General features: G+C 34.2%; 2 protein-coding genes across 4 annotated transcripts in view; one reads left to right on the top strand and one right to left on the bottom strand.

Moving 5' to 3' along the window:
* LOC148947678 (motile sperm domain-containing protein 2-like) overlaps nucleotides 1-21,053 on the bottom strand; it is a 104,304-nt gene extending 83,251 nt beyond the window's left edge. The window contains exon 1 of one of the 3 annotated variants that reach the window (XM_089095356.1): nucleotides 20,977-21,053. The gene's annotated coding sequence lies outside the window, so the exon portion shown is untranslated. Of the gene's footprint in view, nucleotides 1-8,925; nucleotides 8,945-20,970 lie in introns of those variants that run through there. The other 2 variants (XM_089095357.1, XM_089095359.1) reach the window with 2 other exon arrangements.
* A 40,412-nt stretch (nucleotides 21,054-61,465) lies between these two features.
* Nucleotides 61,466-92,851, top strand: mRpL38 (mitochondrial ribosomal protein L38). Its single transcript, XM_089096193.1, has 6 exons — nucleotides 61,466-61,635; nucleotides 71,118-71,264; nucleotides 73,569-73,777; nucleotides 83,779-83,897; nucleotides 86,294-86,455; nucleotides 92,376-92,851. The coding sequence occupies exons 1-6, from the start codon at nucleotides 61,476-61,478 to the stop codon at nucleotides 92,827-92,829; spliced, it is 1,251 nt and encodes a 416-aa protein (XP_088952319.1). The 5' UTR covers nucleotides 61,466-61,475; the 3' UTR covers nucleotides 92,830-92,851.
* The last annotated feature ends 30,257 nt before the right edge of the window (nucleotides 92,852-123,108 follow it).

The raw sequence follows: 123,108 nt of genomic DNA, 5'->3' as shown, positions 1-123,108 counted from the left end.
GTAAACCACAATCATCCACTACTGAACTATACCATTTCTTGCATTTCAACGAAAGAAATTCAATATGAACTTTGAAAAATCAAGACAAGGGAACTGGGACAAGGTAAACCACAACCAAACACTACTGAAATATTCCAACTCTTGCATTTCAACGAATGAAATTCAAAATGAAATTTGAAAAATCAATAAGATTTAATTGCTACTATGTAAAACACACAACACAGATAATTATCTATTAATACACTATCAATAAAAAGTAAGATTTTCAAATGAAGAATGACATTTCAGGAAAATGATAAAGTTAAATCGACCAAGACAACCAAACAAAAAAGAACTATACCAAATCTTGCATTTCAATAAAATAAATTCAAAAATGAACTTTGAAAAAATCACGAAAATGTAAATTTGAGAAGGTAAACCACGACAAAACACTAGTGAAATAATCCAACTCTTGCATTTCAACGAAAGAAATTCAAAATGAACTTTGAAAAATCAAGAAAATGTAACTGCGATAAGGTAAACCACAACCAAACACTACTCAAATATTCCAACTCTTGCATTTCAACGAAAGAAGTTCAAAATGAACTTTGAAAAATCAAGAAAATGTAACTGTGACAAGGTGACCCACAACCAAGCACTAATGAAATATTCAAACTCTTGTATTTTAGCGAAAGAAATTCAAAGTGAAACTTTGAAAATTCATGAAATTGTAACTGTGACAATGGAAAACTGAGACTGGCAATCCCCGTAAAGCTGTTTTAAACGATACAAAAACTACTTATTTATCACAAAAAAATTCATTTTTATTGGCTATCACTTGAAGAAAAATCATACAGAATCAGGCAACTGAGTCTCTCAAACCCCTTAAAGCTCTTTTAAAAGATACAAAAACTACTGATTTAACACAAAAATTTCGTTTTTAATGGCCACCAAGTAAAGAAAAACCACAGGGAATCCGGCAACTGAGTCTCTCAATCTCTGTAAAGCTCTTTTAAAAGATATAAAAACTACTTATTCAAAAAAAATATTTCGTTTTCAATGACCACCAAGAAAAGAAAAACAACACGGAATTAGGCAACTGAGTCTCCCAAACCCTGTAAAGCTCTTTTAAAAGATACAAAAACTACTTATTTAACACAAAAATTTCGTTTTTAATGACCCCCAAGTAAAGGAAAACCACACGGAATAAGGCAACTGAGTCTCTCAAACCCTGTAAAGCTCTTTTAAAAGATACAAAAACAACTTATTTAACACAAAAAATTTCGTTTTTAATGACCACCAAGTAAAGAAAAACCACACGGAATCAGGCAACTGAGTCTCTCAAACCCCTTAAAGCTCTTTTAAAAGATACAAAAACTACTGATTTAACACAAAAATTTCGTTTTTAATGGCCACCAAGTAAAGAAAAACCACATGGAATCCGGCAACTGAGTCTCTCAATCCCTGTAAAGCTCTTTTAAAAGATACAAAAAATAATAATTTAACACAAAAATTTAGTTTTTAATGACCAACAAGTACAGAAAAACCACTCGGAATCAGGCAACTGAGTCTCTCAAATCCCTTAAAGCTCTTTTAAAAATATAAAAAAACTACTTATATCACACAAAAATTTCGTTTTTAATGACCACTAACTAAAGGAAAAACACACGGAATCCGGCAACTGAGTCTCTCAATCCCCATAAAACTCTTTTAAAAGATACAAAAACTACTTATTTAACACAACAATTTTGTTTTGAATGACTACCAAGTGAAGATAAACCACACGGACTTAGGCAACTGAGTCTCTCAATCCCCGTAAAGCTCTTTTAAAAGATACAAAAACTACTTATTTAACACAAAAATTTCGTTTTTAATAACCATCAAGTGAAGAAAAACCACACAGAATTAGGCAACTGATTCTCTCAAACCCTGTAAAGCTCTTTTAAAAGATACAACAAATGAATTCCAAGTAAAGAAAAAACACATGGAATCCGGCAACTGAGTCTCTCAATCCCCGTAAAGCTCTTTTAAAAAGATACAAAAACTACTTATTTACCATAAAAAGTTCGTTTTTAATGACCATCAAGTAAAGTAAAATCACACGGAATTAGGCAACTGAGTCTCTCAAGCCCATTAAAACTATTTTAAAATATACAAAAACTACTTATTTAACACAAAAGTTTCGTCTTTAATGACCACTAAGTGAAGAAACATCACACGGAATTAGGCAACTGAGTCTCTCAAACCCTGTAAAGCTCTTTTAAAAGATACAACAAATGACTACCAAGTAAAGAAAAATCACATGGAATCCGGCAACTGAGTCTCTCAATCCCCGTAAAGCTATTTTAAAAAGATACAAAAACTAATTATTTAGCAAAAAAATTTAGTTTTTAATTACAAACAAGTACATAAAAATCACACTGAGTTAGTATACTTAGACTATAAATAAAAGGAAAGATAATATAAATTAAAAAACAAAAACATATAAATACACCATAAAAATTATATTTAGAAAAAAAATAATAGAAAATTAAAAATGAATTAGTCACCTGAGAGTCTCAAACCCTGTAAAGCTCTTTTAAAAGATACAACAAATGACCACCAAGTAAAGAAAAATCACATGGAATCCGGCAACTGAGTCTCTCAATCCCCTTAAAGCTCTTTTAAAAGATACAAAAACTACTTATTTAAAACAAAAATTTCGTTTTTAATGACCATCAAGTAAAGAAAAATCACACGGAATTAGGCAACTGAGTCTCTCAAACCCTGTAAAGCTCTTTTAAAAGATACAACAAATGACCACCATGTAAAGAAAAACCACTTGGAATCCGGCAACTGAGTCTCTCAATCCCCTTAAAGCTCTTTTAAAAGATACAAAAACTACTTATTTAACACAAAAATTTCGTTTTTAATGACCATCAAGTAAAGAAAAATCACACGGAATTAGGCAACTGAGTCTCTCAAACCCTCTAAAGCTCTTTTAAAATATAAAACAACTACATAAATAAAACAAACATTTCGATTTTTATGACCAACAAGTAAAGAAAAAACACACGGAATTAGGCAACTGAGTCTCTCAATCCCCGTAAAGCTCTTTTAAAAGATACAAAAACTACTTATTTAACAGAAATATTTAATTTTTAATGACTACAAAGTAAAGTAAAAACACACGGAATTAGGCAACTGAGTCTCTCAAACCCATTAAAGCTCTTTTAAAAGATACAAAAACAACTTATATAAAAAACAAATTTCTTTTTTAATGAACATCAAGTAAAGTAAAAACACACGGAATTAGGCAACTGAGTCTCTCAAACCCCTTAAAGCTCTTTTAAAAGATAAAACAACTACTTATTTAACACAAAAAATTCGTTTTTAATGAACATCAAGTAAAGAAAAATAACACGTAATTAGGCAACTGAGTCTCTCAAACCCCTTAAAACTCTTTTAAAAGATATAAAAACTACTTATTTTAACACAAAATACAAGCAAGTAAATAACATGGGAATTTTGAGACACGCAAGAAAATAACTTATTTATTTTTATGTCACAATTTTTAAACTTAAAATAATTCTAATTATAGAATTCCAGTCATGTGTCAAATCTCTTAATTATAATTGGATATTATTTGTATTGTTAATGCACGAATTTCATTCTTTAATTACAAGTGAGGCCTTATTAACCTTCGCAATACATTTAAGCAAATATCTTTTCGCAAAAAAATTCATAAATCTCGTAAACTAAAGAAGTAATTACCCTTTTCAAAAAACATTATTCCTTCTATTAATGAACCCTTGAAACGAAACCAGTCTTATAGCATCACACAATCTCGCTCCTAGTTCCAAAAATGGAATGCATATAGATTTCTAGTTCCTGATATACAATTTTTTTTTAGGTTAAATCCGTGGTCATTCATCTGTAAGTTGATTAGTAGGTTGTTTTTTTTAAAAACTTGGCTAATAGGTAAAAACCTGTTTGGTACGGGGGCGTCGTAGAAATATAAGGTAACATACTACTGCCACCGCCAAAGGATTCTCCTAAGGAGGGGGAGCATCCTAATAGTGGGACGTGCGTTGTATTTTATTTTTTTTTGTTTTTTAGTATGCCCCGGAAAGTAACCTGTTGTATTTGATTGCCTTAATTCATTTTTTGCTGGTATAAATGGGAATTTTTTTTTTTTTTTTTTTTTTTTTTGAAAAAGGGAGTCTATAGTTAGGATGATGAAATGATATACTGGATTAATTTAGTTTTTTTTTTATTTCAGAAATATAAAGGAGTATGAAAATTAGGAAGAGAAGTTTTTTGGTGGTTGTACTTGGTTGAAGTTTGTAAATTTGTTGAATTTATTTTTTAATAGGAGAAAAATGAAGATGAAAGGTAAAAGGGAAAAACGGGAAAAAGGAAAGAAAAAAAAATGAAAATATAGCATAAAAACACAGAAAATGATAATGAAGGCTAATAATCCTTATTGAAAATTTTGATCATGTTAAATATTTGTGTTTTCATCAATATTGTTTGGATAACAAATTAAAAAAATTAATGTCGTTTTTAAATTAGTGTAGGTGACATTAAAGTTTTGAAATTATGTGAAAAAGATTATTATGTCACCGAGAGAAGAGGAGGTGGGATTAAAAAAAAAAGAAAGTCAGAAAACAATTCTTACTTCATATTATGCAAACTTGAGTCGTGAGGGGCAGTTGCCTCTCCCTGCCCCATAGCAAATTACGCCCCTGATCATATTCCAGGTTTGGTCAGCAACACTGCATCATATTTGAAAAATATATATTCATTTGAGATATTCTATTTTCTACTTCATATAGGAAGAAGTTGAAAAATATCCTTTTGAGCCAAGCATTTTTCGTTCCCTATATATTAGGTTTAGAGTGTTATACATGTATTTGCTTTTTTTCCTTTTTTGACTGACTGTCAAAAATAGATGCTTCTGACCCCCCTCTGGAAGGTGGATCAGTCCTGATAGGGGGGGGGTGTGTAGTAGTACTTTCTGATGATGATGAAGCCAACCAGGATGATAGTAAAGTTACAATGATTGCTGTTGGTGATAGTCCCCATAGTACCACAAGATAAACTGACCAAATGATGGTTTCCAGATAGTTGAAAGCAGGAAGTGAAAGGAATTATTCAATATTCCTTCCCCCCTGAGATCCACTCTAAGCCAGAAGGGCTGAGGTTAAACCTGAAACCAGCTACAGGCCTTCTGCACTTTCTTCCAACTGATAAATCACAACCGAACACAGCTAAAGAAATTTTGAAGATCAAGATCTATCTTTACAAATTATTTAAATGTTATTTTCTTGACAACATTACAAAGGAGGGAGTCTTGAGTGAGTTGTTCCTGAATACCAAAGATGCCATTAAAGCCTTAGAAACCTTCTGCATCAACAAAATATATGTTACCGCTAGTCTAAAATCATGTTTATCAGTAGAAAACAACAAAAAATTATGATATATAGTATTCCCCGTGAAATCCCAATATCAGATTTCAAAGAAGGTCTAATGCATTCTAAAGGAAAAAAAAATACCAGTATTCGAGAGCTACTGACTTGGTAAGCCAAATGAAGTTGGACTTATAATGAGTAAAATTGTCCTGTTTACATTAGGCCTACTTGTTTCAATATCTGTTGAAATGATGTTCCTTTTTGGCCTCTGGCCCAAAATGTGCCAATTGCAAAGGAGATCATCACTCATTTAACAAAAAAACATGTCCCAATGTCTTAAAAGACAACAAGTGTTGAAAATCGCCCAGAAAGAAATCCTACCTAGTGGAATAGTTGCAAAATCACACAGCACTACTTTCAAGGAAAATAGAATCCACCAAGGAAATGGGCCCCTAGTATAAATAGTACACCTAAATGAAGATCCTCTACAAGTAGTAAGACATCTCCCTGGAACAACTCTATGTCACTTCTGGCCCAATGCTACAATATCTGCCCAGGCTCATATTTCACTTTCCGATAAAAATAGCTATACATTATTTCTCTCATTCATTCATTGAAGATGATACAGAGGGTCTTATTATTAGTATCTTCAACTAATTTCAGGCACTACATTACTTCACAGAAAAACATGAATAATGATGTTTTGGTTCCTCAAAGACGCTGAAATGGAACTGTGCATCAATTAATACAATCAAACTAATGGATCTATCTGATTATGTTATAAAGAATAATGTTGACATGGTGCATCTTCAAGAGACAGATTTAGATAAGCAAAAAATGACTATCTTATCTGGTTATAATTGCTTTGGTAAAGAAGGGTGGCAGTGTAGCAATTTTTATAGCTGATACTGTTATCCAATTCCCTTTATCTGCAAACTGTTATAAAACTGATTCCAAAGAGGATGTGATTGAACTCTATCAAATTAAGTTCCGGAAAGCATATCATTCAAGTCCTTTTATAGTCCACAAGGTTAAATGGACATCAGAAGAAACACTTAGAGACAGTCCTCTTATTCTAGGTGATTTTAATACACACATCACCTCATGGGAACTAAGTACTCATAAAGATAAAGCTGGAAAAAACATAAACAGTTTCTGGTAAATGATACCAGTCTTTCTTTATTTGTTCATTTAACCTCCAGACCGACATTGATATTTGTAATAATAGTTCTCTTCTATTAATCTCCAAATTGGTTCTACATGCCTGCATGCAATGATTGATGTTACAAAGGTCCCAGAACTGCAAACATATTTTATATCCATTATTATTTTCATAAGTAACACATAATATATGTCCACAACTCCCAAACCAAAGGCCAATAACAATAATTTTCATTGTTTTTATAATTTTCAATAACAATAACTTTCTCCTATTAATCTCCAAATTGGCTCCACATGCCTGCATGCAATGATTCATGTTACAAAGGTCCCAGAACTGCAAACATATTTTATATCCATTATTATTTTCATAAGTAACGCATAATGTATGTCCACAACTCCCAAACCAAAGGCCAATAACAATAATTTTCATTGTTTTTATAATTTTCAATAACAATAACTTTCTTCTATTAATCTCCAAATTGGCTCCACATGCCTGCATGCAATGATTCATGTTACAAAGGTCCCAGAACTGCAAACATATTTTATATCCATTATTTTTTCATAAGTAACACATAATGTATGTCCACAACTCCCAAACCAAAGGCCAATAACAATAATTTTCATTGTTTTATAATTTCCAATAACAATAATTTTCTTCTATTAATCTCTAAATTGGCTCCACATGCCTGCATGCAATGATTCATGTTACAAAAGTCCCAGAACTTCAAACATATTTTATATCCATTATTATTTTCATAAGTAACACAATGTATGCCCAAAACTCCCAAACCAAAGACCAATAACAATAATTTTCATTGTTTTTATAATTTTCAATAACAATAATTTTCCTCTATTAATCTCCAAATTGGCTGCACATGCCTGCATGCAATGATTCATATTACAAAGGTCCCAGAACTGCAAATATATTTTATATCCATTATTATTTTCATAAGTAACACATAATGTATGTCCACAACTCCCAAACCAAAGGCCAATAACAATAATTTTCATTGTTTTTATAATTTTCAATAACAATAATTTTCTTCTATTAATCTCCAAATTGGCTCCACATGCCTGCATGCAATGATTCATATTACAAAGGTCCCAGAACTGCAAAAATATCACATATCCATTATTATTTTTATAAGTAACACATAATGTATGTCCACAAATCCCAAACCGAAGTCCAATAACAAAAAAGTAAGTTGGCAACTTTTCTAAGAAAAACTTGCACCTGCTGACTACTCAGAGGTGTACAGCCTATTCGACATAATGAAAAAGCTATCACCATTTTTGATTACTGCTGCAGATGCTGCTATTCCCAAATATAGCCAAGTAAAAAGAAAAGTTTAATCTTAAGAAGTTGCCTAAGACTTGGTGGGATGATGACTGTGAATTGGCAAAAAAACTAGAAAAAAAACAGAAAGCATTTCCAGAGACGTCAATCTCATACTAAATATCTTGTGTATAAACATACAATAGCTAAGCTTTCAAGAATATGTAGGAAATCAAAAAAGATAGCAGGGGAAGATTTTGCTCCCAGATTGATTCCAAGACTGCTGCAGCTAAAGTTTGCCAATATATTAGCAAACTAAATAGGTAGGTAAAGGTAACAGGCGGCTAAGTCAGGTTGAGAGTCTTTAATCGGACCATCAGTATAAACATATATATAATTGGGAAAACTAGTTTTGACATAATTTTCAAAGATTATCTTATGCTTCTTCTTGATTTATTCTCTAGCAACATGTACATATACTGCTCAACGTGAGCCATCTCCAATGGCAGGGAATTCACAAAGGCAAAAGTCTCCATCTACTGAAAAGACCAATCTGGAAACTCCTTTAGATAAATATTCCAGAAAGATGATACAGAATTTATTAATGTGGTATACAAAATGCTTATTACCATATGCCTGTATTCTGATGAAATTTCATCTTTTCTGAAGCAAAGCTCTTTCCTTCAGTGGGGTGATCCCTGACAGGTTTCTCATTTTAGTAATTGGGGTGTGCTTACATAGTCCCATAGCAACACAGACAACAGAATTTTGTGATGTTTCCAGCATATTAAGCATGTTTGAGGATCTATTAGCAATAAACTGAATGTCATATTCCATCTTTGCTCTTTTATATACTTTATAAAAATTAATCATTATTTAAGGTGATGAACCCCTTTTACAATTGGCAAGCCAATTTAGTTGAGCCAGTTTCTGAATAATGTTATTCTTAGGCGATTTGATGTGACCATGCCATGTTATTCCTGAATCAAAAACAATTCCAAACAACTTTAGTGATGGTTTATAATTGAAGCTATTCAAAACAATGGCTGGTCTAGATGTTATGTTCTTGTCTAGTAAATACGGTTGCTTTGATCTTGGAATATGGTTATGACTTACTTTCATATTACCATCTTCCATATAACCATTATGATCATCAGCATAATGCCAAAACAATGCCTGCTGTAAATGAAACTCAGAAACATATAGATTAAACAGAAGTGGACTAAGGATGACTCCTGGAGTAAGCCTTCTCTAATGGGTTGCTTCAAGCTCCTGCAATTAGCAATCTGAACAGCAAATGTTCCCTCATTGAGAAAATCATAAATAACGTAATGGGATAATCAAGATGCATTAGTACATCAAGGAATTTCTGGCAAATGAAACTGCCAAACCATTCAAGCTAAGTTAAAATCAATTGTTCCAGGATTTTCCCTAGTAATGTTAGCACTGAAACTGGTCAATACGACTTATTATCGTTTGAAGGCTGGTTTGGTTTAAGGATAGGGTTTGCTAGGGCTATTTTCCATGATCTTAGAATTTTATAAAGGTTCCTTATATGATTATAAATATGCATAAGTGATCATTTAAATATCGCTGGAGCTTCTGTGATCCTATTTATATGTATTATATCATCATGTGCAAGAGTAGGCCTCTGGTTGTTCTTGCTATTGTTGACTTTCTATTGTTGCTATTGTTCTTGCTATTGTTGTTATTGACTTTTCTATCTTTTCAAAAAGGAAAGCTTTTCAAGACAAGGTCATGTGAGCAGGATTTCAATAGAAATAAGCAGAATATTTTACTGTGTCTTTTTCGTACTGCTATACAAACGATTCAATTTTTTAGTATCATTTACAATGTGCCTGTCATTGATACATATTAATTAAAAAAAAAAACTTTCTCAAAGAAAACTAAAGGCCATTTTAAACTTAAGCTCAGCAGATACTAATACCTTTTAAAATTCAAACCCAAAACGACCAGAAATTACTATTAAAGAATAAATGAAACCAAAAAAAAAAACAGAAATTAAATAAGCAATCACAGCAAAAAACATACAACAAGTAATATAAATGAATAAATAGATCCTAAGGCAAGTAATGCTTAGATTGAATATGAAAATCAAGCTTAAAACGAAAAAAAATATTTTGCTATTGAAGTTAAAATGAAATTTAAAACGACCAGAAATTAAATAAACAATCAATGTAAACAAACACACAATCAAATACAATAGCTTAAATTGAATATGCAAATCAAGCTTGAAACGAACAAAAATCCCTACAAACAGGTGTTTGGGTATCGCTTCCTTCTCTTACTTAAAAGTCTAAAACCTACCGCGTCATTGACCCATCTGATGTAAATTTTGAGAGAGACATTTTGGTAAAAATAGTTCAAAGGTTGGATAAGAAAAACTCCAGTTACAATACAACCCCCAGGGCCCAGGGGAAGGCATTCTAAGTTATGCCCTAAAGGCAAGTATGGTTCTTCTGAAAGGGGTATTTGTATAAACTTCATAGAGAGCTCATTTGATTGGAAATTAAAAGTTTTAGTTCACTTTTTAAGAGTAAAGAGATTTAAGGGTAACTAGCCCCCCCTAGGCCCTTTTTTTACCAAATACATCAAATAAAAATTTTGAGATAGCCATTTTGTTAAAAATAGTTCAAAGATCATATAACAAATACTCCAGTGTCAACAAAACCAACTCGAGCCTGGGGGCAGGCGTTGGAAGTTATGCCCGTGGGCATATAAGGTTCTTATGGAAGGAATGCTTGTATGAACTTCACAGAGGGCTCATTTGATTGGGAATTGAAAGTTCTAGTTTATTTTTTAAGAGTCAAAAGTGATTGGAGGGAAACTACCCATCCCCCCCACACCCCCTCTTTTCCCCAAATGAATCAGATAAAAATTTCGTGATAGACATTTTGTTAAGTATAGTTCAAAGGTCGGATAAAAAAAATCCAATGACGACACAATTGCCCAGGGCCCTGAGGCAGACGTTGTAAGTTACGCCCTCGGGGCATTTAAGGCTCTTATGGAAGGGATGCTTGTATAAACTTCAGAGAGGGCTCATTTGATTGGAAATTAAAAGTTATATTTCTTTTTTTAAGAGTCCGGGGTCGACACAACCCCCCAGGGCCCGGGGGCAGGCATTGTAAGTTATTCCCTGGGGGCATATATAGTTCTTATAGAAGGGATGCTTGTATAAACTTCAGAGAGGGCTTTTTTTATTGGAAATTAAAAATTCTAGTTCACTATTTCAGATTCAAAAAAGATCCGCGGGCAACAGCCCCCCCCCCCCCCTAAGTCCTCTTTTCCCCAAATGCGTAAGATAAAAATTCTGTCAAAAATAGTTCAAAGATCATATATGAAAAACGCCAGGATCAACACAGCCTCCCAGGACCCTGGGGCAAGCATTGTAAGTTATGCTCTGGGGGCAAATATGGTTCTAATAGAAGGGATGCTTGTATAAACCTCAGAGAGAGCTCATTTCATTGGAAATTAAAAGTTCTAGTTCACTTTTTAAGAGTCAAAAGAGACGGTAGGGCAACTAGCCTCCCCCCATGCCGTTTTTTCCTAAATACATCAAATAAAAACTTTGAGATAGCCATTTTGTTAAAAATAGTTCAAAGGTCAGATAACAAAACTCCGATGTCGATACAACCAACTAGGGCCTGGGGGGGAAGGCGTTGTAAGTTCTGCCCAGGGAGCATAGAAGGTTCTTATGGAAGGGATGCTCGTATAAACTTCATAGAGGGCTCATTTGATTGGGAATTGAAAGTTCTAGTTCACTTTTTAAGAGTCAAAAGTGATCGGAGGGCAGATAACCCCCCTGCCCTTTTCTCCCCAAATACTTTAGATAGACATTTTTTTTAAATAGTTCAGGTCTGATAACAAAAACTCTGGTGTCAACACAGCGCCCAGGGCCCAGGGTCAGTTGTTGTAATTTATGCCCTAGGGGCATATATGGTTCTTATGGAAGTGTGCTAGTATAAACTTCAAAGAAGGCTCATTTGATTGGAAATTGAAAGTTCATTGAAAGATCAATTCTTCCGATTTATTCAAAAATTTATGAAAAGATTGTTCATCACCAGCTTTACGAGTATCTGATGAAAATTGGTGTTTTACACTATGGTCAATTTGGCTTCCGGAAAGGACATTCGAGGACGCAGGCAGTCCAGCATCTTCTGGAAAATATTAACTCAGCACTCGAGAACGGCGAGCAGTGCATGGGCGTTTTTATTGATTTTAGAAAGGCTTTTGACACTGTTGATTTTAAGATTTTATTGGAAAGGCTGTATTATTTAGGCATAAAGGGTAGTGTTTTAAATTGGTTTGAATCGTATTTAAGTGAAAGGAAGCTACGAGTGACTTTTGAGTAATAAATCTTCTCAGCCGTTAAAGTGTCCCATAAAGTGTGGTGTTCCACAGGGATCAGTTCTTGGTCCTCTCCTGTACCTGATATTCGTTGACACAATGAGATTCTACATTTCCGGGGCTTCAGTTACTTCGTTTGCTGACGACACGGCTTTAGTGATTGCAGCAAAGTCGCTGCAAGAGCTCTTGTTCAAGGCGAACAAGGCGCTTGATGGCCTACATGAATTTGTTTGTTCTAGCCTACTTAGCGTCAATGCATCAAAAACAAATTTTATGATGTTTACGAGGGCTGGTTCTGCTCCCACTCTCCCTGGTGTCAGTATTTACAATGGCCTACCGCTCTCACAGGTTGAAGAGATCCGATATCTGGGATTCATCCTGGATCAAAACTTGAGTTGGAGAAAACACTGCAACATCATAGCATGCAAGCTGGCGCAAGGCCTTGGAGTTCTGAACCGTTTTCAAAATTTTTTACCATTGAAAATTCTGCTTTCATTGTATTTTTCATTAATAGCGCCTAATATAAATTATGGTTGTTTGATTTGGGCGAGTAATTTTAGCTGCAATTTTAGAAGAGTTCAAGTTCTGCAGAATAAGGCTATAAGGTTGATTGGAAGGTATGATCGTGGCCTTGATAGCACTGAATCACTTTTTAGAAAGTTTAAAATTTTAAAGGTTGGTGAAATAAGGGATTATCAAATTGGAGTATTTGTATTTCAGTGTCTGAATGGTGTTGCACCGGATTTTTTTTATGAATATTTTTAAGCCTATTTCGTTTTATCACAATTATTCGACTAGGAGTGCGGATAGTCTTGCATCTGAGCCACGGAACACAACGAGAGCGAGTCAAGTGGCCAGACACATGGGCCCGTCAGTTTGGAATTTGTTCCCAGATTCTGGGAACAAAAAAAAAATTCTTTTGTAAACCCCTCCCTCCCCAGAAAAAAAATACTGGATACGACCCTGTAGACCATGATAGAGTTACAGGAACAGATATAGAACAGATATAGGAACATATATCCAGTATTTTTTTCTGGGGGGGGGAGGGGTTTACAAAAGAATTTTTTCAGGAGGGAGGGAGTTTACAAAAAAAAACTAAAAAAAACACATCAAAATTTGTTTTGTTCATTTTGTTATGTCTTTAGAAGTTGGACAAGCTGTTTTCTTCAGAGAGGGGAGGGGGGTCAAAACCTCTAACCCCCCACCCTTGGATAAGGCCTTGATATTTTAGCACATTCTCAAAATGTTCTGCCCATCTCTCTTTAACTCTTCCTTCTCACTAGTTGTGACCCTGTTCCTATCTTTAGAGACAAGTCAAGATTGACTATTCCCTCTCAATCTTTTAATGTGCCAGTAGAACATTTTACTATTATGCCATCTGGCTACATCTTCCATTTTAATGCTTTCTCTACTTTCTTTAAATTCCTCTGATATTTTATGATCTATCACCCAAATAATTCTTGTACAGGCCCCTCCTCCTCTCTATTAAACATTAAGCATTTTCACTAGTATTCCTAGCTGTGAAATCAAAATTTTATCTGATGTATTCGGGAAAAATGGGTGTGGGAGGGGGGGATGCTAGCTGTCCTTTGATCATTTTATACTCTTAAAAATTGAAATAGAACAGCATCCCTTCGATAAGAACCATATATACCCCTAGGGTATAACTTATAATGCCTGCCCCAGGGCTCTGGGCAGTTGTGTCGTCATCAGAGTTTTGTTATCTGACCTGAACAATTTTTAAGAAAATTTCTATCTCAAAAATTTTATTTGATGCATTTTGGGAAAATAGGGCGGGGGGAGGGGGGGGTAGTTGCCCTCTGATTTCTTTTGATTCTTAAAAGTGAACTAGAACTTTTAATTTCAAATCAAATGAGCACTCTCTGAAGTTTATACAAGCATCTTTTCTATAAGAACAATATTTGACCTAGTTTTACCAACTTAGTCTTCTTGATATTAGTTTTCAAACTTATTCTTGCACCCTAAACTTTTCATTGAGGATGCTGAAGTCATCATCATAATCTAAGTCTAGGAGAGTTTTACTTCCCCAGTTAATTCTGTGTTCTCCTGTTACATTTGCTGTGTTCCTTAGGACAAAGTCCATCAAAAAGATCCATATAAATAGGAATAGAATGCACCCTTCTTAACCCCTTATTTAATTTGAGATCAGCTACTAACCTCACTTCCTCCCTTAAATGCAGCAATGTTATCCTCACACATAGCACTGATCACTTTAATGTAATTATCTGGTATACCATGCAAGGGTAAGACCTTCACTAGAGCTTTTCTATCACCTAAATCAAATACTTGTTCCTAATCTTTAAAACTGGAATTAAAGGTGTTTGGTGACTCAGACAATTTTCCGTTACTACGCACGCTATTAGCACCTAGGGTCTTATTATTTTTAGTCCTTTTAGTACTGTCACTAATTCTTCTTCAGAAAATACATCTTCCTTCACATCCAAAATGTCACAATTTGTTTCAAAACAAAAATTAGCTTCATTATTTTGGTAGTTAAAAAAGGTAAAATTTGTGCCTGTTTTATATAATCACAGGCATAGAATATATATATATATATATATATATATATATATATATATATATATATATATATATATATATATATATATATATATACATACCTTTACAAACAAGCAATAATTATATATATCATTTATATATATATATATATATATATATATATATATATATATATATATATATATATATATATATATATATATATATATATATATACTACCTTTACAAACAAGCAATAATTATATATTCATTTATGTATGTATGTCTTTTTCTTGAAAACAGCTCCACATTTTTTCAGGGAAATTGGTAGCCTGGGATATTCTGGCCAAAAAAAAAACAATCTAGATTGGTCAAAAGTTTAAGGAAATTTGTTAAGAGTCTTAATTTAGGGAAAAAAAATATTTATGTCAGTGATTTCATTTTTATATACATCAGTATTGCAATGACATTGTCACAATTGTCAAGCTTTTGTGTAAGAATTGAAGGTTTTCATGCATGGAGAAGTTTATATTAAATTACTTAAAGAGCAAAAAACTGGTAATCACAAAAATATTCGCATTTATTTTGACAAGAGATTACAGCCAAGGCTGTACCCAGAGGGGGTAGGGGGGTTTGAACCTCCCCAAAATATTTTTCTGACATGTAAAAACATAACATAAATGGATATAAACAATATTTTTAATGCATTTTTTTGATTTTTTTAGTGTACCCCCCTCCCCCCCCCAAAAAAAAAAAAAATCCTGGATACAGCCTTGATTACAACAATCCAAAAACCTTAAAAAAGAAAATCAAAAGTTTGAAACTTAGTAGAAATTGTTGTAAGAAATCAGACTTGATGTAGTAACCAAATATCTTTGAATAGCTTCAGTATGAAAAGATATTAAATTGCATAAAGAGAAAGACATGAAAATAAGTTGAAAATTTTTTTAAGTTCATTACAGAGTTGATAAACTAATTATGTAAACTGCAAAAAAAAATTATGGTGCCTGAGCAATAATTTTAATGTTTTGATTTACACTAGAAAAATTCTTGAAATTTTAGAATTAGTTTGTTTGTTTTTTTGTTAAATGAAATCAACTTGCTATGTGATTAAGCTTAAGTTTGAACACAGCAAGTTATATAATGCCTGTAGGAAGGCCCAAAAACAAAATTAAAAAAGACAACCAAAAGTTACAAGGTTAGTACATATCATTGTTAGAAATTAGACTTGCTTTAATAATCAAATATCTTTGAAAAGACTTCAGTAGGAAAAGACAGCAAATTGTCACAAACAAGACAGCAAACAATGAGAATCCATATATAGAAGCCTGCTGTGTGCTGAGTGCCAGGGCCCAGTGGCAAAGCCACCAGGCTCCCAGTACTATATATATATATATATATATATATATATATATATATATATATATATATATATATATATATATATATATATATATATATATATATATATATATATATATATATATATATATATATATATATGTATATATATATATTATATATATATATATATATATGGTTACATAAATGACAACATAGAAAATTTTGTCTTTATATCTGAGCAATAGAATATTATCACTTACTCTTATATAGAATGCAGTATAAAGTCAAACAAAAGACAATATCATGCTTTCTCCTATTAAGTAGAATGATAAAAAGTCATACATATGACTTTATGCCTCATTCTTTTATAGAGAAAACATAAACAAAGTCATACAGATGACTTTGTACTTTATACCTCACACTATTGATGACTTTATACCTCACACTATAGATGACTTTATACCTCACACTATTATAGAGCAAACATGAATAAAGTAATGCAGATGTCATTTTATACCTTGCACTATTATGTAGCAAACCTGAATAAAGTCCTACAGATAACTTTTCAAACTTCATAATTTTATAGAGCAAACATGAATAAAGTCATACAAATGACTTTTTATACCTTGTATGTTTGTAATTATATATTTATATTTCTAGAGAAAAGATAGTGAATGATACAGTCTTCTGTATGACTTTTTAAACATCAAATTATTATAGAGAAGTATGAATAAAGTTATACAGGAGACTTTTTGGTTTTTTTATTTAAGAGATGATCCACTAAAATGTCATACAGAAGAAATTATATTGCTCCACTGATACATAGAGAAAACAACAAAAAGTCATATGTAAGGCTGTATTCATGTTTGCTCTATAATATTATGAGGTATAAAAAGTCATCTGTAACACTTTATTTATGTTTGCTCTATAATAGTATGAGGTATAAAAAGTCATCTGTAAGACTTTATTTTGTTTGCTCTATAATAGCAGGAGGTATAAAAAGTCATTTTTATGACTTTATTAAAGTTGGCTCTATAATAGCATGAGGCATAAAAAGTCATCTGTATGACTTCATTTGTGTTTGCTCTGTAATAACAGGAGGCATACAGTCATCTTTATGACTTTATTTTTATTTGCTCTATTATAACAGGAGGCATAAAGTCATCTGTGTGACTTTATTCATAGCCTACATGATTTCCTAAATAGAGCAGCCTAAATAAAGTCATACAGATGATTTTTTATGCCTCCTGGTATTATAGAGCAAACATAAATAAAGTCATACAGATGGCTTTTTATATCTCATACAATTATAGAGAAAATATGAATAAAGTCTTACATATGATTTTTTATGCCTTTCTTTTATAGAGCAAACTTAAATAAAGTCATACAGATGACTTTTTATGCCTCCTGCTATTACATAGAGAAAACAACAAAGTCATACAGGTGGCTTTTTATAGCTTAGGCCAACATGATTTTATTTATAGAGCAGCCTCAATAAAGTCATAGAGATGACTTTTTAATATATCATTCTACTATAAAGCATTAGCCTAGGTGTAGGCTATAAAAAGCCATCTGCATGGTTTTTTTTGTTATTTTCTCTATTTATCAGTGGGGTATTATGATTTCTTCTGTATGACATTTTAGTGGATCATATATTAAATAAGAAAACCAAAGTCTTCTGTGTAACTTTATTCATACTTCTCTATAATAATTTGATGTTTAAAAAATCATAGGCCTACAGAAGACTTTATATCATTCTCCATGTTTAAAGGAAACACAATATTGTCTTTTGTTTGACTTTAGCCAGTAAAATTCTACTTTAGCTAATTTTAGCCATCTTGGAAAGGGGTTTAGGCTAGGAGAATGAAACTTTCATGGATGGGTCTACAAGCTAAAGTATGTCCTGGAAAGGTATTTTGAAGTACCTACCTCCACTCCTTCTCTCTCTAGAGGACCCTGCCCTTTGATGACCTTCAAAAATCTTGTGTGTTAAAAAAGTGAAATCTTTCAAAATAAATCCTCTGCTTAAATGAAGTATAACAAAGTTGTTTTCAGCTTCATTACTTTGCTCAATCCAAATTTATAAGGTTTTAAAGATATGCAAAAACATTTCCTAAATTTGGAAACAACATTGATATGGCTTAAAATTCTACTCAAATAACAGGAATCATATTTCAGAACTAAAACCAGAGAAAAAGAAACTGATAGGCATAACTGAAAATTAAGGTAAAATGTTGTTTTGTCAAAATTTCAATAGGTAATAGACCTGTCATGTAGGCAAAATTCAGGACCCCTAGAGGGAGAAGGAGTGGAGATAGGTACTTCAAAATACCTTTCTGGGACATATTTTTGCCTGTAGATCCATCCCTGAAAGTTTCAAAAACCAAAAAAGAGAAAAATCTCAATGAAAAAAAAAAACAACAAACAAGACTGCCGCCAGTGGAGAGAAAAGAAAAGACAAATCCAAAACAACACAGATATTTTGCCTGTATCACAAACAAGGCATCTTCAGCACAAAAGACAGAAGAAGAACAAGATAAAAAAAGAGTTAAAACTAAAATACCAATAAAACCACCACCAAAACAAAAATTATACAATTGGCGCAAACTGATCCACGTAGGGAAAAGATGCTAATATGGAGTTACTTCAGTGAGAACACCAGAGCAACTATGGAAAAATTAAAAAAATGGAAATTACTTTAACTATTCTGTTGCGAAATAGTCTTTTAATTGGCTGTTGTTGCAGCAAATCGTCTCCGTCAAACACGTTAAATAGTCACCCTTGTCTTATTTATCATGTTAACTCCTTTATTGACTGTCTACTCTCTCCTTAGAACGTTGTCACGAGTTGGATTAAAATTTAAACTACCCATGTCCCTATTTGTCGAAAGATTAGTAAAGATATATTTTCTAATTTCAAATGATACCCCTTATCATTTGAAATAGCCAAGACCTCATCAAATTTTACAAAGTTATCTGGTTGAAATCTAATATGTTCTGCTAAAGCTGAAACGAAAGTTTTTGTAGGCTTGCTAAATTGTATGGTTTTTTGTATTGAATATCGGTGTTCAATGAACCATTCAAAAAATTGTTGGTGAGTCCTACCAATATAGAACTTCCCACAAGAACACAGAATTTTACACACCCCAGTTACTAAATTTCTCCGGGTTAGATCATTACCAGAACAAAAGAAACTACCCATTGGCCTCAACGATGGGAAACATATATCAATACCAAATTTAAGCAAAACCTGTGAAAGTTTCTCACCCAAACCAGGTACATATGGCAATGAAATGAAACTTTTTGGTACACCTAAATCTAAAGACTGAGAAACCCCAATAACCCTACTATCATGTTTAATACGTCTATTTTCAATTATTTTGTCAATGAACTTAATTGGGTAATTATTACAAAATAAAATATCCCTCAAGTATAACAATTCTGAATCCAGAAATTCCTGGGAACAAATTCTAAAGGCTCTATCCACTAGCTAAATTACAACACCCCGTTTCACCGACATATGGTGGCAAGAATGAAAATTCAAATACCTATCATTGTGCGTTGGTTTTCTGTAAATCGAGAAAAGTAAATGGAAATCCCTTTTAATTAGTAAAATATCTAGAAAAGGTAATTTGTTATTTTCCTCAAACTCAACTATAAATTTAATATTATTATCAAAACTATTTAAATGTTTACAAAATAGGTCTAAGGAGTCCAATCCATGTTTCCAAATGCACACCACATCATCCATGATCCTACCCCAGAAACAAGGGAAGATTCTAAAACTGTGTATAGCAGAGGTTTCAACAGCATCTATGAAAATATTTGCCAATAAAGGAGAGAGAGAAGCCCCCATAGGTAACCCAGAAATGTGTCTATAAAACTCTCCTCTAAAACTAAAATTAGAAGAAAATTCATTTAGTAGGGTAATTAGTTTCATAACGACTTCAATATACAAACTTGCTTAAGTCACATCTTGTATTAAATCAAAATGTTTTTCTAATTTACTTTTTAAAATGCCCTTGCACCTTTTTAAATCACAATTTGAATACATGGAAACAACATCAAAACTACAAAGAATTGAATAATCCTCCAACATGAAATTTCTCAATTTATTAGTAAGATCAGTCAAATTTTTTAAATATGATCTTTGTGTTCCCAAAAGTGGACACAATGCTACCAACAACCATTTTTCTAATTTCAGAACAGGTGATGGAAAAGTTGACACAATGGGGCAGAGGGGGGCTCCAGTCTTATGAATCTTAGGTAGACCATAGATCTTGGGTGCCAAACAACCCCTAGGATAATATTTGTCATAAAACTGTGGGGTAATGTGAAAATTATTTTTCTTTGACTCCAATTCCTTTCTTGTTGATTTTACATATTTATCTGTAGGCTAGGAAAGTTTTGTCAGGAAAGGGTTAGGTTAGGAAAGTTTCATTTTCCTAACCTAACCCCTTTCCAAGATAGCCAAAAGTAGCTAAAGTAGAATTTTACCCTTTAGCTGATAGTGCTTTCTATATAAGAGTAAATGACAATATTTGTTGCTTAGAGTATAAAGAACCAATGACTTTAACAGTCAAATGTTGCTCTTTGACCTTGGACTTAGGAATGGTAGGCCTATAGCCTAATCTAAATAAGTAGGCCTATTTTAGAATTTTTTTAAAGTTGTTTTCATAATTTCATAGTATTTCCTTCTAAGGAGGAGTAATTTTAAACTATGATTGGATTTTAAGCTATAGCAAGACTTTTTTCTAAATTTAAGAAACAAAATTTCAAACTCTTGACACCTTGTAAATCAGGATTAGGCTAAGTGAAGGTCAGAGGAATATTGAAATACTTCCTTTGACCAGTACTGCAGTACGTCAATTTTTTATGGTTTCCTTTTTATAGCACAAAGGATATAAAAACACATTGTCTAGAATATTACCCTTACTTTAGAGACAAACAATTGTTAATTTATTCCAGCTTGGTAATTCAAAAACTAGGCTATTTAAAAACTTCTTCCTTAATGTTCAAACCTGCATTGCCAACTCTCGTGCAGTTCCAGAAATAAATATCTCCTCTTTAAGATAAGGTGTACAAAATGCCATGAATATATTTTTTCAGTTTAATTTTCTTACTTTTCAAAATATTTCTGGTCTTAACGTATCAATTTTTCCTGCAGAGCATGAGATATGGGTAATTAATAATAGACATAAAAATCACATGGATCTATTACACACAAAAAGTCAAATTAGAAGCTGGTTGCGCTAAGCCCTTGGTTCTCGGAAATCGAGTAGCCCGGGGTTTCTCCGTGTAACACTGTATATATATATATATATATATATATATACTACAATTATACTTGTTGGCACGTCTAGGGATAAAAATACATTATAGTGAATAACAAGTTCGACGGCCAGAACAAAATTGAAAGGCCAGAACATAATTTGCACTTTACTGAAAAAAGTATTTATTATTTTTACTATTATAACATTAATAAATGAAATAATATTAACATTTTGATTACTAAATATCAGTATATGTATATTGAACTGACAATGCACATTCATTTATATTTTTTTTCAGTCAAGTGTAACTTCTATTCTGTCTTTGGGACGGCATAGGGGTTTTGAGCTTAACTTATGTTAATTTCTGCTCGTTTTGAGTTTGACTCGGCTATTGATTGTAATTACTGTTCGTTTTGGGTTTCATTTATTTATCGATGCTGATTTGTGGTAGTTTCACGCTTGGTAGAATATTTGATTTTATTTTTGCTCACTTTTTGTTTAATGGAGTTCTTTACTTTTCTTTGAAAAACTTATTTTGTGGCAAAAGTTTTTTTTTACTAATTCTGTTCGTTTTATATTGACATAGTCTTTTCAGTGAAAAAGAAAATAATACTTTAAATCTTTTCGTTTTTTAAGACTTTCGCCTGCTATTTGTATGCTGGAGAAAATTTTTCAGCAGTTTTTAACAACATACACTCTTTTAAAAATCTGGACACGAATAGTAGTGTTTAATTTAGTTTCATACCTCCTCTACATGACCTGAAATGGAAAACTTGATACAATTCGCAAAAAAAAAAATCTGTTTACTTTCTTTGATAGCTTGAATGCACTTACGCTATTTTGATTGGTTAAGTTTTAAGAGCAGAAGTAGCCCCAAAAGTTTGAACATAACACCCTCAGTCGTTCTTGGGATACTGCTGAGATGCCTTATTTGGAGTTAGCATTAACAAAGTGCATTTCGAATTAATCTGAAGGCAACATTTAGTTTTAAACATAATGGGAAAATCGGAGGGTGGGCGTGGGAGGAGGATTAGTTGCCCTCTAATCACTTTAGACTATTAATAAATGCATCAAACCTTTCTATTTTCAATTCTAATGAGCCCTTTTTGAAGTTCCTACGACAACTCCTTCCATACGAAGTGCCCTGGTCTAAACAACAACAACAAAATAATACCCACATCGATCTTTACTATAAAAATGTCAAGCCTTCCAATCACTATCGACTATTAAAAATGGTACTGGGCCTTTCGACTTCCAATCAAAAGAGCCTTTTTTGAGTTTCTACAACAACGCTTTCTAAAAACACCTTATATGCCCCCAGGGCATAAATTACAACCCTAACCCTAAGGGCTGTTAGGGTGGTTGTCATCCTCTAAGACCTAATTTCCAGAACTTTCAACTACGTTAAAAAAAATGGCTATCTCAAAATTTTGATTGGATGTGTTTGGGGAAATGGTGGGCGTGAGAGGGGCGTTAGTCGCTCTCCAATCATTTTCAACTATTTAAAAAGACACTAGCCCTTTCGATTTCCAATCAAATGAGCCCTTTTAAACTTTCTACGACAAAGCTTTCAATAAAAACCTTATGTGTCCCCAAGGCATAACTTACAACCCTTGCCCTGAGGGCTGGGAAGGGAGGGGGGGGGTCATCTGGGAGGCTATCTGAAAATTTTGATTTGATGTGTTTGGGGGAATGGTGGGCGTGAGAGGGGGGTTAGTTACTCTCCAATCTCTTCGACTATTAAAAAGGGTACTAGCCCTCTCAATTTCCAATTGAATGAGTCCCTTTTGAAGTTTTTACGACAAATGTATATATAAAAACCTTATATGCCCCCAGGGCATAACTTACAACCTTTGCCCTGGGGGCTCTGGGGGGTTTGTTATCTTTAAATACATAATTTCCAGAACTTTCAACTACGTTAAACAAAATGGCTATCTATAAATTTTGATTGGATTAGTTTGGGGCAAAGGTGGGTGTGAGAGGGGGGCTAGTTGCCCTCAAATCACTTTCGACTATTAAAAGGGCACTAGCCCTTTGAATTTTCAATCGAATGAGCCCTTTTTCAAGTTTCTACGACAAAGATTTAAATAAAACCTTATATGCCCCCAGGGCATAACTTATAGTCCTTGCCCTGAAGACTGTGGGGGGGAATTTCCTACTGAAAGGTGTAATTTCCTGAACTTTAAACTGCGTGGAACAAAGTGGCTATCTCAAATTTTGATTGGATGCGTTTGGGGAAATAGTGGGCGTGGAAGGGGTATTAGTTGCCTTCCAATCACTTTCGACTATTAAATAGGCACTAGCCATTTCAATTTCCAATCGAATGAGCCCTTTTTGAAGTTTCTACGACAACGCGTTCTATAAAAACCTTATATGCCCCCAGCGCATAACTTACAAGTCTTGCCCTGAGGGTTGTGCGGGGGTTGTCTTCCTCAAAGACATAACTTCCAGAACTTAAGACTGTGGTTAAAAAGTCTGGGATATTATGTTTTTGAAAATGACACTCCCCCGAAAGCCGTATGGGCAAGGGTTGTAAGTTTTGCCCTGGGGGCATATAAGGTTTTTTTTTACAGAAAGCTTTGTCGTAGAAAATTCAAAAAGTAATCATTGATTGGAAGTTGCAACGGTTAGTGCCCTTTTTATTAATCGAAATTTATTGGAGGGCAAGTAACCCCCCTCTCACGCCCACTATTTCCCCAAACACATCAAATAAAAAAATTGAGATAACCATTTGTCCGTCAACGTAGTTGAAAGGTCTGCAAATTATGTCTTTGAAGATGACTACCACCTCACAGCCCTCAGGGAAAGGGTTGTAAGTTATGCCCTGGGGCATATAAAGTTTTTATAGAAAGCATTGTCGTAGAAACTTCAATAAGGGCTCATTCGATTGGAAACTGAAAGGGCTAATGCCGCCCTTTTTAATAGTCAGAAGTGATTGGAGGGCAACTAAACCCCCTCTCACACCCAGCATTTCCCCAAACACATCCAATCAAAATTCTGAGATAGCGGCTTTCCTCAACGTAGTTGAAAGTTCTGGAAATTAGGTCTTTGAGGATGACACCCCCCCCCAGTTCTCAGGGCAAGGGTTGTAGGTTTTGCCCTGGGGGCATATAAGGTTTTTAATGAAAGTGTTGTTGTAGAAACTTCAAAAGGGCTCATTCGATTGGAAATTGAAAGAGCTAGTGCCTTTTTTAATACTTGAAAGTGATTGGAGAGCTGTAGCAATAAAAAATTTTGGCTGGCTATACTAAGTATGGTACTAAATACTGACCGCGTTAAAGGCGATATTATTCCCAAAGGTCGTGAACTTACACCTTGCAATTTCTCCGATAGCACCGCTTATAGCGCTGAAGATTATGCCAACAAGGCCTGTGCCACCCTCAATTATTGAGTGAAAATAAAATGTACAGCCATGTAAACGTGACCTCTTTTTCTTGAGCTATCTGGAGATCCGATTCCCTGGGAACGTTACCTTGGAGATTTTGCGAACTAATTACCTATTATTAGGCTAGATACAGACATATAAAATGAAATAAACACAGATAAAAAAAGCAATAGATTTATTGAAACTTACATATTTAGGTGAAAAGCAGTGGGTCACTCCAAATGACAATAATGGTGACCGAGATACAACATGAAAGGATTGAAAGGATCATACGCCAAAAATTCCGTCTAAGCAGTCCTGATTCTACATTACGAATCTTCTCAAAAAGCATTTTTACCCCACTATCAAAGGTAGCTCTTCAGTCCTGCGCTGTAAGAACTGGCTCATAATTGTCCCGAGTGGTCCAAGGATGCGAACCTTTCGTCCAATAAATTCTTTTAAATATTTCTGATGATTCAAGCGTTCACACGGTTCTTACCATTTAAACTTCCTTAGAAATATTGTGCGCAGCATTTTTATTGTTATTAATTATCTTAGCGAAATTCAAACGACTAGCGTCGTTGTTTGACTGAAGCTAGAATGCAATTTCTCTTTTTGCTGATTAAGAATTTAGACTCTTGGAAGCGGTATTTGAACTCAATTAGGGGACGTTTAATTTCTTTCCGAATCATCTTTAGAAGGAAAGAATCTTGTATTTTAAATATATCGCATTTTGCTTCCGGTACATATCACCCGTCCCATTAATTAATGACGCCTCGTCATTAGTAATTGCTTGCCTTTGGGCTTTTAAAATGTTCGCCATTTATTAACTATTTCCTCTACATAATTGTTTTATATTTATGTTATGGCTTAATCAGGAGTGCTAAAAATTTTCTCTATTACTTTTCTTTTTTTATTCTACATCCCTATCTAAAATTCATCTACCGGACTAAGATTATTCATGGGTCTAGGCTAGCTACTATACTAAAGATTTTTTTAATTCAATTTTTACAAGGCTTTTTTTTTATTTTGCTGTGTATATGGCATACTACATTCTGTCTACGCTACATTAAATGAATGACATGATAATACTACACCTAATTCTACTAGAACGTCTAGCGGTACATACATGAATGATTTATAACAAACAATATTGGGTTTACCATATATCACTGGTAACATTAAAACACTTTCACTATTGGGATTTTTGAGTTATCAAAGTTATTAGGAAGTAACATATGTAAATTCACATCTATTTCATCACCTTCGAGTCTTTAGTGTACTCCATCCTTCTGTTGTAAATTATTGTCCTTCACTCTTTTTGTCTTGGCAAAATTTTGATGCATTTACGTTATGGTTTCTTCATTGAACAGTTCGAGCCTGATTGTGTTCACACGACAAGTTTTCTCTAATTGTCAACTGGGAAATGATGCTTCCTACTACAGGTGTTGGCATATGCTATCGGGGTTCATTCTCACCTGCCTTTTTTTTTATAGTTCATAGGGTGCCTTATCATTAAGGGGTCGCACACTGGGAGTGCGTTTATTTTCTTCTCAGCATATCATTTTTAGGATATTTTGAGGCACATAGAGAATGTATTCTCGCGTAAAATTGTTCATTTGTGCCTTTTATAAAATTGTTAGCTCATGGCTTGCGTCGATTAACCTTTGCGGTGATTCCTAGGCTAATCACGGGGGAATTGAAGTTTGGATTTGGAATGGGTTGTCATCAAACTATAGTGATTCTTTTAACATATTGTCTTTAACTTCAACTTCAAACATCTTCAAATATCATTTAACTTCAAATATCGTTAAATATCATTTAACTTCAAATATCGTTAAATGTCGTTTAGTTTCAAATATCATCACTATACAGTCAAATGATTCTGGGGTCCATAATGATTATCAAGGGCGATATTTCTGTATTTATATTTTGTACTGATCAATGGGGTTCTCGGAATTAATCTTCAAATTGTCTTTAACTCCAACTTAAAATATTTTCAATTATCTTCAAATATCATTTAACTTCAAATATCGTTAAATATCGTTTAACTTCAAATATCATCACTATACAGTCAAAGGATTCTGAGGTCCATAATGATTGTCAAAGGCGATATCTATGTATTTATATCTTGTACTGATCGATGGGGTTCTCAGAATTTATATGATTATATAGTTCGATAATGCGCTGGATACTGAGATTGAAATATAATGTTACCTGATACGTAATATGGTTCCTGGTCGAAGAAACAACGATCAAAGGTAACTGTTGTTTTCGTAGACGAAGCTGGGATGAAAATTGCCTGGAGTCTATGGTGAGTACTCTTCGTTGCTTGAGATATGATGAAAATAGATGCTACTAGGTTGTATCTGTACTGGGCAACTCATTGTAATGCTCAATATCCAATGCGTCCATCCACTTCCTGTAATAAAAATAACGAGGCAGAATCACACGTTCTTTAAAGTAAATATTTATAGTACAAATAAGTCACGTATTAATTGGGTACGCTACGTTACGAGACTGAGTTACGAGACAGTATGCTACGAGACAGAGTTAAATAAATATACTAAAATTAGTACTCACAACGAATTTTTTTTTTGTTATAATAAAACGACATAATTCCCATTGGGAAAAACAATACATAGAAGTTTCTTCTAAGTTGTTATAGCCTAACGACGTTAGAAAATATTAATTCTTCAACTTTAAGTGTGGTCTCTTATTATACTTTCTAATACACTACTACATACACTTTATTTTAACTTCTTTCAACACTTAGTTAATTTTACATTAGATTTAAAATAATCATTTAAACAGAGTTTATGCTACATGGTTAATTTTGAGGTCTAATTTTACAAAATGTTTCATGCCTGCATTGTTCACGCACGTCCGTGCTGTTTAAGAAACGCATGTTGCAGCGTCATAGCCACACGGTTTTACGTAAACGATACTACAATGAGGGAGCAAGACATAACAAGGACGAGTGGAGACCTCTATACCCACTCGTTTTCTAATGTCTTCCCTATTTCTTGGCTTAGACGTTCTCACGGGGCTCCGGGTTTAACCTCTGCATTTCAGCTGTTTCTCCGTGCTCTTCTCTTGGTTTTCGTCTTGTTAGTCTTAGGGTTTTTCAGTTATTAAAAGTCAATAGGGCTCTTATGGTCAGGGAGGTTGCGAAAACGAAACATACGGCCAATAATATGTTCCACCAGAAATTGGTCGAGAACAATCCGTATCTATTATCCACATACGTCAATCTTTGGTCTTCATTTGTAAATAGGGGAATCTGTGAATCTAATGCTTCTCTTATATTTGTAAGCCTTATTTTCCCTTTATTCTTTTCTATTTTTGACCATATCGACGATTTTATTTCCTCGTTTTCTATATTGGGAAGAGTGTACGACAGGTTGATCGCCTTGAAATTAGTTATTTTGGGACTTATTATCTTTGTGCTCGTGGTAATTAACCGCGTTCGGAGGGTTGACTCTTTAGTTACGAGTCGACACCCTTGTTTTATGGTTATCGTACCCACATTTTGTAATAGTAATTCTGTTTTGTAACTTGGGTCTATTCTTTCTTTATTATTGTAACGAGACAAAGTTGCAACAGCTTCTCTTGGAACAGAAAACAACCAAAGGTCATTTCTAAGGTGTATGAATATTTCTTGGTTAGTACATCCTATTACGGCTTCGCATGAATTCGGTGTTTCTTCCTATTGTGTGTCTTTCCAAATATATCTAACATACAGGATCCAGACTTGACATTATAAATAGGTAACGTAAGTTGGCATACTAAGTTTTGAAGCGTGCGCACTCTTTTAAGTCTTGTGGATTGGCTAGGGCATATTTTCGTCTCTCTTGATTAACAATCAAATACTCTGCTTCAGGCGTGATAGTCATAAATGAATTAGTCGTCTTTATGTTAGCCGGGACGGTCGAGATTTCGTACAGGTCGTTAACGGATTGTTGATTTATCAATGGAATTGTTACTACTACGAATAGCTGTTCGTTTATTTCCGTGACGTGGACCTTTAATTTAGTATAGTAATGGAATAAATTTGATACTTCTGGCTCTACAGACAAATGTAAACAAAACGTTAGGTGCGTTTTTATTTTGTCTAAAATATTTTTTAGGCTAGAAGGATCTACTAGGTCTTAGGACAAAGTTCCTCCCGTGAGGGCAAATAGTGCGAACTCGAACTTGCTGATATCTGTCGCCAAATTTAGTGGTGACATGACAATTGTATCGAGTGAAACCATGGTTAAGCTCGCGTCTATTACCACTCGGTCCACTTCATTCCTTAAATAATTCATTACGTTTATAGTTTTTGAGATTCTCTTAGATATCATATCAATTTTATCTCTCTGGTAATTTGCTACACTGGATTGTATCTCCTTCACGTGTAATGTTACATTCATGGCATTATTCTACTTTCTTACACTTTCCCTCAGGCTGTTTGGGTCTTCCTCTGTTGTTAAACCGAAAAGGCGGGAAGCGACTTCTCCGATGATGGGACTTAGGCCTGTAGACCTTCGGTATTTATTTCTTCGAAAGAATACTTCGAAAATCTTCGTGGTACTTTGTTTTAATTTTTGTATTTCCGTGTTGAATAATTCAAATAGGCGTGTAATCTTTGTCTATATAGTATTAAGTAGGCTTGATGAGATGAAATTTTTTGGGCACTTTTCTCATTTAGATTGGGTAACGGTTGTTCCTCTTTCATTGCGTAATTTCCATCGTAAGGTTTTCCTTTCCTTGCAGTCAGTAATTTAGTGTTTTGTATCGATTTCGTTTTAGCAACTTTTTTCGCTAAGTATTCCATATTATCTGCCAGTCTTTTCCCTTTGTCTTCTTTAGTGCTTGTTCCAAGTGCCATATCAATTCCTGTCCTTTTCTTATCGGGGTCATCTATTACGAATTTTGATTTTTGCTTGGGTACAACTGAAGTTGGAAACTCTTTATTATCTTTATTATGCATTATTTTACTGGCCTGTAGTCCTTTGTTCGATCTAAGGTATAGAAATATCGATTCCTTGAGTTCATACGTGTTTTTTTTCTAGTCTTGTTACTTATCAAAACAAGGTCTCGAAAGGTTTGGGGTCCTATTTTATAAAGATTTTCCATGCGTTACGGCTAACTAGCAATGAATTTTCATGCTTGAATATTACTCCATGTTTTACAATATCTTGGGCCACTGCGTGAACAACGAGGATTAGGATCATATTCTTAGGCCTCGTCTTATTGTTTGTTTCTAGAATTAATTTATCATTAATTGTACCCATTTTTTGTAAAATTCGTTTGTTTACTGCTTTGTTATTATTATATTTTTTTTTCAAACGCACTTTAATTTTTACTTAGGTTATTTCTTATTATGTAATCATTTTATGGCATTGGCCAAAGAAAACTGATTTGCAGACGTAAAACAGAATAAATATTTTATGATTAGATAGGTTAGGAAAGTAAAGTTAGTACTTCCGAGCTTAATTCTGGTCGTGATATACCTCTATGACTGGTTGAGATATAACTTTAAAGCGTAGCTAATAATCGTTATACCAATTAATTTTAGATTATATTTCTCGATTAAGAAACACATGAATAAGCAAGCGTGCAGCACGTAATTACACTGGTATCCTATTTTATGTGTAGGCCTAAAATAATTATAATCTGCACTAAAACAAAATAGTTTATTTTGTTATTATGAGGTTAATTTCTTCCACAGTTACCTACTAATAGGTAGTTTTTGAGTTTAGAATCTTCTCTTAATTTTCTTGTTACTATTTTTATAGGCGTCCCTTTTCCTTTGGTAAGTTTTCATACGTTTCAGGAATAATTTACTACCAAGGGATTTGTATTCTTCAGATTCAGGGTAAAATAAAAATTGTTTGTAATATTGAATTTCCGCTAAAGGATGATGTGTGCCTTCATATTTGACACATTGGGGATTTTTTACGAGGTTTTAGCAAATTTTGGGGGCTCTGCATTTATCGAGGAGTAATAAGTCTGTCTGAGTGGGTCCCTTGCAAAAGAAACACTTGATATTGAGGTTCTTTTGTAGGCGTCTTATCAATACTTGTAAACAGCCAAGTTGCTTTGCGCTTCTTCTCCTATATTTTGTTTTGACCTCCCCTCTAGCCGGACGATACTTGGGGGAATTTGCAAGTGCTAAACAATACTTATAAGTGTGGGGTACATACCCTTTAAGGTTGTAGGTTACATCCCATTCTTTCTCATATATTTGATTTCCTTGTTCGTCCACGACTAACATAGCTGCCGAATATATAATGTTTTCCTTCGCGTTCATTATGCTAATGAACTCAGTATCAATTATCGCCCTTCGAGTAGGTTTTGATTCCATTGTCATGATCTGAAAATGCTCACAGTTAGGACCTGGGTCGATTTTTTCATAGAAAATCCGAGGGAACCGCCAAAACCCAACAAATTAAAAGCTGTATGGGCTTTGAGTTCCTCCCCAGGCTATTTGGTCCATCTATTTAGATTTGAGTACACAACATAATACTGAGTAGGGGATCATTTCCATAGTTCATTTGTAGAATATAAGTTGAATTCCATAGAAAAGTATGAATTCGAAGTATGAATATCGTCGATTCACATATAGAATCGATGATATTGACTTCGAAAACACGACCTCCCCTCTCCAAGATATAAGTTCCGTTATTGATCTCAGTAACTGGGTACGTTATAAGTTATCCAACTGATTATTTCACATTTACAGGGGTATAGTTGATTTTCGTAAGGTAGCTACCTAGTTGGCAGAATGTGCCACACAGGACCTAAAAATACTATTTGTCACCATCGGTCGACCACGAGCTTTTCACCTTGGGCCTTTGCCCCTGATCGCTGACGTTTTGACATCACTCGTATTAGTATTATTTTTTTTTTCATTAATATTTACTTGGTTGAATTTACTTGCACACTGTTAAATTTATTATGGTGGATCACAAGTTGATTTTCATAAGGGATTTAAAATTTTTCTTTACATTAATTAGGGATATTTCCATCTGTCAGGTTTTTTAACCGTTCTACCTGACTGTGTCGTTGTTTTCTCCGGGGTTTCTTGTGGTTTTTTGTTTTTAGGGTTGTATAGCTAAATAAGATCAAACTTATTTATTTTTTTTTTCAAAAATTATTGGCCGTTTTATTTAGTTTGTTTGCCGTGTGCGGCTGCTGAGGTCGGTCTTGATTTTCCTATTTCTTTAGCTACTATATGGTCTGATTAGCCGTCAGACTCTCCAGGACTAGTTTCCGATGAATCCGGATTAGAACTTTTAGAGGTGGCACTTTTTGAGGTATCACCTGCCCTTCCTTCGTAAATTTTTACTCCTCTGGAAGTAGAAGGTTTATTCTCTAAGTCCTCGCCTTGAGTTTTCAACTCGGGAGATTTGAAAGATTCATGAGAGCTTTGGGAGGAATCAGTAGTTTTTGCGGGGTTCCTCCACTGTTTGAAGGCCATGTCTTCAGGGAGATGGGGCATTCTTTGCACTAAGGTTTCCCTCCATGAAGTCCATTTTATAGGTTTGACCTTGGACACAGTTATATCATGATATTGACCTTGCTGGTCATCTTTGGGAGTTTTATTCTCGGGCAATGTACTTTGACTCTTTTTTATGGGGAAATTAATTAAATCCATAGCTTTTCGAAGGTTTGTTTTAATTAAATCTTTGAGAGGAGTTTTCTTTACAGTAATACGGGGGGTTTCTACAGCTCTGTTTAATTCTTCCTATCAAGACAGGGGCCTTTCTATTGGTGTTGCAGGGGAAACGATATCGTCTGGAAATCTTTTGGGGGGACTTGGGGTCGAAATTCTATCGGGAAAAAATTGGGGTTTTGGAGATATTGAATAATCTAAATCTCCTGCGCTCGCCGATGAATAACTTTTTGGACTTTTTGGAGTTTTTATTCTTACTGGTGTTAGGGATTTTTTCTCTGGAATAACTAGATTTTTCATAGCTAAAAATTCTTCAAAATTTTCCTCATCACTGTCATTTTCGAAATAGTCTTCCTTGAAATTAACGGGTTTTAGCTCAGCCAATCTTGACCTAGGGGGCTCATTTTCTGCATCTGACGAATCAGTAGAGGAGGGATGTGATACCCATCTCTCTGGAAATTTGGCTCTTTTTATTCGGCTAACCTGCGCCTTGTAAGTTCTTCCACTATCAGGGTTTTCTATTTTAAAAGTATATTCGTTATCGTACTTTTTGACTATTCTGTACGGTCCAGAATATTTGCTGGAAAGTTTTTTGCCTTCCATTTTTGCTTCGTTCTTTAGGTAGACGCAGTCTCCTACTTTGAAATCTATACTCCCCTTGACTTTGGGTTGATTTCTTAGCTCTTGGCTTATTTTACATTTTTCCAACTCTTGCCTAACTATTTTATAGGTTTTTCTCATCCTATTTATGAATTCTTGTTTGTAATCTTCCGAGCTATTATAATACTGCCGAGATTCAATAATCTCCTTATACGGGATTCTAAAATCACGACCAAAAAGTAAATAAAATGGATTATCTTTAGTTGTTTCTGAATAAGCAGTGTTGATTACGTTAGTTAAATAAGTTTAGTAACTAATTACGTTAGTTCTCTATATTAAGAAAACTCATTAAGTTTTTTGTTACTTTTGAAACAAAATTACCTCCGTTGTCACTCAAAATTTTATAAGGAATGCCAAATTGTAAAAACAATTTTGCTAACGCCATACTTGTGGCATAAGCACCTTGATTTTTTAATGCTTTTGCAAAAGTAAATCCGGAAAAATGATCTATAACCGAAAGAATACAAGCATGGCCTCTGCTAGAAACAGGCAAGCCTCCTCTTGTTCCGTATAAGTCAAATGAGATAATATCGAAGGGGTACTTTGCTACCGGGACCCTTCCCATTGGAGGATTAGGATAAGCTGGGGGGATTTTTCTTAAGTTACACGCTTGGCATGTACTTACGAATTCTTTAAGTTTTGTCATTGCGGAGGGTATGTAAACATATTGTTTTAATTTATGGAACGTTTTCATTACTCCTAAATGCCCACCTGTATCCGAATGAAAATATTCAAATGCAGGCCCTATTAAGTTTTGTGGTAGCACAGGTATTATTGAGGTTTGGTTTCTATTTGTCTCAGCAGTCACGATTCTACATAGTATTTCTTCATCAAGATCATAGTAAACATTATCTATCTCTTTTCTAAGAGTTTTGAATTTATCTTGTAACGCATCATCATTCACAAATTAATCAATTAGTGCTACACACATTTCGTCCTTTTTTTGCTTTCTTTTTATATTTTCCAAAGACAAGGGACAATAGTTAATCTTATTTCCTTTACTGTGTCTTTGACTTTATTTTTCTTACATTTGAGTTTGCTCTTAGCATTGATAGCGTTAACTTCATTTTCTTCAGCTTCCGACGGAATATTTTCTGGGTATCTACTCAAAAAGCCACAAGCTGCGTTTTGTTTACCTTTTAAATGTTCAAATTCGTAATCTAGGTCTTGGATTTTCATAATCCATCTAGCTAGAATTCCCGTGGGGTTTTTAAATGTGCGCAGGTACTGCAAGCTTTTATGGTCTGATCGTAGTATAAATTTTTCTACCAATTAAATAATGTCTAAATTTGTCCAAGTGGTGGATAATAGATAATAATTCTAAGTTTGTGGCGGAATAACTACTTTTACCTTTTGATAAAGTTTTATTTGAATAGCATATAACTTTTTCTATCTGTTTTTGTTTAGGCGTTCCCCCTTGAGGACCAGGGGTTTCTACTTGGAATATTTACAACATTATTGTGCTAACGCCTTTTCTACTATCATCCGTTGTAACCTTAAATTTTTCGTTTTTGGAATCAGGGACTGATAATATTGATTAAGAAGTTACTGTCTTTTTGAGACAGTCTAGGGAAGTTTGAGCTTCCTGGGACCAGGTAACATTATGGGAGTTCCCTTTTGTTAATTCTGTGAGGGTTTTCGCAATTTGAGCATAATTGCGTACGAATTTTCTAAAGTAGCTAGTAAGACCTAAAATTCCGCTTAAGTCTTTCATAGGTCTGGGGGGCTTGACGTTTTCAACACATTTTATTTTATCAGGGTCTGGGGATATCTTTCCTTGGGATACTAGTGCTCTTTAACATCCAATTGTAGATTGAAATGAATTTACTTCCACAGGTCGGCATTTTAAATCGGCATTTCTGAACTTCTCGAACGCCTTAACTAACGTTGCTAAGTTTTATTCAGTGTTTTATCCCACGGACATAATATCATCAACAAAATGAAAGATAATTTTTAATCCTATTAACAGGTGCAATAGGGGTCTACATAGCACGCTTGAACTTGTTTTCACTCCAACTGGTACTCTTAAGTATTCATATGAACCACATTCAGATGCTGAAAATGCAGTTTTGTGGACATCCTTTTCGGCTATTTTCACTTGGTGGTAGCCTTGGGTAAGGTCCAAAGAAGTAAAAATTTTGTTTTTGCTTGAAATTGAGTCAAGAATTTAATCTATTCTTGGTAGAGGAAATTTATCGCTTACTGCTTTTTTGTTAAATGCTCTGTAATCTACTACGAGTCTAAGATCTCCATTTTGTTTGGGCACTAAGATCACTGGTGCACTATACGGACTTATACTTGGGTGTATAGTTTCATTTTTTTCTAATTCATGGATTTTATTTTTTAACCATTCTTTGTGCTTATATGGCACACGATATGGCTGTTTTGCTACGGGATTACCAGTCGTTAAAATTGAGGGTTCATAAAATGGTATTAGCCCCACGTCTTCTTAGGACGCCGAACACAAAACTTTGAAAATAAGGTTTAATTCGCGAAATTTTCTATTGATTCCCAGGTCCATTTTAATATACGTATTATATTTTTTTTAAAGTTATGATTTAGTTGAAATATATTCGCTATTTAATTTTTTTAAACATTTAACTATGTTTCTTATAGAATTTTTCCATCCATTTAAATCATTTTCCGTTAAAATCTGGATTTCAACTAGACAGGTCCCCTTTTTAATTGCAATTGTATCATTCTCGTGGTTATTAGTTACCCAAATAAAACCTTCTCCTTTGTCATAAGATATAATCTGTTCCTCGCATAGCAGATTTTCGGGAATTTCAGATGTCGTCGCAAACCATATTTCGGATTTGCTAATCAGTGGCTCAATCATCTTTGATATTTGAATTTTTTGCATCGTTTTTGAAAAGAATTTTTTTTTCCTTATCATGTATCCGCAATGCTGATCTTAATTTTTATTGTTTATTTAATTAGTACTGAAACGCCGCTGCGCCATTTCGGCATCTTGTGGCGTCACGCTAGGTTTCGCTGTTTTTCCACAGTTCTGTTATTTCCGTAATTTTACTTAAAATATACTTTTGCATATCTCCTATTTTTATTTTCGCAGATTCAATACTTTTATTATTTAAATTTACTTCATTTCTGCAATGTCTCTCAGGGTAATTGAACAAATTTCCAATTATACCATGTCTTTGCAAGACATGAGGTTCAAAATACTGCGACATTATACCACCAGAAATTTTGTTGACTGTTACGTTGTCTTCGTAACCTCTTTTACGATTTCTTTGGGTAGAAATTTCTTCCCCTACCTTAGCTGGGTAGACAAGCCTCTCATTTGCTACGTCTAATAGTATTCTATTGGACCTTAAAAAATATGCGCCTATGATTGCTTCATATGGAAAGTTACCGCATATTATAAAATTTGTCATAAAGGTCCTATTGTCTCTTTTTACGTTTACGTGAATTGAACCTTTTGCGTTCAATTTATGGCCTGTCACACTCGTTAAATTGGGATTATTAGGGTTCCTCTGTCGCCTAATATACATAGGCAACATATTAAATACGCAAGAGTTTGTGATACTAATTGTTGCACCGGAGTCAATCAAGGCCTTAAAATAAACATTTTCTACACAAAAATCATTAAATATAGGTAACTTGTTGTTAATATCACTACAAGATGGCACTAATATTGTCTTGGACCTATTAAATATTCTGGGCACCCTCTGGGTTCAATTTATATTTCTGAGGGGCCTGAAACGTTTCCCTGAGGATTTATTTCATGTGTCGGTGCCTGTAATAGATATTCAGACGTGTGAGTTTCCGTAGGCATATCTAATTGATTTACGTTTGTCTGTCTTCGCCATGTCTTATTACGGTAACGTGGATGTCTCGTGTCAGTGCCGCTTGCTGGCGCTGACTGCCAATGCCGTTGGCTTGGAAAATTTTCTTTTCCCATCGGCAAATTTTCGTGATTGCTATATTGCATTCTCACATTATATTGGTTTGGTGAGTATTTGGGTTTTCAAACCGGTAATTAATTTTTCTGTTGGGGGGAGGGTTATACGAATTTGGTTGGTAGGTGTTGTAAGGTACTGATTGATGCAATCCCCCCTGGTTATAGCATATTGTACGACTGGTGCTAACATTTGTTCTTCCGAACAAATGGTGGCCGTAATTTTGCGCATTACCGACAACAACTCTTGGTATGTGATCGGGGACATAATAGCACTCTCTCGCAATATGGCCGGCACTATTACAATTATAGCACCTTATTACTTTAGGGTTATTTCCGTAATTATATTGTTTGATAGGATGAAAACGTACTGTTTTCTGCCTAGCGGGTTCTTGCGTTTTATTTTTTTGTAGTACTGGGGAGTTATCCCTTGAAAAGAAATTGGGGGATGCCTGATCGCCCTTGAAATTTATGTTTGCATTTGAATCGCCTAGGCTATTTATTTTTGCTTTACTATGATTTGCGACCATCGTAATGACTTCGATCAATCGCTCTACCTCCTGAACTGCAAGATCCAACGTCTGAATATTTTTGGATATTACCACTCTATATAGTTTTGGGGGTAGCCCTTGCAAAAAGGTATTTAGTATGACTTTTTCATACAGTTGCCCCGAACCACTTCCATATTTTGCCTCTACAGAAATGCGTATGTTATCAAGGTATTCTCTTATATTCTGTGAAAAGTCAAAGCTCACTGTTCCGTGTTTTAATTTATTTATGGAACTGGTTTCTATAAACCTATCTTTAATGCTTTTAACAAGTTATCAACCGTATTTATTGTCAAGTTGGTGTTATTGCCTATGGTATGTTGTATCTGTTTTAGGAAGGTTAAGGCCTGGCCTTTTAAACGTAGTAGGAGCATGTCGACTAACGCTCCTAGGTCTGTTTTTGTTAGTTGTACAAACTGGGTCAATTGGATGTTAAATTCGTTAATATCTGATTTACCATTGTACTCCGGGATAGACTTCGCTATTTATATACTTTTCGTGACTAACTTTTGCACTATTAATAAGTCATTAAGGTCGTCCGCCATTTCTTTGAATCGATTCAAAATAAATTTTTTTTTTCACTTAACCTATTTTCGGGGAGGCTATTATCTCCTCGGAGATGTCCAAAGGGTTTCCCTGTAGTAAATTAGCGGCAATAGGCCTAATCACTTTACTTATATGTCTGTATCTTTCTAATAATTGAATTCAAATTATAAGGTTTATAGCGTAATTAGTTCGCAAGTTTTCCTCCAATTTCCGACCATGGCATTTGTAGCGATAAAAAATTTTGGCTGGCTATACTAAGTATGGTACTAAATACTGACCGCGATAAAGGCGATATTATACCCAAAGGTCGTGAGCTTACACCTTGTAATTTCTCCGATAGCACCGCTTATAGCGCTGAAGATTATGCCAACAAGGCCTGTGCCACCCTCAATTATAGAGTGAAAATAAAATGTACAGCCATGTAAACGTGACCTCTTTTTCTTGAGCTATCTGGAGATCCGATTCCCTGGGAACGTTACCTTGGAGATTTTGCGAACTAATTACCTATTATTAGGCTCGATCCAGACATATAAAATGAAATAAACACAGAAAAAAAAGCAATAGATTTATTGAAACTTACATATTTAGGTGAACAGCAGTGGGTCACTCCAAATGACAATAATGGTCACCGAGATACAACATGAAAGGATTGAAAGGATCGTACGCCAAAAATTCTGTCTAAGCGGTCCTGATTCTATATAACGAATCTTTCAAAAAGCATTTTTACCCCACTATCAGACGTAGCTCTTCAGTTCTGCGCTGTAAGAACTGGCTCATAATTGTCCCGAGTGGTCCAAGGATGCGAACCTTTCGTCCAATAAATTCTTTTAAATATTTCTGATGATTCAAGGGTTCACACGGTTCTTACCATTTAAACTTCCTTAGAAATTTTGTGCGTAGCATTTTTTTTGTTACTAATTATCTTAGCGAAATTCGAACGACTAGCGTCGTTGTTTGACTGAAGCTAGAATGCAATTTTTCTTTTTGCTGATTAAGAATTTAGACTCTTGGAAGCGGTATTTGAACTCAATTAGGGGACGTTTAATTTCTGTCCGAATCATCTTTAGAAGGAAAGAATCCTGTATTTTAAATATATCGCATTTTGCTCCCGGTACAGAGCAACTAACGCCCCTTTCACGCCCACCTTTTCTCAAAACATATCCAGTCAAAATTTTGAGATAGCCGTTTTGTTTAACGTAGTTGAAAATTCTGAAAATTAGATCTTTGAGGATGACAACCCCCTCAGAGCCCTCATGGCCAGGGTTGTTACTTATACCCTGGGGGTATATAAGATGTTTATAGAAAGTGTTGCCGTAGAAACTCAAAAAGGGCTCATTTGATTGGAAATTGGAAGGGCTAGTGCCCTTTTTAATAGTCAAAAGTGATTTGAAGGCTTGACATTTTTATAGTAAAGATCGATGTGGGTTCAATGTGTTATTATTATTTATTTTTTTTTAGACCAGGGCACTTCGTATCGAAGAAGTTGTTGTAGGAACTTCAAAAAGGGCTCATTCGATCGAAAACAGAAAGGGCTAATGCCCCTTTTAATAGTCGAAAGTGATTGGAGGGCAACTTGTCCCCCTCCCAGGCCCACCCTCACATTTGGCCATTATGTTTAAAAACTATATGTTGCCTTAAGATTAATTAAAATGCACTGTGTTAATGCTAATTCCCAATAAGGCATCTCAGCAGTATCCCAAGAACGACTGAGGGTATTATGTTCAAACTTTCGGGGCTACTTCTGCTCTTAAAACTTAACCAAATCAAAATATTGTAAGTGCATCAAAGCTATCAAAGAAAGCAAACAGATTTTTTTTTGGTGAATGGTATCAAGTTTCTTATTTCAGGTCAACTAGAGGAAGTATGAAACTAAATTAAGAACTACTTTTTGTGTCCAGATTTTTAAAAGGGTTTATGTTGTAAAAAATTGCTGAAAATTTTCCTCCAGCATACAAATGGCAGGCCAAACTCTAAAGTCTTAAAACAAACTAAAAGATTTAAAGTATCATTTTCTTTTTCCCTGAAAAGACTATGTCAATATAAAACAAACAGAAATTAATTAAAAAAAACTTTTCCCAAAAATAAGTTTTTTAAAGAAAAGTAAAGAACTCCATTAAACCAAAAATTAGTAAAAATACAATCAAATAAGATACCAAGCTTGAAACTACCACAAATCAGCATCGATAAATAAATGAAACCCAAAACAAACAGAAATTACAATAAATAACCCGAGTCACACTCAAAACGAGCAGAAACTAACATAAGTTGGGCTCAAACCCTCTATGCCTTCCCGAAGCCAGAATATAATTTGCACTTTACTGAACAAAATACAAATGAATGTGCATTGTCAGTTTAATATACATATACTGACATTTAGTAATCAAAATGTTAATATTATTTGATTTATTAAAGTTTTAAAAGTAAAAACATTAATACTTTTTTCAGTAAAGGGCAAATTATGTTCTGGCCTTGGGAAGGCCAGAACATAATTATAATTTATAATTTCTATATAATATAATATATAATTATTATATATTATAATTATAATATATAATTATAATATATAATTTATAATTTCTTCTAATTTCTGTTAGTTTTGGATTTCATTTACTTATCGATGCTGATTTGTGGTAGTTTCACGCTTGGTAGATTATTTTATTTTATTTCTAATAATTTTTGGTTTAATGGATTTCTTTACTTTTCTTTGAAAAACTTGTTTTGTGGAAAAAGATTTTTTTAATTAATATGGAAAAAACCCGTCCAGGTATTTAAAAGCCATCAGAAGTGTAAATCACGCATGGATAATGCTGTTAAACTTATCTCCCTTAGAGAATCGAACAAAACTGGTTCTGTTGCTGAAAAAGTAAACATTAAATACTCCAAAGATGTGCAACAAAATCGATTGTATCCGAAATCCATTTGCCAATCATTGATATTTTGTGCTAGACAAGGTATCGCATTACGAGCCCATGACGAAAGTATGGATTCAAAAACCACAGGGAACTTCTTGGAGCTCATGAAACTTCGCTCTAAGGACAGTGATGTAATTCAACAGCTCTTCGTTGAACGTAAAAAGAATTTTCCATATATTTCACCGACTATCCAGAATGAGTGATTATTTATTATCATAGGCAGCGCAATCGCGCTGGCTAAGTAAAGAACGATATTGGCACAATGTATTATTTTTTTTTCCATACCAGGGCACTTCTTATCGAAGGAGTTGTCGTAGGAGCTTCGAAATGGGCTCATTCAATTGGAAATTGGAATGGCTAGTGCCCTTTTTAATAGTCGAAAGTGATTGAAAGGCAGCTAACACCCCTTCCACGCCCATCAGTTAACACCCCTTTTACGCCCACCGTTTGCCCAAGCACATCCAATCAAAATTTTGGGATAGGCATTTTGCTCAGCGTAGTTGATTTCCAAATAGAAATTATGTTTTTGAGGAGAACACTCCCCTCACAGCCCTCAGCGTAAGGATTGTAAGTTATGCCCTAGGGGCATTTAAGGTTTTTATAGAAAGATTTGTCTTAGAAACTTCAAAAAACGCTCGTTCGATTGGAAACTCAAAGGGCTAGTGCCCTCTTAAATAGTCGAAAGTGATTGAAGGGCAACTAAACCCCCTCTCACGCCAACCTTTCCCCCAAACATATCCAATCAAAATTTTGAGACAGCCATTTTGTTCATGTAGTTGGAATTCTGGAAACTAGGTCTTTGAGGATGACAACCCCTCCCCACAGCCCTCAGGGCAAGGGTTATAAGTTATGCCCTGGGGGCAAATACGATTTTTGTAGAAAGTGTTGTCGTAGAAACTTCAAAAAAAGCTCATTCGATTGGAAATTGTAATGGCTATTGTCCTTTTTAATAATTGAAAATGATTGGAGGGCAACTAACCCCCCTCTCACGCCCACCATTTTCCCAAATGCATCAAAATCAAAATTATGAGATAGCAATTCGGTTCAACGTAGTTTACACTTTAGGTCTTTGAGGATGATATCCCCCTCAGAGCCATTAGGACAAGGGTTAAAATCTATGGCCTGGGGGCATATAAGGTTTTTATTGAAAGCTTTGTCCTAGAAACTTGAAAAAGGGTGCATTCGATTGGAGTGCACTTTTTAATAGTCAAAAGTGATTGGATGGCAACAAACCCCCTTCTCACGTCCACCTTTTCCCCAAACACATCCAATCAAAATTTTTAGATAGCCATTTTTTTCAACGTAGTTGAAAGTTCTGAAAATTAGGCCTTTGTTGACGACACCCCCCCCACAGCCTTCAGGGCAAGGGTTGTAAGTTATACCCTGGGGGCATATAAGATTTTTATAGAAATAGCTGTTGTAGAAAATTCGAAAAGGGCTCATTCAATTTGAGATTGAAACGGCTAGAGCTATTTATAATAGTTGAAAGTGACTGAAGGACAACTAACCCCCCTCTCACGCCCACCATTTTCCCAAACACATACAATCAAAATTGTGAGGTATTCATTTTGTTCAATGCAGTTGAAAGTTCTGGAAATTAGGTCTTAGAGGATGAAAACTCTCCCCCCTCACAACCCTCAGGGCAAGGGTTGTAAGTTATGCCCTGGGGGCATATAAGGCTTTTATAGAAAGTTTTGTCGTAGAAACTTCAAAAAGGGCTCGTTTGATTGGAAATTGAAAGGGCTAGTACCCTTATTAATAGTCGAAAGTGTTCGAAAGGCAGCTAACACCCCCTCTCACGCCTACCATTTCCCCAAACACATTCAATCAAAGTTTTGAGATATCCATTTTGTTCAACGTAGTTGAAAGTTCTGGAAATTATCTATTAGAGGATGGCAAACTCCCTACAGCCCTCAGGGCAAAGGTTGTAAGTTATGCCCTGGGGGAAAATGAGATTTTATAAATAGTGTTGTCGTAGAAACTTAGAAACGTAGAAACGTAAAACTTCAAAAACGGCTCTTTCGATTGGAAATTGGGACGGCTATTGCCCTTTTTAATAGTCGAAAGTAATCAGAGGGAAAATTGCCCCAATGTCTATCATTTCCCCAAACATTTCCGACCAACATTTTGATATGGCCATTGTTCAACGTAGTTGAAAGGTCTGGAAATTATGTCTTTGAGGATGAGAACCCGCCCCCCCCCATAGCCTTCATGACAAGGATCGTAAGTTATGCCCTTGGGGTATATAAGGTCTTATAGAAAGTTTTGTTGTAGATGCCTCAAAAAGGGCTCACTCTATTGGAAACTGAGAGGACTAGTGCCCTTTTTATTAGTCGAAAATGATCAGAGGGCAAATGTCTCCCTCCACGCCTATCATTTCACCAAACACTTCCAATCAAAATTTTGATATAGCCATTTTGTTAAACCTATTAGAAAGGTATGGAAATTATGTCTTTCAGGATAACAAATCCCCCCAGCCCTCAGGTCAAGGGTTATAAGTTTGGCCTGGGGACACATAGGGTTTTTATAGAAAGTGTAGTCATATAAACTTCAAAGAGGGCTCATTAAATTGGTAATCAGACGATCTAGTGCTCTTTTTAGGAGTCAAAGTGATCAGAGGACAGCTACCCTCTACACACATGTCAGATTGCCTCGATATGCATCTAATAGAAAATCTTTAGATAGACATTCTAATCAAAATAGTCTAAATCATAGGCAGCGCAATAGCGCTGCCTAAGTACAGAACGATGTTATTACAATGTATTATTAATTTTTTGTTTTTTGGTTTCTTGGTCTTAGACAACGGCACTTCGTATCGAAGAAGTTGTCGTAGAAACTTCGAAAAGGGCTCATTCGATTATAAATTGGAGTTGCTTGTGCCTTTTTAATAGTCGAAAGTAACTGGAAGGCAACTAACACCCCTTCCACGCCCACTGTTTCCGCAAACACATCCAATCAAAATTTTGAGATAACCATTTTGTTCAGCGTAGTTGATTTCTAGAAATAAATTATGTTTTTGCGGAGAACACTCCCCCACAACCCTCAGGGCCAGGGTTGTAAGCTAAGCCCTGGGGGCATGTAAGATTTTTATAGAAAGCGTTGTCGTAGAAACTTCAAAAAAGGCTCGTTCGACCGGAAATTCAAAAGGCTAGTGCCCTTTTTAATAGTCAAAAGTGATTATAGGGCAACTTACCCCCTCTCATGCCCAATTTTTCCCCAAACACATCCAATCAAAATTTTTAGATAGCCATTTTGTTCAACGTAGTTGAAAATTTTGGAAATAAGGTCTTTGAGCATGACAACCCACCACAGCCCTTAGGGCAAGAGTTGTAATTTATGGCCTGGGGGCATATAAGGTTTTTTTTTAGAAAAAGTTGTCGTAGAAATTTCAAAAAGGGCTCATTTAATTTGAAATTGACTTGGCTAGTGCCCTTTTTAATAGTCATAAGTTATTGGAAGACAACTGAAACCCCTTCCACGGCCATCATTTATCCAAACACATAAAATCAGAATTTCGAGATAGCAATTTTGTTCAAAGTAGTTGAAAGGTCCAGAAATTATATCTAAGAGGATGACACTCCCCCTCAGCCCTCAGGGTAAGTGTTATAAATTGTGCCCTGGGGGCATACAAGGTTTTTATTGAAAACTTTGTCGTAGAAACTAGAAAAGGACTCATTCGATTGGAAATTCAAAGGGCTAGTGCCTTTTTTAACAGTCGAAAGTGATTTGAGATCAACTAACCCCCCTCTCACGCCCACCTTTTCCCCAAACACAATCAATCAAAATTTTTAAACAGCCATTTTGTTCAACATAGTTAAACGTTTTAGAAATTAGGTCTTTGAGGATGATAACCCCCCTCAGAGCCCTCAGGGCAAGGGTTGTAAGTTATGCCTAGGGGGCATATAAGGTTTTCATAGATAGTGATGTTGTAGAAACTTCAAGAAGAACTCATTCGATTCTATTTTAGAAGGGCTTGTGGCGTTTTTAATAGTCGAAAGTGATTGGAGTATAACTAACAACCCTTTCCCACATATCATTTCTCCAAACACATCCAATCAAAATTTTGAGATAGCCATTTTGTTCGATCTAGTTAAAAAGTCGGGAAATTATGTTTCTGAGGATGAAACTCGCCCCACAGACCTCAGGGCAAGGTTTGTAAGTTATGCCCTGGGGTCATATTAGGTTTTTATAGAACGGGTTGTTGTAGAAACTTCAAAAAGAGCTTGTTCGATTGCAAATTGAAAGGGCTAGTGCCCCTTTTAAATAGTCGAAAGTGATTGGATGGCAAGTAACCCCCCTCTCATGCCCACCATTTCCGCAAACACATCCAGTCAAAATTTTGACATAGTCATTTTGTTCAGCGTAGTTAAAAGGTCCGGAAATTATTTTTTGAGGATGACCACCCCCTCACAGCCCTAGGGTAGTTATGCCCTGGGACATATTAGGTTTTTATAGAACGCGTTGCCGTAGAAACTTCAAAAGTTCCTAATTTATACCCTGGGGGTATATAAGGTTTTTATTGAAGGTGTTGTCGTAAAACCTTCAAAAGGGCTCATTCGATTGAAAATTGAAAGGGCTAGTGCATTTTTTAATAGTTGAAAGTGATTGGAGATCAAATAACGCCGCTTTCAAGCCCCCCATTTCCCCAAACACATCCAATCAAAACTTTGAGATAGCCATTTCGTTTAACGTAGTTGAAAGATCTGGAAATTTGGCAGTGTGTTATTATTTTTTCCTTTTTTTCTGTTTAGACGAGGGCCCTTCGTATCGAAGGAGTTCTGTTATGAACTTCGAAAAGGGCTCATTAGATAGAAAATGGACGGGGCTAATGCTCTTTTTAATATTTGAAAGTGATTGGAGGGCAACTAGTCCCCCTCCTATACCCACCCTCCCATTTGCCCATTATGTTTAAAAATAAATGTTGCCTTGAAATTAAATAAAAATGCACGGTGTTAATGCTAATTCCCAATAAGGCATCTCAGCAGTATCCCAAGAACTATTGAGGGTATTAAGCTCAACCTTTCGGGGTTACTTTTGCTCTTAAGATTTGACCAAATCATAATAGCGTAAATGTATCTAAGTTATCAAAGAAAGTAAACAGATTTTTTTTGCGAATGGTATCAAGTTTTCTATTTCAGGTCAATTAGAGGAGGTATGAAACTAAATTAAACAGTACTTTTTTGTGTCCGGATTTTTAAAAGGGTGTATGTTCTTAAAAATTGCTGAAAAATTTTCTCCGGCATACAAATAGCAGGCCGAACTATAAAGTATTATGGTTCACATCTAAGTTATCAAGCGTAAATGTATCAAATTTATCAAAGAAAGTAAACAGATTTTTTTTGCGAATGGTATCAAGTTTTCTATTTTAGGTCAACTAGAGGAGGTATTAAACTAAATTAAAAGCTAATATTTTTGTTCAGATTTTGAAAAGGGTGTATGTTGTTGAAAACTGCTAAAAATTTTTCTACAGCATACAAATAGCAGGCGAAACTATAAAGTCTTAAAAAACGAAAAGATTTAAAGTATTATTTTATTTTTCCCTGAAAAGACTATGTCAATATAAAACGAAAAGAAATTATTTAAAAAAAAAAAATTCTGCAAAATAAGTTTTTCAAAGAAAAGTAAAAAACTCCATTAAACAAAAAATGAGCAAAAATAAAATCAAATAATCTACCAAGCGTGAAACTACCACAAATCAGCATTGATAAACAAATGAAACCAAAAAGAACAGAAATTACAATAAATAACCGGGTCAAAGTATAAACGAGCAGAAATTAACATCAGTAGGGCTTAAAACCCCTATGCCTTCCCCAGTCCAGAACATAATTTGCACTTTACTGAAAAAACTACAAATGAATGTGCATTGTCAGTTTAATATACATATACTGATATTTAGTAATCAAAATGTTAATATTATTTGATATGTTAAAGTCATAAAAGTAAAAACATTTACATTTTGAAGTCCATTAAAATGGAAATTAAAATAAGAAAATGAGGTAAAAAGTTTGTGAGGTGGAGGGGGGGGGGGGGAGCTGCGGATATTCACTGATTGAAAATGTTAACTATGTAGGGGATAAAGTTTTTCTATATCTTTCAGTGCAAACTCTTATTGGGGCAAGAAGGGGGATTTTTGTTGAAACAGAACGCGGGAGGCGGGGTCGAAGGGGTGAATATTGACCAGGGAAAAGGGGAGGTGTTCGAAGGTTATTAAGGGCATTGTTAGCGAAACACAAGGTAATTTTTGCTCTTCTTTCCTTAAGAAGAGTATAAGGTACTTTACAAATATAAGGTACTTTACCCTCATTGAAGATAATTCTTAGGCACCTTTTTTAGACGGCCTCTATTCTGTCTGACAATTCAGTGGAGATGCCAGAGTGCCAAACAGGACGGGCGTACTCAAGGGTTGGGCATATAAATGAGAGGAAAATCCTCAAACAATACGATTTAGGGCATTTAACTTTTTTAAGCAGATTAAGGAGGAAAAATGCGGCATTTGCACGTTTTAAGATGTCAGTAATATGGCAATCCCATTTTAGTCGCTTGAGATGGTAACACCCAGTCATTTTATAGTAGTAACAGACATTTCAGGGGGGATTGGACAGGAGAAATAAGGGGGAGTTTTAACGAAATAAATAGTATGAACAGTTGACATTAAAGGGTTGAATTTCATATGATTAGTAAGAAATTCGGCTGATATTGATTCCAAGATGTCCACTGGGTTACTTTGTAATTTTTGATACATGTCTCTAAGACAGTTAGATCATCAACAAATTTCCATCTATCTGGGAAATCGACACCAAGGTTGTAGGAATAAAATTGGACCTAAGGGTTCCCTGCGGCACACCATTATAAATTGGGATGGGTTCAGAATATACATTCAGGTATTTCACGACTTGCGTTCTATTAGAGAGGAAAGACGCAATTATACTAACTACATAAGGGTCAACTTGAAAGTCATTAGATCATTTTTCTACTAGTGTATTGTGGTTGATTAAATCAAAAGCTTTTTGCAATTCAACAGCGATAACATTAAACCAGGTATTGGGTTTTTCGTGTGTGTTACATATTGTGTCCATAAGGTGTAATATTGGCCTACTTATTTATGACTAAATGTGGTAGCGTGTTATAACTGAGGCGTTTGGTAAGAATTGGTACTCAAAATCCAGTGACAACTAATATTAATTATTAAATAGAATAAAAGGAGAATATTTTGTAATTCTTAATATTATTAACTCTTCCAATAGATCTCTTCTGGGCTGGCTAATAATATATTGCGTGTGTGCCGGTTGTTCAGGAGATTTCCTCTATAGCCCAGGTCGTTCACCAAAAAGAAAAAATATTTTAGTTTTAAGGCTATCGAATACTTCTAATTGAAAGCGTTACACTTGAATACTGGGCAAGGCTTAAGCTCTGGGCTCTTAAGATCCTTTAGTTCAAATTATTGTCTCTCGGGTGAGCAAAAAACTAGGAATAACCGTACTTGATTAGATATCAATAGATTTGTTTAACCTAAACCAAGATATCCTATATTTATACCTTGTAAGAGAGAACTAGTGTTCCTTGGACCTTTGATAAACTTCAATTTTAGGAGGGAAAACTATTAATTGAATCTTTCTGCACAGAAAGGATTTGAAATTCTTAGTTTGACAATATAATTCCCCTTTCCACCCCAACCTAACTGTATACACATGGAGGTCGCCTTTATATATTTAGTCGGCACGAGTTAACGAAATAAAAGAGTGGCTAAAAAAAGGAATATGGTCCCCTTTCTTATACACGCCAGAGAATACACAAGGGGGGGGGGGGGGGTAATGTTAGTGTCCAATAGTTCCCGTTTTCTTATATGTATGATTTTTACAAATGCCCGGCAAGTTCAAAAGGTCACTAGACTGGAAAAGGGAAGCACAAAACCTCTCCTAACGATGCCTTCTTGGTTAGGGTTTTGTTCCGTTCCTTAAACCTTCGGTTAATCACAAGTTTAAATTTTGGGAAGAAATTAATTTTTTCCTATTTTAACCTCTAAATGCTGTTCTTTGTCTAAATGGCCCAAGCAGAGGCTAATTAAGATGCACTAATTAAGTATAATTACTTTATTACCTTGGCTATGAAGAGAGTTACACTTTAATTCTAATATTTCTCAAAGAAAAGAAAAAAGTCAAAGTTCAATTCTATTTTTTTCCAAATAAAATAAAAAGGGCTCCACTTCAGTTCTTAATTTTCTCAAAGACATAAAAAATATTAAGTTCAAGTTCTCTTCTGAATGTTTTCCCAGAGAAGAAAAAAGGTTCCACTTTAAGTCTGAGTTTTCTCAAGGAAGTGAAAATAAGTTCAAATTCTCTTCTGAGTTTTTTCAATGAAAATAAATAAGTTACAGATCAATTCTATTTTTTTTCCAGAGAAAATAAAAAGATTTCACTTCAGTTCTGATTTTTCTCAAAGACGTGAAAAAAAATTAAAGTTCTGTTCTAAATTTCTTATTAGAGATAGAAAAACGTTATACTGTGATTGTGAATATTCGCCATGAAGATAAAGAGTTCCACTTTAATTCTGAGGTTTTTCAAAGAAGTGATGAAAAGTTCAAGTTCTCTTGTGAAGATAAAAAGTTCCACTTTAGTTGTATGTTTTCTCAGTAAAGTGAAGAAAAGTTCAAGTTCTCTTCTGAATTTTCTTAAAGAAAAAAAAAGAATAAAGTTATACTATGATTGTGAATAATCACCATGAAGATAAAGAGTTCCACTTTAATTCTTTGCTTTCTCAAAGAAGTGAAGAAAAGTTCAAGTTCTCTTCTGAATTTTCTCAAAGAAAAAAATAAGTTACAGATCAATTCTAATTTTTTCTAGAGAAAATAAAAAGGTTCCAGTTAAGTTCTGATTTTTCTCAAAGAGGTTGAAAAAAGTAAAAGTTCTGTTGTTAATTTCTCGTAAAAGATAGAAAAAAGTTATACTTTGATTGTGAATATTGGCAATGAAGATAAAGAGTTCCACTTTAATTCTAAGATTTCTCAAAGAAAAAAAAAAGTTACAGTTCAATTCTATTTTTTTCCAAAGAAAATAAAAAGGTTCCACTTCAGTTCTTAATTTTCTCCAAGTCATAAAAAATTTAAAGTTCAAGCTCTCTTCTGAATGTTTTCCCAGAGAAGAAAAAAGGTTCCACTTTAAGTCTGAGTTTTCTCAACGAAGTGAAGAAAAGTTCAAGTTCTCTTCTGAATTTTCTCAATGAAAATAAATAAGTTACAGATCAATTCTATTTTTTTTTCCAGAGAAAATAAAAAGATTCCACTTCAGTTCTGATTTTTCTCAAAGAGGTGAAAAAACTCAAATTTCCGTTCTAAATTTCTTAGTAGAGATAGAAAAAAGTTATACTGTGATTGTGAACATTCGCCATGAAGATAAAGAGTTCCACTTTAATTCTAAGTTTTCTCAAAGAAGTGATGAAAAGTTCAAGTTCTCTTGTGAAGATAAAAAGTTCCACTTTAGTATTATTTTTTTCAGTAAAGTGAAGAAAAGTTCAAGTTCTCTTCTGAATTTTATCAAAGAAAAAAAAGAAAAAAGTTATACTATGACTGTGAATAATCGCCATGAAGATAAAGAGTTCCACTTTAATTCTTTGCTTTCTCAAAGAAGTGAAGAAAAGTTCAAGTTCTCTTATGAAGATAAAAAGTTCCACTTTAATTCAGAGTTTTCTCAAAGAATTGAATAAAAGTTCAAGTTCTCTTCTGAATTTTCTCAAAGAAAAACATAAGTTACATATCAATTCTAATTTTTTCTAGAGAAAATAAAAAGGTTCCACTTCAGTATGATTTTTCTCAAAGAGGTGAAAAAATTTTAAGTTACGTTCTAAATTTACCTCTTAAAAGATTGAAAAAAGTTATACTTTGATTGCGAATATTCGCCATGAAGATAAAGAGTTCCACTTTAATTCAGAGTATTCTCAAAGAAGTGAATAAAAGTTCAAGTTCTCGTCTAAAATTTATCAAATAGAAGAAAAAAGTTACATTTCAATTATAATTTTTTCCAAAGAAAAAAAAATAAAAAAAACTTCCACTTTAGTTCTAATTTTGCTCAGAGGTGAAAAAAAATTTAAAGTTTTGTTCAAAATTTTTAAGTTGAAGAAAGAAAAAGTCATGCTTTGATTGTTAAAATTATCCATCAAGATAAAATGTTCAACGTTAAATCTAAGTTTTCTCAATGAATGAAAGAAAAGTTCAAGTTCTCTTCTGAAAATTTCTCAATGAAAAAGTTACGGATCAATTCTAATTTTGTTTTCCAGTAAAAATAAAAGTGTTCCACTCCAGTTCTGAGTTTTCTCAAAGAGGTCAAAAATTTTTAAGTTATGTTCTAAATATTTCGTAAAAGATAGAAAAAGTTATACTTTGATTGCGAATATTCGCCATTAAGATAAAGAGTTCTACTTTAATTCTAAGATTTCTCAAAAGAAAGGAAAAACTTACAGTTCACTTCTAGTTTTTTCTAAAGATAATAAAAAGGTTCCACTTCAGTTCTTAATTTTCTCAAAGACATAATAAATTTAAAGTTCTGTTCTAAATTTTTCCATAGAAGATAGAAAAAAGTTATACTTTGATTGTGAATATTCTCCTTGAAGATAAAAAGTTCCACTTTAATTCTAAGTTTTCTCAACGAAGTGTAGTTCAAGTTCTCTTCTGAAAATTTCTCAATGAAAAAGGTTAAGGATAAATTCTAATTTGTTAAAAAATTAAAGGGTTCCTCTTTTCATTCCTAAATTTTCTCAAAAAAGAGTTACAGATTAATTCTAATTCTTTCCAATGAAAATAAAAATTTTCCATTTCAGTTCTGATTTTCTCAAAGAGGTGAAAAAAACTAAAAGATCTGTTCTTAATTTCTCGTAAAAGATAAAAAAAGCTATACTTCGATTGCAAATACTCGCCATGAAGATGAAGAGTTCCACTTTAATTCTAAAATTTCTCAAATAAAAGAAAAAAGTTACAGCTCAATTCTAATTTTTTCAAAGAAAATAAAAAAGGTTCCACTTCACTTCTTAATTTTCTCAAAGACATACAAATTTTTAAGTTTAAGTTCTCTTCTGAATGTTTTCCCAGAGAAGAAAAAAGGTTCCACTTTAAGTCTGAGTTTTCACAACGCAGTGAAGAAAAGATAGAAAAAGTTATACTTTGATTGCGAATATTTGCAATCAAATTTTCATCATTTGCATGATAGAAATTCCTGGGTACTCCAAAGGAATTTAAATCCTCACTGTCATGACAACACAGGGATAAATTCCCAATAAGATCTCCACTACTACTTGTTTCATAGTACAAATATATTTCTTTGTCAGCAATCAAGGCAACGATGACTTTATCATGTGTACACACTTTCGTCGAATAGTTCATTTTCACTTTTTTTTAAATATGATGCAGGCGTTTATCCCTCAAATGGGTGAAAATTACTGATTTAATACATGCAATAAACTAGGTAGTCTCGATAACCTACCATGGAGTACCACTGGGAAAGTCGCTTCCGATGTAAGAGCAAGCAGAGAGTACGATTGGTTGAGCCGCAAGCATGTTTCATGTCGTTTTAAGATTCGTAAAAAAAGTTGAAAATTTTTCTAAGTCCAAGAAATTCATTTCATAAAAAAGGTTAGACTGGTTATAGATGACAGCACACCCGCACAGACACACAGTCATAGTGACAGAGACATGCAAAAATTTAGGTTAATTTAGGTTCACTTAGAGTGGTGCACCATTCTAAGTAAACCTAAAATAACATAACTTTTTGCATGTCTCTCTCATTATTATTGTGTGTCTGAGCGGGTATGCTGTCATCTATAACAAGTCTATCCTTTTTTTGGACTGAATTTCTTAGACTTAGAAAAATATTCAACTTTCTTTTTTTACGAATCTTAAAATGACATGAAATATGCTTGCGGCTGTCCAATCGAACATTTTTATTTTCTTTGGAATAAATTAGAATTGGAATATAACTTTTTCTTTTCTTTGAGAAAATTCAGAAGAGACCTTGAACTTTTCTTCACTTCGTTGTGAAAAATCAGACTTAAAGTGGAACCTTTTTTCTTCTCTGGGAAAACATTCAGAAGAGAACTTGAACTTTAAATTTTCTATGTCTTTAGGAGGATTAAGATCTGGAGAGAAAGCTGTATTACTTCATTTGGGAAAATAAAATTGAAGTGTAACTTTTTTCTTTTCTTTGAGAAATCTTAAAATTAAATTGTAAATCCTTATCTTCACGGTGATTATTCGCAATCAAAGAATAGCTTTTTTATATTTTACGAGAAATTAAGAACAGATCTTTTAGTTTTTTTCACCTTTTTGAGAAAAATTAGAACTGAAGTGGAACATTTTTATTTTCATTGGAAAGAATTAGAATTCATCTGTAACTTTTTTTGAGAAAATTCAGGAATGAAAACAGGAACCCTTTTATTTTTGAAAAAATTAGAATTGATCCGTAACCTTTTTCATTGAGAAATTTTCAGAAGAGAACTTGAACTACACTTCTTTGAGAAAACTTAGAATTAAAGTGGAACTTTTAATTTTCAAGGAGAATATTCACAATCAAAGTATAACTTTTTTTTATCTTGTACGGAAAAATTTAGAACAGAACTTTAAAATTATTATGTCTTTGAGAAAATTAAGAACTGAAGTGGAACCTTTTTATTATCTTTGGAAAAAACTAGAAGTGAACTGTAAATTTTTCCTTTCTTTTGAGAAATCTTAGAATTAAAGTGGAACTCTTAATCTTAATGGCGAATATTCGTAATCAAAATATAACTTTTTCTATCTTTTACGAAATATTTAGAACAGAACTTTAAATTTTTTCACCTCTTTGAGAAAAATCAGAACTGGAGTGGAACACTTTTATTTTCACTGGAAAAAATTAGAATTGATCCGTAAAGTGGAACTTTTTATCTTGATGGAAAATATTCACAATCATAGTACGACTTTTTTCTATCTTCAACAGAAAAATTTAGAACAGAACTTTAAATTTTTTTCACCTCTGAGAAAAATCAGAACTGAAGTGGAAGTTTTTTTTATTTTTTTTCTTTGGAGAAAATTAGAATTGAACTGCGACTTTTTTCTTTTCATTGAGAAATTTCCAGAAGAGAACTTGAACTTTTATTCTCTTCTTTGAGAATACTCTGAATTAAAGGGGAACTCTTTATCCTCATGGCGAATATTCACAATCAAAGTATAACTTTTTTCAATCTTTCAAGAGGTAAATTTAGAACAGAACTTAAAATTTTTCACCTCTTTGAGAGAAATCAGAACTGAAGTGGAACCTTTTTGTTTTCTCTAGAAAAAATTAGAATTGATCTGTAACTTATTTCTTTTTATTGAGAAATTTTCAGAAGAGAACTTGAACTTTTATTCACTTCTTTGAGAAAGCAAAGAATTAAAGTGGAACTCTTTTTCTTCATGGCGATTATTCACAATCATAGTATAACTTTTTTCTTTTTTTTCTTTGAGAAAATTCAGGAGGGAACTTGAACTTTTCTTCACTTTACTGAGAAAACACACAACTAAAGTGGAACTTTTTATCTTCACAAGAGAACTTGAACTTTTCATCACTTCTTTGAGAAAACTCAGAATTAAAGTGGAACTCTTTATCTTCATGGCGAATATTCACAACCACAGTATAACTTTTTTTTTATTTCTCATAAGAAATTTAGAACAGAAATTTAAGTTTTTCACCTCTTTGAGAAAAATCAGAACTGAAGTGGAATCTTTTTATTTTCTCTGAAAAAAAATAGAATTGATCTGTAACTTGTTTCTTTTCATTGAGAAAATTCAGAAGAGAACTTGAACTTTTCTTCACTTCGTTGAGAAAACTCTGACTTAAAGTGGACCCTTTTTTCTTCTCTGGGAAAACATTCAGAAGAAAGCTTGAACTATAAATTTTTAATGTCTTTGAGAAAATTAAGAACTGAAGTGGAACCTTTTTTATTTTCTTTGTAAAAAATTAGAATTGAACTGTAACTTTTTTCTTTTCTTTGAGAAATCTTAGAATTAAAGTGGAACTCTTTATCTTCATGGAGAATATTCACAGTCAGAGTATAACTTTTTTCTATCTTTTACGAGAAATTAACAACAGAACTTTTACTTTTTTCAACCTCTTTGAGAAAAATCAGAACTTAACTGGAACCTTTTTATTTTCTCTAGAAAAAATTAGAATTGATCTGTAACCTATTTTTTTCTTTGAGAAAATTCAGAAGAGAACTTGAACTTTTATTCAATTTATTGGGAAAACTCAGAATTAAAGTGGAACTTTTGTCTTCAGAAGAGAACTTGAACTTTTCTTCACTTCTTTGAGAAAGCAAAGAATTAAAGTGGAACTCTTTATCTTCATGGTGATTATTCACAATCCTAGTATAACTTTTTTCTTTTTTTTTCTTTGAGAAAATTCAGAAGAGAACTTGAACTTTTCTTCACTTTACTGAGAAAACACACTACTAAAGTGGAACTTTTTACCTTCACAAGAGAACTTGAACTTTTCATCACTTCTTTGAGAAACCACAGAATTAAAGTGAAATTGTTTTTCTTCGTGGCGAATATTCACAATCACAGTATAACTTTTTTCTATCTTTAATAAGAAATTTTGACCAGAAATTTAAGTTTTTTCATCTCTTTGAGAAAAATCAGAACTGAAGTGGAATCTTATTATTTTCTCTGGAAAAAATAGAATTGATCTGTAACTTGTATCTTTTCATTTAGAAAATTCGAACTTTGAACTTTGAACTTTGAACTTTGAACTTGAACTTTTCTTCACTTCGTTGAGAAAACTCAGACTTAAAGTGGAACCTTTTTTCTTCTCTGGGAAAACATTCAGAAGAGAACTTGAACTTAAATTTTTTTATGTCCTTGAGAAAATTAAAAACTGGAGTGGAACCTTGTTCATTTTCTTTGTAAAATATAGAATTTAACTGTAACTTTTTTCTTTCCTTTTAAAAATCTTAGAATTAAAGTGTAATTCTTTATCTCCATCGCAAATATTCGCAATCAAAGTATGACTTTTTCTATCTTTTACGAGAAATTAACAACAGAACTTTTACTTTTTTCAACCTCTTTGAGAAAAATCAGAACTGAACTGGAACCTTTTTATTTTCTCTAGAAAAAATTAGAATTGATCTGTAACCTATTTTTTTTTTGAGAAATTCAAAAGAGAACTTGAACTTTTATTCACTTTATTGGGAAAACTCAGAATTAAAGTGGAACTTTTTATCTTCAGAAGAGAAGTTGAACATTTTTGCACTTCTGTGAGAAAAATCAGAATCAAAATGGAACTTTTTATCTTCATGGAAAATATACACAATCATAGTATAACTTTTTACTATCTTTAATAAGAAATTTAGAGAAGAACTTTAAATTTTTTTCCCCTCTTTGAGGAAAATCAGAACTGAAGTGAAATATATTTATTTTCTCTGGAAAAAAATAGAATTGATCTGTAGCTTATTTGTTTTCATTGAGAAAATTCAGAAGAGAACTTGAACTTTTCTTCACTTCGTTAAGAAAACTTAGAATTAAAGTGGAACTTTTTATCTTCGTGGCCAATATTCACAGTCAAAGTATAACTTTTTTCAATCTTCTATGGAAAAATTTAGAACAGAACTTTAAATTTTTTATGTTTTTGAGAATACTAATAACTGAGGTGGAACATTTTTGATTTTCATGGGAAAAAATTTGGAATTGAACTGTAACCTTTTTCTTTTCTTTGAGAAATCTTAGAATTTTAGTGGAATTCTTTATCTTCATGGTGAATATTCGCAATCAAAGTATAGATTTTCTCTATCTTTAACGAGAAAAATAAAACAAAATTTTATAATTTTCCTCCTGTTTGAGAAAAATCACAACTGAAGTGGAACATTTTTATTTTCATCGGAAAAAATTAAAACTGATCTGTAACTTTTTTTGAGAAAATTCAGAAAGGAAAAGATTAACCCTTTTATTTTGAAAAATTAGAAACTAAAACCCAACTTTATTGAAATTAATCAAATATTAATAGAATCCGATGTATTTTAAATATTGATTTTCTTATTTCTAACAACTAAAGCCAACCACTATTAAAAAATCAAGTGTTATTGACAACACCAGAGTCTTATTTATTGGGGGCGCTCTTTTATCTGAAAATTAAAGCCCAACTTTATTAAAAAAAAATCAAATATTATTAATAAAATCATATGTATCTTAAACGGAGATGTTTTTATTTCCGAAAACTAAATCCAAACTTTATTACAATATCAAGTATTATTAATAAAATCACATGTATTTTAAACGTGGTTGTTCATTTTTCTTGAAACTAAAACCCATTTTAATTAAAAAAATCAAATATTATTAGTAAAATCAGATGTATTTTAAACTGGGATGTTCATATTTCTGAAAACTAAAACCCAACTTTATTTAAAAATATGAAAAATGTACCCAATGAGGCCTGGATCCTCCCCCACCCCACAAAAATATTAAAGTTAATCATCGGGTCTCATACAACTTACACCTATGAAAGGCTATGAAACCTAGCTCAGAAAAATGCGAAATAGTAAACCAAGCATCCCAAATCCTAGGTTTCAGACAACATACACCTACAAAAGGCTAGGAAATCTCGTTCATAAAAGTCCAAAATAGTACACTAGACATCCCAAATCATAAGTTTCAGGCAACGCACACCTACGAAAGGTTAAGAAACCTAGCTAAGAAAAGCCTAAAATAGTAAACCAAACATCCTAAATCATAGATTTCAGACAACACACACCTACGACAGGCTAAGAAACCTAGGTCAGAAAAGTAAGAAATAGTGAACCAAGCACCCCAAATCATATGTTTCAGACAACACACATCTACAAACGTTAAGAAATCTAGCTTAAATGGGAGTTTTTATGCTTTAAGTATGTTTTATGTCATTCTAAGACATGTAGAAAAAGCTGAATTAAATTTATCATGTTACAAAAATCAACTTCAAAAAGTATAAAAAAATGGGGAGATGGGCCCAAAAAATTGGAGGGAAGACACGTCATTCTAAGACATGTAATGTGGCTAGGGTCATTTGCGGTTGTCGTCCTTGATAGTTCAAATCCATAACCATCTCACTAATCCCATATTGTGTACTTGTTCTTTCTAAGACATGTAAAAAAAAGTAGAAATAAAATTATCATGTTAAAAAAATAAACTTCAAAAAAGTATAAAAAAATGGGAGGATGGGCCCAAAAAGTTGGAGGGATGGGGCCCCTTGGTGGTTGGGGAGAGGAGGCCTTGGAGGTTGAGGTCCTTGGTGGCTAGGGTCATTGTTGGTTGCGGTCCTTGATGGTTCAAATCCATAACCATCTCACTAATCCCATATTGTGTACTTGTTCATTCTAAGACATGTAAAAAAAAGCAGAAATAAAATTATCATATTAAAAAAATAAACTTCAAAAAAGTATAAAAATGGGGGGATGTGCCCAAAAAGTTGGAGAGAGGGGCCCCTCGGAGGTTGGGGAGAGGGGGCCTTGGAGATTAAGTTCCTTGGTGGATAGGGTCATTGTTGGTTGCGGTCCTTGATGGTTCAAATCCATCGCCATCTCACTAATCCAATATTGTGTACTTGTCTATTATAGCGACCAAAGCAAAGAAGTAAAGCTATGTCAAGTCACATGTCTCAAACTGTTTCACCCCTAATAATTCCATAAAATGTCAATTAATCTCTGACGTTTCCTTTGTTCTGGCATTTGTGCAAAGATACATTTTAAATTCCTATGTAGCCTATTGATTTTTCTGTCATGAATCCTTACACAATCGAAGCTCTATAAGTTCAACGTAATTTATGTCTGTATCAATTACCCATCATCCTGTCTGGAAATCAATGATAATATGTTATCAAGGAAAATTCACAGGGTGAAAGTGTGTCTTCCTTATATTAGTTGCGTCACTCCTGTTAGTATTTCTAGCTCTGTGATTGGCCTAGATAAAGGCTGTGATCCTGTTCGTCCCGTATTCCAGTCTCTCTGAGTGGCTTTGATCTTGTTCGTCCCGTTGTTCGTCTCGGGCTGGCACCGCTTCTTCTACTACCATCATTGGAAGTTTGGCGATAAGAGAACGCAGTAATAGAAAAAATATGATTAAAGCTGGTGAGCAGCTTCATTAATAACAAAATGGTAGCTTCCTCCTAATAAAAAACCCAAAGTTGATCTCTCCTGTAACTTGATATGTCTCTGCGAAATGTGTTTGCCGACAGAAGCCAAGTATCATATCTAAAGTTAGCAAATCACAGATGGTGCGGGTATACACAAAAGAATTCGACTAGTCACAAAGATATATTCAATTTATGTCAGCAAGTGTATTGTGTCGGCAAGGGACTTTTTTATTTAACAAAACCAGTTGCCCAGCGCCCAAGAACCCAAACAAAAATAGATCATATCAAGTTACAGGAGGGGATATTTGACTTCTGTCAGCAAAAGCATTTCACAGAGACGTATCAAGTTACAGGAAAGATCAACTTTGGGTGTTACAAGTATTAAAAATATTTCATTCAGTGTTGGGTCTCATAGACACATTATTAAATAAACACCAGATCGCATGGGATTTTGTGAGTTCGCGAGTTCCTTGCGCTTTTTCTTCGTTGCCTCCAGTAAAAATCGCTATTTGAAGTGAAAAAAAAAATTTGCAGTACCATAGGTAAAATAACTTAATATATGGTAGTATGATTTTATGCTTGGTTTTGCTGTTTTAAGGGGGAGACTCCGGTCACAATACATCTTTCTTTGTGCTAAACTCTTGCTTTTCTAGAATGTTTTAAAAAGGTTATTATTAAAACTAAATGGCCCTTGTGTTTTATGAGTAGTTTTAAAGAACTGGGACAAAAAGGCAAACTTCATCGCAAACAGGGTGGTTTTAAGGAGGGGGCAACCCCCCCCCCTCATATACGTAATAATTTCTGTTCGTTTTAAGTTTTGATGTTCCTCCTTACTTTCAGCTGAAAAAAAAAGTTTTTTTATTTGATTTCTGATTGTTACGAAATAATGGCGGGAAATCCGGTTCCCCCTCAGTAGAATTGTTTTGTGTATACCCGCACCATCTGTGATTTGCTAACTTTAGATATGATATTTGGCTTCTGTCGGCAAACACATTTCGCAAAGACATATCAAGTTACAGGAGAGATCAACTTTGGGTTTATTCTATGCGTTCAGAATTATTTCCAACATTTCTTTCATTTTTGGGTCCTGATAAATTAAAAAAGCTTGTATGATATGCATTCGGGCGTTGGCCTTGTTTGGGCTTATGATGACCGAAACAGTGCTTTTATCAAGTGAAAAACTATTCATACTTATATTTCCGGCCAAATAAGTATTCAAATAACCAATTTATTGTCAGTCTAATTTTATTTTTAACTTGGGCACCAGATTCAAAGGTAAATATAAACCTTTGCTGAAACCCGATCTAGCTTCCAGGATTAAAGCTTTGATACTTTAGCTCCTCAGCTTCCAGAGTCCAAGCGCCCAGGATCAAAAGATAGCTTTAGACTTTGGGCCTGGGAGATTATCCTCAAAATTTCAGCTCAATCCGATCCTTCCTTCCCTATTTTCCAAAAACCAAATATCAAGTTTTGTGGGGATTTGCTTGCGTCAAAAATAGATACTGGGTACTAAAATAATAAGTCTATTAGTGTCTCTGTGATACAATGGTCGCTGTTCCTGACTGTAACGCGGAATATCGGGCTTCAATGCCCTGTCAGAGAAAATGTCTTATGTACTGAATTTATAGTTTAAAAAAGAAACTCAGTTTCTTTTTTAAATGCAATCTATTACTTGGATTTAAAAAAGATGGAAAGATGGAAAAAAAATGTTTTTTTATTTTATTTCTGATTGTTACGAAATAATGGCGGGAAATCCGGCTCCCCTCAGTAGAATTCTTTTGTGTATGCCCGCAACATCTGTGATTTGCTAACTTTAGATATGATATTTGGCTTCTGTCGGCAAACACATTTCGCAGACACATATCAAGTTACAGGAGAGATCAACTTTGGGTTTCTTTCTGGGTGTTCAAAAATATTTCAAATGTATAATTTATTTTCGGGTTCGGATAAATTAAAAATGCTTCTATTATATGCATGCGGGCGTTGGCCTTGCTTGGGCTTATGATGCCCTATACAGTGTTTTTATCAAGTGAAAAATAATTCATACTTATATTTTCGGCCAAATAAGTATTCAAATAATCAATTTATTGTCAGTATAATTTTATTTTTAACTTGGGCGCCAGATTCAAAGGTAAATAAACACCAGATCGCATGGGATTTTGCAAGTTCGCAAGTTCCTTGCTCTTTTTCTTCTTTGCCTCCAGTAAAAATCGCTATTTAAAGAAGAAAGAAGAATTTGCTGTACCAAAGGTAAAATAACTTAATATTTAGCCTTATGAATTGATACTTGGGTGTGCTTGTATATATCTTTCAAGTTGGGAGCTGTGGGCGCTATGGGTTCTTGGACGCTAAAGTAAATGTTTTGGGTTCTTGGGCGCTAGTGGGAGCTGGGCTTTAAAGTATCGTTGGTGTGACAACCCTGCTTTTGTTTCCAAAATTTTCAAATCGACAGAACATGGCACTTAATACAACAGTACACTTAAAGTCTTCTATTTGCAAGACAAATGGAATCTTTGGACTTGTGTTAAAAAGATGTTTTATTTACCATAATCCATATAGGACTATGACACCGGAGTTTCTGATGAAAAATTTAAGAGAAAGACTGGAAGAAGAAGGTAAGAACAAGGCCTCTATGAAAAAGTATGGTGATGTAGGCCCACTCCTCATTTTTATGGTTATTTAAATGAGTGGCTTTCATGAATTCCTTGTTGGATATAGAAACAGTAAATATCTAGTGGGCCACATAATTTAGCTAAGATGAAAGTGAAATGTCATTCGATGTCTTTTTTTTTTGGCTCTTTCATAGCCTAATTCAAGAATTGGTAAATTTCTACCAAATCATATTATTGACTTATACATAAAGTGAATATACCACTCGATGTCCTTTTTTTGGTAAAATTCTACTTTAGCTACTTTTGGCTATCTTGGGAAGGGGTTAGGTTAAGAAAATGAGACTTTCAGGGATGGGTCTACAGGCTAAAGTATGTCCCGGGAAGGTATTTTGAAGTACCTACCTCCACTCCTTCTCCCTCTAGAGGGTCATGAAATTTGCCTACATGACAGGTCTATACCCATTGAAATTTTGACAAAACAACATTTTACCTTAATTTTTAGTTATCAGTTTCTTTTTCTCTGGCTTTAGCTCTGAAAATGCAATTTCAAATATTTGATCAGAATTTTAAGAGATATAAATAGTTTATTTCCAAAATTTAGGAAATTTATTTGCATATCTTTAAAACCTTATAAATTGGGATTGAGCAAAGTTGTGAAGCTGAAAACAATTTTGTTGTACTTCATTTAAGCAGAACATCTATTTTGCTAGGTTTCACTTCTATAACTCACATATTTTTAAAGGTCATCAAAGGTCAGGACCGTCTAGAGGGAGAAGGAGTGGAGGTGGGTACTTCAAAATATCTTCCCAGGACATACTTTAGCCTGTAGACCTATCCCTGAAAGTTTCATTTTCTTAACCTAACCCCTTTCCAAGATAGCCAAAAGTAACTAAAGTAGAATTTTACCCTTTTTTTAATCTGATTACAAATATAGTAATAATTTCTATTGGAAATGAATTTCACCCCCCCCCCCATATATATACCAATTCAGGGTATATATTTCAGTAAAGTTCTACGAAATCATATTATTGAGTTAGGACAAAAGTGAATACACCATTCGATGCCTTTTTTTATGCTGATTACGAATATAATAAGCATTTCTATCAGAAATGAGTTTCAGCCCTCCCTCCTATATAGGCCAATTCAGGGTTAGGTTGGGTTAGGTATAGCCTATATAGGGGGGGGGGCTGAAATTCATTTCCAATAAAAATGCTTATTATATTTGTAATCAGCATAAAAAAAAGGCATCAAATGGTGCATTCACTTTATTCCTAACTCAATAGCCTAATATGATTTTGTAGAACTTTACCTATGTTTCTACAACTTAACCTAAACTAACCCTAAATGGGCATATATAGGGGGGGGGGCTGAAATTCATTTTTGATAGAAATGATTATTATATTCATGATCAGCATAAAAAAAGGCATCAAATGGTGTATTCACTTTATTCCTAACTCAATAATATGATTTGGTAGATATTACCCAAGAATCACTTCTGGGGATAATTGTATCTTGGGTACAATTCTAATTTAGCTACTTTTGGCTATCTTGGAAAGGGGCTAGGTTAGGAAAATAAAACTTTCAGGGATGGGTCTACAGGCTAAAGTATGTCCCAGGAAGGTATTTTGAAGTAGGCTACCTACCTCCACTACTTATCCCTCTAGAAGGCCCTAAAATTTGCCTACATGATGCATCTATACCTATTGAAAATTTGACAAAACAACATTTTAATATTCAGTTATCAGTTTCTTTTTTTCTGGCTTTAATTCTGAAAACACAATTCCTGTTATTTGAGTAGAATTTTAAGCCATATCAATGTTTTTTTTTCAAAATTTAGGAAATGTATTTGCATATCTTTAAAACCTTATAAATTTGGATTAAGCAAAGTTGTGAAGCTGAAAACAGTTTTGTTGTACCTCATTTAAGCAGAAGATCTATTTTGCAAGGTTTCACTTTTATAACACACAAGTTTTTAAAGATCATCAAAGGTCAGGACCCTCTTGAGGGAGAAGAAGTGGAGATAGGTACTTCAAAATACCTCTCCATGACATAATTTAACCTGTAGACCCATCCATGAAAGTTTTATTTTCCTAACCCCTTTCCAAGATAGCCAAAAGTAAATAAAGTAGAATTTTACCATATCTTGAGCCCTTAAAAAGGCCCCAAAGGTATTTTGTATGAATAATGAAAGAGCATAAAAAAAGCATCAAATAATGTTTTCACTTTCATCCTAGCTAAATTATATGGCCCACTGCAAATTTACCCAACCCATCCCCCTAATCTGCAAATATATACCCTGAATTGGAAAATACTCTGAATTGATGACAGCAAAGTTTCAAATTAGCCTACAAAATTCAGTGCTATTATTGTTGATGACATTCAAAAAACTTGACACAGTAAAAAAATGGTTTATATTTGAGTTGCCTAATAAATGAGGTTTGAATTGTTATAAACAAGCATTTTTGGAATGTATTACTCATGAACAATTTTTTTATAAACTAGTGATGTTTTTAACCACTTTTCAATAACTTAAATAGAGTTGATAACTTCTTTGCATGGTTACAAAATGAAATATCTTTGGAGCCCCTTTAAGGGCTCAAGATGCATCTAGCCCCAGAAGTGATTCTTGAATTATGAAAGAGCATAAAAAAGGCATCAAATGACATTTTTAATTTCATTATAGCTAAATTATATGGCCCAAAAGAAATTTACCATAGAAACAATTAAGAAAAGTAATGTTTATGAGGTAACAATATCCTCCAGCTATTGCCTCCCTTCTTCCCTAAGGACTTGAAAGGCTTTCCTCTTTGCTGAAGCAGACTTATATTTTGTCATGTACCACTCTTGTTTTAACCTGTCTATCTGTAAATTGGGTCATTACTGACAAATCAAGAAACAACAAACACATAGAAAATATCTAATTTGGACTATATATTTGCATATTCAGAAGGGAAGAGGATGAAATATAGTAATAGTTTTGTCGAAACATTTTAACCATGATTATTCTGCATATATTAAAGTTAGAATTATTTTTGTAGTGTGTTTCCTTCTCAACAGTTGCAATTCTAGGCTTCTACCCATCCTACTCCCAGTAGTAATTTCACTTCCCTTTTCCCAGTACTTTTTGTATTTCACTATGGCAGTAAATAATTTCCCCAGCCACTGTTTACAAAGCAGAAATATTTTTTAATACATATAGGAGTAAAAAGTTCTTTATTAAGAATCAAGGAGTAAACAGTCTCGACTGCAAGCTGGTTTCAAAACTTTATTTTGATGACTAAGACTGGGTTAAAACTGAGTTTGGCACTAGTAGATGAGTATAGATGAGACATTATAGAGAACATATTATGCAAAGCTCTAAATGTTTTGAAACTTATTCAATTTCTTTCAAAAACCTGTGGACTCTTTAAGCAGTGAGTTTTTAAATGGTTAGATTCACCAGATATTGATCACCACTGACAAATAGTTTAGATTTCATTATTTTGGAACATGACCCATAGTTCAACATGCTTCTGTGAAAAGTGTATATGTTCCATTTCTAACCTTCTTTTATAATATAAAGGAAATAAACTCTGTCCTTAACCTCTCTGTTATAAGCAACATAATACTCTTTCTCTAACCCCTTTTGCTAAGAAAAACAGGATGTTTATCCTAAATCAAAACAAACTAGTTGTATATTTCATAAATCATGTTTGATTCCTGCCAAAGTTGGCATTTAAGGTTTTTTATTGCTGGTTGGTCATGAATATGAAGTTACTAATAGGCTATAGCATAGAAGCTCAAAGCAACATGTATCTATTCCAAATATAATATTTAGTTTTTACATTTGTAAGTTAATATCTTAATTCATAAACAATTTTTTTTATTACCTTAAATCGCATTGTCCAGCAAAATAAGGAAAGATCCTGTAGAGTGGCTGGTCAGTGATGATGGGGAGTCACTGGTTTGGTGGCGTCCCACTCTGTTTTCCATGGTTTGGTGGACCAATTCTTATCAATGGCGATCTTGAATGCATTGACAGAGGGAGCGGTGACAGCTGCATTGGGAAGACTGTTCCAGGGGCCCACCACTCTATTGGAGAAGTAATGGTTGCAGAGTCTGCTGTGAGCTCTCTTCCTGAGCAGCTTCTTACTATGCCCCCTGTCCTGGATGATTTGTCAAGTTGGAAAGGACTCTGAGAAGAGGAATTGGCATGCAGTAGCTTGTAAGCCATAATGACATCGCCCCTCTGCCATCTGTAGACGAGTGTTGGGAGCTGTAGTTTGTTCAGGCAAGATGGATAGTTGAGGTTCTTGCATCCATCAACAGCTTTGGTTGTGTGCCTTTGAACAGACTCTATTTTCTGTTGGTCAATCTTATTCAGAGGCATGGCAACACACATCCCAAACTCCAGCAATGGTCGCACAAGACCCTTGTACAGCTTCATCATGACTGTAGATGATCTGCTATGTACTGTATGCTTAATTATTCTGAGGGTCTGAGATGCTTTGACAACTGCTGTTTGTGTGTGTTTGTTGAATTTTAATTCTTCATTGACAACTATTCCCAAATCTCTTTCAGCTGCCAAGGAACCAATCGATTGTCTAGAGCCACCCCCCCCCACTCATATGGTACTGCCACTTCTCATTCTTTTTCCCAAAATATACCGCCTTGCACTTCTGGATGTTAAACTCAAGCTTCCATTGGCGGGCCCAAAGGGAAAGTGCATCCAGGTCTCCCTGTATGGTGGCTCTATTCACTTTTGACTCCACAGGCCCAATAAGCTTTGAATCATCAGCATAGAGGCTCATCTTATTTCTTACAGCCCGTGGAGCATCATTAATGTAAATATTGAAAAGTGTTGGGCCCAAGATCGTTCCCTGGGGCACACCACTATCAACTCCAGCAACTTCTGAGAGAAACTCTTGCCTGTTATCCCCAAACACTCTAACTCTCTGCTTTCTTCCTGAGAGGAACTGCATCACCCATTCAACAACCTCCACATGTATCTGTCAAGGTGATGCTAATAGGTCGGTAATTGGCAGCACAGTTCCTGCTTCCACCCTTGTGAATAGGTGTAATATTCACATTTCTCCAATCTTGAGGGACTTGTTTCGTGTCAAGAGACTTCTGGAACAGTTTTGCTAGGGGGAAGGCAAGCACCACATGAGCCTCTTTCAAAGTTCGAGGGTGAACCCCATCAGGGCCAACCGACTTATGTGGGTTCAATCTTTTGAGCCGTGAACTTCTTTTTCTTCAACTGCTAGCTTGATTTCTCATGTGATGAAAGGGAGCATTCTTGGTCTTCGTCTCCAAGTAGTTGTTGTGTGTTTTGTGATTGTCTCACTGAGGACCCTTTTCATCTCAAGCCAAGCTCCCTCTACATTATTCTTTTCAACAAAAGACCAATCTGGGTTAGCTAAATCTTGCCTGACCTTGTTGTAATTTATATACACATGCTTTCTAAAATTGTTTATCTGCGGGTACAACTTTAGTCGACAAGTTATGGCTATATGGTTGCTTGCGCCAAAACGTGGCTCTGGGTCTATACTTTGGATTGCCTCCTCATCTTTAACAAATAGGAGATCTAAGAGAGATGGGTTCTGGCCCTCTCTGTACCTAGTCGGGAAATCGATTGTCTGGTACAATGAATGTTCTTGTAGGCATTCAAGGAGTGTGCCAATCTGGTCATCGTTATCTTCTGTAGCAGCATAACCACTAATCCATTGGATCTGAGGCAGGTTGAAGTCTCCAAAAATTACAATATTATGGCAATGACGACTCATCACCAAACTTATAGAATTCGCAATCGCGAGGTGAGAACTTTTCTGACAGGGAGAGCTTGGGCTTCTATAAATACAACCTATTATTAAGGGGTGACCCTTTAGCTCAATTTTTATCCAGACCTGCTCCACCCACAGCTCATACTGAGAACCAAGATTAAGGTCTCCTACCTTCAGTGATGATTTGACGTACAGGACAATTCCTCTTCCTTCTGGTTTTGACAGATTTGAGATTATTCTGAATCTGGTGATCTGGATTTGCACATCAGCCAGTGGCACCAAAGTATACTTTAGTTAACTTCAGTGAAGGCAAACACACTCACTTCAGGTCTTGCTGAAACTACAGCTTTTATTTCATCAATTTTTGTGGTGATGCAATACACGTTACTGTAAAGCACTAATAGTCCCTCTTCATTTTCAATATGGGCATCACCAATATCACTAAATTCCGACTCGCAAGATTCGAAAGTGGAACTATCCAAAGGTTCTCCGCTATGAGTACTTGATAATGCACTTGCAAACAATTCATCATTATTGGTCCCGAATGTGGGGCTTGCGTTTGAATCACTCACACTAAAGTCTCTATGTACAGTACTATTCACATTGTTTTGACAGGCATCAACTCCTAGATCTCCATCGCCTGCGACCCACGCGCAGCTGGAGGCTGCTGGAAGGTTTTTGGGACAATCTTGTTGCCTTTAATCACAATATTTGATTCACCTTCTGTATAGTGCTTCATATAACTTCTGCCTTTTGTCACAGTCTGTTTTTGATCCATCATTTCTGAACTGAACTGCCACTTTTTTCTCAAACGATTTCTGGAGAATCAGCTTCTTAATATTGAAGTCGGGGACAGCAAACATGATCGGGGGTGGGCGTAGTGGATTTTGGGTTACGGAGACAGTAGGATTCACTAGGCAGCAGACGTTTGAAATAGGGACACCAGGTAAGCCGTATTCGTTAGCTAGGTGCTCGCGGACATACTGGGCATCATCGGTTTGAGTAGCAACTCCAAAGGCCACTGTATTCAATCTTGTCTTCTGTCTGTCATGGTCTTAAAAGATTAGAGCCTTCACCCTGCTTTCAAATTGTTTGTTTAGGGCTTCCTTTAGAGCAGATGTTTCAGCAGTCACTAGGTCTTTCAACACTTTTTGGTCTGTGGCAGCTCCCGAGTGCTGCTCCAGGGAGCATACTCTATCTTCAAGGCCGGTGAACTTAGTGTCTATTTCAGCTTTCAGTTCATCTTTCAAGCTCAAAAAGGAGTCTTTAACCGCTTCTTTGATTTTCAAATCCAGGTTCTTTATTGTGTCATCAAGACCACCTAGTGACATTTTTATGTCACTTCGTTAAGTCATCTTCGTTAATAAAATATATTCTGGTTCCGAAAGATCAAAGCATTCTGCACACAGCCATCGCTCACAATCATCACAGTTCATAGCATTAGAACTTTCGTTCAAATTATCTTCACAGGCTGCACACTTGTCCGTACCCTTCACCGGGCTAACACGTTCTCTTGGACAAATAACTCTTTATCGCATCAGGTTCAACTTCACTGGGCGTGACTTTGTTATTATTTTTTTTTTTTACAATCACTGAAAGGGAAAGGAAACGGGGCTTGCAGCAAAAGCAAAAGAAGGAATAAAAGATACAGACTTGTCCCAATGCGATTGGCTGAATTTATTCCAGCTGGAATGGTGTTCTGACGTCACTACTAAATTTCTTGAGGAAATTTCACTCCTGGCTATACATATTCTTCATATATATTTAGAAAACAGAGTCTGAGAATATTTAATGGTGAGTTAACAATCACTTGCAACTTTTTCTCAAAATTTATCACTTAAAAACTTAATAATACTGGGAGAATGCTTAAATCAACTTCCCTCAATATCAGGATATCAAAGAATATGTAGGAAAATGTCTTTAACAAATAAGTTGGGCTTTTTTTTTTTTTTTTTTTCTTTTTTTTTTCACACAACCTGTTGCTGTGTGAAATTTATATTAAGGAATTTATCATTTTTACCTTTATCTTTTTTGGAAAATTCAAAACAAGCTAAAAATGCAATAAAGAAGTCAAAATCAAAAGACATCAATTACACATTTCACAATTAGTTTTATTTTCACTTGAGTTGGTATTCAAGGCAGGCACGTACGCAGGAATTTGTTTCGGGGGGGGGGGGCAATTTGTTTCGGGGGGAGGGCAAATCCTTCAAACCCATTATTCTGTGAGAAAAATCAGAAAACTATGGGAAAATGAAAAAAATCGTGAGATTTCGGGGGGGGGGAGGGGCGGGCCCGGAGGCCCCCCCTGCGTACGTCCCTGATTCAAGGTATTTCTCTGAGGTGTTTGATTTCAAGTATGAGGCTAGTATACAAATAAAGCAGTCCAAAATCTAAATACATTAAGTTGATCTGCACAATTTACAACTTGCTCAGTATTCATCATAGTGATGGTATAATCCTGTAGTCTAGTAATTTCAAAGCTGTGATTGCTCAACACACAAGCCTAGACTTATGATGTTGTTTTCTAACCAGCTATTAGTTTTTGTTAAGAATTTGTTATTTTTACATTTATTTTTTTGGAAATCCTAAAACTCTTATATTTTACAGTAGGCTAAACCAAAAGACTATTGCACACAAACAAAAGTGAATAGAAATTATAATAGTAGGCTATATTCAAATTTTTGATAGCATTTAAGTTTCAGCCCAATTTTAGTTCTTTAGCAAAAAAGCTAAGAAAAAACTGTGTAATAAATGTTCCTGCAATTAGTACAACATAAAAGTGTGTCATTTAAAAAATGAACAGAAATTAAATTTTGAAATGTAAAAAAAAATCATAGTAAAGTTAAAAGCAATATTAAACATGAAACAAGTAGAAATGGACACTTATTAAGTCAAACATAAACAAACAGAAATTAGTGTAAATGAATAAATTAAACCTATAAGGAACAGAAATTAAGTTAAAAATAAAGGCAATTTAAAACAAATAAAATACCCTGGTTCTCCTCTCACTGCTTATGAGGATATTTTCAGTTAGCTTCATCTTTCTTTATTTATAAATAAGCATTGCCAAAGCAATGATTTTGATAAATCTATCCTGTTTTATCTCATGGCAAGGGGATGGAACTCAAGCTTTCAGGAACAGTTTTGTGGTGGGCTGGGGGAAAGGTGACTTTGGATTTTGTGTGTTTGGGGGAAGGGGCAAAACAGTTGTTATCCAGTCCTCAAAAGAAAGAGGAAGTACTACATTCCTGTTTTTGGTTCCTGTTGTCTTGCAGACTATTTTGTTAGTTGACCAAATGTATCATTCTGTTAATTGAACACATAAACAAGAATATTCTGTCATAGATTTCTTAGAAGTGAGAAATACAATTCCTTGAATAAATTCGTATCAAAGACTTTTGACAGTGGGTGGGAACAGATGAGTGGGAACATGATAGTGTATAAATATGAGTAACTAATAAGCAATATTATGAGTAACTTTTTTGTAAGAGTCAATAATAAAACTTAGAGGTAATTACTTCACTCTGGGGTACACCTGCTTTAGCTAGCTCTGAAAATAGCAATTATTTGCTTTTTGTGATTTATCCTCTAAGTTTGGCTGTTTATAGAGACATGCTTTAGAAGCAAGTATAATTTGTATTCAAATTGTAACTATCATACTCTCAAATTCTTGAAGTGTTTTTAGGTTGGCCAAGTATTAAATGCTACATTAATTTTTTTCAGGATTGGCCCCAAAAACAAAGTTTGATGGCCATATAGATATTGGACTACCTTCAACAAAAGAGCTCAGTAGCAGATCTACTAGACTTGAAGACAGAAAAGCTCTTAGAAAAAATCAAGAAATAAAGAAGCTTACTTTAAAGAAAGAATGTAATCCTTTAAAATTTGTATATCTAATACCTAATTATTTCAAAAATGCCTATAATAACTATTTATAGAATACTATATGTTTATTATACTACTGCTTACTGATGGGGTGATCCCCAAATTTTCCCAAGTACACCCAGATGTCTTAATTCCCAATTCTATGAATGCCTTTAAGATTTTAGATAGCCACATCTCCTAATCACAGTTGTATTAGGAATGCTTCTGGTGCAGATGTTGACAATATATAATCTGCTATTTTCGAATTTCAGGCTTAAAATCAAATAACAGAAAATAACTAATCAAAAATTAATTGGGTCTCAGGAGGTCAAAGTTCATTTTCATTAATGGTATAGTTAGGATGACCACAAATTAATGACAGCCCCCTCCAAAAGGACTTTTTTTTCAGTAAATTTTCTTGCTTCTTGTGCTGAAATAGGCTTAGCTTTGTTGATGGTTTATTTTTTTCTGTATTCAACTACTTCAATTGGTTTAGAGTATAAATTAAATGTATTACAAGTATACATTAAAATACCAAATGGGACAAGGCAAAGCCCCATCAAAGACGAGCAATTTATGGAATAGTTCATAAAATTATGTTTTCTAGTCTTAGAGCTACATAATTGGAATTGTCTTTTGTATGATATCAGTTTTGTATTGTATTCTTTGTACAGAAACAAGTATTGTCAAGTAATAGCCATGATTCTCTTATTATTCATTGGACCTGTTTCATAGTAAGGCAGTTAATTAAATAGTTCTGCTGCATGCAATGCTGTATGCTGCCTGCACAGTTTTGAATGCCCCTCCTCCACTTAAATGTATGTAAGTTCCACTCTATACTCCCCCCTATGAAGTTTTAATTTCCTCTAGATTCTTTCTTAAAGCCTGTTATCCCCCATTCAGAAATGAGTTGCTTTTCGCTGCACACCAGATGGATATCCATCTGGTCTAGTCATGTGGCATAGACATGTTAGCCCTTTTGTCACTATAGCCCTAGAAAGCAGGATAAACCCAGATTGTCTCAGTACAGCTTATTGTCTGATAGATGGCCAGTCATATGAATATCTAAAAGTATTCTTGACCATACTTGACAATAAAAGCATCTAGCATATCTTCCTGAGCTTCTTGAAGTACCCAAGTTTCATAACAATGCTTGACGACTATCATTAATATGGGTTCCAATGTACTAAAATTAGTAAGAAGAAATACTTTTTTTTTTCTTAAAAAAAAAAAAAAAAAAAAAAATCAGCTGCAAAAAAATGCCCCTTGGCCTCTTTTATGCTATTTTCGAAAAATGGTATAAACATGTTCTAGAGGATGTTGTAGCCCAATGTGTTGGCTACAAAGGGTTTGTAATATGTATTTTTGTTGTAATATGTTGATTAGTTAATTGTGCTCTAACACGGAGTAAAAATTCTGAAACATTGAGTTGCATTCCTTTTTTATTGAAGATACAGTTAAGAAACTTTTTGAACTAAAAGTCCCACTCATTCGGAAAATCTGTTTGCAGCTCATTTGGAAAATCCATTTACATATTCAGTAGAATATGAGTTTTTCTCATAAACATTTTATATTCACATGCATATAAAGCTTAAGCTAATAATATTATGTTTAGTTTTGATGTTTTCTTGCTTAAAAACTAGAGCTGTGTAAACAAACCCTTTCTAGCAATTGATTTTGGGCAGATGACTTGCAAAAAATTGTCTCTGCTTTTGCTTTGTTTCTGCTATTTGTAACTTCTAAAAAAATTGAATGAATTGGAGGTCCCCTGACTGTAGATCGGTTAATAAGGTCTTAATTCAATTCTGTTTCTTTGGGAAGTGCAACTCAGGCCAGCGTTCCTTATACCCCATTTTGGTAAATAAAAACCATGTTTAATCCCTGCTGGAATCTTAAAACGTCTGATGCTAAATTGAATATTGGCTTTGATTTCTAACTTGTACTATGTTGCTCTGGAAAGCTGATAAGCTATCTGCTTATTGACTTATTTTCCCCCATTTTTCCATCTCTTCTTTTACTTTGTTTTCTTCTTAAAAGCTGAATGGTTTATTGAAATTGTGTTTCAGTTTGATCTGAAATATGGAAATTCTGAGGGAATTACATAAAATACAATATACCCGCTAACTTGTACAGTAGCCTATAGAGGAGAATTCTGTCCATAAGAATAGGTTCAAAAGATTTTAAAAGGAAAAGTTAAAGGTATGTGACCTTTAGGCGTTTGGTCTTTCGACCTTCATCCATTCGAAATGTTCTCCATTCCTTCTTCCCAGAGACTCTAATAAGTGTTTCTGTAAAAATATCTATTTTTAGATGTTCCTGATATTGAAGCTATTATGTCAGAATGGATATATGACGTTGGGAAGTCTCACATTCGGGAAATGGCTGCTCATTATGGGGTTTATGAACATCTCTTTGGACCAAAGGCATTTTTTCTTTCTCAAGTTGAACTGCAAATAAAATATCACTCAGAAAATTCTTCAATGCCTGTTTACTATGGAAATGTAGTCAAACCTAAAGATGTAAGGATTTTGTTTTTTTCTGAGGCAAGAACATGTAGAGAAAAAGATAGCTTTGTAATATTTTTTTCCAACAGTCCTTTCTGTGAGTTCTTTCTTAAATTCAAAACTTAGTGAGCTCCTTCTTTTGCAAAATAAAATATATGATGATTATTTGTGTTGGTAAGCCACCGCTGTCACCAGAATTCGTGTGGTAAGGTACAGGTGGCACCACTTATTGGTGTAAAAAATGGTGCTACTCCACTTACTGGAGGGGAAAGCCCTTGATGGCACTACCCAATTTACAGTATACCCTGCCCAAGGGTATGATAACGTGATCAAACGGTCAGATGGCCCAACTCTAAGGTCAAGGGTTCACCCAACCCGGGTCACCACTAAATATCTCTAGCTATCTCCTTGGAAGGTAAACAGACCGCCCTGTCGATATAATAATGACGGTATCTCGTAACTCTTTTCCTACCCTGTCTGGGTTCCTGGAAAAAATAATCTACACAACTGTAGAAAATAGTTTACTTGTAATCTTCCAAAAGGTCACTTGACAAAACACGTATATCAACTCTGAAAGAACAGACTCCCCCAAACTGGGTCTCAATGTAGACTCTCAATACAGCCTAACTACTAAAATATTGGTTCTGTACAACAAACTTTGCATAGGGGTGGACCTTCGCTTGGCCAATCCTCTAAATCAACATCCAAATCCATTCTACTTTGTGCGTAATTTTGTCTTTCAATGGCCCAGACCCGGAAGACCAAAATGGAATTTAACTTCAAAGCTTACTTGTTGCAAAAGAATCTAGCCTAGCAACCAGAGATGATTGACAATTATCTTGTAGGCAAATATAATTACAGAAAAGAAAATAGGTCATCTATCTGAAAAGAAAAGAAACAAGGGATGGAACCCCAACACCTCCCCCCGTAAGATAAATGACTACCCATGCGCCACGGTGGTCCACCCTTACAACCATAACACTGAACCTCAACTTTAGAAAATCGATTTGTCTTCTTTCTTCACCAGTACTTATACTTCTACCGTTTGGCTCTGAATATGCCGTCGTCCACACGTCTGTACTGCAGAACTACCCTGCTATTTATTGTAAGGCATCTATATTAAGTTTCGAAAACTGAAATCTCCAAGATTTGCAGAAAATGATCGTGCTCAGCATCAGAAATTCAACTTTTCTCACCCTCACGAATTTACATTTTGAGAGGAGCAGAGAACCAGTTTCTGGCCCATTTGATGATGCCAGCCATCATGAAAAATTGGCTGCACTAGCCTCTTAATTTCCATCTGTGGAAACAACCCCACATCTAAATTAAAATGTAAATTGCCCCTTGGCATAATTTGAAGTAATCCAAGGCCGAATATACACAGACCAGTGGAAACGATAGGGGTACAGGGAAATCAGCTAAAAGTTTCAGCGAATTATTAATCAGTTCATTCTGGGTTCCCTCGCCTCGGATAATCAAATGATGAAATTTGGATACATCTCCCACTGAATTAGGTTTGCCAGAATAATTGTCGATTCCCATGAAGAGTAAAAATCATGAATAGGGTACTTGACAAAGGTTTGGGTGAAATGTGAAATGACTGGGAGAGAGCATCCCCCAAGGACTCAAGATCAGAGAGGCAAAATCTCGGCAACAGGGTCAGAACTGGCCAACCAGTTGTCCATTGAGCAACTCGTCCATCATTCATTGTTCCCCAAAGTAGCTCCTCCCCCACAAAAGAGACCAAACCTCCCTTAAAGTTGTTAGGACTAATCTCAGGTTCCTTCCCAAGTTTTTCCAATCCAACCTGACATTTAATATCTCCCAACTTTTCCCCAACCTGTTGCAGGTCATTCAACTATATTTTGTGATCATCTTGTTTTATTCCCCATGGGTCTTGGCCACTCTTTGATCCCCCTAAAATTCATTTTATTAATGTTAGCTAGGCACAGCCCATCTAATTTTTTTATTCTTCGCCACTTTAGGCTGAATCTGCAAATTTTGTCCATTTCTCAACTTTTTCAATCGTGCAAAATAATTCATCATTAAATCTGAATTGGACTCTAGTTTCCACTATCTTTGACTGCATTTCTTCCTTTTAGCTCCGCTTTGCATCTTTTTTCTCTGTTTTAGTTTTCTTTACTTTTACCACCGAAAAAGTATTTCGTTATTGAATGGGAACTGAATTCCTACATTTGGTTTTTCTTACTTCACTAAAAGTGTACGTACTTTACAAAGAAAACCGCTTCCAAAAAATTTTGTCTCATTTTTCCCTGGAGTAATTAGTTCTTCTTGTTGACAAATATTTTTCGGCGTCTCATATTTGTTAAAAGCGTTCTCAAGTTTTCTATTTTCTGGAAGTTTTCCCGAAAAATCATTTTCGCGCGTCTTATTTTCAATATTAAGTGGCCTTTTTAATTCCGCATCCCGTTTTCGTGGATTATCAACATTTCGAACTCGAGTATCAAGCATTTCGATTTTCCGACAAGGCGGCTCATATTTAATGTCTGGTAATTTTCTTTTTCTCGCGATTGATTCTTAGACAAATCATTATGGCTATCCGATAGCCTAGAAGTTAGTTGTGATAAAATCTCACTTTCTGGAATTCCCCAGCGGACTTTTATTAGGCCTATCATGGTTTCTTCAAACTCTTGGTGATCTCTCTCTTTCTTCTCTCTAGATATTTCACCATTCTCCTTTTTTCGTTCTCCGGCTATTCTATCAGCCTCTTCCTTTCGTTCTCTGGCTATTCTATCAGCCTCTTCTTTTTGTTCTTTAGCTATTCTGATATTCTCTCTTTCTTCTCTGTCTTCCTTCTCTTTTTGTTTTCTGGCTATTCTATCAGCCTCTTCTTTTTGCTCTCTAGCTATACTTTCTTCCTTTCTCTCTTTCATGTAATTTAATAAATATTGTGTCGTATCCACATGACTACTTTTTCGTGAGCCCCTGCTGGAATTTGAGCTTCTGCTACTCCTGCTATTCGGTCTACTTTGATTCCTTCTATAATTAATTCCTCTTAATTCATTTTCTAAGTCTTCTCGTTGTCTAGCTGCATATTCTCTTACCTGCAGTTTCCCTCCATTTTGTATAACATCTGAGGGTGAGTTCGTCTTGTGTTTTTTCATATATTATATCTTCCTTGTTTAGTTTGTACCCCCTCATTTAACCGCGTGTACTCCTTCCCGATTATATCATCTCTTAATTGATTAGTCGATCGTGGCGAGTTGAACAATTGGCACACGCAAAAATTATGGTACGCAATTACTATTGTGACTTATTACTGCCGTGTAATGAGATTCAACAATTTTCAAAATAACCGGAATATCTACACTTCATTAGCGATTAACGACTTCTTTCACAGCAAGCAATTTTACATGAGTGAAATATATCTCCGAAAAAACGAATTAACAGGGGTTGGACAAGAAAGTAAACTGAAAAACTGCACGAATATTCCACTAGTAAATTATCAGGACAAAAACTCAAACAGGAGAACTACCCTGTTAAACAAATCACGTACCCTCCCTGGATACTCGTACTCCCAATGTAATCTCCTCTTACGCCGATTACTCAATAGGACAGGTGCCTTCCATCTTCCTTATCAAATGTGGGCACAAAACTGACTAAATCTCTTAATTTACCGTCTTCAATAATCTTATAACTTTCGTCACTGAAGATTATACCTAAGTCCGCCAATTAACTCAAATAATAACCCGACTTTCACTTTTTCTAATCCGTTCTTAAACCCTGTAATACTTTCTAATACGGAGAGATTCCCCCACTGTAAACTCAAAACTGGATTAATTTCACGTTGTTTCTTTTTATTATTGTCTAACTATTCCCGTGAAAAACGGTCGATTTTAAGTGGGTGGCGCAGCCTCCCTTGTCTCACAAGCTAATTAGTCGCGTGATATATTGATTCATAAATTTTATTTCTTATTATTATCTAACTAGGCACAGCCCATTTAGATCTTCGTAATTCTGTATTCTTTTTTCTTCGCGATTTTTTTATATATAATCACAATAGGCTAATATGTAGGCTAAATTAACTTGTCTCTTCGAAAACGCGGAATTCTTTTACTATCAGGTTTACCGATATTACCTTTCTTGATGCCACCAGTATTCGTGTTGGTAAGCCACCGTTGTCGCCATTGATTTTGAATTAAAGTTATCAAGTATTTTGCAGTAGGTTTCGTGTGTTAAGGTACGGGTGTCACCGCTTATTGGTGCCAAAATGGTGCGACACCACTTACTGGAGGGGAAAGTCCCTGATGGCACCAAATATTATAATGGGATGCCCGCGCTTACCACAACGGTTCTGTAAATATAGGGTATGTTAGTACCCAATTTACATTAAACCCTGCCCCAGGGTATTAGAACGGGATCGAACGGTCATACGGCCAAACTCTAAGGCCAAGGGTGCACCCAACCTGGTTCACCACTAAAAATCTCAAGCTATCTCCTTGGAGGATAAACGAACCCCCCTGTAGATATGATAATGACGGTGTCTCGTAACTTATTTCCTAACCTGTCTGGGTTCCTGGAAAAAATAATCTACACAACTGTAGAAAATAGTATACTTGTAATCTTCCAAAAGGTCACTTGACAAAACACATATATCAACTCTGAAAGAACAGACTCCCCCAAACTGGGTCTCAATGTAGACTCTCAATACAGCCTAACTAATAAAATATTGGTTCTGTACAACAAACTTTACATTGGGGGGGGCCTTCACTTGGCCCTGGCGAATCCTCTAAATCAACATCCAAATCCATTCTACTTGTGCGTAATTTTGTCTTTCAATGGCCTAGATCTGGAAGACCAATATAGAATTTAACTTCAAAGCTTACTTGTTGCGAAAGAATCTAGCCTAGCAACCACAGTTCAACTTATGATTGAAAAATTTCTTGTAGGCAAATATAATTACAGATAAGAAAATAGGTCATTTATTTGAAGAGAAAAGAAACAAGGGTGGAACCCCAACAATGATTGAATATACTCTTATGTTTACACTGTGCATCTGCATTAATGACATAATTGACTGCTACTACATACTTGATAAAATCAGACCTCTATATTTGCCTAATACAATTAAAAGAAATGTCTCGGACTTCTAGGATGTATGTTGTTTGTTTATTACATGAGAACCTTGTGCTTCGTGGCCGTACTGGACTGGCATAAGGTGGGCACCAGGGCCGTATCCAGGAATGTCTTTCCGAGGGGGGGGGGTATAAAAGGACTAGTTTTTGGGATGGGTTTTACAAAAAAAAATGCCTTACGAAACGCCTCAAAAGTTTTTTTATGTTGATTTTTGTTACGTTTGTACGAGTCGGATAAACATTTAAGGGGGGAGAGTTCAACACCAATCCACCCTCCTGGATACGGCCATAGTGGGCACCATGATTGACCATCATCCTAATATTTAATTGGGTAAGTTTGGTTGGCTCCTTGTCGTTTTCGCCTTAATTTTCGGTTCTAGGTGTTTAACCCCCCCCCCCCCCCCCATGGCGATTACCCCCTCCCCCAGAAAAACCAAGCGGGAAATACCCCCCCCCCCCCGGAAAATATCCAATATCCCTATTTGAGTTTTTTTTTATTTCCGTAGGGGGAAGGAATTTTGGTACTTGTGTATCATGCGCCACTCACTCAAGTTTACACTGTGTAAAATTCGAGAACACACCGGTTTTTTCGTTTGTTTCTTCATTACTTTAGAAATGAATTTGGGCTATAGATTTGCACATTAGGGGGGGGGGTGTAAAGTATAGTGGGTCTGCATGCAAAGTATGCTTGGTACAATTATTCTGCATATTAGATAGATAGATAGATAAGTGTATTTTAAAGCCGAATATACGGCCATAAACACAGTAAAATAATATAAATGAAAGGCACAAATAATATAAACTTTGATCAGCGATCATCATAAAACATTTAAATGAAACACTACATTAATCTAGTAGTAGTACTTAATACTTGGAAAAACAGTCATTGAAAAAAAAAACCACCTAACACTTGGAAAAAAAAAACACTTAAATTAAACAACGTATTTACTTTACACTTTTTTTTTCTTTTAGTTAACAAAATTTCCAGATTCCTCGCTATTCTTCTGTAATTTTTTAGTGGCTATAAACCTAGAAAGAATTGTTTTCTGAGTTCAAACTGTCCAAATACTTAACCCCCTGGTAAATCCCCCCGGAAATCCCCCCCCCCCCCGTGGAAAAGAAGGTTTTCCAAGTTTGAGAATTTTATTCGAGTTTTATTTTTTTTAATTTCCGTAGGGGGAAGGAGTTTGTTACTTGTGTATTATGGGCAACTCAATCAAGTTTACGCTGTGTAGAACTCGAGAACAAACCGGTTTCTTCGTTAGTTTTTTTTCAGCGTAAGGCAAGACAAGACAAAGACAAAACGAATTATATTACAAATATTTTCTTTTCTAGTTCTTACAGAATTGAGAATAAAAAAAAATTACAGTGAAATAAACTCTTGAACTGATAGATCTTTCAACAATTAATATCATTATACATCAAATATTCAATTTGATGTTGTTTATACTTTCCAAGACTGTTCAAGACGCATACATTTTTCAGTAAAGCGACAATGACGCAGTAGGTTTTAGACTTTTACAGTGAGAGACGGAGGCGATATCCAAACTCTTGTTTGTAGTGATTTGTGTTCGTTACAATCTTGATTTGCATAGGCTATTCAATTTAAGTGTCACTCGTTTTAAGATTTATTTATTAATTTACATTAATATCTATTGTATGTTTGTTTGCATTGATTGTTTATTTAATTTCTGTTCGTTTTAAGTGTCATTTATACTTCAATGGTAAATAGCTTCAATAGCTTTTCTTTGAAAAACTTATTTTCGGAAAGTTTTTTTTTTAATTAATTTTTGTTCATTTTTGATTGCAAAAAGTTTCAAGTTTCTAAAAATTCCTTATTTCAAAATCAAACTTTAAAAACTTCAAATGTTCATCAAAGTATCAAAAGTGGTATCAAAGTAACAATAACAAAGGGAAAAAATGGGTTTGTGTCAACATCGGAGTTTTTATTATCTGATGTTTGAACTATTTTTTAACAATTTGGCTATCTCAAAACTTTTATCGAATGGGTTTGGGGAGAAATGGTGTGTGGGGGGGGGGCTAATTGCCCATCGTTCTCTTTTGACTCTTTAAAATTGAACTAGAGCTTTCTATTTTCAATCAAATGAGCCCTCTCTGAAGTTTATACGAGCATCCCTTGCATAAGAACCCTATATCCCCAGAGTATAACTTACAATGCCTGTCCCTGGGCCCTGGGGGGTTGTGTCGACCCTGGAGTTTGAACTGTTTTGGACAAAATGGTCACCTCAAATTTTATCGGATGGGTTTTTCCATCCGATAAACCCAAAGGCGTGGAGGGTGGGAGGGGCTAGTTGCCGTCCGATCTTTTTTTTTTTTTACTCTGAGAAAATGAATTAGAACTTTTAATTTCCATTTACATGAGCCCTTTGAAGTTTATACGAGCATCCCCTTCATAAGAACCCTATATTGGACCAGGACATAGCTTACAATACCTGCCCCCGGGCCCTGGAGGGTTGTGTCGACACCGGATTTTTTGTTATCTGACCTTTGAACTATCTTTTTTAAAAACGGCTATCGCAAAATTTGTTGTGGATGGGTTTGGGGAAAAAAGATCATACTGAAATTATGTCATCCATATATCAGCCCCAAAAAATATGTTTTAAAAAATATGAATGTAACGCAATTGTTTCAATATTCTCCTCAAAAATATTAGCTAATAATGGGGATAACGGGGCCCCCATAGGTAAACCATTTACTTGTTCGAAAAATTCCCCTCTGAATTTTTGTGGAGAATATTGAAACAATTGCGTTAGATTCATATTTTTTAAAACATATTTTTTGGGGAGGTGATGGGATTATGGGGAGGAGGAATTAAAAGGATTTTTGGAACATCTTAATTGTTTGGGGGGGGGGGATTTAAAGTTTACTGTCGATTAAGAAGAGAATGGGAAACTTACTTTTATTGATGTTATTATTTTAAAAAATGAAAATAGTCTTGATTTCAAAATTTACAGAAAACTGACAAATAACAATAGATTTTTGTCTTATAGTTCCGGTCATTCTAGCCAAGTAAAAATTGGTTTGATCATTTCTTTAACTGACCGGATCTTTAGGATTTGCTCTCCAAAATTTTTTGAGGAGGAGTTGTCTTTTCTAGGAAAAATACTAATAAGTAACGTGTATCCAGGGTGGTTGATTAACCAGAATTTTTCAAAAAGAACAAAAAGGTTTCTAGAGATTTTTAAGGAAGTCTTTGAGACAACTCGGGGGAAAGATGTTTTTGTTTCTTACCAAATGTACCCGGGCTAAGTGAAAAACTTAAAAGAATTTGCAGAGTAATGGTCTAAAGGTAGCTTTAAAGAGTAATCCTACTTTAGGCAGTTTTTTTAAGTTCTGGGAAGGATCTAACTTCATACGGTAACAAAGTGGGGTCTATCAGATCCCATGTACTTGCGGAAGCTCATATGTGGGGCGCACTAATAAGAGTCTGGAAACAAGATTATTACAGCATAAAGGTTCTATCTCTTCGGCTTTAAAGCAAGATTCGAAGTCTGAAGATTTTACTTCAGCTCTTTCAGAACATATTTTCAATTTTCCAGACCATTTTATTTTGTTCGATAATGTCTCTTTGATTTCTAGGGACCGGGGTTTAAAGCAAAATTTTCGTGAAAATCTTGAAACCTACAAACTATAGAAATGACCGATCGAGTCAGAAGTCTACGTCTCAAATCTTTTTCAAGAATAAAGCCTTTAATCGTGACATAGATGAATTTGGGCTGAACTCTTGACTATAGAAATATATACAAACTATAGAAATGACCGATCAAGTCAGAAGTTCGCGTAAAGAAAATCTTATTCAAGAATATAGCCTTTAATCGTGACACAGGTGAATTTGGGCTGAACTCTATCTACGATAATTTATTAAAATATGATAGAGTAAAGTTCAGTTCACCCAATGTAGTTGACCTCTGTCCAAGTGTTATATCATTGAACGCTAATGAACCGAATCCAAGAAGGTCAAAGAGGCTAGCTTCCGCCTTTGCTTTGAAAAGAATTAGAGAATTAAACAATTTGTAGTCTTATTTTATTTCGTATATAAACTATTGTTTTAGATTGTTTTAGTTTAGTTTTACTACTGATGACGGTCACTGCATATGTGAATGAAATACCTGGTATTTTTTTGTGAATTTCTATCACTGTTTGTGAAACACTGCCTATTAAAAGGATTTTATCCCTATTTGAACTTTTATCTATCGTCGTGGAAAGGCAGTGTGGTCTCCGAAATTATCTACGTCATACGAATGCATGCTCCTCGCATTTGAGATCCTTCGGAGGGTAGCAGAGATTAGATACACTGACCAAGTAAAAATGAAGAAGTCAGAAGAAGACTAAAGTCACCAAACACATGTAAAGTTAGAAGACAGCAACTGTGCTGCTTTGGACACGTCAAGAGAATTAATCCTTTTCGCCTAACCGAGATTTCTTTCTGAGAGATAATATCGATCACGGGAAACACTATGAGGTGAATTAACAACTTTGACCGACTGCTTATCAACCAACTACACAGAACTGAACCTGACAACAGTATATCAAGCATTGGTCAATGGAATTTTGAGAGGAGCAGTCCCACAACTACCATGGGGATGGATTAATTTTGAGCTTGCTGGAGCTTTTTACAGAATTATTTCTGTATTTTATAAGCTCTCGATATCGAGGCTGGTGAAAGAATATTGAGAGCTTATAAACTATTTTTGTATTTTCTACAAGGTACATGTGGAATTTTCTGCTCGTTAAAAAGCTCCTGTCTTTTCAAAACAGGATGATAAAATGCTGTTTTTTCCTGTTATTTCAGTCTTAATAGGGGAAATTATGTGGGGTATGAATGAATCGGTAATGTGAAATACATGTTTACTAGTAAATTTTTTAAGGATTTTCTTTTATGTTTTTTTTTCATTTTAGTGTATAAATGCTCCGTCTGTTCATTTTAACTCATCTTCTGATGATCTATGGACCTTGGTTCTAACAAATCCAGATGGATGCTTCTACGATCAAACTAAGGAGTGTTTACACTGGCTAGTGTGAGTTTTCATAGCATTGATTAATATTGCTAGTTTTAATGGCCTGGAACCAGTGATATTATTATTGATTTTTGCCTTATTGTCCTGTACGGTCCTCCCACTAGTTGTATTAAATTACTACTAATAGCTCATTGCAGCACGAAGCCGCCTGAATTAAACACAGCTACGCACGCTCCTCCTCCGTCCCAATCTATTCAAAGCCTCCCTCTTTACACCCTCCCAAGAAGTTCCCATTTCCCTTAAATCTGTCATTATGAAATCCTCCGTCATAAAGTCCTGACATCCTCCGTTGTATTAAAATCCCTGCAAAATATATATATCGAAAGAAAACTAGGTTATTTTTTATTTCAAATTATTGTTATTCCTTTTGTTCCTATTTTATGTTACTTATGCTACTTCTTTCTTTGATGTTAGATCGTATACTTTTGTATTTTACTACTTTTGATTAATCACAATATTTACTAAGAGTGAGTCAAGTTTAAAGTTATTCAGTAATGGGTGAATCAGGATTTTGTGGTTGACAAAGCCAAAAACATTTTCAGGTCAACTCAGACAAGATTCAGCCAAACTTTCGGGTTTTCTAGACAGCCAGAAATGTTATGTACCCAGTGCATGTGATAATGGATAATTGAAATTTGGCTTAAATTAGGAAATCGGTGCATATCAATGCGTATAATACTCCTAACTTTCAGCAAATCACAAAAAAGCCTTCTTATGGTTTATAGAGCAAGTGCAACGGAACGTGTTTTAGTGGAACTCAGATTAGTAGAGTTCTTTCTGATAGGTGCTATAAAACCATGTTTCCAGCAACTTGGGGATTTTCCAGGTCTTGTAATTTAATTGAAAACATTTGCTCAAAGACTCACAATTTTGTCTGAAAGGACTTTAATTAAATCAGTTGCGATGTCCAAGGGGCAAGTGCTTTATTTTCTAAGTTAGTTTTATTTTATTTATTGCTTTGGAGGGAGTATTAGGGGGAAAGAGGCATTGTAAGAAATAGTTGGATTTGGGCCAGTGTAACTGGGGGAGACTTCGTAGTGTGGTAGTGAGACACAGGTTCAAATAATTGACAATCTTATTAGGATATTAGGGGAGAATGAAATTAATTTTAGAAGGACTTTTTTCCAAATATCTTGTTAATTTTGCTGTACTATTGCTTGGGCTAATTAGAGTATAGTTCTTTCATTCTAATTTTTATAAAATAGAGAAGCATATTTCTAATTCTGTTTTCTTCAGGAACGTTCTTACATAATTTGCGTCTGCAATACGACCTTGCTTGAAAAGATTTGCCCTTTTTTTTTATCAGTCTTTTCAAAACTTCATTAACAAAAAGTTTATCATCTGAGTATCTTTTAACTTTTTTCTGAAAAGTGGGATTTATAGTGACTTGTAAAAAATTTTGTTGAGATAAAGCATTTGAACAAAATTGTTGGTCCATGGGTCTTCTGAACCATATTTTTTATTTTCAGTTTCAAATTAATTTATAATTATTGATTGCCATTTATTTGACAATTAGTTACTTAAATTCTATTTTAATATGAATAAAATTAATAGGGGTCCCTGAGAATTGAACAGTAACGGATAGGACAAACATCCCCCAGTTCCATTAACAGTATATGGAATGTCGAATTGATGTTTCAGTTGCCTGGTCTTTTTACAGGGACAGTACGATTACAGGTGCTGCCTGTCGCAGCACCTGTAATCGTACCCATGGCCTCGAATTGCCAAGTAGAGCATCAATCTTCTACACACTACAGGGTGTAGAGCAGTAAGAACATTTTGAATGTTAATTCTTTCGATTTTTTTTTGTCACTTGCTAAAATATTAAGCCGTTTAAAATTATTATTAAATATATTATTTAATATTTAAAATTGTAATGAAGTTTGACAAGTTTTTGGTTAATACAACTTCCCAAGTCGATCATTAATAAATAATTGCGTAGGTATCTGTAAATAAACGTCTACGACTAATGGAAGAGCATATTCTTGTAAATAAGTAATTTTTCTTTTTTCTTTTTGGTATATCTAATCAAAGGCCAGGGAGACTTAGAAAGACTGGAAACATTAGTCAGTCCCTTAAAGAATCATGAATCGCATTTAGTTACTCTCAGCTTGGGTCTAATGCTAGCAATGAAACGCTGCGCTGTATTGCTTATGGTGCTGGTGTTGAAAGTTATTCTTTATTGAAATTGGTAGCATTACGCTGTGTGGTTTAAGCATTTTTATTACGTTGTGTGGCTTATAAAGGAAATTCTATAAGCTCTTGTTGACTAATAATAAAATAAGCCAAAAAGGATAATAATCATAAAGTAATCCTGAAATGTTAATAAATAACTTGTGAAACAACAATTAGAGTTTGCCAGTTTTGATTAACTATCTTCTTGTCTTCTTTTTTAGGGCGAATATTCGTGGAGGAGATATTAAAACTGGAGAAGTAATGTGTGACTATTTACCGCCCTTTCCTCCCAAAGGAGTAGGATATCAGAGACTTGTCTTTATTTTATACAAACAAGATAGCTTAGTTGACTTATCAGAGTACAAGATTAAACACGAAAATCGGTAAGAGTCGATATTTATTTTTTTGTTCTTTCTTCATTTTCTTTCCTAGTTAAAAAAAAAATCAACACAAAACTTGTCGATTTTACTTTTATAGTTAAATCAAATCATTGATTATTTTTTAGTTATTATATTTTTACAATGTAGAATAAATTATTTCCTCGCAATACGACCGTGCTCCTTAAAAAAAAAATCATGGGGAGGGGAGATTTAAAAAAAGCAATAAAAGCTCTAAAAACACTTTCAAGGCTTATAGCTCATATGCAATGTTAAAATCTACGAAAACCATAACTCATTCACAAATCATAGCTTGTTTTGGCCGTTACTTGGTGCTGTGTACTACAATGTAGTTTTTTGTACTCCAGATCGAGATTCTTTGTTAGAAATCGAGATTTTTTGTTAGAAATCCTTTTGATTCTAAGCATTCAAGTGTCAAACTGAAGATTTTTAATCATAAACGTTTTGTAACAGTACGGTCTACCAGGCTGTCTACTACTGGAACAAGAAATAGAAATTTGTAATACTTAATTTTTTCATCTATAATATGGAGCTTTTAAAGGTTTTCAAAAAAGTTCTGTTATTGTTTCGCAGAAAAATAGCCTGGTAGATGGTATGCTAAAAAAGTGTGAGAACCTTCATTTTGATATTTAAGTTCTTAGAAGAAAAAAACAAAACTCCAAAAACATATCTAGAGGTGCAGTAAAACATCTACATTTTTTACACTGCAACGAGTAACTTTGCTATATGAATAGGCCAAAACTGTTGCTATTTGAAAGCCTATAATCTAAAGCAGAAGATGATGAAGGAGGGTTCTTTAGCTTACTTGACTTAAAGCTCTTCCTCAGCAAGGTCACCAGTGTATAGGGAATTGATCGACCGCACCGTCAGTCTTCTCCAATTGTCCTGGGCTAGGGATGGGGCTGCAGTTGGATTGAAATTGTGACTGGGGAGGTCTTAGTTTTTGGTCAGCCCATATGGTGTGCTCGAAGACATTTTCAGCCGTTCTCCTAGGGGTTGAAATTCGCGATCAACCTTGAGAGGGATCTTGGTGGAAGGCGGAGAAGATAGCCTTGTTACTTTAAAGAGCGGACTTTTACTTAAACGCAGAGTTGCCAGCTTAACAGCCATCAGGATCTCAGTGTTTCCTATCTTGTCATACCATTTGAAGTCTTTAACTCAACGCAGGTTTCTAGTTTGAATGATATTGACCTTTCTCAGTGTGTCTGAGTTATCGGTCGTGTCGCAGAAGAGTACAGCATGATGCTTGAGACTGTGGTGTTATAGATTCGAACTTTATTGTGGTGACTCATTTTTGTGGAATAGAACTTCTAAACCTCAGTTTCTAAAACTTTGAATAAATATTAATCTTTCTGCCCACCCCAAAAATTTGTTATTTTTGAAGTTTGTCTCGAAACTTTGATTGCAAAGCCTAAAGAGCCCTGAATACAGAGAGTTTTGTATCTTGCATTGTTTTGTGCAATATTGTAGCTTTGATACGCGGGAATTGTTAGCAGAATTTTTTGTCCATCACAATGGAGATCAAATTCTTAGTGTAAATAGACCCATACTAAAAAGAAACAAAACTGTTACATTACTTATAAATTTTGCTCGTCTTTCACCATTTTGATATCAATCCTTTAGAATCTCATTTGTTGATGGTAACCTCTGAAAACGTATCGTAAATCCAGTGGAACAAGAAATAATAGTACTACAGGACTTTTGTGAATCCCTAACCGCTGAAAGAGAGCACGTCTTGAAGCCCTTTTTTTTCACAAGGAACTTTCACCAGATTCTATGGACAATTGAAGTAATATAGTTCCTTAAATTATACCGTAAGTAACGAGACCCTAAGACTGTTCGCTTTGCGGTCTAAGCTTTTTTTAAAATTAATTACAAATATATGTGAGTGTACGTAGACTTGTCCCATTTTTGCAGAAACCAAGTTTAATTTTTGCGTACACCTCCTACGCTTTAAAAAGAAGTAGTGACCAATCATCTTTTTATCATTTTACATGTACGGTACCCCCCTTTGTTGTACTAAAAAAATTTCTGAACAGATGAACATGGTTTGGATATAAAATTTTTTTTTTTTTGTAGCAACTGAGAGCTGTTTTGTAAACTTTCTCTGATCTCTTTACAGAATAGATACGATTCATTACCAAAAGCAATCACGAGCTTTGAGGGGAGCCGATTTTGTTTCATCGTCAAACAAAGCGATAAGGTTTTGATGATTTAGGGCAATAACTAAATTAATTACACACAAAAAAAGTGCTTCAAATGGTCAATAAGTGGTCAGTGTACAATCTAAATAAAAATAAGTAAAATACTGCATGCACAGTCGTGATAAAATAAACTTTACTTATCAAATGGTCAATATTAAATGGTCAATCTGAGAAAAGATTCACCTGTTTAGTATTTCAATTCTAGAGGGAACAAAAGGTAACCTAAATATTTCTATGAAGAATTTTATTGTAGAAATTTGAGGTTGAGGCGGATCGAGAGAGATATTTTCAAAAGTAGGGGGGGGGGGGTGCTAAATATTATGCAATGAATGAGTTCATGGGTATTTGAGTACAAAGTCATGTTTTTGTGCTCTTTTTCTGAGCAAACTCAACTAAAAACAGTTAGATAGAATATAAGTGGAGTCTCTACAACGTAGTTTGAAATTATTTGCGAAAATATCTTAAAACATCTATGATTTGATGTTTGGCATTTGGGAATGCTCTTTTATGGTTTTTATCTTGATGATAAAGATTTATTCAAGGATAAGTTGTGAGGATGTTAGTGGTTTTGTCCTCCTTTCCCAGAGGGTAACTAGATTGGCTTTACAAAGAAAGCAGATATGAAGAGACTTCGTTCTTCAAGCCTTTTTATTGAACTGCCTCTATTCTGTTTTGAATTTTCTGTGTTCTGTCCGAAGATGCGGGGAAGCCAAATCTGGCAGGCAGGATGTAAAATTAGGGAGTAAATTGTCTCTCGATCATGTCTGTCTGCCTTAGTTGTAAATTGTCTCCCTTTTTTCAGTTAACTAAATTTGAACTTTTTTTTTCTTTTATGGCCTACTGGACCAGTTAGCTGTTTGCTGCAATAATGTATCTGCTAAGCAAGATAGGCTAATAGTGAAAAATCAATTTTCATATTTTTTGTATGAAAAAGGATTAGTAGTTCATGCATTGTCATGTCCAAAAATAAATAGTATATCTTGTACGTTTCCAGAAAACCAGTTATTGTGGTCCTAAGATCCTTCTAGATCGTGTTTACCCCCCCTGGTTCCATTTGCCTAGGCGAACTTAACGCACTGATAACAGATGCTAGAGTATATCTAGACCCGAGTCTGTCTACCCTCGTGTTTTGCACTGTATATCAAAATAAAGTCACTGTGATTGTCTCCCCGCTATTATTTTAAAAAGTGTTTTCTCATTTATACCCTTGAAAAACAACTTAGACGAAAAGCTTAGATAGGTTATCTTTTTATTATCCGTATACCTAAACCAAAAAAGATTAGAATACTGTACAGACCACTGAGTGAAAGCTCCATTCAAGCCTTTGGCAGATGGATTGCGAACTTCGATTTTGCTGCAATCTGTGCGATAACTGACATCAATGAAAAGGTCAAAACGCTATATTCGACTCTGCAACAAAAATAAGGTAAATAATTTCCTGTCAAAATGCGCTTGGTCTGTGAATCAGATAAGCCGTGGCTAAACTCAGAGCTCACAATAATGATCAAAAAACGATGCAATCTCCATGCCGTGGGAGAAGTATCGGAGGGGAACAAGTCGAGAAACAAAGTCGTTACAGCCCTCCGCCTATCTAGGAAAAGGTATATACGGGAAAAAGTAGCTCCACTCCTCAAGTCAGATTCCCACAAGTGGCACGATGCGGTTAAAAGGCTTACTGGAAAACAGAAAGGGACTGAAATACGAATCAGCAACATAGACGGGAGTTTAATCAGAGCCTCAGTTGTTAACGAGTTTTTTACACAAATTTGCACTTCTTACCCCACCATAAGTGACTAACAGATGAGCAATATCATCAACAGTTGTAGTGCCGATGAAATTGTAGAAGTGTCCGAAATATCAGTCTTCCATGAAATTGAACCACTACGTAACAACTGTGCCACATACCCAGGTGAACTCCCTGTGAAGCTACTGAAAGGGTACTCACCTTTTCTAGCCAAACCGATGGCATCAATCATAAATCAGTGTTTTTCAGAAAAATCGTTCCCAAAATTATGGGAAGCTGCCTATGTGCGGGTGATTCCGAAAGTAAAGGCACCCCAGTCCTGCGATCAGCTGAAACCTATATCCATAACTCCCAACTTGGCTAAAGTGGCCGAAGGTTTTATCCACCGTGCCCTATTACAGCAGATTGCACCCTCAATAGACACTTACCAATATGGCTGTATACGAGGCAGTAGCACGGCAATATACCTAGTGCGGATGTACCATTTGATAGTTGAGTGGCTGGACAGCCCAAACAGTGTTATCGATTTACTTTTGGCAGACTACAGGAAAGCATTCGACCTTATAGAGCACCTCATTGCACTGACAAATCTAAAAGAGATGGGAGCTGGAAAAAACTTGCTGCTATTAGTGAGAGATTTTCTACGAGGGTGACAGCAATCGGTATATCCGTTATTTGCTGGTGATATCCGCTCTGGGTGGACCGAACTTACTTGTGGCTGTCCCCAAGGAACGAAACTAGCTGCCCTTTTATTCCTTGCAGTCATCAATAAAATCCTCGCAGAATTTGAGGAGCGTTTCAAGTTCGTTGACGACTTGTTTTCGCTTGTCAAATACACAGTAGAAAACGCTGTAGCAAAACAGCAGTTTGAACCAACACTTTTTTCGGACTTCGTTAACCAGTGTAAATCTAATAACTGCAACTGAACGAGCAGAAATCGAAAGTTTTTATATGATTGCATTATTTATATGATTGCATTATTTTTATATGATTGCATTATTATTATTATTTTTTTTTTTCATTATATATGTGAGTAAGTTTTTTTCAATATATATATTAGTAAGTAAAATAGTGAGTCCTACCACAAACAAATCTGTATAGATTTTCACGTGGTAGGTCTGTTTGATAGTTTTTTTTTGTGAATATTGATATTTAATAAAAATGAATTTCTCTCTCTCTCTCCCTTTCCAACTGTTTCTTCCGCGACAATACTAGGCGTGACTTTTACAAGCGACTGCTCGTCTAAACTGCACGTAGACAATATCGTACGCAAAGGACACTACTCAATCCAAAGTTTAACGAGTATGCGAAGGCTGGGTTTCTCAGATCGTCAGTTCTTACTGGCTTATACGACATACATCATGCCAATCCTTAAATATTGTTGTCCTGTCTGGGGTCCCCAAGCACAAAACTACATGTCAGCACAGCACAAAACTACATGCCTACATGTCAGAGGAACTAGAAGACGTTCAAAAACGTGCTACTAAAATAATTCTTGGACCCAGGTATGAGAGTTACGAGCATGCCCTTGTGGTTATGAGCTTGCCCATTTTGTTCGCCCGAAGACACGATTTGATATTGAGATTCGGGAAATCACTCATGTCAAACAAGAAGCATCGCTCAATTCTTCCTCCAACCGCACCGACCCCCAAACTCACCAGGCATCAGAACAGACTACAACCCGTCAAGTGCCGAACGAACAGATTTGCAAATTCCTTCGTACCATATTTTGTTAGTGTATTAAATAAGTGATTTTTTTTCTTAGATGATTGTAAAAATAGCATAATTTAGCGTTCAGTTTTGTTTGCTACGAAAGCTATTTGATTAAACGAATACGAATTATTTTGATGAGTATTATGAAAATTCTTACTGCACCCCTTAGTTTCAGGCATGGCGACCCACTGTTTTTAAACCACTGAGGTTTTCGACTTTTCTTATTTTTTTTTTTTTTTTTTAGACATCAACTTCAATTAAGAACATTTTCTACTTACGATTTCTACAGAAAATTGGAAGATCGTATTACCCCCGCTGGTCTTGCATTCTATCAATCCGATTATGACCTGTCCGTGAAGTCCACGTTTCACAATCTCCTGGAAATAAAAGAGCCAATTTATGAATATGATTTTTCCAATTTTTACCCAGTCAATGAAGATGTCTTGTGGTTTCCACATAAAAAATCATTTAATGTCTATCTTGATAGATACCGAGATCCAAAAGATATTGCCAAACAGAAGCTGTTGAATAAATTGAAAAAGGTGAATCCAATTGGACCCCAAGAAGAAGATTTGAAATACCCCTTAGCCCAAATTCACTATGTTCGTGGTGATCCAAAGCTACCCTCTTGGCTTAAAAGAGAGAAACAGTGGGAATATAGGAAATTGGGAAAATATTCAGAAGGATTTTTGGAATAGATTTCTTAATAAACTATTTAGTATAAAAGCCTTCGTTTGGATGAATTTTATATAGGAAATACTTTCATAGAAGTCGGAACGCGAAAGGGAGAAAAAAGAATAATGATAGATCTAAAGCTGAACTGGACTACCATAGCCAAATAATGGGGAATTTCCGCAAGTTATAACCCTTGCCTCGGGAGCTATGGGGGATTGTCCAATCCTTAAGTTGTAGTTATTTGGATTTTGGATTAATTTGAACAAAATGTATATTTAAAAATTTTGATCGGATGCATTTGGGAAAAAGTGTACGAGGAGGGGGGGCTGGTTACCCTCGGATGACTTTTGACTATTAAAAATGGAACAAGAAATTTCGATTTCCAATCGAATGAGCCTCCTCTAAAGTTTATACGACCGCGTCTTCCATAAAAACTTTATATGTTAGCAATGCTTCATAGCATTGCTAACATATAAAGAATTGTATTTCATAGTATTGCTAACATATTATATAAAAATGCCCTGAGGGCATTTTTATATAATCTTTGGACTATTCTGAACCAAATGAATATCTCAAAATTTATATCGGATGCATTTGGGGAAAAGAGGGCGTGAAAAGGTGTCGGTTTTCCTCCGATCGCTTTTGACTCTTTGAAAGGGAAAATTAATTTTCTTTTATTTCTACAATATTTTTAATCAATACAAAAATATCGCAGTTTAAAAAAAACAACATATTTTTCCATAAAATTTGCACTTTAGAGTTTAATATTTAAAAAATAACAGTATGTAAAAGCATTTAGAAAGGGAACATTTCTAAATCAAGGAAGATTCTTTGGGCTTCATGGTCCCAACTATTCACAAAAATATTCCATTTTTCAATTCTATCGGAACATTTTATAAGTAGTGCTTCTTCTTCTTTCCTTAAGGGAAATTCTCTCCAAAAATCAAGATCCTATAAGAGAAATAGAGATTCTTAGATGATTTAAATTTAATCATTTCCAAATATTTACACTTAGAAATAGTAAGTCCGAGAAAATTCTATCGTAATTGCCCCTCCTTGCAATTTCACTTGTTTCTGAATTGTTATTGATCCTATGGAGAAATTCCTGCTTCACTCCTTCCTCACTCCACCTCTCCTCTTAAAAAATGATTTGCTTTTTCTTTTTTGTTAATAAAACACGAGATGATAGTCAAAACGAAATTCCTTTCATTTATGTTACAATAGTAAAAGTGATTTTATTCGTTTTACACATGATTTGCTTCCAGTTGTACAAAATCAATCGGATTAGCTCACTAGACAATTGTCGTTAATCATCACACCTTCACGCATTTTAGGTTCACACCTTCATACATCTATAGTTGCAAATCAATTTGAAAAGACTATATTCAAGATAAACAAAAAATCACGAAGAAAGGAAACGAGGACAATTAACAGCCAGTGAAAAAATTGAAAAATTATGCAAATATTTCGGTCAAGACCTCCGCTTGACCGTCCTCAGTGCAGAATAAAACTGATAAAAATTTAAAAACCAAACCTTAAAATAAAAATACCAAACTAAAATTGGACGACCCTTTCCTAGTAACGGTGAAAGGGTAACTAAATAAAAAACACAAGTCTAAATGGCATTTCAGAATTTCATTTTGCGTAAAGCACTTTTAAAGGCTGATCGCTTTCCAGTTTGATTGTTATCGGAGACTCTATTCGATTGCACAATATAACTTTGTGGATGTATGTAAAAACGATCAGAATTAATAATTTTGTCATAAATGGGACTTAGATAAATTTCTCCAGTGTCTCTATTGAGAGCTACCTTTTGGTGAATGTGCTTTTTTATTTCAACTGCCTCCCTGAAAACTTGCGTGAGACCTTTAACGGGGGCAACGATAGAGGCCTCGTCAAACAAAATGAAATGGTGTGGATTCTCGTACACATGTTGCGCCAAGGCGGAATCAAAAACCTCAGGCCTTTGGCGTAACCTCAGTGCCTTGTCGATTGAGGACTTGTGCTCAGATAACCTCTCCCCCAAGTGCTGTTGGGTTCTACCAACATAAAAACAGCCACAAGAACAAGGAATTCTATAAACACCACTACCCAGAATGGGGCTGTTTTTATCTTTGCCGTTGTTAGAAAAGTTCTGTGTAATATTTGAATTTTTAAAGGCGACGCTAAGTTTATGTTTTTTAAGGATTCTTTTCAATTTGTCACTAAATTTTGGAATGTAGGGTAGAACAGTGAAAAGTTTCTTATCATCCACCAATGGGACGGTATCTGTTGGGGCTTGTGGACCTGATGCACTCCCCTCTGCCTTTTTCGTCTTCTGTCTATAATGGTCTCAAGTAATTTTATAGGGTAACCATTGCAAAATAAAATGTCCTTAATATAGTTCAATTCTGAGTCTATGTGAGGCTCTGAGCATATTCTTATTACTCGGTCAACCAAAGAAATAACAACTCCTCTTTTTATGCAGGGAGAGTGGTTGGAGGAAAAATGCAAATACCTATCGTTATGCGTAGGCTTTCTATAAATGGAAAATTCAAGGCCAGGAGACTTATTGAAAATTAATTCCTCCTCATATTTCCGATATAATAATCAATTTTTCACCCAAATTAGGGGTTTACCCATGGGTACAAGTCTTTTACCATTTTTGGCAACTTTTTATATGGAATTCATAGAAATCTCTGCTCTGGAAAATTTTCCGATGAAACATCGTTTCTGGGGTAGGTTTGTCGATGATGTTATTTCTCTGTGGGAGCATGGAGGAGAGTCACTTAACTCCTTTTTAACTCATCTAAACTCTTTGGACTCTAACCTTCAGTTCACTTTAGAACTAGAACATAACCACAAACTTCCTTTCCTAGATGTTTTAATTTTCAATAACTCCTGGCCTTGAATTTTCCATTTATAGAAAACCTACGCATAACGATAGGTATTTGCATTTTTCCTCCAACCACTCTCCCTGCATAAAAAGAGGAGTTGTTATTTCTTTAGTTGACCAAATAATAAGAATATGCTCAGAGCCTCACATATACTCAGAATTGAACTATATTAAGGACATTTTATTTTGTAATGGTTACCCTATAAAATTACTTGAGACCATTATAGACAGAAGACGAAAAAAAGGCAGAGGGGAGTGCATCAGGTCCACAAGCCCCAACAGATACCGTCCCATTGGTGGATGATAAGAAACTTTTCACTGTTCTACCCTACATTCCAAAATTGAGTGACAATTTGAAAAGAATCCTTAAAAAACATAAACTTAGCGTCGCTTTTAAAAATTCAAATATTACACAGAACTTTTTTAACAACGGCAAAGATAAAACCAGCCCCATTCTGGGTAGTGGTGTTTATAGAATTCCTTGTTCTTGTGGTTGTTTTTATGTTGGCAGAACCCAACAGCAATTGGGGGAGAGGTTATCTGAGCACAAGTCCTCAATCGACAAGGCAATGAGGTTACGCCAACGGCCTGAGGTTTTTGATTCCGCCTTGGCGCAACATGTGTACGAGAATCCACACCATATCATTTTGTTTGACGAGGCCTCTATCGTTGCCCCCGTCAAAGGTCTCACGCAAGTTTTCAGGGAGGCAGTTGAAATAAAAAAGCACATTCACGAAAAGGTAGCTCTCAATAGAGACACTGGAGAAATTTTTCTAAGTCCCATTTATGACAAAATTATTAATTCTGATCGTTTTTACATACATCCACAAAGTTATATTGTGCAATCGAATAGAGTCTCAGATAACAATCAAACTGGAAAGAGATCAGCCTTTAAAAGTGATTTACTCAAAATGAAATTCTGAAATGACATTTAGACTTTTTTTTTTTATTCAGTTACCCTTTCACCGTTACTAGGAAAGGGTCGTCCAATTTTAGTTTGGTGTTTTTATTTTAATGTTTGGTTTTTAAATTTTTATCAGTTTTATTCTGAACTGAGGACGGTCAAGCGGAGGTCTTGACCGAAATATTTGCATAATTTTTAAATTTTTTCACTGGCTGTTAATTGTCCTCGTTTCCTTTCTTCGCGATTTTTTGTTTATCATGATTAGCCAGTGTGGTCTCAGAAATTATTTACTATATTCAAGGTTTTTTTTTTTGAAAAGAATTTTGCAATTAAAACAAAACCGTATATAAACACTTGACGAGAATACACAAAATAAATAAGTTTTAACAGGGACTCTGAAACGAATAAAGCTCCAAAAATTGAAATGAACCATCTTCCAATTGTATGTATCTCTCTCTCTCTCTCTCTCTCTCCTCTCTCTCTCTCTCTCTCTCTCTCTCTCTCTCTGTCTTTCTGTCTTAGCTACCAACATGTTCCATTATACTCGTGAAGTCTAGTAATCACCAAAAAATCATAAATCGTCAATACATTTTCTGTATTAATCTCCATGGATTTGAATTAAACATTTTTAAAATATTATGGATCATTGCTTCTTGTTAGACATTTATTATGTCATTCCTGCTGTTTATTTACAACTTTTGGAACAATTTACAGCTTTTACAACAATCTATCTTTTAACCATCTGAAACTTAAAGAAAATGCGTCTTCTTTTCGGGACATCCGATGCAAAAAGAAATAGAGAAATTACTATCCTATTCCTCCGTGTCAAAGAACGTGTTTTAATAGCATTGGTTATTTAAAGCAGGTGGAGCAAAGAGGAAAAGAGAGATTACTGTCCTATTCGCTCTTGTTAGAATTATACTTTACTTTTGTTGGTTTATTTTGGTGACAGATTTCTGAAACCAATCACATAACTCCTTAAGTGTATATTGGAAAATGTATGTCAAATAGTTTACCCGTTGTTGCATTTAACCATTGCTGTTAAATAGAAAAGAAGTGTCCCCCCACTCCACCCTCTCAAAGCGCAAAAAAAATAATACATCCTCAATGAATTTCAACGTTAATCTTCTTGGATTAAAGCTATAAAATTCCAAGATATTACGATTAGTTGCTTTTTGTTAGAATTTTATTCTTTCATTCCTGGTGCTTATTTCCAGCTTTTACAATAATCTACTTTTATCAACTGCTTTTAACCATCTGAAACTTAAAAAAAAATGTGTCTTGGTTTCCGGGACATTCGATGCAAAGAGAAACAGAGAAATTACTATCCTATTCTTCTGTGCCAAAGAGCGTGTTTTAATAGTATTGGTTATTTAAAGCAGGTGGAGCAAAGAGTAAAAGAGAGATTCAAGGGCGGATCCAGGATTTTTTTTTGGGGGGGGGGGGGGGCCCCATTACTAATTTTTGACTCAGTTTTCGACTAATTTTACTGATTTTTACCTAGGTTTTACTAATTTTCGACTTATTTTCGACTCGGTCAAAAATTTTCGGGGGGGGGGGGGGTTCAAACCGGGTAACCCCCCCCACCTGGATACGACCTTGGAGAGATTACTCTTCTATTCCCGCGTGTTAGAATTGTACTTTAATTTCATGGTTTATTTCGGTGACAGATTTCTGAAACCAATCACATAACCCCTTAAATTTATATTGGAAAATATATGCCAAATAGTTTACCCGTTGTTGCATCTAACCATTGCTTTTAAATAGAAAAGGAGTGTCCTACCCCCACCCCACCCCCTCAAAGCGCAAAAAATCATAAATCCTCAATATATTTCAACATTAATCTTCTTGGATTAGAGCTAAAAATTTCCAAGATATTACGGATAATTAATTTTTGCTAGACTTTCATTCTTAAAGTGTCTCACCCCCACCCACCCCCTCTGTATACCCATGTTGTTTCCCCATTCAAAGACTTTAAAAAACAAACTCTAAAGGGTTTAACATCGCTCAAGATATATGTAACATGACTCTACCATTGTCATAGAGCGCCAAGCCTGTTCTTCAGAGATCTCCCACGTCCTTCCTCCAGAATACATTCTTAGTGTATCTAAAAAGAAAAAATAATCATTATAAAATATTTTTATTGTCAGAAATGCAATAATAAAATAATACATTTTCACTCTTTTTTTTACAAGATGTCCCAGTCCATTGTCCTCAATGTGCTTCATGATTGCATTCAATCCAAGTTGTAGTCTTGGTATATTCGTAATATTCACTTTAGCTGAAAACCATAATTGTTCTTCCAACTTAAATTTACTCAAAGATATAACACATCTACCAAACATATCATCCCGCTCAAATATTAGCCGACAATCCTTTGCAATTTCCTCTGCTAAATTGGGAACTCTCGTCTTTAAGTCATTATTGTCAACTCCTTCAACTTGCAATAGTGTAAAACCACTAAATTTTAATAATAGAAGGTTTTCTAACTTGAGTCAATGTAAGTTAGTCAAATGTCTTTGTAGAACTGTGATATTAACTTCCTATCAAGTTATTTATAACCAAAATCATGGCCAAAGACATTGACCGCATTCATCCTTAGGAAAAGGCCACATCCATTGCACCTGTCAATGCAGTGACATTCACAAGCGCCTGGCCTTGATAGAGGTCACTGATTCCTCAAAACTGCCTAGCCTTCATAGAGTTCGTTGGCCCTGGCCTTGACACGGTTCAGTGTCTCCTCGGGCCGTTTTAGAAATGGAACCTAACAATCTACTATAGTAAAACCAAACCTGACAGTTACCAAACTCTTATTGCACTTCTTGGCTGAAGGGCCTTGAAATGAAGATCAGCACCACCGGTTTGGACCTTAAGGGTCTAGTGCTGTATCCTTTACCCTTACCTTTTATTTATCAAGATAAAAGGGTGCCAAGTCATGTCCCCTTAACAGTTAAGAATTCATAGGATTTATCTCTCGAATACTTCTTACACGAACCCCTCCACTCTTTTACCAAGCTTAAAGCGTTTCCACTAATGTTTCTAGCTGCATTCTGAACCTGTATCTACAAAACACCATCTGCTACTTCGCAAAATGTTTTACTAAAATTATTCTATCCACCTTTTAAATTGCTAAATTTCAGAATTTCTAGTTTTGTATTCAACTGTTCCTAGAAAGTTTTCAATGAGATCCTCATCCTTGAATGCACTAATACTACTACTACTACTAAAAAAGCACCGAGCCGCCTGAGGCCAAGACAGCTACGCAAGCTACACTAACGTCGTAACGTCTCTGAAGGTTGTTAACCTTCCTAAATTTCAGCCTTAGATGTACTCTAGAAACTACCAGACGGTGATCTTTACTTCAAAAATATTTGAAAAATATTACTTACAGATTTCGCTTTTTATTCTGATTCCATGCCATATTTAAAGTTTTTTGGAGTTCGTGGTCAAATATCAAAAGTTATTAGCGTAACTGAATAGTTCTATGACATTTTGCCAAAAAATGATATTGTCTTCTTTTTTCCGCAATAGATTTTTCCGTCATTGCCAAGACTGTTATAGGACAACTTGTTTTTTATTTATACTGTCATCAGACAAACTGTCATTATTTTTCTTGTCATCGGATAAAATGTCATTATTTTTTCTTGCCATCAGATGAACTTTCATTTTTTTTCTTGTCATCGGGCAAATTGTAATCGTTTTTATTTGTCATCGGACAAAGTGTCATTGTTTTTATCTGTCATTAGACAAAGTATCATTGTTTTTCATTTTTCAAACTGTCAGATGATTTTTAATAAGGTTTTAGCATGTGTATAACCTCCTCCACTACCCCCTCACCCTCCTGCTGGTGACAGACTTGCTTATAAGGTTTTTTTTTATAAATCGTGGTTGAAGCGGTGATTGTAACCTTGCAAAAGACAAACACGTCCCATAGTAACTAAAAAAATAGCCCAAAACCCTTATAAATTGTGTAATATTGAAACGTAAAATACACCATTGGAACCGCCCGCAATGAAAAAATTCGGGTAGCAAAGTAGCAATGCTACTTGGCAGTTTCCAAATTGGTTGGCAGTTTCAGTTTCCAAATTTTGTCTGAAAATACCATTTTTACATACAAAAATAATTTTCGCTCAAAGAAAAGCTGTCAAAACATAAGTTGTGCTCCGCCTTGCAAAAAGTGGGGTAGCATAGTGGCAATGATACTTGGCAGTTTTCATGGCCTAGGAAAATTTGCTGGCAGATTTTGTCCGAAAATACCAGTCATTCAACTATCCCCGAATTTTCGGAACCTTTTCTTAGAACTTTTTACTTTCGATCAAATAAGCCCTCTCCCGGTCCTCTAGGATCATTGGTTTGATACGATCATCCCTGGGAAAAAAAATGAACACGCATCCGTGATCTTTCTTCTAGCAAAAAATGCAAATTTTACATTTTACATATAGGAGCTTACAACCTCTACAGTAGGGTTCTCTGATATGCTGAATCAGGTGGTGTGATTTTTAATTAGGATCAGTTGGTGTTTTGGGGGTCTTTCCATATTTTTTGAAAATTGGGCAAATTTTCTGGGGCTCGTAACTTATGAAGGGGAAAATTAAACTTGATAAATCTTATGTATTTTGAATAATCGTTAAAAATCGATTCTTTTGATGTATTTATTATAATGTTTTTATTCACAAATTACTCTATAGGCCTACTAAGTTTACTCTATTATAGAATTTGTTTACTCAGGCAGAATGGATTGGGTACATAGACAAGGAGTAGGGCTCATGATGAATAAGGAAGTTGCTAAGTCTTGTTTCGGCTAGGAAGGTATTACTAATAGAATACTAATTGCTCATTTTATGACTAAAAAGTTCAGGATATTAGTTATAGTAGTATATGTTCCTGTTGAACCGACTGATGGAGATACTAGTGACTCAGATGAATTTTACTTACAGTTACAGGAGCAAATAGACAGGGTCCCAGGCAGAAATATGGTGTTTTTACTAGGAGATTTTAGCGCCCAGGTCGGTAGAAATAAAGATATATGGTATCCTAGCCTAGATAAATTTGGCGTAGAAAAAGAAAACGGTAATGGCTATAGTCTTTTGCAGTTTTGTAGGTATAACAATCTATTTATAACCAATACGGTGTTTGATGATAAAATGGCCCATAAGTTGAAATGGTATACACGTGATGGTAAGACAGCAAACCCTATTGATTATGTTATAGTAAACCGAAGACATGTGCTAAACCGAGATACAGTTGCAGGAAAAGATATAGAGGAAAATGAAAAAGTTTGTGATACCTTGGATGTGAAGGAAGATTTGTTTTGTGAGAAAAAATTAGCGACAGTATTAAAAGGATTAAAAATAATAAGGTGCCAGGTGCTGATAGTGTGATAAATGAGTTTCTTAAATATGGTGGCTCTAGGTTAGAAATAAGCTACTGAAGATCATGAATAAGATTTTTGATAAAGGGGAAGTACCTAATGATTTTTGGGAAACCTTAATTAAACCACTGTATAAGAAAGGTGATAAGAGTGAGTGTCGTAATTATCGAGGTATTAGTCTGGTCTCTGTAGGTAGCAAATTACTTGGTAATATACTTTTTAGACCGAGAGACGCTGTAGACAAAGTTTTAAGAGAAGAACAGTGCGGTTTTAGAAAAGGCAGAGGTGGTGTCGACCAAATTTTCACTCTTAGGTTAATAGTTGAGAAGTGCCTTAGTCATCAAACACCTTTGGTCCTCAATTTTATTTATTATTGATTTATTATTATAATTTATTTATTATTATTTATTTATTATATTATGAGCAAGCGTTCGATTTTGTTGATAGAAGAGCTTTAGCAAAGGTCTTATTCTTGTATGGCATGGTATACTAGACAAATGCATTAAAGTGGTTAGTGCTATGTACAAGAATAATACTGCTGCGGTTAAGGTAGGAAATGAGGTTAGCAGCTGTTTTTTTTTTTTTTTATTAAATCAGGAGTTAAGCAGGGCTGTTTTCTATCCCCCTTTATATGGATCATTTTGATGGACTTTGTTTTAAGGAGCACAGGAAAGGCAATGGCAGACCATGGAATCAAATTGGGAGGGAAAACTCTCCTGGACTTAGATTATAATGATAATTTAAGCCTCCTAGATGAAAGTGTGAGCAAATGAATGAACTTTTAGAGGTTTTGCTAGTTCAGGGTGCTAGATAAGGTTCGAAAATTAATGTCAAGAAGACTAAGTCACCAAGGCTAGGAATAAGTGAAGATGAAAGGGGACGTTGGGTAAGGAAAAGATTGATCAGGTGGCCAGCTTCACTTACCTTGGTAGTATTATTGGTAAAGACGGTGGGAGTAGTGAAGATGTTAAAAGTGGAATAGCCAATGCTCAAGGTGTTTTTTCACAGTTAAAAAAGAGATTAGAAGAATAGGTAGATAAGTCTGCAAACCAAGAATAGAATATTGGAAGGTACGGTAATGACAGTGGTCAAATATGGCTCTGAAGAATCGAAAAGCGGATGAAGATTTACTGGATGTTTTCCAGAGATATTGCCTACGGATTGCTCTAGGTACCCGGATGACTGACCGTATTTCAAACGGTAGGCAATACGAAAAATATGGTTCAATCCCGCTTTCTATGGCTATTATGAAAGAAAGGTTGAGGTGACTAGGGCACGTTCAGATTCCCAAAGATTGTTCCTTTTGGAAAACTGTCTAGGGCTAAAGGGAAAGCAGTTCCTCGTCGTCTAGGGTGGGAGGACGTCACAAATATATAATTGAAATGGGAACTTCCTGGGAGGGTGTAAAGAGGGAGGCTCTAAAAAGATTGGGATCGAGGAGAAGCGTGCGTAGCTCTGTTGGCCTCAGACGGCTTGGTGCTGCGGTGAGCTGTTAAAGGTGAGGGCTAAACGGAAAGCAGTTCCTCCTCGTCTAGAGTGAGAGGACGGCGCAAATAAATATTTAGTTGAAATGGGAACTTCCTGGGCGGGTGTAAAGAGGAGGCTTTGAATAGATTGGGATCGAGGAGGAGCGTGCGTAGCTCTGTTGGCCTCAGGCAGCTTGGTGCTGCGGTGAGTTGCTAGTAGTTTTAGTATTATAATCAAGAGTCTGTTTTTTATAGTTTCAGTTACTATCGAGCCAACTGTTTGATGGATGTGCTTTCCCATAATTAGCACAAAACTTGTCAAATATGGGTGTCAATGATGAGATGACTGCATGAAGCTTCTTTTTTACAACTAAAGCTAAACGAAAACGATATTTCGGTTTCATTTCATCTAATGCAGAAAATCCTGTTTCGCATAAACAAGATTTTGCAAATGCCATCAATACTTTTTAAGCTTTATTTGACAAAATATAATATTAACTCTTTATATCTAGCAAAAATTTAAGCAGAGACGCCTTCTGAAAATTTTGTTTTAAAGAACTATTACAAGCTAATTCAATCAAGTTTTCTTTCTCGTTACTTGTTAATTCAAATTCGTCACCTTCTTCATCGATAATATTTTAATGTGATTTAGGAATGATGACTTTTATAAAGATTTATCTGAATAGCAGTTGAAAACTGCTCAAATGAACCCCCTTGTACTCTGCTTTTACGCCAAGTTTGAGTGCCACATGGCATTGAAAAGTACCACTTTTGGATATCGTTTTCAGAAGGAAGAGGGTTAGAAAGCTGGTCACTCCTTCTTAAGAAAAGTATTATTAAGGGGAACTACCTAAATAAATATAAGCTCAATTTGATACATAAATGAAGCTCCAGATGAAACAGTACAGCATAAAGCTAAGACTCAATGTTTTTCATTAGTCTTATGTTAGAATAGTAAAACATAACGTCTTAGCTGCTTCCATTCGCTAAAATAATGTAACTAACTGTGTTTAACCTTAAGCTTTACTACGACGTTTTGATCTCACAGTTATATAGGTAAAGGGAATTTTATCGTGTAGAGTGTTTACTCTGTACTGTAAAATCCCTAAATGTTGCCAATGGTGGACACAAGCTGATAATTCTGTTTAACCTATCAGTCATGGTATATTGATGATGATTCTCTAAACCATATTGATGACAAAGCTATTTTTATTTGGAAGATAGTAAAACACAATGAGAGACTTATAGCCCTTATAATGAACAAAATGAATTAAATAAACGAATATGCCACCTTTCACTCATAGAAACAATACTACTCATTTTTGTTAATAAATATTAAATAGAAGAACTATCATTAGTAGAATCAGAAACATCACAAAATATATACAGTAGCTGCATGAACTCGGTGCCTTTGTAAAAACTGGATCTACTATGACTGCATAATTTTCTGCTTCTTCTTTTAAGTTTTTGTCATTCTGCTCTTCTTCATCTTCGATTATTTCGCTTTGTTTTGGCTCAGTTCCTTTTTTGTCTGCTATGGGTTTAGTATCTTCATTTTCAGTACTATTGCACTCTTTTGCAGATTCTTCAGTCTGCTGCTTGAACCTAGTTTTCGATATGTCTACTGCAGTTTCATCATTTTTTGAATTGCCTTTTATTTTGTTGTCTGTTGGGTATCTTTCATTTTTGATTGCATCCTCTTCAATCTCTCTTTGATCTTCTATTAGTTCATTTTTTGGGAGTACAATTTCTTTTATACCTTCAGCTGACTGGATGTCCTTTATTTTCGTTTCTTTTTTATCCTTTTGATTATTTTTTTCATTTGCTTTGGGTTTAATATCTTCTCTTTCAGTGCTATAGCTCTTTTTCACATATTCTTCATTCTGCTTCTTGATCCTAGTTTCCGGCACATCTACTGTGAGCTCATAATTTTTTGCTTCTTCTTTTATGCTTTTGTCTTTTGGTTGTCTTTTATTTATGATTCCCTCCTCTTCAGTTTCTTTATTATCTTCTATTTGTTCTGTTTTTGGGGATTCAATTTCTTTTATGCCTTCAACTGGCATTTCCTTTGTTTTCGTTTCTTTTTTATCCTCGGCTAATTTATTTTCATTCGGTTTCTGATCCTCTTTGTTATCCCTTTTATCCTTTACTACTTTAAGTACTGTTTCTACTACCAGCTCACCAGGACAACCACCATCTTCACTTTTCAAGACCTTATTGAATCGTATTGTAGGACGAACTTTGCATAAATCTTCCCATCCAATAGTACATTCTCCAATTATACGTCTCGAATCTTTGAGTATAAGTTTAATCAGGTCCCCCTCCTCAAATTCAAAAAGAAACTTGCGGTTCCAAAAGGGAGTGCGTCCGCGGTTATCGCATCCAGTTTCAGAAATGTATCTCAAATTTTTACGTACTTCAACATGCGCGTTTTTTGGTTTGAGCTTTTTAAGCTCAGCTCTGATTATTTCTAGTTGAACAGACTGCTTTATCAAATTTGTTGACATCAATACTTTACAATATCTGACTTGATTACATTTAAAGAAGTTGGATACCTACCCGATATAAATCTTTGATTGAGAATTGCAATTTAAAATGGAAAGATACGATGAATTCCTTGTATCCTGGTCTAGAAATTTGATTGGAAAACATTTTTGATTTATCAGAAAAGACCACAAACAAATTTTTTGTTCTCTCCCTAAAGGAGGGATTTTCGGTTCCTTACATATCCTGCAATGAAATGACGTCTCTAATATACGTCATTCACGTCTCTAATAATAGTTCCTAGACCATATACAATATAGAGCTTCTCTAGCTACAAAAGTGCTTCATATACAAGCTGTACCAGTTGAGAAGACGCAGCGATTTTTATTTTATTTTTTATTTTTTTGCTCAAATAATTGAGTGTCAAAATTGTGATTAAGTAAAAAAATAAAACAAATATCCATGAAGAAAGTTTTTAAACGAACAGTAAAGAGCCACAGTAAACCAGAAACAAGCAAAAGCAGAGTTAAGCAATAATTTAAGCTTGAAATGAAAATAAATCACTATCAATAAAAACATAAAACCAAAACTATAAATTATATAACCATATTGATATAATTACATAAACCATAATAACATCAATACAATAAATAACCAAGTCAAACTTAAGACAAAGAGAAACTGTCACAAATTAGACTAGGGCTAAACTCCCCCTCTAAGCCTTCTAAAGACCAGAACGTCATTTGTACTTCACTGAAAATAAAATAAATTTTAAAAGGTTTATTTTCATGATTTAGGTAAACCAAATGTGCTGACTCTATAACACAGCTATTATTAAAATTTATTGTAAAGCTGTATTAGAATTTATAATATTAGTTTGACTTCTTCATCTAACACATTAATGTGGCTTCCTCATTATATTCAAAATGTAAGCCAAAATCTTAATTTTTAAGGGGAAAAAACCAAAAAAACTTCACATATATTTATTGTAATAATCAATAACAAATAATAATTTAAAACGAACAGAAATTTTTAAAAACTTCTTCTACAAAAAAGCTTATCAAAGCAAATTAAAGAGCTACATTAGATTAACGAGCAGGAAAAAAATGAGCAGAAAAAATGTCAAATAAGAAATTGAACTTAAAACAAAAAAAATCCCTCTTAACAGCTAAAGAAGGTTAAAAAAGAACAGAAATTGCAATGCATAAGCAAGTCAAACATTAATTATCACAAACAGGAATACGAATAAGCCTTCGAAAGGCTAAAGTATCATTTGCGCCTTACTGAATTTTTCATGAGTTAACATGAATAGTGGAAAACTTAAGAATTTATTAATAGCAGATTTAGAATGTGCAAGAACAATAGATTTTGTTGCTGCAAGTATTGGAATCAGAACTCTGCTTTTTATAGCATGGATATAAGTTGCTCTTTTTCTATAGCTTGTAAATATTACCTTGTTAACCCAAGGCTATCTTAAGTGTGAATGTATTTATTTGGTACCAACACCCTAGAGGTTTAAGTATGCTTTGACAAGTTTGGTATTTCAGAAACTAAACTTTTTTTTGAAAAAGATCTATCTTTAATAAATAACCATGAAGATCAGTAAAGCTACCATTTAGGACAATTACCAACACGAACTCGAGTTTTGCTATTATGCCTTCCGGCTGCATCTTCCCGTTTTTTGCAATTTTATTTATGGACTCTGCTTCAGTCCTCTTTCATTCACATTTTAATACGGTCTTTATTTCCCTTGCTTTCCTCTTATCGTGATTGCAGCGATTGCTGCAATCTATTAAAGGACAAACCTCGGCCCATAGTTACCAAAAGTTAAGAAACGCGTTTAAAAAAAAAAGAAAAAAAAAACTGGCAAGTGATGAAATTACCTTTGTAGTGGTTTAAGGAATAGTAACTATTATTTAAATTAATCCTAATAGTAAAATGCTATTTTGAAGACATATTTAAGGAAAGTTCGAAAAATAGCGTGAAACCCCTAGGAAATTGCGTCATACCATAGCAAAGTCTCTAAAAAGCAAAGTCTAAGGAAAAAACTTTTTTGCATGGGTAGCACTGACTTTTTTTCTGTGTTTGCTCTACTGCTATCAGCGCACCAGGAGATCATAGAGAGTTGTTTAAGTGTTCATTTTAAAGCAAATTGCTATATCTACGTGATTTTTGAATTAACGAAACATAAAGTTAACAAAAAAAGCTATTTATTGAAAATAACTGCATCTTCGCAGAAAAGATTATTAATGGCGTCATACTCGTAGGTTACAACCATAAATGACATCATAGTAAAATCAAACCTGACTGTTACCAAACTCTTTTTGCACTTCTTGGCTGCAGGGCCTTAAAACGGAGATCAGATCCACTGGTTTGGACTGTAAGGGGCTAGTGCCCTATCTTTTACCCTTACCTTTTATTTACCAAGATAAAAGGGTGCCAAGTCACGTCCCAGTTAAATTCTCATATGATTTATCATTAGAATACTTCTTGTACGAACCCCTCCTCTCTTTTACTAAGCTTAAAGCGTTTCCCTAATGTTTCTAGCTGTATTCTGAACTTTGATCTTCAAAACACCATCTGCTTCTTTGCAAAATATTTTACAACAATTATTCCATCCATCTTCTAAATTGTCAAATTTCAGAATTTCTAGTTTTGTATGCAACTGTTCCTAGAAAGTTTTTTTTGTGAGATTCTCATCCTGGAATTTACTACTACTAACAACAACTCACCGCAGCACCAAGCCGACTGAGCCCAAGACAGCTACGCACGCTACGCTAACGTCATAGCTTCTCCAAAAGTTATTATTCTTCCTAATAAGCTTTAGATGTACTCTAGAAATCACTAGACGGTGATTTTTACTTCAAAAAATATTTTAAAATCATTACTTGATTTTAAATCAAGCAAGAGATTTCACTTTTTATTCTGATTACATTCCAAATATTTAAATTTTTTTGGAGTTCGTGACAGAGATCATTGAATTACTGACCTTTCATTCTGCTAGTAAAAGCATAATGTTTATAAGACTATACCAATTTATAAAAGATTCTCTTGTGATTCGTGGTAAAGAATTTCATTTGAGCACGTTCACGTTCAGTGTAATTCTGAGCATCGATGCAAAGAGAATTATTTTAGACAGCTTGACCATGAGTTTCAATTTTGTTTTCTTTTGCTATTCTGTTAAATTTTCAAAGGTCTGAAAATATAAGAGAGTTAGATTGTAAAATAATTCTAAAATGAAAAAGAGAAAGCATGGTCCTATTTAAAGGTATTTTCATTATCGAGTTATAAATTATTTGAGCATACCACTCGAGACATTTTTTTAATGCTCTTCTAAAATATAACCGTCGTTTTACTCAGAAATTAAATGGACCCTTTAAGATGATATCTTTGTTTCTTATTTTCTGCAACTTAGTTTGGGTTTGATTTTCTTCTACTCTAGGTTTTGGGAATAATATATTAATCTTATATACCTAATAATTCAATACAGAATAGATTAAAGGGTTTTTGTGTATTATACCACCAACACTCAAGTTTACGCTGTGTAAAATTCGAGAAAAAATCAATTTTATCTGTCTGTATTAAGAAACTATTAGCTTAGCATCAGTGGAAAACAAGTGGCGGGTGACAGAATAAATTGGAATTATATAATTTGGGCTATATATTTGCACATTAGGGGATGGGGGTTAGGTTAGTTTAGGTTAGGCTACCCTGCCCCCAAATGTGCTAATATATAGCCCAAATTTGTTTCTAAAGCATTATATTTTTATCATGTTTTGGAATTTTTCTTTTGGATTAAGCTAACTTCACTTCTTGAGTATTGGCGGTATAATACATAAGTACTGATTAAAGGAGTTAATGTTTTTGCCAGGAATCTTCACTATTTAAAAATTTTTTGAATTTTTCTTCATTTGATATGTAAAAATTAATTACTTTTCTTTTTTCCTTGAGAATCTTATTTTGCATATAACCTTTTATCTTCAAATGTATTCCCCTCCTCCTCCTCCCCCTATCATTACCATTGCTGCTCTGGTGCCATCCCCCATGCAATATTTTTGGCTGGCGTCCATGCTTGATTGAGTGGTTCAACTGCAGTCTAGGACCTTTTTGCGGTCTAAGAAAGTTGTTAAGTAAGTGAATAAAATTTTATGGTTTAGATATTCTGCTGAAATTATGGCATTGTAATTTTTTTCAATCCCTAGGCCTACCTCTACAACTTCTAGTATCTACGCAATTATTAACCCTGTATAAAGGCTATTCCTGAGATAAAAACAATAGAATAAAAACAAAACTGTGGTAGAATTGGATTTGCCATTAAAAACTTTTCCTAAATATAATCTTCTTACTGTAAAAATTGCCGCCCCTTCCTTCTGTCCCTCTTAATGAGACAAAATTAGGCTATAAATTATAGTTGATTAAACCGGATGCAACCCCAAAACCTGACTCAAATAAAATTATAAATTATAGTCGAAATAAAAAAATTCGATTATTATTTCCAGACTGTTTTCTTGTAAAGTTTTATATTATTTTCAGAACTATTTTTCAAAACGGTTGCTTTATTTCTTACTCTGCTACATGATATCTGTGTTCGAAGATTGATCAAACAGTTCGTGGTATTGAACTGTAAGTAACTCGACCCAAAAGCAGCCAAAACTCTAAAAAAGAGCAACTATAAAATAAAAACTGCCGTTTTCGTTTTGATATTTTTTTAACTGTACCTCTTCTGAAATATCTCTTCCCACAAGATGTTCGTATCTCTTCTCTTCTGCAAAGAGAGATGTGTCTCTTCTCACACTGCTGCCTTTTAAAATTTGTTCAAACTAAAAGCTCATTGGGTTTTAATATCGCTATGTGAAAAATAACCTTTAAGTCGTTGTTATCCTTTGTCCTTGTGGACAAGCTTTTACTTACTCCACTTCTCCTTAAATGAAGGCGAATATTTCGTTCAAATCTTGCACAAATAGCAAAATTCTCAGAAAACTGTTTATTTGTCAGTTGAAAGAATCTTAAAAGGGCTGGTAGCTATCAAGGTGTACATAGGCTACAGTTAAAGCAGGTAATGGGGAAGCTGAAACGTGGAAGATGAGTAACCTAAAAGAGCCAAACTACAATGTCGCAACAATTCTCTGTTTATTTTGGGGATTATATTAGGGAAAAACTAATATCCCAGCTTCATAATGCATGTTACTGCCAGGCTGCCAATCAATATTAGTAGTAATAGACCCTATACCAAAGGAGGTGCTCCTTATTTGGAAGACAACTGGACTCCAGCCAGAATATTCAGAAATAATCTATGACGATAATATAACGGGACTCCAAATAAGGTGGACTAAAAATAACCAAGAGGCCCTAAAAACCGCTCATAGCAACCAGAACTAATACAAGGAAGGGTTTTCAAAATCTACTCATGTAAGAAATTAGATCTAAAGGCAGCCTGTGACGCTGGAATTTAACCTACTTTATAGAGAGGAACATAATGCAACACCGCCATGTAAAAAACAGTACCTCTAATGTCTACTTAGCCTATAAAGCTGAGGGGATTGGGGGAAAATGTTATATAGAGCTGGTTATTTGTTATTTCCGATGAGAAAAAGGGTTAAAAAATTGCTTACCCACTAAAGGTATGTCTGAGGGAATGACTACCTCCGCATACGTGATACAAATGTAAGAAAAAATATCAAAATATCCTCAGATCCCATGTATTGAGAGTTGAATGGGCAAGCGAACTAAAACCTCGTATTTGACACTTCTTTACCAAATATGGTAATTTAGAATGTTGTAATTTAAAAGTTTCTATGACCTAAACAGAGAAATTAATCCCACCCCCTTCTCTCCCATAATAGCTATATGATGTTCAGAGACGTTTGTCAATCACCAATTAACCTACTTCTAGCTATTGTGAAAAAAGGGTTATGTTATGAAAATTAAATTTTCGAAGATGTGTCTACAGGCTACAGTATGTCCCGGGAAAGTATTTTGAAGTACCTACCTCCACTCTTTCTCCCTCTAATTTCATGTTTCACTTTTAAACAACATTTCTTCTATACAATTCCAGCATAATACAGTGTTATTCTCTCTCAAGAATATCACTTAAAACTAGGTTCTTAATTCCATTTCGTTTAGACAATTGTATTTTTCAAGACATTGCAATAAAAATAACCTTCTTAAAAATTTAATATCGATAAACAGTGGGTTTTTTCTTCTGCATTGCTTTAGAATGTTTAAAGATGGCTAAGAATTAATAAAAGTGTTAATTTTTAACATAAAATACAGTTTGTTCTAAAATATATAGCCCAAATTTGTTTGTAAAGTAACAAAGAAACCAACAAAGAAACCGGTTTGTTTTCATGTTTTACACATCGTAAACTTGAGTGACTGGCGTATAATACACAAGTACCGGATATTTTTTTATGGAGAGAGAGCCGGATTTCCCGGAATTATTTAAAAACGATTAGAAATTTTATTTTAAAAATTCTTGACTCAAAGAAATGAGCCTTCTCGCTGAATAACTCATAAAATAATGCTGACTTTGTCTTTTCACTGTGCTTTGCAACAGAATTATACAATATACGAAGAAAACTCGATTCGTGATACAAATAAGTGCCTTTTAATCAAAACTTCCTAGTTTTGACTATAAAAGTAACCTTCTAACTGAATAGCTGATAAAATAGTGTTCAATATGACTTTTTACTGTGTTTTGCAACCAAACTAACCAAGAAACCATGAGAAATATGATTCATGATTCAAATATATCCCTTTCAATCAAGAATGCCATATCTTGACTCAAGGAAATGAGCAACCTTGTTTAAGAATAATTAAGGATGGCTAAGAACTAATAAAAGTGTTTATTTTTAACATAAAAATACTGTTTATTCTAAAATATATAGCCCAAATTTGTTAGTAAAGTAACAAAGAAACCAACGGATAAACCGGTTTATTCTTGAGTTTTACACATTGTAAACTTGAGTGCGTGGCGGGTAATACACAAGTACCGGATTTTTTTTATGGAGAGAGAGGGCCGGATTTCCCGGTATTATTTAAGAACGATCAGAAATGTTATTAAAAAATAATTGACTCAAGGAAATGAGCCTTCTCTCTGAATAACTCATAAATGATGCTTAATTTGTCTTTTCACTGTGCTTTGCAACAGAATTATACAAGATACGAATAAAAATTCGATTCATGATTCAAATAAGTGCCTTTTAATCAAGAATTCCTAATCTTGACTAAAAAAGTAACCTGCCTGAATAACTGATAAAATAGTGTCTAATATGACTTTTCAATGTCTTTTGCACCCAAACTAAACAATAAACAATGAGAAATAGGATTTGTGATTCAAATTCGTGACTTTCAATGAATAATACCGCATCTTCACTCATAGGAATGAACATTCCTTCAAAGCATCTCTCAAATCGCTAGGCTATTCGAAAAATCTAAACGAAATATGAGGAAAAATTTAATTCCATAGTGATATAAATGCCTTTTAGTCTCTAACAACTCATTTGGAGTAAAAAATTGATCTAACTAAGAAGCTACTAAATTAGTGTCTACTATTATTTTTGCATGTATTTTGCATCCGCACTAAACAATATAAATATGAAATTAGGGTTGGTGTGTAAAATACATGACTATCTATCAAGAATGATATCTCTTGACTCACGGACATGAGTATTTTCCCTCAGCAGTTCCTAAATGTATGGGCTTTTTGACAAATTTACAAACGAGATATATAAAAATTCGAAGAATTATACATTTAAGTGAATTATACTATATTTTTCCTAATATGGACTATGAAATTGAACTGACTTATTAATTATAAATTAGTACCTAAAATGACTTTGCAATGTCTTTTACAGCCAAACTAGACAATAAACAATTGCAAATAGCATTTATGATTCCTATACGTGCCTTTCAATGAAGAATGCCATATCTTGACTCATGGAAATGAGCCTTTTCCCTGAGTAGTTCATAAATGACTGGGTTATTTGACAAAGTTAAACAATATATAAATAAAAATTCGATTCAAGATTCAAATAAGTGCCTGTTAATCAAGACTTCCTAATCTGGACTAAAAAGGTAACCTTCCTGAATAACTAATAAATTAGTGTCTAATATGACTTTTCAATGTGTTTTGCATCGAAACTAAACAATAAACATTTGGCAATATTATTTTTGTTTCAAATACGTGCTTCTTAAACAATGATATCGTGTTTTGACTCACGGGAATGTGCCTTCCCCCTACTTAGTTCACACATGCATAGACTTTTTGACAAATTTGAAAGAAGGATAGTGAAAAATTCGATTCCAGATTCAAATAAGTGCCTTTTAATCAAGAACTGATAATCTTGACTAAAAAAGTGACATACGTTAAAATTTAATAAAAGATGGTCTATAGTGAATTGGCACTGTATTTTGCAACCAAACTAAACAATAAAAAATAGTAAATATGATTGAGGTTTCCTAATCGAGCCTTCTAGTCAAAAATACCATATCTTAACTCACGGAAATGAGCCTTCTTCCTAAGTATTTCATAAATGCCTGGGCTCTTTGACAAATCTAAACGAGATATAAAGAAAAAGTATTTTCAATATTCAAATAAGTGAATATGAATCAATAATTACTCCTCTTTACTAAAAAAGTAACATAACTGAATAAATGATCAAATAGTGTCTAAAATTACTTTTCACTTTGTTTTGCAACCAAATTAAACAATAAACAATGGGAAATATGATTTATGATTCAATTACGTTACTTATAATGAAGAATACTATACAGTCATTTATGGAAATAATTATTTTCAAGGAGTATATAAATCAGTACTTTTCTGTTTTACAAATATAAACGTGTTCTGCCGAAAAATTTTATTCAAGAAAAAAATTAGGGACTGGGTGACACTTACAGATAATCAGGACTATAAAAGTGACCTAACTAAATAACTGATAAATTCTTTTCTAAAGTGACATTGGAATGTGTTTTGCAACAAAACTAAACAATAAACAATGGGAAATATGATTTAGGATTCATATATATGACTTTCAATCAAGAATACCAAATCTTGACTCATGGGAATGAGTCTTTTCCCTGAGTAGTTCATAAATGACTGGTTTTTCCGACATAGTTAAACATGATATAAATAAAAATTCGATTCTTGATTGATATATGTGCCTTTTAATCAAGATCTCCTCATCTTGACTAAAAAAGTAACCTACCTGAATGACTGATAAAATTGTGTCTAATATGACTTTTTACTGTGTTTTGAAACCAAACTAAAAAAAAAACAATGAGAACTATGATTTAGGATTCAAATGCGTAGCTTTAAATGGAAAATGCTATATCTTGACTAATGGAAATGAGCATTTTCGCTGAGTAGTTCAATAATGACTGGGTTATTGGACAAAGTTACACAAAATATGAGGAAAAATTCGATTCAATATTGATCTTAGTGACAGTGAATCACTTACACCCAATCGGTTCTATAAAAGTGCCCAAACTAAAAAACTGCTAAATTAGAGGCTAAAATGACTATGTCATTGTTTTGAAACCGATATAAAAACAATAAAAAATTGGCTCTGGTCTTTATGTTTCTTTTGCATGCTTTTCTTTCAAAAATGCCACCTCGTCAGTAACGGACATGAGTCTTGGCAATGATTAGCTCATAAATGACTGGGTTATTCGACAAATATAAGAGTGATTAAAATAATAATTTTATTCATTATAAATATACGTGAATGTCAAAAACGAAAACCTAATTTTGAGTAAAAAAGTAACCTAACTAAATATCTGATAAAATAGTGGCTAATATGACTTTTCACTGTATTGTTCAACCAAAATAAACAAAAACAAAAGATAAATGTTCTTTAGGGTTTATATACGGTGCCTTTTAGTCAAGAATGCCATGTTTTCAGTAACGAGCATGAGTCTTGGCAATGAGCAGATGAAACATGACCGCGTTATCAGACAAAGATACGCGATATTAAAATAATAATTTAAGTCGAGATTCACATAAGTGCCTTTTAATCAAGACTTCCTAATCTGGACTAAAAAGGTAACCTACCTGAATAACTAATAAAATAGTGTCTAATATGACTTTTCACTGTGTTTTGCAAACAAACTAAATAAAAAACAATTGGTTATGTTACTTATGTTTCATAGACGGAACTTTCTATCATGGCGACCGCATCTTGTTCCATGTGAATGAGCAATCTTCCTACGCAGCAATTTACAGACTGGGCTATTTGAAAACGCTGCGCGAGATAAGAGTAAAAATCTGATTTTAATATTCAAATACGTGCCTTGCAAAATCTAACTCCCAACCTTTTCTAAGATAGAGACCTACCTGTAAAACTGATCAAATATAGTATCTAAATACATTGCACTGTATTTTGCAGCCAAACTAAACAAAAAACACTGAGAAATATGATTGATGATTCATATACTTGACTTCTAATGAATAATGCCATATCTTGACTCATGGGAATGCGCATTTCACCTAAGTAGCTCACAAATGACTTGGTTATTCAACACAGTTAAACGATATATGAAGAAAAATCTGATTCGTGATTCAAATTAGTGCCTTGTAATCAAGAATTCCTAATCTTGACTAAAAAAGTAACCTGCCTGAATAACTGATAAAATAGTGTATAATATGACTTTTCACTGTGTTTAGCAACCAAACTAAACAATAAACAATGAAAAATATGATTTATGATTCAAATACGTGACTTTCAATGAAGAATGCCATATCTTGACTCATGGAAATGAGCCTTTTCCCTGAGTAGTTCTTAAATGACTGCTTTATTGGACAAAGTTAAACAAGATATAAAGAAAAATTCGATTTTATGATTGAAATACGTGCCTTTCAATCAAGAATTCCTAATTTGGACTAAAAAAGTAACCTGCCTAAATAACTAATAGCTTAGTTTATAAAATCAATTTGCAATGTGTTTTTCAACCCAACTAAACAATAAACAATGGTAAATAGGATTTATGATTAATATATGTGACTTCAAATGAATAATACTATATATTGACTCATGGAAATGTACCTTTTCCCTGAGTAGTTCTTAAATGACTGGGTTATTCGACAAATTTACACAAGATATAAAGAAAAATTCGATTCATGATTCAAATAAGTGCATTTTAATAAAGAACTCACCCTCTTGAAGAAGAAGGAGAAATAACAGTTTAATTGCTCAATGTCTGGATAAAATGACAATGTAATCTGTATAGAAACCCAACTAAACAATAAACAATTGGAAATGGTATTTTGGTTTCATATACATGCCTTCCAATGAAGACAACCACATCGTCACTCATATGAATGAGCAATTCTCCGAAGTAGCTATCAAAAGAATGGACTATTTGGACATTTTACACAAGAATTAAAGAAAAATTCGATTCAATATTCCAATAAGTGCCTTTTAATCAAGAATTCCTAATCTTGACTAAAAAAGTAACCTACCTGAATAAGTCTGATAAACTAGTGTCTAATATGAATGTGTTCTTTGCAGAGCTACCGCTCTAAACAATCCAACATTGGCCAGATGAACGTTGATTCATAGACGTGCCATTCCATGGAATAAACCGCATCTACATTCCTGTGACTTAACAATGCTTCTGAGCAGCTAACACAAGTCTGTGCTGTTCGAAATATTTACACAAGGTTGATTGAAAAATTCGATTCGAGTTTCAAATAAGAGCTTTTTAATATATAACACATAATTTTGACTAAAAAAGTGTCCTAAGTGATATACTGCTAAATTTGGGTATGAAAAGACTAGGCCAGGAGTTTAGATATGGTTCTAAACAATCAAAAATGGGCCATGGGAGGGTGAAGTAATATGCATGCCTTCCAATCAAGAATGTTATATCTTGACTCAAGGAAATGAGCCTTTTTACTTAGTAGCTCATAAATGACTATGTTTTTCGAAAAATTTAAACATGATTTACATTAAAATCCGAGTCATTTTTAATATATGCTCCTTTTAATAAATTACTATTAATATTTACTAAAAAGTGAAATAACTGAAAAGTTGACATACTAGTGGAAAAAGTTACTTGTTAATGTGTTGTAACAACCAACTAAACAATAAACAATGAATCCTGTGAAGTTTGATTCATAGGCGTGATTTTCTTTGAAGAATACCGTATCTTCATTTCTGTAAATGTGAATTGCTCCTATTCACCTCTTAAATGACTATGCTCTTCAAAACAGTCGCAAGCTATATGATTATAAAATCTATTAAATTATTCAATAAGTGAATTACCATCAAGATTGAATAACCTTTAGTAAAAAAGTAACCTACCTGAATAACTGATAAAATAGTGTGTAATATGACTTTTCACTGTGTTTTGCATTCATACTAAACAATAAACAATGACAAATATGATTTATAATTCATATAGGACCATTTCATACAAGAATACCATGTCTTGACTCAAGGAAATGAGCCTTTTCTTGGAGTAGTTCCCAAATCACTGTTTTATTCGACAAAGTTACACAATATATAAAGAAAATTCGATTATTGCTTCAAATAATTGCCTTTTAATCAAGAATTACTAATCTTGACTTAACCTGCCTGATTAACTGATAAAATAGTGTCTAATATGACTTTTCACTGTGTTTTGCAACCAAACTAGACAATAAACAATGAGAAATATGATTGATGATTCAAATAGGTGCCTTTCAATCAAAAATGCCATATCTTGACTCACGGAAATGAGCCTTTTCCCTGAGTAGTTCATAAATAACTGGATTATTCGACAAAGTTACACAATATATAAAGAAAAATTTGATTCATGATTCAAATAAGTGCCTTTTAATCAAGAATTACTAGTCTTTACTAAAAAGTGACCTGCCTGAATAATTGATAAACTAGTAGCTAATATGAGTTTTTCCTGTGATTTACAAAGAAAATAGACAATAAACACTGGTAACTGTGATTTATGTTACGTAGACGTGCCTTTTTATGAAGAATGTCACGTCTTGACTGATATGAGTGAATATGTCTCCGAAGTACCTCTTACATGTCGGTTTTCTTTTAAACATGTGCAAAATATATGATTTCTAAATATTTTATGTTATACAATAAGTGCATTTCCATCAATAATGAATAACATTGAGTAAAAAATTAACCTGACTGAATAAATGATAACATAGTGTCTAATATGACTTTTCACTCTGTTTTGCAACCAAACTAAATAATAAACAATGAGAAATATGATTTTTGATTCAAATACGTGACTTTCAATCAAGTATACAATATCTAGAATAAATTACATGAGACTTTTCCCTGAGTAGTTCATACATGACTGTACTATTCGAAATAGTTAAGCGAGATATAAGGAAATATTTAATTCATTATTCAAATATGTTCTTTTTAGACAAGAATTGATTCTTTGGACTACAAAAGTGACCTGCCTGAGAAACTAATAACTTAGTGTCTAATATTACTTTTCACTCTGTTTATCAACAAACCTAAATAATAAACAAGGACAAATATGATTTATGATTCAAATAATTGCCTTTCAATAAAGAATGCCATATCTTCACTCATGGAAATGAGAATTCTCCCTAAGTAGTTCATAAATGACTGGGTTATTCGACAAAGTTACGCAAGATATAAAGAAAAATTCGATTCGTGATTCAAATAAGTGCCTTTTAATCAAGAATTCCTAATCTTGACGAAAAAAGTAACCTGCCTGAATAACTGATAAAATTGTGTCTAATATGACTTTTCAATGTATTTTGCAACGAAACTAAACAATAAACAATGAGAAATATGATTTATGATTCAAATACGTGCCTTTCAATCAAGAATGCCATATCTTGACTCATGGAAATGAGCATTTTCCCTAAGTAGTTCATACATGACTAGGTTATTTGACAAAGTTACGCGAGATTTGAATAATAATCCGATTCATTAATCATATAAGTTCATTTGCGTATTTACCCAACAATTTTTAGTAAAAAGGTGATATACCTGGTAAACTGATAATATAGTGTCTGAAATTAATTTTCAATGTGTTTTGCATCCATACTAAAAGATAAACATGTAGAAATGTGTTTTATTATTCAAATACGTGCCTTTCAATCAAGAATGCAATATCTTGACTCATTTAAATGAGCATTTTTCAGGATCATCTCACAACTGACGCTGTTATTTGAAAAAGCTACAGGAAAACTAAGGAAAAATTCAATAACATATTCATATAAGTTACTGTGAATCAAGAATAAATCATTTGGAGTACAAAAGTGACATAACTGAGAAATTGATACATTAGTTTATAATATGAATATTCCCTGTGTTTTGCAACGAAACTAAACGATAAACAATTAGAAATGTGATTTATTATTCAAATACGTGCTTTTCAATCAAGAATGCCATATCTTCATTCATGTGAAATGAACCTTTTTTCTAAGCAATTCTCAAATGACGGGGCTATTCAAAAAATCTAAACGAAATAAAAAGAAAAATCCGATTCAATATTCATATTTATAAATTTGAGAAAAGAACTCATCATTTGTACTAAAAAAGTGCTCAGAGTATATAACTAATAGATTAGTGTAGAAAATGACTTTGTCATGTATTTTAAATTGGCACTAAACAATAAACACTGGGAACTCATATTTTGGTTTAGTATACGTCACTTAAATAGAATGATGCCGCATCTTGATTCATGGGAATGAGCATGCCTTCTAAATAGTTCATAAATGACTGGGTTATTCGACAAATCCAAACGAGATAAGAGGAAAAATTTGATTCAATATTACTAGTTGTGCCTTGTAGTCATTATCTCCCACTCTGTAGTACAAAAGTGAACTAACTGAGAAATTGCTAATTGAGTGTCTAAATTTATTTGTCAAGGTCTATTTCAATCGAAATACACAATAAAACCTTAGAAAGATTAGATTGGTAACATAGTCATAATTTTCAAGCAATAATACCGCTTCTAGACTCATGTGAATGTGCAATCTTACTGTGCCGCTATTACATGACGGGTCACTTCGAAATATCAAATGGAAATAAACAGAAAAATTCGATTCAATATTCATACATACGCCTGTTAGATTAGATCACCTCATTTGTACTAAAAAAGTGACATACGTAAATATATACTAAATTAGTGACTAAAAACACTTGGTTCTGTGTTTTAAAACCATAATAAACAATAAACACTGGGCAATGGGATTTAGGATTCATATGTTTTATTTTTACTGAATAATGCCGCATCTTGATTCATGGGAATGAGCATTCTTTAAAAACGGCTCTTAAATTAAGATGCTTTTCGAAAGATCTAAACGAGATTAGGAGAAAAATTCGATTCAATATTAATATTTATGCCTGGTAGACACGAACACATAATTTGTAGTTGACCTAACTGAAAAACTAATAGATTAGTGTCAAAAATTAGTTTTCCATGTGCTTTGCAATCGAAATAAACAATAAACAATGGGAAATAGGACCAAGGTTTCATCGTTTTGACGGTAATTGGATAATACCGCCTCTTGACTCATGGGAGTGAGTATTCCTTCTAAACAGCTCACAAATAAAGAGATTATTTGAAAGTTCTACACGAAATATGAGGAAAAATTTGATTCAATATTCATATTTGTTCCTTTTAATCAATATCACCTCACTTGGACTAAGAAAGTGAATTGACTAAATAATTACCAGATTAGTAGCCAAATTTACTTGTCCATGTGCTTTGAAACGAAACTAGACAATAAACAATTGGAAATGGTATGTGGATTTCGTTTACTTGACTGCCAATGAAGAATGCCGCATATTGACTGATGGGAGTGAGTATTCTTTCTAAACAGCTCTCTCAAAAATGTACTATTCGAAACAGCCGAACGAGGTATGGGGAAAAATTTGATTCAATATTCATATTAGAGCTTTTTAGACATTAACACCCAATCTGTAGTAAAAAAGTAAACTAAATAAGAAACTACTAATTTAGTGGCTAAAATGACTTTGTAATGTGTTTATCAATCAAACTAGACAATAAACAATTGGCAAAAGTATCTAGATTTCATATATGTGACTTCCATAGAATTATGACGTATCTTGACTTATAGGAATGAGTATTCCTTCGAATTAGTTCATAAATGACTGGGTTATTCGACAAAGTTAAACGTGGTTAGAAGAAAAATTTGATTCAATAGTAATACTAGTGCCTGGGAAAATATAACACCTAATTTGGAGTATAAAAGTGATCGACCTGAAAAATTGCTAATTTAGTGTCAAAAATCACTTTGCAATGTGCTTAGCATTGAAACTAGACAATAAACAATTGCAAATGGGATTAAGAATTCATATATTTGATTCCCAATCAATGATACCATATCTTCACTCCCAAGACTTAGCATTCCTTCTAAGCAGCTCTTACATGACTGGGTTATTCAAAAGATTTAAACGAGGTAAGAGGAAAAATTTGATTCAATATTCTTTTAAGAGCCTTGGCGACAAGAACTCCTCCTCTGTACAAAGAAAGTGATCTAAGTGAGTATTTGCTAAATTAGTGGCTAAACTGACTTTGGAATGTGTTGTGCAACGGTAATAGACAATAAAAACTTGGAAATGTGATCAAGGTTTACTAGATTTGACTTCTAAAGGAGAATGCCGCGTTTTGATTGATAGGAATGAACATTCCTTCTAAACGGTTCTCAAAAGAAGAGATTTTACAAAATAGTCAAACGAGATTTGGGGAAAAATTTAATTCAATATTCATCTTTGATCCTTTTAATCAAGAACACATCATCTGTACTAAAAAAGTGACATGCCTAAATAAATACTAAATTAGTGTCCAAAATCACTTTGCCATGTGTTTTACAACGATAATAAACAATATACAATTGGAACTGGGATTAAGGTTTCATTTATTTGATTTCCAATGAATAATGCTACATCTTCACTCACAAGACTGAGCATTCCTTCTAAGCGGCTCACACAAGAATATACTATTCGAAAGAGCTAAAAGTAATAAGGGGAAAAATTTAATTCAATATTAATATTTGTTACTTGTAATAAATAACACATCATCTGTACTAAGAAAGTGACCTAACTGAATAACTAATAAATTAGTGTCAAAAATGACTTTGCAATGTGCTTTACAATCAAAATAAACAATAAACAATGGGAAATAGGATTTATAATTCAAATACGTGACTTTTAATGAATAATGCCATATCTTGACTCA

This window comes from Artemia sp. Qi Xiang Cuo, chromosome 10, assembly GCF_049724085.1.
Source record: "Artemia sp. Qi Xiang Cuo chromosome 10, ASM4972408v1, whole genome shotgun sequence".
Taxonomy (NCBI): domain Eukaryota; kingdom Metazoa; phylum Arthropoda; class Branchiopoda; order Anostraca; family Artemiidae; genus Artemia; species Artemia sp. Qi Xiang Cuo.
The sequence above is the reverse complement of the archived record's forward strand: the minus strand, read 5'-3'. Positions and strand labels throughout refer to the sequence as shown.

Excerpts from the sequence above, each read along its gene's own strand:
- mRpL38 (XM_089096193.1), top strand. The coding sequence starts at position 61,476 with ATGGCACTTAATACAACAGTACACTTAAAGTCTTCTATTTGCAAGACA. Across the intron at positions 83,898-86,293 it reads GAGTGTTTACACTGGCTAGT|GGCGAATATTCGTGGAGGAG; the intron begins GTGAGTTTTCAT and ends CTTCTTTTTTAG. Across the intron at positions 86,456-92,375 it reads AAGATTAAACACGAAAATCG|ACATCAACTTCAATTAAGAA; the intron begins GTAAGAGTCGAT and ends TTTTTTTTTTAG.